At 32.5% G+C, this 121,416-nt stretch overlaps 4 protein-coding genes and 1 long non-coding RNA gene across 15 annotated transcripts in view; 2 read left to right on the top strand and 3 right to left on the bottom strand.

Moving 5' to 3' along the window:
• The window catches only part of LOC148597986 (receptor-binding cancer antigen expressed on SiSo cells-like), a 14,282-nt gene extending 13,617 nt beyond the window's left edge, over positions 1 to 665 (bottom strand). Inside the window, exon 1 of the mRNA XM_088561142.1 lies at positions 514 to 665. The gene's annotated coding sequence lies outside the window, so the exon portion shown is untranslated. The remainder of the gene's footprint in view (positions 1 to 513) is intronic.
• Positions 666 to 3,022: 2,357 nt separating this feature from the next.
• Positions 3,023 to 16,428, top strand: LOC148597987 (uncharacterized). 4 transcript variants are annotated; one of them, XM_088561144.1, is made up of 9 exons: positions 3,023 to 3,131; positions 4,728 to 4,844; positions 5,658 to 5,693; positions 7,924 to 8,006; positions 8,988 to 9,059; positions 9,387 to 9,444; positions 9,966 to 10,088; positions 10,758 to 10,781; positions 12,389 to 16,428. In XM_088561144.1, exons 1-9 carry the CDS (start codon positions 3,126 to 3,128, stop codon positions 12,449 to 12,451), a joined length of 582 nt encoding a protein of 193 aa, XP_088417270.1. In that variant the 5' UTR covers positions 3,023 to 3,125; the 3' UTR covers positions 12,452 to 16,428. The 4 variants fall into 4 exon arrangements, with proteins under 4 accessions (XP_088417270.1, XP_088417271.1, XP_088417272.1 ...); XM_088561145.1 differs by lacking the exon at positions 10,758 to 10,781; XM_088561146.1 differs by lacking the exon at positions 5,658 to 5,693.
• Positions 16,429 to 16,977: 549 nt separating this feature from the next.
• LOC148597988 (myosin regulatory light chain 2, smooth muscle minor isoform-like) lies at positions 16,978 to 20,488 on the bottom strand. 2 transcript variants are annotated; one of them, XM_088561148.1, is made up of 4 exons: positions 20,395 to 20,488; positions 19,667 to 19,774; positions 18,028 to 18,268; positions 16,978 to 17,263 (listed from the first exon to the last, which is right to left on the bottom strand). In XM_088561148.1, the coding sequence occupies exons 2-4, from the start codon at positions 19,766 to 19,768 to the stop codon at positions 17,031 to 17,033; spliced, it is 576 nt and encodes a 191-aa protein (XP_088417274.1). In that variant the 5' UTR covers positions 19,769 to 19,774; positions 20,395 to 20,488; the 3' UTR covers positions 16,978 to 17,030. The 2 variants fall into 2 exon arrangements, with proteins under 2 accessions (XP_088417274.1, XP_088417275.1); XM_088561149.1 differs by lacking the exon at positions 20,395 to 20,488 and adding an exon at positions 20,228 to 20,363.
• A 2,408-nt stretch (positions 20,489 to 22,896) lies between these two features.
• Positions 22,897 to 118,508, top strand: LOC148597989 (extracellular sulfatase Sulf-1-like). 7 transcript variants are annotated; one of them, XM_088561156.1, is made up of 21 exons: positions 41,036 to 41,317; positions 41,553 to 41,686; positions 57,674 to 57,824; positions 83,782 to 83,969; positions 90,877 to 91,116; positions 97,354 to 97,579; positions 97,811 to 97,906; positions 98,759 to 98,909; positions 99,673 to 99,848; positions 100,621 to 100,749; positions 102,452 to 102,517; positions 104,082 to 104,262; positions 104,797 to 104,995; positions 105,718 to 105,783; positions 106,159 to 106,313; positions 107,138 to 107,274; positions 108,720 to 108,865; positions 109,334 to 109,459; positions 111,801 to 111,943; positions 112,787 to 112,901; positions 115,064 to 118,508. In XM_088561156.1, exons 4-21 carry the CDS (start codon positions 83,789 to 83,791, stop codon positions 115,135 to 115,137), a joined length of 2,607 nt encoding a protein of 868 aa, XP_088417282.1. In that variant the 5' UTR covers positions 41,036 to 41,317; positions 41,553 to 41,686; positions 57,674 to 57,824; positions 83,782 to 83,788; the 3' UTR covers positions 115,138 to 118,508. The 7 variants fall into 7 exon arrangements, with proteins under 7 accessions (XP_088417280.1, XP_088417282.1, XP_088417281.1 ...); XM_088561154.1 differs by lacking the exons at positions 41,036 to 41,317; positions 57,674 to 57,824 and adding an exon at positions 22,897 to 22,915; XM_088561155.1 differs by having other exon boundaries at positions 41,036 to 41,686.
• Positions 110,542 to 111,599, bottom strand: LOC148597990 (uncharacterized). The gene is made up of 3 exons (XR_015918477.1): positions 111,400 to 111,599; positions 110,996 to 111,057; positions 110,542 to 110,630 (listed from the first exon to the last, which is right to left on the bottom strand). It is a non-coding gene; the product is annotated as an uncharacterized LOC148597990 (long non-coding RNA).
• Positions 118,509 to 121,416: the final 2,908 nt, after the last annotated feature.

Raw genomic sequence — 121,416 nt, forward strand, 5'->3', positions numbered from 1 at the left:
GATTTGATCTGTTAGGCAAGCAGTCATTGACTGTGGGAAAGTTGATTTTATACGGATTTTTCCCGAGGAAACCTCAATGTCTGAAAAAATCCTAGAACACTGTATTAATATCCAATAAAACATGAAAGATAAACATATAATGCATGTTTTATGTTATAGAACTAACCCACCACAGATTAGACTTGAAGGTCGCCACGTTTGTTTGAATTGATAGTAGACAAAACCATATTTTTCCAATAAAAACATTTAGGATCAGCATTGGAGAACAGAGTCGGTCAGGGTACCGTAAACACATGTATATTCTTTTTTTGGCCCAACCGAAACCAAATCACCAGTAAGTGATGACATCATGAAGAACTCTCCTAATAATACAACAGAGGTCACAAAATGAAAGGTGGTATTAATTTATATTTTCATCATGAGCGTTTAACCTGTGGTTCTGTCTACGAAACTGGTTTGTTGCAGGATAAATAAAAACTGGTTGGAAGAGAAAAAAAGAGTTCTGACTCGTACCTTTAAACGTATTCAGGGTTGCATAGTTTATGCAGAAGTTCTTATCGGTAGTAAAACCCTTCAAATTGGTAAACAGATTGAAAGAATTGAAAATAACAAATCGCCGTCCCAGGGGAATTATAGTATAGGGGAGAGAAACCCTTTACAAAAGGTGTGGAAGATTTTTTTGGTATTTAGTTATATCATTTCTGAAACGGACTTTTTTACTTTACTTTGACTTAAGTACTTTATCATTACTGTCTGACGGGGTAGTATAGACATAATTCGCCGTTCTAACAGCCCGTGACAGAGACTCGTTATAAATATAGATTTCATGCTTCTTTCCCAGAATTAAGATTTTAATCACACGGGCGCATCCATGATTTGAGTTTAGGAGGGGAGTGCGTTAAAAGAATTAAATGCCAAGCAAAGCAAGGCAAAAGGTATTATGGTGTGAAAATTATGGAGAAAATTTTTTTTCATATCGATTTAGGGTGGAGGGGCGTACGCCCGGTACGCCAGTCCTTGGATCGACGCTTGAATCAATACATATGACGAATGTTTCTAAAAGATAACTGTCAATATCCGTTTTTCATGCCTGGTTGTCCAATTATTTGATTTTTTTTCATTTACTTTGCAATTTGCAAAGTGGTTTTGTTCTTTCAGTTGTTACAGTCTGGTATTGCATTAAAAATTGGATGTTTATATGCGTAATCTAAATGAATGGAACGTATTAGGATGCAGGTGCCCCTGCATTTCATTCATTTATTTTGTGCATATAAACATCAAATTCAGATTCAGGTTTTTTTTAATTAAATTAATTTTATCATGTAACTTTTACACTTATTTTGCAACTTGTTTAACCCAATAAGACATTTTTGTGTGAGCACCTTTTGTTTTTGTTTCGGTTTATTTAGTATAACTTGCTCTTCCTTTGTTATTCGTTCGTGTCTTTATTTCCTCTTTAAGAGATATAATGACAATACCTTAAACAATTAAATACAAACGAAAGATGCAATGTAATCAGAAAGTCAACATGAAAAAAAAAATCATTAAAGAGTACACGTTAAATGATGTATACAAATATGCATGCGTATACCTAGTATATATAAGTTTAGGTGTTTTCTGCATTAGCGTTTGCCCCGGAACTCAGGGGTAAATTACACTTTCCAAGGCATTGCGTAACATGAACGTGTTATTATCTCATGACATTGTATGTATCGTCTTCGATTGATGTCAATGGTTTTCCTAAAAGTACTTGAAGACCTGAAGATTTAAAGTCGGCCTTTTAATTTCCCTTTTAAAATAAACTCTTGTAGTCTTTAAAAAAGACTTTTTTACGTTTGCTTTAAAATAAGTCTCATGATTACATAAAGGTTCATCTAACAGGGTCTGTCATGCCTAATATAGTCATTGACTGTGCTAAAATTAATTCATAAAAATATATTTAACTTCTATATTTATTCAGATCTAAAACTTTTTTACAAATATGTGCACAGGATGGCGAATTTACTACAAAATTTATCTTCCTCCACGTATGACCTGAAACACAGAAAATAAGTTGAATCAATAGTGTTTCAGAACAACATTAAAATGTAAGGACATTATTTAACGACCAGATACGTAAGAGGCATCAGTCAGCATTATGTACATCAGTCCAAATGAATAATTGATTTTTACTGCAATTCCTTGTAAATATAATTTGTTCAACCAATTGGATGTATTCACAATACTTTTAAATTCAATCTGAACACATCAAATGGTATTATGCAATATTTTGATATGCAAAATTATCAGTAGTACTACATGATTTGACACTTATAACATTCTACTGAAAATCAAAAAAATATATATTATCCATATAAATGTAAATTATATAATTATAACATCTTGATTTTTTACATTAATTGTTCAAAGTAATTCATTAACGACTACTAAGACAGACAACTCTGTCTGAGCTGAAGGCATTAATTGCCACATAAACAAAAGGGGGGCAATTTGTAAACAACCACAATATAATGATATTTACTGATGGTTTTAAAAAGACCAAATTTAGTAGTAACACATTTCTATACAGTTAAGAAACCAACCATAGATTTTGTCACGAAGTGAAATTATATGAAGATATTCAATGTTATTCCAAAATGTCTTTTCAGACAAAATTTGTCGTTGGAACGCTCCTTTACTCCCCATTATAACCAAAATTTCAACTGTTGATTTCGGTAATATACTTCATTGTACAGCTATAAAAACAGGTAGTCAAAAATCTGTAGACACATATAAATTTTCTTTTTGAAAATCAGCCTGATATATGAATGGACTTAAGAGAAATCACACTTTACCTCGCAATTCTACACCTACTTAATGGATCCGCCATCTTTGTATCCTCCGTTTCAAATTCCTGACCGTCCACGAAGTGTTCAATGTCAAATTAGATCTTTTTTGCCATTTAAAAAACTTCTTCAATCTAAGCACACCAAAACCCCCAGATATCAACCGGAACTTAATTTTTAAAGAGGGCGCTGCAGTTGCTAGACAACAATCAACAAGATGGCTGACATGTAGATCCTTTTTCCCTTATTTCCCATTTTTGCCTTCAATAAATCCTTCTACTAAAGGAAGAGATTTGCAAAATGCCGGTAGGAATTCGTCTTTAATGACATCCTTATAGAGGAGTTTAATGTACTGTTTTTCTTTTATATAGTTGCAGTTAATCCCTGTTCGGCGAAATCAGAAAATCGCTTCGTCTGTTCAGACACTGAATTCCAAAATTTGGCTACAGTGTCAGTTGTATTCGACTCCCATTGTTTTCTTTTCTTAACAGGGCAGGACATGTCCTGGATTGTATATTTCATTACTGTTTTCTGAGTTAATTTTATAATACAAGGTAGGTGAAACCTTAAATGCCCCAGAAGAAACATGAATTCACACTTGTCATAGTGCTCCGAATGACACCAGATTTGTCTCTGAATAACCCTTTAACGTCAATACACAATGTAATTTTAAATTGTGATGTCATTGATCGCTAAGTTGAAGGAGAATTCAGTAAGAAAACTTTGGGAAAATATATTATTTTCGTCAATATTTTTCACAAGAGTAATTACGTCTATTCAAACACCAAAGTCCTTTGAATTTATTTTTGTCAGCACTGTTATTTCATTGACTTCCATAATGGTAAAAACTAATTATGATTTACTGTTTTTATCGTCCTTATGCATGTCATGGCCTGAAACATGTATGAGTCAAATTGTCTGGTGTTGATAAGCTGATTACATCATTTTCATAAACATTTGGGTGTGTTGTTTTGACCATCACTATCATGGAAAAGTGAAGATTTGATATGTATTTTATCATGGAAGCTAGCTCATGTTTCCTAGACTGGTATGGTTCTCAATTGCATTTACTAGTATATAAGATGAAGCTGCCATGGTGCTATTTTTAAGCTTCTGATTTTACATGCACAATCCAGATATTGATGTTTTTCCTGTTTTCCTGGCCATAAGTTTACTGAACCCTGTAGATAATTAATACAACCATTAACACTTCCTTTGGGAGTGTATAATTTTGGAATAAGTTTTTGTTCATTGTTGTCGATCTAATGGTGGTTTGCTCCACTTTAACCACATCTAATGTTCCATTATTAGTTTATACTAAGTGGTTCAATTAAAACCACATATCAGAGGGACTGGAAATTGAGTTGGGGTATGTCAGTTCATGCTGGCTAATGGAAAACAAGACTAGTCTTGATACCTTAATTTATATTCCCTGTTTGATTTTTGTCTAAAACTTTACTACACATTTCTTCTTCAATTTTCAATCGGTGTTGTAAAAGACAGTATAGCTTTTGGGTACGTTGATGTCTCTAGTGTATTTTTTGTCACCCTTATCTGGAGAATACGATTAACTTATCTTCAAATATTGAAAACTCTTAATGACTATAATGAATGTTTATTTCCATTGAAAACTTACTGCCTAAGCCATCATCATTGTTACAGCAATACCCACAATGGAAACAAAAAATTATTCAGACATCATTTTCCCACAATTATTACAACTAATTATAATTATATGTATCTCAACAGCAAATATAACATTTCCAGTACAAGGTTTATTATTTAGTGTACATATGATACGTACATACCTAGTTCTTTTCCAATTTTTTCTATAAGTATTGGTGTAGTGTTCCATGAATATAGAAATTAACTACACAGATTTTATTCAATTGCATTTTGTAGGATTTACCACCAATTGATGATGATGGAACTGGGAAATTTAAACCCCAAAACAGGAAAAAAATTGATGCTGCAGATCTCAAGAAGTTGGCCCCACAACAAAGAAGCAGATACATGGCGGTACTAAACTTTTTTATAAGTTATAAATAAATTAACATAACACTTTTGCTGGTTATGTTTCAGCTGTTAAAAATCCTAGAAAGGCATTCTGCTGTTGCCCCACTTATTTAAGCCAGTCCTAATTTTTCAAAATTGATTAAGGACTGTAATTTTTTATGTTTAGAGTTATTAATTAGTAGATAGATTTGAAAATTATTTCCTTGTATGATTAGGTAACAAATAATTATTTTTTCTGATCATTTCATAAAGGAAGGGTTCATGTATAAGATTGTTAGAAAATGTCTGACATATATTATGGTATGTATTCAAGTGGGGTAGCTACCTAATGCCATGATAGAAAAGTCTCTAACAAAAATGCTGTTCATTACCATGTGTCAGAATTAGATATGGACTCCCAATGCTTGTTTTACAGGACTTTGGACTTTGTTGGGTGGAAGGGGGGTAGGGGTGCAATTTCAATTCCACCTTATATTCAGACTTTCCACCCTAATTTAATTTATAAAAAAGATAACACTCAAGTACTCTCGGTTCCTTGATGATCCCCCTAATACCCACCTTTGGTACCCTCACTTAAACTTTCCATCCCATGACCACTGGATTCCCATCCTTGTCTGCCTACACACTCTTAGGACAATCCAGTGACAGTTATAAAGTACTCTAGATAAGCATTGTCTTGCTGTTATTACTTGGTTAAGAGTGATTGGGTCACAAAATTCTCTATAACATGCATCAAAATTTCATGATAAACTGATACAAAGAAAAAAATGGACATAGCATTTAGTAGAAAATTGATTCAGAATGTTCTATAAATAGAACACAAAGGAAGAAACTGCTGATGCTGATAAGAAGGTAGGTGTTCTCCTGACAGTTCATTTATTTTGTTTTCAGCTTAAGTGTTAATTTTGTTTTTTTCTTTCTTTTTGTTCATGTTTTTTTTTTTTTTTCAATTTTTGTGCTGTTTTTGTTTTTTCCAACTGTTACTAAAATAATGAGTTCATGAACAATATATGCAAAATATATACATAAAGTTAGTGTCATTGTTGGGTTTATTATGAAGTTGTTAATTCACAGTAGTTCAACCTAATAATCATACAACAGGGTTCTCGATAAGGTGCTTACATGCGTCCTGGGCGCAAGAAAATTTTGTTGGACACACCAAGCTAAAACATTTCAAAAGTAGACATTATGATACTCCTACAAATCTTCACTTGAGAATGCTCAATAGACAATTGTACCCCAAAAAGTGAAAGTGTTGGTGAAAGTTTGGTTTAGTAGATACCTACAGCTAAATTTTAGTTAAGTATTACATGTACTATGAAAAAGTACAGAAAAAAAAATTCGTACCAAAACTGAAAGCCATTTACACAGTAGACAGTAGAAAAAATATCTTGTAATATACATGTACAGCACTCTAAGTATTCGAGGAATAACTTACAGAACTATTAGGTACATTTGTACATCCAGGCTAAGCAAGATTAAATATCAGATAGGTGATAAATCACCCTTTGCATGAGTTTAAGGCAGTACCATACTTGATTTAGAACTTCAGTAGATCTCCACATAAGAATCATGCAAAATGTGATTCATGGTTGGAAGGCGCCTACATACCAATATTTTTATTTTTGATATTTTTTTTAGAATATCATAGTAAATGAAAGTAAAATGTTACCCATGTTCATAAGAGAAAAAAATATATAGAATGTACTCTAGAATTCAAAACTAAGGGAGATAACTCTGTAAATGACACTAAAATATAATTGAAATTATTGGATTTTTCATGTGGATTGTTTCCTGAGAGCAGACAGATTGGAATGAATAATTATACATTCATCATATAGATCTATAAAGCAACTTAATAACAAAAAAAAAAATGTGTAGCCTGTTTTTTAGGTGTATCAAATTTACAGAATTTGCATTACTTTTAAAAATACTTAAGTACCAATCCATATAAAATTCAGACACTGACAATGAAAGAGGTGATTAATGGTTTAGAAAAAAACACTGAACTGACAGTGCCTTTCCTTTCTACATATTAACAGGTAACTAAAATCCTTTCTGAATGCAGATCTGTATTTTTTTTTTTAAAAACATACATTTATTAATCTCCCTCTTACTTTAATGAGATTAGTATGCTAAATTGATAGGACAATTCAAATGAGATATGTTTGAAATTGGATTGAATATGTACCTTACAAGACCCTCAGCCATCTTGGTCAGTGTTAAATTAATTTTTGTTTATCCAACATTGTATTAGTTATCTCCCCTTAATTTGCATTTAAATTTTTTGCCTCCTTCACACTTAATCTCCCTCTTACTTCTTCCAAATCAAGAAAGATAACTTGCAAATTACTATCTAATAACTTTTATCCCAAAAATTACAATAACCAATTGATGAAATACTAAGACTGGTTATGTGGTCGGTAATTGGAAATAAAAGTGAATTCTGTGGGTTTGAATCACCTCCTGTCTGATTTTTATAGACTGCTGAACAAGGACTAAGAGGTGATTTAATTTTCGTAACTGAATATGATTTTTATTGTTATGTCATTGTTCTTCCGATCAATTAAGAAAAGCACTCAGCTTGATGGGGTATTCACCAGATTTTTTAGCACAGTGCTGAAATATAGCTCTTCATCAATGTCTGATGTCAATAATGTCTAACATCATATGATTATATTAAGGTTTTTAAAACAGAACCTTGATCTAAACCCTTAACTCAAGAGTAAGTGTTTTTTCTTTTACTGTTTACACCAAGAAAATTAATTCCATAAGAGAGGTTTAAGGAGTAGACCTAAGGTAAAGGACACAACTCTTACAAATCATTGGACCGTTTGTATTTAGCATTTTACATCAACCTCATGTAAGCATCAAAGTAACTTGGACTGATTTCATTCTGTTCAAAGGAAAGCTTGAAATGCGTTGGTTAAATTGAATATGATACAAACATATCACTGATTTTATGAGTTATGTCCGTTACCCTAGGTCTACCTCCTTAAGCTCAATACATTTTATATTACATATTAAGTGTAGCCGTTGTATTACTGAATATTAATAGAAGAAATTTGGTTTTTTTTTGCAGTATGAAGATCCACCTAAGAAAGCATCTGAGGGTATGGCCTATTCTAAAAAGATGATAACTGAAAGAAAAAGACAAGACATGAGGTAACTGTATTGGTACTATGAAAAAACATTGCTATACACTACTTTTGTCAAAGAAATAATAATTACATATGATTAAATAAAATATTTCCACACACAAATAAAAGAAAAAAAACACTTTCTCAGCATAGGTAATGTTAAGACATATTTGGCAATATGATTTATAAAGTTTTAAAGCAGACAAAATAATTCATGTATTATATTCATAATGTCAAAGCTGTTGTAAAAAGGATCTTTTAAAATTGTCAATTGACAGTTACAAACTGATTTTTTTTTATTTTAATCTAATGAGTAGACCAAGTACATTTCACTCTATTTAGAAGTTTAAATTTCTCTTTAAGGAGGTAGACCTGGGATAAGGGACCTAACTCATAAAGTCAGTGATATGTTTGTATCATATTCAATTATATTCAATTTCAACTAAGCCTTTCAAGCATTCATTTGAAACAGAATGAAATCAATACAAGTTACTTTGATGCTTACATGAGATTTAAGTAAATTGGTTTACACATGTGCACCAATGGTTTGTAAGAGTTATGCCCCTTAACGAAGGTCTACCTCCTTAAGTGAGGTGTCAAAATTTCAACATTAATTTGTCTTCAATCATTTGTCCTTATGTCGTTCAGTTTCATTACTTCAATCACTGCAGTTCTGGCTAGGAAGACACCTATTTGTGTTTTTAGAGGTCATCTTTACAAAAAAGGAGCTTAGTCACTACTTTCGTTTCAATTTTAATTACTTTCAAGACTTTTACAGTTGAGGAATTAATGTACCAGTTCGCTCTTGAAAACTACATGAATTGGTTGAAATGTCTAGACAAGAAAAATTATTTTTCAAAGCTTGCTAAAAATCATACCAAAAGTAAGTATTTATAGAAATTCTCAATGGTTCTATTGTGTCCCTTACTACAGCTTTGATAAAGTAAAGGCATGTATAATATGTGGTTTATATCCTGAATTATTTTAATTTATCACCTTTTTGCAGAAACAATGCATCCACTCCTGAAGATGATGTATTAGAAAGAGATAAACATGCTAAATTGATAGGACAACTCAAGTAAGATATGTTTGAAGATGGGTTGAATACATTGTATATACCTTAAAAGACCCTCATGATCAGCCATCTTGATCAGAGTTAAATTAATTTTTTATTATACAGCATTGTAATAGTTGTCTCCCCTTAATTTGCATTAAATTTTTGGCCTCCTACATGCTTTATTTACACATTTTTGAGGGAGGAAAAAGATTATTTAAATTTTATATGTTACTTTATACAATGATATCAAAAATTTTCTCTAATTACTGTTTCAAAATGTATGAAGCAAAATAAGTATCGCTTTTATTTTAGATGGTATAAAGTTCACTGATATGTTTCTCTTTTTAGAGCTGCAGAAGCAAGAAATAGACTTAGAATAATGAGATTAAGATACCAAGCTAATAGGGTATGAAAATATGATGTGTCAAGAAATCAAGAGTTTTTTTTTATGAAGTAATTTAAAGTTTTTTGAATAATGGTCCAATCTTCATAGAAATTGTGAAGGCTTAAGTCCACCATTCTGTATCTTGATTCATTGTGAACGCTGTATTATGACTCTACTTCTATTAGTTTATAAAAAATCTGGATTTTTTTAATGAGTTCACTGTCAACAGTCAAGGTCAAAGTTTGATTCTGTAAGATCCTTGTAAACAATTCTATTGTTTTCAAGGTTATTGGTCTAATTGGTCAAAAGGTCAAATTTTATATATGGCTAGAGGATGTACCCTGGTAATGCTTCCTATGTTGTATATTTCTATTTTATTTTTGCTAAAATTGATCATAATTTTGATCAACCTGCATTTTTTCTTTTAAATCTTAAAGTGAACATATAACATATTGTTTTAGTGGATTTTCAACTGATTTTATTTGTTTCCCTGATGTGTTGCATTAGATAGATTGTTATTCAAAAGTTTCTTTCTGTTTCAGGCCCAAGAAATAAGTCATTTGATATCCTGTCAGCCTACAGCCCTAAAGGCTGTCCGATTACAGGCCCTAGTTCCTGCATACCCAGACAAAGGGGACAGGAGAGATCGACTAATGCCATTAGATGTATGTATACATAAAAAGATATATTCAACAGTGTTTCACATATCACATATCAATTATGCAAATTTAGATTGCAAACAAGATTACCTTTTGGTTTAAAGCCAAATACCGCTTTATCAATCCAGATTTTACTGCTGTGAATCTTTTAAAATTTCATAAAATCAGGTCTGCAATTTGTTTTCAAATGATTTTCAGTTGGAATAATTAAATAATATCCACACAAATTTTACATGATTTTCACATTAAATTTTCAAATAGGTTCTAGCTGCAAGGTTCACATAAATCTCTACATTGAAATCATGTAAATAAAATTTAAGGAGGTAGACCTAGGGAAAGGGACATAACTCTTGAAATCAGCGATATGTTTGTATTATATTCAATTTCACCAAAGCATACCAAGCTTTCATTTGAAACAGAATGAAATCAGTCAAAGTTACTTTTATCCTTACATTAGATTGATGTAAATTGCTGAATACACACATTCCAATGATTTGTTAGAGTTGTGTCCCTTACCTTAGATCTACCTCCTAAATATGAAAATATTTTTTTACCACAGTCCTGGATTACTAACCATTTTTAATTCCACTTAATTTTTTTTTGTGCCGAGAAATCTTCTGAAGAGTTACAAAATGTAAGATCATTTAAAATTAAACCAATGTGTTGTGTTAATAGAACTCATATATAGAAGTCAAAAGGGTAAGTGTTTTCTCAGGGAGTTGTTACTCTTTAAAATTGTATTAAGTTTTTATTTTCATGTTTATGACATTAAAGTTACTTTTTTTTAATCAAAGGATTTACTGTATGTGGAAGTATATAGTGATAGGGGTGTCCGCCTGTCCTTCCGATACACAGGGGTAGGGGATCTATCTCTTATCAGTTACTCCGACAAAACCACTGAATGGAATTGAATGAAACTCTCACAGAATCCTTATTACATGTTCCCATGGTGCACCTCCAATTTTAGATTTTGATCCAAATCTGTATAGAGGTTAAAAGGTGCAAATGTTATCAAATGGGGGAGTGGGGGTCTCAGGGAGATATCAAGTTAATGAGCATAGGGTATGTAAGTCTTGTAGTGTGAACCCGTGATTTCACGAGATTGGGTCCTAGTCTACCATTCAAAAGCATGGAGACTTGTCATTTAGAGAGCGTTGAGTTGAGTGTTGAGGGCAAAACATCTTTTGTGTAAAAAATACCGATAAAAATAACAAATATCTATTTCTACACGATAAAGGTATTAAGAGAAACATAAAATAGAAGATTTTACATTGTTATTTAGCATTTCGAGTACCCAGAAATAAACAATAAAATGCAGATCGGTCTCCAGTTTTCAATACATTCTACGTCGTAAATTCCGGTTAAGAAAATGAAACTAGAACAAGACTTACATACCCTATTACTCTCAGTTTATCTAGTTTCCTTTTAATATTATTTTTAGACAGCTCCTGCAGTGATGCTTACTTGGGTTGTTATTCTTCATTCTATATCTGTTAATGGGCCAAATTACAAATTTTGTTTTTTGCAGTAATTTTTATGATTTGTAGACATAAAATGACATTCACTTTCATACTTACTACATATATCTCATTTTAAATTGGTTTTATAGATTTTCAGAAGGTAAACACGTTTAACATACTAGTTGATGGCTAAATATTATTTATCTCCAATAACTAAAACAAATTGAAATGTGAAAAATTAGTCTCAGAATACTTAATTAATATTCTAATACATTTGTATAATAATTTGCTATTTACAATTACATGGTGTATATTAATAAGTTTGCTTTAGATGAAATTATAGGGTTTTATTAATGCATTGATGTAGAGAAATACTATGCCAAATAAGATATCAGGAATGGGGGGGACAGATAATTTCTTAGAAAATTAATAAAAATAGTGGCAGTAATTTTGTGGACACATTTTGAAGGTATGTAGGAAAAAGATGAAATTTTAAGGAATTCAGAAAAATTTAAAAGGCAGAAAACCTGTCTAGAACAGACCAGTCCTTGGTTGATACGAAAATCTGCCTAAACTAGACACTGATAATCTGAAAGTCTGTCTTAACTGGACCCTGAAAAATCAAAAATCTTTCGAAACCAGACACTTATTGAAGACCTTTCATATCAGTTTCAATGTATTTTGAACCTGGGTTCATTTTTTTGGCAGTTTTACTGTTTTACCCTCAATATATTTTTGTAGTAGATTTCATGTTTTTGTCAATTTCTAGAACAAATTTTGTTATCTTGCAATTTTTTGTACATTCTCCATAATGAACCATATCATGTTATTTATTCATTTTTACAGAGAGAAAGAGTAGAAGCTTTGTTAGAAGATGCTAAGGGACTCCTTACAAACAGAATTCACTAACAGATGTACTGTTTAAATAAGTGCTGAACAAGAGCTGAGCCAAGTATCATAGAACAGATCAAATGAAGGCTTTTCCCAAGCTTATACATTCTTGGAATTTTTTGATACATTTATTAAGTATCTCTGTTAAAATATCACCATACTGCAAATTATTAAATTAATAAATTATTTTGAAAATTTTTTTAGCAATGTGCAAAATTTTCTTTTGATGACTAAAAAAGAACTTAATGAAAACTTCAGATTTTTTTTTAGTTTGTGTATATTCTTATTCTTTACAAGTTTGTATTAGTACAATTTTCAATACTTTGCAGTATTCAAAAAGTTCAATTTGCAATATTTGCTATAATATCGACAATATTGTAATATCATTTACAAATGATCATACAGTGATGTTTGATAGCTTGGAGTCAACCACTATTTGGTTTGCTTTATACTTGTTTACTTGTTTACTTGTTTACTTGTTTACTGGTGTGTTATGTTGTTTAATAATCATGTGGAACTATTCCATTGGAGGAAATGACAGTCTCAAAGGAGTTTAATGTCATATATATATTGCCATACTTCTATCAAGGATACTATTTCTGTTTTTCTTTCACTGCCAAAGAATGGAAGATTACAATCATGAGTACATGGAGAATGGATGGATCTAAATGTGTACACATCCTTTGTGTGAAGCTTGTGTGAAAGTTATCTCCCTTGTTTGACATTGGGCTTTCAAGTCTTGTCGTGTAACCCTGTAATTTCACAGGAATCAGTCCACAACTCCCATTCAAAGGTAAATACTGCAATCTTGTCAATAAACACTTCTTGTGTATCATTGCCTGAATATAGCTGAAATATTCTGCTCAGGCATTAAACCCCAATAATCAATCAATCAATCTTGTGTGTCAAAACAATAACAAAAAATGTACAATTATGAACTCTTTCTGAAATTTCTGACTAGTACCCAGAAGGAGCTAACTAAATACAAATCTTTCTTCAGTTTTAATGCTTTCAACAGTAGAAATTCCTGTTTAAAGATAAATCACGAATGAGACTTACAAGCCCTATTCTTTAATGCAAGGAAGGTTGACATGTGAATTCTAATAATTGAGAGTGATAACAATTCATATCTATCTACCATATCAGGGTGCCAAATATTGTGCTTCATTTTACAAGTTTTGATTGGTTGTATGTCAGGTCAGCCCTTTATGAGTCCACACCTGGAATGCAGCTTCAATCACCAACCACTGGCTTTGTATTGTGATGATGGCATTTTCTTTTATACATGCATGCACATGTAAAATAGCTCATATATTCTTAATTTTAGTGTATAGTAGTGTTATCAATACAAGCTTCTGTGATAAAATAATGGATGTTGTGATAAAGATGTCAAGCAGTTACTAACTATTAAAGTGAACCCAGTAAAATAAAAGAAATATCTGTCAAAACCAGACACTTTTTAAGGTCTCATTACATCAGATTAAATGTACATGTACTTTGAAACCTGATAAACCAAACACCTGTCTAAACCAATCAAATTTTAAAGTCTGAAAAAAGTTTGGTTTAGACAGGTTTCACTGTAGCTACTAGCTACTGTGAAAAAAATACAGTGAAAAACACAGCAGCAGGCACCTTCTTAGGACAATGAGCACTTGAACCCAATAACCCCTCTTTTTTGGAATTTATTGAAATGCCACTGCTTAATAAAAAGTTGCAAAGTATAAGCAACAATTTTGAAATGATATTTTTGGTATAAATTATAGAATGAACAGATCTTTATTCATCTAGTCATGAATCTAAGTCAGTATTGTGTTTAATATAGAAAAGAATTATGTGGGTGAAATAAGGTCAAAAATAAAGAAGTGATTTTTTTTTTGTCATAAATTTTTTGGAAACTGGTAATATCAATTTAGTATATGGATAGCAATGAAATATGATGACTTGTGCCAAGAACACTAGAATATTTAACTTGTGGGTGTACTTGTTAAATCTTTGCATTTTTTAGCACTAGTGATCATACTTTAGTTATTCAGACTCAATTCATTATCCTAAAATGTATAAAATTGAATGCTTCAGGGGCATCAGTTATTAGTGGCAGTTTGACATAGAGTGATAACAAGTTTAATGCAAATCTAGCTAGGCTTCTTAAAAATATTTATAAAGTACTTCTCCGTCTAAGAATCAGGCAAAATGTGTATAAAGTGTGGCACATGAAGGGAAAAAATGCAGAGATTTTATTACATTGACCAAATATTTATACTGGATAACCTCCAGAAAAAACCATCAAAGTGTTTGTAAAATTTGCCTTTTTTTTATGAAATTGATAGATCAAATTTAATTGAAATGCACTATGGAAAAATGGTAGGAAAATTTTTCCACACTTTTTCCTTCTATAACCAGTCCAAAAATATGTACATCACAGATGCTTCAGGATAAATTTCAATAACTTTTCAGTTGTTTTCTAGATGTATAGAATATATTTGAGGAAAAAAAGACCAAATTGAGAAATATGATGTGCCACCCATTGCCTGATTCTACACAGAATGGTACTTAAATAGTTCTCTTGTTAGAAATGCCATTGTGTCATACTTTATCACCACAGGACACCTGTGTATTTTGTGGACAGTCTTTTTAATTACTTGGTCAATTATAACAAGATTATCATAACTGACAGCTATTCAAATGCATAAGACCACACAGATGGTCTGTGGTAATTAAGTAGTAAACATTGGTATAATGTAATACAGATTTCTACCAGAGAGAGAGCTAATTAAATTACTTAACTGTGAAAGTACTACATATGTTTGTGTTGAAGTCAGTACCACTCTATTTCACATTGCTGTAATAGTGTGCATATGAAAATACTATACTACATGTAAGTATATGACCACTAAGATTGTTGGTATTGATGTGTATATATTATTCTCTAATTATGTACTGTATATAGAATTTTTTTGAAATGTTGATAAATTGTTTAATTTTATAATTATTATATTGTATATATATTGTCATGTGTTATTTGTGATTTTTAATGTGCTTATTTGAATTAAGTTAATCTTGTACATAGCTTAGGTTTTTGAATTGCTTGTATTTGATGCTTATCTTTTGATTTTTTTATTTCACAGGGTGTTTTATAATGCTAGGTATTTTCTGTAAAAATGTACCTCTTCACAAGATTTTTCATGGAAAAGAGAAGTAACTCCATTGATTTTTTTTTGGCCAAATATTTTAAGGCTGAAAATAGACTTAAACTATTACTTTCTGTTCCTCTTCATGATTGAGAATAATTCTAAAGGCATTTGATAATTTAAAATACAAGTTCTGAATTTAGTTCTGTCATTAAAAAAAAATGTTATTAAATTATTGGTGAAAAATGATATATTTTTTGTTTAAGGATAAAAAACTTCACACTGTTAATTTGAATTCTTCAATTTTGATGGACTAAGTTGCAATATTTGAGAAAGTGCTACAACCCTTCCAACTGAACCATTAATATTGGGCACTGCTTATCCCAAAATACACCTTTTAAGATCAAAAGAAAAAAAAAATTTTTTAGAGACTGGACCAAAAAAGTCAGACCAGAATGGCAGGAGTAAAATAATTTTGAAATGCAATGTTGCTATAGATTTTTTGCTATATACATTGTATATACAATGATACTGGTATTTTATATGGTAAAACTATTGTGAAACAAGCGCCATTGGTCTATAGATCAATCATATTGATCTCCATGCACTATTGGTATTTTTTTAGATTAATTAACAGTGGATGGTTCCCCCTTTATGCTAGAAAAGTGTAGAAAAAACTTAGAGCACTTTTTGGAACCAAATGTCAATTGGATGAGTTGTAGTTTACCCCATGGGCTTGTGCAACTGCAGGCCAAGTGCAGATAATATGTATATAAAACAGTAGTATACACCCATATAGCTGATGTAAACTCTAGTACACATTATAGCCAGACACGACATGAATTAAACACTCATATTTTAACTCTCCGATGATGATTTGTGTGTTTTTTTAGGCCCATTTTATGAAAGATATGCATCATGATATGTTATAGCTGACTATTTTGAAGGGTGTAAAATTTGGTGATTTTGAGGTAAAAAGGTATATGAAAAATTTTGGGGTTTTTATTTTTTTGCGGATGCTAAGTGATATACTTAAAATTTAGGGGGACTTTATTTGGTGGTTTTAGGAAGACCACTAATTTACACCAAAATTAGCACCTCGCCAAAATTACCTGTTTAATGGTATACTTAGTTTTTCCGTCTATCCACCTTGATCAACTTTCCATTGTTTTTTTTTACCCTGATATTACCATTTGTTATACAGACTTCCCTTTTAGACTTTTCCTTTTGACTACTGCCTAGATTTGATCAGTTCTGTAAATTTTGTTATTACCCTTCATGCTGGATGCTGTTCTTGTTTATGGTTTAAAAAGTTACCATATTGAATGGTAAACAATGCTATAAATTACTTTGAAATGATTTTCTTGTAGTTGGAGGATTTTAAGGAAGAATAAATAAGAAATCTTAACAAAGAAATAAAAAGCAAGAGTAATTTTTATCATAAAATATAAAATAAATCCTAAAAAAATCTATTTATCCTCCTGTGTGAGTTGTTTGAACCCCTGCAGTTCATCAGGAGGAAGAGATGGTACTTCATCATCTTTGTCTTTGCTTCCATGTTTTAGCATCCTTGTGAATTCCTGGTAATCGAAAAGTCCCTCCTTTATTGGAGCACCATGGAACAGGTCATCAACCATGTCCTCTGTCCATCTGTCTCCCATGGTCATAAGACATTCTTTCAAATAGTCTTCATGGATGAAACCTTGGTAATATGAAAAAAAAAACTTGTTATGGAAAAGTTGCAAATCCACAAGAACTTACAGGATTCCAGGGCAGGGTCTAGAAATATTTTAAAAAATTAGGATGAAGAAGGGCTCTGTAACCTAAAGTTTTATAAAAGGGGGTTCTAAGCTATCATTTGGTCATTTTTTTTGCCCAAACTGCACAAAATAAATAAAGTTTTCCAACAATAGGGGGGTCTTATCCTGGAATCCTTCTCCTGGGTCTGGCACTGGGTTTTCTTATTTTTTTCTTTTGTAAAGGAGACCATATGTCAAGGGGTCCTTAAGTTTTATTCAAAATATTTATAGGTTCCAAATTAGAAGTATACTTATTTCTAAACTTGAAAATAAATGGTCTTTTTCATATTGCCCCTTTTTATATCAACAGGAAGGCTTTGCCCAAGGGATGATAGTAGTTAAGGGCTGATGAAAAAGGCAATATGAAGAAGACCATTTATTAATTCATTTTTCATGTATTACCCTATGAGCAAGTATTGCTCAGGCAATTTATGTAATTGAAACTATGCCAAACATTCTGAAAATGAATCCAGCAGTTCTAACTGTTTGGTGACATACAAATGTATCATTGATTGTGATTTACTATAGAACTCAGAAATCCCTAAAATTTGCTGAGAGCTTCATCAATCATGCATATATGACTATGTATACATAGATAGGTCACCATTTTGAATTTAAAGGTCATAGGTTACAGCTCAAGGTCACAGAGTCAATACCATTGACCTACCACAGTTCATTGAATCAAACATAGCAAACGCATTCCTTATCACTTCCTCTGGATCTGTCCCATTCAACTTTTCACCAAATAAGGTTAAGAACATTGTGAAATTGATTGGTCCCGGGGCTTCTCTGATCATTTTTTCTAAGTATTCATTGGATGGATCTTTGCCCAGTGATGTCATCATGTCAAGTAGGTCATCTTTGTCAATGTATCCATCCCTGTTTTGATCAATCATATTAAAGGCTTCCTAGAAAATAGAGTTAGTAATGCTGTAAAGCCCTGCTGATGTCATGTATGTTTAAAATGGTGTTTTGTAAATATATATATGTTATTTATAGGATAGTAAAGACAAACAAATTTAGATTGCTTCCTGTAAAAAGAAATTAGCAAAGTTGTAAAGTGTCAAATCAGTCCTAAAAACGTAGGCCTGTCTCCATTCCATGTTACTTCAGAATTATAGGCAACAGGGGCACCTTTTCGTTAATGCTGATGAGTGTCGATGTGCAATTCTGAAATAGTGTTCAATGGTGTTTTTAGGTTTATCTTATAAAAGGTGTTTGGTATTTTGAAAATTATTATAAAAATTGTGAAGACAAACGAAAATAAAAATTGAATCTACATGGTCAGCCGAGAAAGACATAAATAAATGTATAGATGGTTACTGGTGGATCCAGAAATTTTGAAAATGGGATTGCTCTAGAAAAAGAGGGTTCCAGGCCATTAGTTGCTCATTGTAGCTTGTCCTAAGTTGGAACAAATATTTTTTTTCCAACAAAAGGGGATTCCTTCCCCCAGAACCCCCTGATCTGCCACTGAATGAAGGCTATGACATTTGAAATGAAACACCATTGAAATTTAAACCATAGACTTGTAATCAATTTAAAAATGTACGTGTAATACCAACTCAACTGAAAACTTACAAACTGACAAACCGAAAATACGTTCTGGAATGTCTGCTATTTACTCTGCCCGTTACTTTGCTTGGATTTAACCAAGGTCAGAATAAAGTAAAAAGACAAAATCATGAAATGATGCAGAAGACTGAGAATTACAAGCCACTGTAAGTTAAGCATACAATGATGTAAATATTGCAAAATAACAACAAACAAAACAAAACAATAAAAAAAGCACCACTTTGACAGTGTAATTTTACCATAAAGTAAGATAATTAAATCAAACCAGATTTCCTTAAAACTGTTTGGTAATACAAACAAAAAAATTTAAAAAATCATGAACAGACAACAGCAGAGTATATAAAATTTTAGCATTCCTTCAAAAACTTACAAAATTTCTGCAAATTGGTAGAGATCATAAGGTTATCATTATTGGTTAAGGATAGCATGTATTGTGGGTACGTTTTTGACATGAATGTTGCAGATTCTCAAAATTTTGCCTAATTTTCATTAGGACTTGTACTATACTATTTAATTTGAGCTCGATTACCAACACATGACTATCCTAATAAATCAAGGAATACCTTGAAAATTTAACATGCAGCTTCATCAAGAAAAAGATAAGAGTTTTATTCAGAGTGCCTTGATTAGAGTTTTACATTCTTGTGTCAATTTCGACATTTTTCAGGTGAGAAATTGGCAACATAATTATACGATTACTTGGGCAGTCCTGTTCCAAGTTTAGTTCATACCTTGAACTCTTGAATCTGTGCTTGGTCAAACATGGCAAATACATTTGATGTGTATCTTTGTGCGCGGTTGCGCTGACGCTTTGTAGATTTTCTCGCTGACATCTTGGACTGAAAGGAAATTAGAATAAAATCTGATATTAAGTGTAATCTACTCTCAACTGAACCGACTCTTTGTCGTCTGGGTATAAGATGGTTTAGTTAGCATTTCTGCGAGATTTTTTCATCATTTTTGTGGGTTGGGGGTTGGGGAGTTGCCACTAAGGGCTTTTAAAGCGTATGATTAATTGAAACATTATAGTTCATGGACTGACCAACTACCTAGCACCGAAAAGAACTTAAAACGAATAAAAGACACTCATAACATGCTGTTCGTTCATGATATCTTTTTAAAACGGTATACTCGGCGACGGGCTGTAATACACTGGCTCCATTGTATTCCGGCATTATTGAAGGTTGTCTGTCAAGCTATTTTCTTGAATGTGCCATGGAGAAACGTAAATCCAACCTCGTAAGTTTACTATAGCTTAGGTATACTGATTCCATTGTTAAGTCACTACTTACACAAACTGACACGACCTCAAGCTTTTATATATATATATATTGTCCTCTAACTCAGTCAACTAACTCCTTCAGACAATTCTTCGTTATTGAAAAAATATATCAAGGAATGGCCCATAATTTAATAAAAACAGTCAATACACAAAAGAAAATTAATAAATATTGTTTACCTTGAATTTGTTCCGCCTCTTCCGCCTATCCCTCTTACACGTACACCTGAGTCACCTCATTACATATATTGTTTCCATGGTGAGGCTGCACGGCAGAGGCACTTTGGGGGATATCCTAATTACAACGGCTATGTCCTGATGCGATAAAGTGGTATCGTTTCCAGTTTAAGAATTTGATTGATTTAATGCCAAAACACCAAGCATGTTAAGGGTAAATTACAAATTTAATACGCAAATTAATCTGCTTACAGTCTTCTTTAGCAACTCGGCAAGTCACGACTTCTAGAAAACCAGAGGACGCTTACCCAACCGGTGTACCTGGTCCATGCTCCTATATTTTAGTGGAATCCAGAATGCTCGTTTACTTTCGTTTTTTTTTTGTTTTTTTTGTTTTGTTCCATGTCGTACATGGTATATGATGGTCACCGCCCGTCCGTGAATCTGTAAGTCCGTACGTTTGTGCGTATTAAGTTCGTACACGAAACTTCTCTGTAACCACTGTAGCAATCTTGTTTAAATTGAATTGGATTCCATATGATATGGCAGTGATTGCTTGGAGATGATGAAAAAATCCGAGGATGCTTGGTTTCGAGTAATTAAATTGTTAAATCTTTATTTCTGGCATCTTACGAATTAAAGTTTTTATAATGACGCAAAAGAAATCTTCAAATTATTGTTTTAAACGACTATGATAAAAAAAAAACCGAAATACAACCCACTGGTAAATAGGAAAAAAATCGTGTATTCTTCAAAACTTCTTTCAGGGCGAAGATAATTAGCGGTAAAATGATTTGGGGAAATGTACATGTAATTGGTTTTTTTTAATTAAATGCCAAAAAATGGTTTTCAGGGGCGGATTCAGGCAGGGCGTGGCTGGCGTATCCCCCTATAATTTGCAAAGCATGGGTTTCCAGGGGTCAATTTAGGGGTTGAAACTTTAATTTTTCGCTAATTTTACCACAAAAAATATCTACATTGCACACACTTTAGAAGAATATTTCAAAAATTTAACCTCAAAAATTTTTCCCCTCGCTCCGCTCGCCAAAATTTTAACTGTGTGCCCCCTAATCTAAAATCCTGGATCCGCCCCTGGTTTTGTTGCGATAAAATTTCTTTTTTTGGATATGCATGAATGCCATCGAACCAAATGCAAAAATTCTAAGGACCGCCTTAAATTTTTTGTTGTTCTGGAAATTTACACCAATTAACATACTGCGCTTTAGTAATCTCGACTTATATTGATTTTTTGGTGTTGTTGGTTTGTTTTTCTTGCATGTCATTGTAATTCCATATTAGTCATGGTTATGGTGGGTATATTTCTGTCTCTTTGTTATCACATGACTGCGTGCTAGGAGACGGGTATTCATATATTTAAAAAATTGGTAATTAAGAAAAGCCAAAAATACACCCTAAAAATTTTATTAAAAATGCCGCCTTTGCTTTGACCAATACTAGTTAGCAGGCACATATTTCACCCAACCCTCACCCACTCCGGAGACAAAACAAAAACAAAAACATACAAAACAAACAAAACAAAACAAAGTTGCCCGGTTCTAGATTGTTGCTTGGCAAGCTCGATCTTTCTTCAACTTAGAAACACCAAATCACAGAGGCTTGCTCCCACTATCAAATATGCAGTACCACTAGTACATAATAGTAGCTACATAATAGTGGGGCTGCATATTTGATGGTGCATGGAAGCAAGCCCCTGCAACCTTATTACAAGTAAACATATAAGCAGTTGATATTTTCCAGGCTTTTTTTTAAAAGTCTTTTTAAGTGATCTCATGGCTGTTTTAGTGATTATTTGATTACAGTTGCCCAAATATTCCATGATTATTAGAAAAATGGGGCTCGGGACTCCATTTGAAATTGACATTTTTAATGTGCATGACAACTTGTTGATAACACATGAACATTACGAATTACGCAATATCAACGCTTTAACACTATGTTATCTGTCGCTGTCGGCCTGTCGATGTTCCATCCCGACAGTCCTGTTCTGACTTGTTGATTGCCTGTTGTATCCGGTAGCTGCTTGTGTCTCCATGGTCGCCCCTGTCAGCTATCCAGAACTCGAAAAATTGTTTCGAGTTTCTGAGTTAGTTCTGTTTAGATTGTTATAGAACAGCTCAGAAATGACAACAGACCAGTTCCAGCTGCACGTATGTATATACTGGTATATAGGAAATACCCCAAACCCCCGTGCTTTCTATATTTACCGACTTTGAATAAATTACATATTCTATTTCCGTCACATTAATTGTTTCAAACACAGGGCTTGCTTCCACTATCAATTATGCAGCCCAACTAGTGTATATACAAGCCAGGCTGCATATTTGATATATAGTACGAGCAAGCCCTGATTTAATAGTAGTAGGCCAGTCTACTATGAACGCCTAGGAGAAATAGCGTTGTTTCACTCCCCAGCATTTTCGCCTCCCAAAAAATAAATAAGTTAGCGTTGTTTCACTCCCCAGCATTTTCGCCTTTCCAAAAGTAGAAACGTAAATTCGAAAAGGTTCGTACAGCATTATAAACATAGTGTACGTTAAACGATGAATTTGCTATAGTTATCAGTTGTTTGATTAATTTGGCATTATTTGCAGCCCCACAATTTAGTTAGCAATTTTATAAGAATATACACGTTGAATATGCCTTGATAGTATACCATACCAATCCATAGATTAAAATTTTATGGTTTGTTTGAAATTAAGGCAGTTGTCACCTTACATATGTGTTCCTTATCATATATTGTTATTCTGGAAAGCTTACCTATTATATAACCATACAGACCAGGGGCAGATCCACGGTTTGAGTTTGGAGGGGGGGGGGCGGCGTAAATTAAATTTAATGCTGTGCAAAGCAAGGCAAAATATATTATGGGGAGAAACTTGTGGTGAAAATATTTTTTCTTGCTGATTTAGAGGGGGGCATATGCCAGTATGTCAGTCCTTGGATTCGCACCTGCAGACTTATTTTAACAAAAACGATCTAGGGGAACAGGCACAGAACCACAAATCGTCCTTTTTTGAAGGTTTATGCCAGAAATCTGGGATTTTTTTATAGACAATAGACAATTTTATTGGCTCAAACACAATAACAATAATCGGTTATGGCCCATACATGTATATCATATGCAATAACATTGTAATAGTACAATAGTAGGAGTACATATCATAAATACATTTGAATAATATTGGTTTACAATTTTGTAAGTTAGATAAACAATTATAAAAAAAGACAGAAAAAACAATGTGTGTATAAAATGTGTTTATGCAGACTCTGTCTTTTTATATTCAATCAGATTGTTATACTAGTCTACTACATGTACTAACATCCTTGCAGAAATCATCAGGTATTGATTTAATTATTCAATTTAGGCCATAATCATGGGATAACATAGTAAATGATATAGTAAAAGCAATTATAAATTACAAGTTAGCAAAAACTTCTGATTTGTTATTTAGTAGGGCAAAAAAATGTCGGTTATAAAGGATCATTTTCCAAATTATGCCTTGCCAGATCTGTACTTGAATTACATTGTAACTTTAAATTCTTCTCATGGAACTACCATATGCAAGGACTTAGGTCATGAATTTCAATGTCATGCTACTATTGGGAGTCTAAATTACATAATAAAGTTTCAACTCTCTAGTGGCCACTAATAATACTATTACTCAGTGCCGAATCCAGAGATTTTTCATACTTTTTCAGTAATTGAAAAATAATAGCACTATCCAGACTATATTACAGACTAAACATCAGGGTAGGGAACTCATTCAAATTCTAGCCTGACCTGAATACAATTTTTCAACATATTTACGATATGGCTACTAGTATATAAATGTTTGCTGAAATTTACCAGCCCTGCCAAAATATGGCTGGCGGGCAGGTTACTATATCTAACTCTGCTAAACATATTATTTAGGTCTATTAAAGATACACATGTAACTGTATTTTCCTCTCGTTGATACTTTAAATTCAGGTGTATTTTTTTGTTATTTTGAATAGGATTTTAGCCATCTCCTATTGTTTGTTGGGGTTTAACGTCCGAGCAGCACTATGGTTTGCGGTCAGGTTTTCCGTATTATAGCCTGACAACCCCAGCATGTAACACGCCAGGGGTACCCCATTCCACCACCTGGGGCACACATCCCAGTTGCTCTGTGGGCAGAGTGTCCTAGCCCCCGGCTAGGGCTCTGAGCACTATTTAGTCGCCTTTTACGACAAGCTTAGCGCTGCTGCAGGCCTATTCTTTTAACACCCGGACCTGCACGAGGCGCCATCTCCTATTAGGGGCAGAGCTTTTTGTACTAGAATAACATCCGTCTTTGTTGATATAATGTTGTATGTGGGACTTCCTATAATAACACTAGTGGTGCATCTGTGTTTATGTTTAAACAAACACTACAACAAAACTTTAATTTCTCCACTCTTCACAATGAAGACACTTATGTAATATGTACATGTACTTCACTGTGACTCCACTGTGACTCCACCAAAGTAAAAACTGGGATAAAATTGGAACATTTCAATAGTTTTCCATATTTTTTTCTGTCCTTTACTGAAATGTCACTAAATTGCTAGAACCATTAAATATAAGAAAAGAGATGTTAATTACAGACAGCTTTTGAAATGGTAACTCCTCTGTGGAGAGTGGAGACACTATGACTCCGCTAAAAATATCAACACTGTAGAGAGTGGAGACACTGTGATTCCACTCATACTATACTGTAGTGGAGAAATTAAAATTTTCAGTCATTCATGTTTCAGTGCGTTTATATATATATAGGACGTCTCTGATGCTTTGTTTCTATTACTGGGAAATATCCTTCATAATCAAAACTGCAAAAAATGGAACTTTTATATGGAATTTTTAGCATCTCTGAATCAGAATTGTTTTCAAAATTGCAAAAAATTTAATTCCCAGTTTAAATAGAAATTACAAGTCCACAATATTAATGCATGAAATAATTTCTGAAAAGAAGATTACTGTGACAGTATTATTGCTCATTGGATACCAATTTTCGTGGTTTTTGTGGGTATGCCAAACCACGAAATTTGGTTCCCAATGAAAAGGAGATCTCTGTATATGAAGTGTATTCTGAAAACCACAAAACCTCGAATTCAAGAATCCACGAACTTGTGTTTCTTCCCTAATCTCAAAATGGGTATCCACGAATTAAAAATACTTTTACACAGTAAATACTACATAAGTAGACATATTGCAAGTACTATTAATATTAGAAAGTTTGCTTACAGTGCTAGGGATATCTTTCTTTTGACTCTCCCTGGTACTGGCATTTTTTATTGAGCATGTCATGATCTATTGTTTCACAAAATTTTTGTTTGTCATTCCTGAAAGACAAAATAATAAAGAAAATGAGATCAATAAGGTTTTAGAGTAATCTCCCTTTGACCGTAGGCTTTGTATTTACTTTCTGGCAAGTGTACTCTTCAGTGCTGTATGTAGTAACTTGTCAACATTTTTTTCTTCGGATTTATTACGGCCAGTTCAGCAAAATTCCTCTTAATGGCCACTAGTTGGAACCTCTTTCTGTTACACTTGAGCATAGATGAAATAAGCTTTACAGTTGCCTGGCATTGATGGATGCAGTGGTTCTGGTTTTGAAACCTCCATATGTTAAAATATTTTGTTAGTTTGTGCAAAATTTGGGCTAGAATCTCCAAATCTCCTTTTTCTGTAACTCCTCTGGAACCTCCTTTAAAATCTAAAGATTTATGGCTTGATATACATACTTCTAGTCTATTCTGTTCAACATGAAATTCTCTGGTAAAATCCTGGACTTCTCTCTAAGGTTGCAATCCAAGCCTAGGAGTTCAAATAGGCTTTCAAGAGTGGCTGGTTCAGGCATCAATTTCATAAAAAGTTGTAAGTGTAAAGTTGATCGTAAGTAATGACATCATAACAGAAAATAGCATTGTTACATCATTACTTACAATCAATTTTACACTTACGACCTTTTGTGAAACTGATGCCAGGACATTTGAAATATCAAATCAAAGGTCCACTGGAGGAAAAAGAAAGGTCCTCAATAAAGTATAAATGTAAGAGATTGAAAGCCAAGGACTTGGGTAAAAAAGAGTTTAGAGGTCATGGTTTAGAAAATGAGGACTCTAGTCTTTAGACCATTGCTAATTTTAACCCCTGAACAGGGGTTTTCCTGGCTTTAGACCATTATGGGCCTGTATGATGGGCCAAGGGCCCATTTTATTTAAGAGCTGATGGAAATATTCAGGATTTCAATGGGGCATTTGAAAAGGTAGGCCCATGCAAAATTTCATTGGACCAGAAAGCTTTTAATACTGTCATAAGGGACAAATAAACAGTTTATTTTGGTGCCTTATCAAGGGGCCCAGTCAAATAAATGACCAGTATAATCTCAACACATTTCCCCATAAAATTTAAAAGGCCCATCCCAGAATAATCCCTGATATAGTAATAATGTTGCTAGTGTTCCTGAAGTATCATTATTTCCTAATCATGAGATGTGATTATACATACTATACTTATATTGCACTAGGTCCAATATATACAGAATTAGGGCAGTATTGAAGTTGAGACAAGAAAATATTACTTTGGCATTCAAAAAAAAAGATCGGCCCTTGCAAAATTCCATTGGACCAGAAATCTCTTAATACTGTCATAAGGGACAAATAAACAGTTTATTTTGGTGCCTTATCAAGGGGCCAAGTCAAATAAAGGACCAGTTTAATTCTATCTCAACACATTTCCCCATAAAATTGAAATGGCCCATCCCAGGATAATCCCTGCAAGCTTGACTTTATTTTTTTAATTGATTCATACATACTTGTACTTAAATTTTATTTAGAATCTGTATAAAAAAAATTGGTTACCTGCAAGCATGACTAGAAACAATGAATGAATCTTTTTATAGTTTTCTCATGATTTTCGTTCTTTCCTGCCAAGAATTTGATTCAATAATTTATGTGTGATTACTAATTCATTTTGTTAACATTACTAGATGTTATTTTTGGAAAAATAAACTGTTCAATAATGAGACAAAGTATCTGGAAACATTAAATGGAAAAACTTAAAGATATCGAGATCATGAATATACATTCAACTAATTTCTCACCATTTGGCAACCGCTGTTGAAAGGATTTGTTTTCTTTTTCAGATTAAATATTTCTAATTCTGAAATAGAACACTGCCCTCTTGGTTGGTAGGTCATAATTTAGTTTCAGTTAGGACAAACAGAAATAATATACCTATTTCCTGTTACGAAGGCAAAATATTAAAAAGTAATCAAGGGAACCAAGGTTATAGTGGTAATCAAAAGAATGTAATCCAGGGACAAAGGCCAGACATGGAAAACAGACATACACAACAAAGAACACAAAGTAACTAAAATCATACATACAAAGTAACAAAAGCAAGTGAGCAACTCGTACTCCGCTAAAAACTGGGAGCATGGACCAGGTGCACAAGTTTCATCAAATACAGTGTATAATTGGATTTACTCAAAGGATAATCATTTTATTTATGAAGCCAACCTGAATAGGAATTTGTGAAAGTTTGGAACAAAATTGTTGTATAAAATTACTTTTTTCTGTTATTTTGATCATGATATTTCCATGTCTGTCAAGTAACTGGAAGCAATTTATATTTTTTTGCCTAAAAACTGTAATTTCGTTCAGGAAATGTTTTCCAGGGAGAAGCCCCTATTTTGTGGCCTACAAAATTTTGATTTAAAAATAAAGAAAAAAAAACTACTTTCATTGATAGAGAAATTTGCATCAGTATTGTAGGTAAGAAATGCCTATGGGTTAAACAGTTCATTCATTTAAACAGTGAAAGGACTGATTTTAGATGATGTAAATTTGTAAGATTAAAAATTTATGGTAAAATAAAATTTTTTTCTTTACAGTTGAATCTACCTAAACCAAACCCCTTTGGATCTGTGAAATTGATTATTTTTTTTTGGACAGGTGTTCATTTTATCTAGGTTCAGAAAACATTGAAACTGAATACAGATGTAAAAAAAAATTTAAAAAGAATTTGGTTTAGATAGATTTTTTGTCTATTCAGCATTTGGTTTAAACAGGTTTTTTGTCTACTCAGGGTTTCATTTAGAAAAGTTTTACTCTGTTTCTGTGGCTTTATATATTTCTTTTTACAAAAAATATGAAATATACACCTTGTGGACAGAAAGTCATTACTTAGTCACATGATTAGTTTTACCAAGCTCTTATATCCAACTGATTGGATAGTCCAGTCAGCCACTTTTGCTACTAGTCCGACATTGATTGGGACCGGTAATTTTCTTTTTTCTGTATTCTAATGACATCTTTAAGTTTTGATGAATGAATTGAAATTAGTGATTTATTATTGTAAACAATCACAGTCCTGTCTTGTTTCCGTTTATCTTCAGAGTTTTTTATTTTGGAAACCAGTCATTCAAGTTCTCCAAAATTTGTTTGGAAAAATAAAGAATAAATAAAATTGTAAACCTCTAAAGTCTTATTTTGTTTGGACAAGTAAATCAGTTTTGGGACTAGAGAAAGATTTTGTATTCTAGTCCTTAAGGAGGTAGAACTAGGAAAGGGACATAACTCTTACAAATCATTGGAATGTTTGTATTCAGCATTTGACATCAATCTCATGTAAGCATCGAAGTAGCTTGGATTGATTTCACTGTATTTCAAATGGTAGCTTGAAAGGCTTTTGTGAAATTGAATATGATACAAACATACATGCATCACTGATTTCAAGAGTTATGTCCCTTACCCTAGGTATACCTCCTTAAGACTAACTGCTTAAAAAGTGTTTGGTGCAGAATTGGGATACATGTACATGTGCAAATTTTTATCTGTACCGCACTCTATATAAATGATCCTATATTCGGTTCTGCTAGACTGCTATGTACAGCAAAACCTGTCTAAAGTGAACCCTGAATAGACTGAAGACCTGTCTAAAGTAGATGAGGTTCCTTCATATCGATTCCAATACATTTTGGACCTGTATAAGCCAAAAAATTCCTTCAGTTCCTAAGAGGATATTGTTTAGTTTCACTATACCTCGCTTATCTTATGATTTAAGGAGGTTGACTTAGGGTAAGGAACACAATTCTTACAAATCATTGGAACATTTGTATTTAGCATTTTACATCAATCTAATGTAAATGTCAAAGTAACTTGGACTGATTTCATTCTGTTTCATATGAAAGCTTGATAGGCTTTGGTGAAATTGAATATGATACAAACAAATCACTGATTTCAAGAGTTATCTCCCTTACCCAAGGTCTTCTTCCTTAAAGTTAGTATATGATTGCAAACCAAAATTCATTTGCTTGTTAAAAACAACTGTGAATCATGAATGGATAGACTTAGTTTCAGGCTGATCAGATAACCAGTGTTGGAGTTTACGGAAAATACATAAACAAAAATCAGATAAACACCTCAACCTATAGTTTTCCGTTTTGTTTGTAAATTAAAATGATAATAAGCGAAATTTGAAAAATTGAGTTTTTAGTGGTTTTCTCCACCTTTTACAATTTCTTTCTGTTTGGAAAGTTGAAATCTGACCATAAGAACAAGCTGTTAGAGCCGTGAGGTGTAAGATTTTTATTCTAGAAAATATCTTTTTTTTTCACACGTAATAGGAAATAGGTATTCAGAATATTAGACAGATAACTTAGTTAGAATTATGGCACTCTAAATTTAACTTAACCAAATGTCTTCCATATTTTTTCTGCGAAAAATTTTTCTATAAAGAAATTGAAAACTTGCAAGTGTGAGTTCAGTCAGTTTGGAATCTCATAGCAATTTCAATATAATTTGTTGTAATTGTGGTTGAAATATTTTGACTTCATGTTTCTTTGATGTGTATATTGTTTGAACAAACTGTGCTTGATTTTGGCAGTTGAGAATTGTTTTTTTTAGTATCTGTTTTGTTTTGGCAATCCTGTGTGCAACTTTTACTTCTTCAAAGTAGGATAAAATAAACAAGTCTGAAAATTACACTCAAAATAACTTTATGTATGCTGCAAAAAAGTACAGGAAAATACATATTTTTTTTTATGACACTTATTGTGTTTCTTATTTAACTGTTATTTTAGATTGTCAGAATAGCTATAACTTGTGGGAAAAAAATCTGCAGAAATATCGACTACTGATGATAACACATGCATATCATTGTGCTAGATTCTACACGTTTCATAGTCGGGTTTATTCCAGAAATTAGATTTGATAGTCTTCAACAATTTTTAGTAGGAATGTTTTGTTTTTTTTTGGTTTTTTTTATGATGAAATGAAAAAGTGAAGGGTAGATAGGAGTCATTTAGTACAATATTACTGTCTGTCTGTCAGTCTGTCCTAAACATGCTAAAACAGCTTCCATATTAGAACATTGTTTATGGTGAAAGAGAATAAAATCTTACCTGGAAACAAAAATCAAATGCAGAAATGATTTAAATAGGATTTTGTCTTCATTTTGGAGTTTTTATACTTGATTAAAGAATTAAAGGACAGATTCATACATGTATGCAATTTAAAATGCTATTTAGAACTCAGTTTGTAATTTAAAACATAGTTCATTTAGAATCTGATTGCTCATTATAGTAAACATTAAGAACTTTTTTTTCACTTGTCAGAATGTTGGGGGAAACTGAGGAATGTTAGGAGAACTGAGGAATGTTAGGGAAACTGAGGAATGTTAAGAGAAGTGAGGAATGTTTGGGAAACTGAGGAATGTTAGGAGAAGTGAGGAATGTTAGGGAAACTGAGCAATCTTGAGGAAACTGAGGAATGTTGGCTGAGCAAATTATATGATTTGGTTGGAGATGATTAATTGCTTCAACTTTTCGTTGAGCTGGAGGACAGGAATGGTGATGTCTATATTATGTTTCAGAGAAGCTGGGATATAAACATATGTACACTGTAATTACTGAGAGCTATGCAAGGATAAATATTTTTAGGGGTAAATTTGGGAAAATACCCTACCAGTGCACCTGATCCATGCTCCCAGTTTTTGTTTGGCTATCATCTTGGTTCCCTTGATTACTCTTTCGAAAAAAAAATACACGTTTCATCCAATATAAAGATAAATTTTTTATGTGAAATTTGTGTTAAATCAAGATTTTATGCAAAAATATATATTTTTACAATTTTTGGGGGAGAGGAACATAACATTTACCCTCCTCTGAATCCCCAAATGTAAATATTGAGAAGGGGAAGGCTTGGAATATTTCTGAGAAATATATTTATTTCACCTTGTTACTGGTTAAAATGTTTATTTTTCATATACAAAGTTATAATTTTAATATATGTTAAAGCATTATATTGTAATTAAAAAGGTTTGAAAGGATTGAAATATTTTTTCTTCCATCTTCCAGATAAAATCATTTTATTTTCAAATAGGTCTTGATGGAGTCACATTTAAAAAAAAAATCTTCTAAATCATCCGTCAAAATCAAATGGTTATTGCCTAACCATTACCAAAGCAGTGAGAGGGAAGTGAAACAACTAATTTCCTAATACTTGTTCTAAAAACAGTAAATAAATTATGCATGTTGTCTTAATTATCATGGTGTCAGAATCAAGATATTTCACAGATAAAAACTGAAACCTTACAGACAATGATTAAGTGTGAATTTCACATGTTTTATAGCATAATTTCAGGGTGGTTAGAGAAATCATGTTTCATAAACTACAAAGTGGCAGATTATGTTTATAATTCTTCATTTTTCTTTGTTTGCATGTGAAAAGGCTGTGAAGGATAGTGTACAACAGAGATTTTATTTGGCCCCTATCAACATGAGATTAGTGCTTTGAATGTAAAAAGGATGTAAAGGATGGTGTTCAATAAAGGTTTCATTTGGCCCTTTCAACCTTAGATTAGTGCTTTGTATAAAAAAGGATAGGGTACATCAACTTAATATTAGGTTAAAAGGATGTAAAGGAGATTATTTAACCCCTATCATCTTAAGATTTTATTTGGCCCCTACCAACGTAAGATGAGTTTCTTAAATGTAAAAATGATGTAAAGGATAGGGTACAACAAACACTTTAAATAGCCCCTATCAACTTTAGTTTAGTGAATTCATTAGCATAGCTGCATAGGCCTAAAATAGTTCTGTTTCTTTTTCCAATTTAGAGTTAGTCAGTAGAAGGGCTTTAATTTATTTTCAAGAGTGAAAGGTACTAGACTTTTCCAAATTTCAAATCAATGGTTCACTTGAAGTTAATAAAAGGTCACCAGTCAAGTTTCTAAGAAAATATTTTGACAGTCCTATACCAAGGTACTGTATGAAATTTCAAATGTCCTCAGGTATTTAGAGTCCCAGCCCTTGGACCACCACTAACTTGAGCTTATGCTGTATATGTCACAGCCAACATACCACACATGACAATCACATGGTTATGCAACATAAAATAATCACATGAAATAAGTGTCATGTGACAATCATATGTGTCAGTTATCATATGATTATCACATGATTATCATACGTTTCCAAGCCAAAATTAACATATGAGAATCATTTGATGATCATATGAATTATCACATGTAAATAATCATATGATTGTCATATGATTACCATATGATTATCAAACAAATCATGAAAGCACCATATGTGGCACATTTGTCTATGCAGTAGAGTTTGGGTTTACCTTAGCAAATTCTCCCTAGTGTCTATGGTTTTGATTGCAAATTTCACTCTATTGATTGTGTTTCTCTCCATGGCACATTTGTCTATTTAGTAGAGCTGGGGTTTACCTAAGCGAATTCTCCCTAGTTTCTATGTAGTAGAGCTGGAGTTTACCTAAGCAAATTCTCCCTAGTTTCTATGTAGTAGAGCTGGGGTTTATCTAAGCAAATTCTCCCTAGTTTCTATTTAGTAGAGCTGGGGTTTACCTAAGCAAGTTCTCCTTAGTTTCTATGGTTTTGATTGCAAATTACACTCTATGGATTGTAAATCTCTCCTTTGTACCTACCATATATGTTAATAATTATATAATTTACGATTTCACAGATCATTTTCAGAAATAACAGTCAAATACAGTATTCTAAGGCTTTTATTTCCAGTCAACCAGAACAAGTGTATTTTGAGAGCAAAAATTGCTTTGTTTTCCAATTTCCCATTTGCAAGTAGAAAACTTGATTTTTTTAAAGGATTAGTTAAGGTCAGACTTAAACTGTTGACATTAAAGTAAATTTTCATGTAGAATTTTCCTTTGAAACCTAAAATCTAAAAAAATTCTTAGAACTGCACATTGTCATAAAAAATCTAGATTCTCACACCGGCCAGTATAGTGAAAATTGAGTGGAAATAAAATAAACAAAAATCAAAATTCCTTTAGGATATTACATGCAGTTTTGATTTCAGGTTTTCCCCATTTCACATGTATATGTAACCTTCATCTCTTGAGTTAATAAAAACATGATGTTAACATGCACTACTTGACCTGAATTCATGTAGAAAAACTTGTGGTTAATGTTTTTATCATTAGGTTATGACATCACTCAAGAAGGTTAATTAACACTCCCACCATAGTAAAGAATGCATGTGGGTTATAGTAGTAGATGGCTTGTGTTTAACAAATTGAATATTTTGAAAAAGGGGGGTTTCAAAGGGTTTCAGGCTGTTTGTTGCTCATTTTTGCAAAAATTTTGCACAAAATTGACAAAATTTTCCACAAAGTCAGGAGAGGGGGAGGGGAGGAGAAAGCATGTGTCTTATGATAGAAGGCTTGTGTTTAACATCATCATCAGGGGCAAATTGAAAATTTTGAAAAAGGGGGGTTTCGAAAGGTTTCAGGCTGTTTGCTCAGTTTTGCCAAAATTTCAAAGCATATGTCTTATAGTAGAAGGCTTGTGTTAAAGGACAACCCACAGGGGCAAATTTAAGATTTTGAAAAAGGGGGTTTCAAAGGATTTCAGGCTGTTGTTTGCTCATTTTTGGCAAAAGTTTGCACAAAATTAACAAAATTTTCCTCAAAAAAGAAGGGGGTTCCAACTCCTTGTCTACTCTCTAGATATGCCGCTGTACCCTATCAGCATAATTTTAGTCTTATGTCATGCAAGGTATGATTTACCTGAAGCAATGCCTATTTAGAAATTTTGGGCTCACAAGAGACTAATCAGAGTACCTATATGGTAATATTGAGGTCTGTCAAAATGATATGTCCTGCCTGACCCAAAAATAATTTGCAATTCCTGTGTTTTACAGCACTGTAACAGAAATCTTATTTCTATGAAACATGGATCCTGCACTGATACTCAAGGAGCAGAACTGGCCCCAATTTTGTCAGATCAAACAAGTCAGACAAATTTCTGGAACTATGCTTATTACTGGAGACCCCATTCTGTAGGAGGGTATCAGTAATTGTCTTTTGAAATTAAAGATTTAAAATCCAAAACTGCATATATTGTAACCTGCATGGTTTAACATTTTCACCATAAGATTCCTGTTACTCAAACCACTATAGGGATTTCTAGGTAAAAGTTAGCAAATAAAAATCTGGACCTCCTTTTCACAATTAACGAACTCCTTCTGGACTCCATGTTTGATTCCAAACACATTTGCTACTTGTCTGTTGTTACTAAAGAAACATATAAAGGCTGAATGCATGCAATTGGAAGATGTCTTCTACATTTCCTGTTCTACTCATGACATCATAACCTAGCATTATAGTATTTAATGACAATATTACTCTACTTCTTGATTCCAAAACTAACATCACCGAAATATATTTTAGCTCTGGAACATACCCAACCAGAATAACTCAAGGACATGTGATAATGATTTCTCAATATTTTCTTTTGTAGTTTGACTGAATTGTAATGTAAAAAACAACTTGTTCTAAAACAGCTGTCTTCAACTTCTAGAAAATATAAAAAGAGGCGGAGCCTTGCTATCATATGCTTATTTTTTGCTCAAAATTCAACAGTTTACTACCATCAAGGGGGAGGGGAAGGGGGATGGTTCAACCCAGGAACCTCTCTGGATCTACCAAATTTCAGGTTATGCTGTTTTTGTTCTGTCTTGTCTTTTTCTATATTCCAATGTTGTCAACTTGTCGGGAGCAAATCTTAGATTTTTCTATGAATTTTGAAGAAATTTCATACATGTCAAATCCTCTATGTATCATTCCTGTTGGAGATGAATTGGAACAAAGACACAAAATGCATTTTTAATTAACTCAGACACCTCAATATCTCAATATCAATACCATACATATTCTTGATCATTATGACATGTACAAAATTAAGACAAAAATTAGGAAATAAAAACCTGGATCTTCATTTCAAAATTTTTGGATCCGCCCCTGAACTCTGTGCTTGCATCAAAACACAATTGCTACTTGTCTGTTTGCTGCTCTGGATTTTAATTACAAGCTTTTCCCATAAGATTCAAATGTTAAGCTAACGTATTTGCCATATTTTGCTCTTTTTATGACATCATAGTTTAAATGGGGTGTAAATAAAAACAGTTGTTCCAGATTCTAAAACTGGAAACATCAGTACAGTTTTTTTGCTCAACATCTATACTTTTGATTACAATAACTACGTTATCTTTGCGAAGCTTGAAATAATTTCGGGGCTTATGCTTACGGTTTTGTCTCGGGAGGTTGTGACATAAAAACAACTGTCATAACGCTTTGTTCCTGGTTTTGAAGTTAAATCAAAATTACATTTATCATGATATGCCTTCTTGATACAAATGTTTTCTTGAGTTCTTCTAAGAAGAGAACATTTTAATGTTTTCTCCAGACGTTTAAGATGATAATGATGTCATCAAGGTGTTGGAGTGCTCTTGACACAAATGCACTTACCAGGTAGATATAACACAAATATATAGGTGGTAATTTAGGCAAAGCCAGATTTTTTCCATTTAGTAAGGTAACCCTCTTTAAAAGACATACTCTAAAACAAGACCAGGTCTCATTTTTTGGCCTGGCTAATGTGGCCAGATCTTGTTTTAGTGTATGTCTTTTTCTTGTACCTTGGGAGGTGCAGTATGGTGAGGATTTTATGTTGCTTTAAAAAAAAATAGGGGGAAGGGAGAATTTTTTTTTTTATTCTACAGCCATGGGAGGTAAAGTTTTTTTTTTATTTAGAAATCAGTATTGTAAAGTAATTAGGAAAATACATGTATTTTAAATCATAAGTTTTTTATGTCCAAGGCTAAAATGTGGAATAATTATTTTTTTTGCAAAAAAATATCCCAGCCCTTTTCATGCTAATAAAATAGTTGGTGCCTTATTTCTGGTAAAAGAAGATAAGAGTTTTTAGTAAAGAGAATATTTCATCAAATATTTAAAGTGTCTCGCAATTTTAAAGTAAAGGCTATAATTTTCTCTTTCGTGAAGAACTCGAGGAAACATGTACCAAGGAAACTTAAGATTCGAGTGAAAATCAGAAGAATTTATACCAAGGATACAGACAAAACAGGGAAAACAGACATACACAACAAAGAACATTAAACAACTGAAATAATACATACAAAGAGATGGAAGCAAATGATCAACTTGGGCATCATCAAAAACTTGGAGCATGGACCAGGTGCGCCAGTAGGGTAAAGCATTAATATCAATATGTCAAATTCTTTTTTTTTATATCTTGTACATTCCTTAGAGTGAATTCCTTCAAACTTTTTTCTGCAAAGTAAGTTCTTGGAATGAAAATTTGATTTTTTGGGAAAAAAAAATATGAATATGTAAATTATAAATGTACTGATGTTTCCAGTTTTTATAGAATCAGGAACAGATGTTGCCATTCACACCACAGTCAAACTACATGTATCATGTCGTAAAAGGAGCTAAGTATGCTTAGGACCATAGGCACTTGCGGCACATATGGTTTTGACCACACCCTTTTTTTTCCAAGAGAACCAATATTTCCTTCCAGTTCATGCTACCCGAGTTGATTTTTTTTATAAGATAGAGGTTTTAGGCATTTTCTGACAAAAATAAAAATTTTAATCAAATTAACAAAATATTGGATCTCTAGAAAGAAGGGGATGGTAAAAAACATTTGTGCCCCATGTGTTTGACAGTGGTTAAGACATGAGCTAACCATAAATATTTGAATCATTTTACTCTATAAACTCTCTTCTTAAAAATTGATTCAGAAAAAAAATAATTTAGTAGTTCAATTTTTCAACTTTCAAAAATAAAAAAGCTGTTGTGTAATCTTGCCCTGTATCAATGTTTTGTATTTAATTATCACTTAAATACTTTTTTTTGGGTGGGGGGGGGGGTGGGGTGAGTGAAAAATTATAACCCAACTACATGAGTATAACAGAATTACAGTCAAACCTGTATTTGGCAAAATCTGTATTAAGTATCAATCTCTGTTAGAATCAGGCAGTGGATGAAACATGGTATTAAAGAACCTACCACTTTGAAGTGTAATTTGCATCATCAGAATCAAAGAAAAAAGACAAGGCTTTCCATGTCATTGTGGTAAATCGGGTTATTATTTTCTTCAAATGCACTGAAAATGAACATTTCAAGGGCAGATAACTCTGTCTAAAATCTCATTTTTCTATCATTTTATTAAAAAAATTTTGAGGAAATACAGATTTACACTCATTCAAAAACCTCTTTCTGTGCAGATCCAGTCATGCAGATGTCAAAATTAGAGAAATCATCTTTGAGTGAAGTTATGTTGTCAGATTGTTGGGTTTTTACCGGCACATTTCTGATATTATCCATTTTGCTTGATTCTTACACTTAAAAAATATGAAGTATTGCATTTTATTTAAAATTAACTTGTATATAACAACCACCTGTCTGATGTGACCATGATTTAATTTACTCTGCCATGGTAGGTCACTGAAGACAGTTTCACATATCTTACTTTAATTTAATTATAACACAGGAAGTCTGTGAGTCAGTGATCTGGTGATGACCTCAGTGACCTCTGACCTCTAATCAGTCTGTGGCCCAAACATAAGACATAAATATTTACATTTACTTAACCATGTTCCTTAATCTTTAATATATATTGATAATGCAGCATGTTTTTATTGGAGGTTTTAAAGATACAGTTCAACCTGTCTAAAATGACCTTCCAAGGGAAAGCAAAATCCTGGTCACATAAGACAGGTGATTTTTATATTTAGGAAAGCACTAAGTTGCCTTTCAATGGAGAGTGAAATCCAGGTCACATAAGACAGTAGTCCGAATTTCCTCTGACCCTGCAACCCTCCTCTTTTTTATTTGGATATTGATCGAAATAAAAGAGAGGAGGGTTGCAGGGTCAGAGGAAATTCAGACTAATAAGACAGGTGGTCTTCATATTTAGGTTTCTTTTGCATAGGAAGCACTAAAGTGATCTTGTAATGGAAATTGAAAATCTGGGTCACATAAGAGAGGAAATCTTTATAGGGAAAACGGTAGTATTTATTTTCCCATAGCCAACAGTACTAACCTTTTCAAGTTTTTCAGTAATTTCTAATTAAAAGTAGGACTCAAAAACCATTTTTTGTTGTATTACTATCATTCAGAGATCGAAAAATTACCATGGGAATAGAAGTCGACCATCTTTTTTTTCAACCACCATCAAAAGTTTGAAGGTACCAGAAGTTTTGCATTTTTTTTGGTTCCGCACTCATTTGTAATATGCAGTCTTTTTAAAATTTCATAAACTATGCACTTTTAAGGATAAAAAATAAACTTAATTTTTTTTAAAACTTTAATCCTTTAAGAATCTGAGAGAGATAAATCATCATTACAAACTTTGTCAGTACACCAATCTGTCCTTTCAAAGTTCCTTTCATGTGAATAGGGTACACAATTGGTCAACCTAATGAATGGAAATAAATACTACTATTTTCCCTATATTGGGTTTGTAAGTCTCATCAGGTGACTCTGTGGTTTCATGAGAATGGGTGCTTGTCTACCATTCAAATGCATGGAGATTTGACATTTACATAGTAATAAGTTCAATATTTAAAGCAAAATATCTTTTTGTGTAAAAATTCTGATAAAAAATGACAAATATCTAGTTCTACAGGATAAAAATGTTAAGAAAAGCATACAATAAAATATTTTGCATTGTAGTACAATGTTTCAATTACCCGTAAGTAAGCAATAAAATGCAGATCAGTCTTTGGATATCAGATATTCCGGATGGGAAACTGAAACTTGAACAAGACTTACAAGCCCTATACAGGTTAGTTATTGCATCAAATGTGTTAATTAGTCATAGTTTTTTAAGACTTATTATAGCTGAATACAGGTAGTTGCTAAGACAGGATTGACTGTATTTTTTAAAAGGTTGGATTATAGTCTTAGAGTCCAGTCTACTCAATTCCAAGCAATGGAAGATCCATGGTTGGGGGTTACAAGTAATGGTTATAACTCCCCATTTTTTTTAAATTAGAAATTTGTTTTAATTTTGTTTAAAATGTGGGCAAAATTCAGGAAATTAGAGCCTGGAATCCCTTTCATAAATTTCTACTTAAAAAAATTATTTTTGGATTCACCCTGCAATGCCCCCAATTAGTATGGTTTCAAGGCAAGTTCTAAAACTTGGAGTGAAGTATAGATGTAATTCTGCTCCATTTCATATCTCCACATAATCTTTTATCATATACTGTTTGTAAATCCTCACAAGTTTATCAATATCATTGGCCATGATAAGGTAAAAAATAATCCTTTTGTGTTGATGTATGATAACAAGGTTATTGCTGCTCAGACGTTAAACCCTAACAATCAATCAACGATAACAAGGTTATTGCTGCTCGGATGTTAAACCCTAACAATCAATCAATCAACAATAACAAGGTTGTCACTTCCAATGAAAGGTTTATTAGATTTTGTTGTAGTCACATTGACACTATTTTTGCATAGTTTGTCTACCCTGGACTTGACTTTTTGTGAGCAACTCAGCAGGTGTTTCTAGAAAAGCAGAGGATTCTTTCTCTACCGGTGCACCTGGTCCATGTTCCCAGTTTTTAGTGGAGTCCGAGTTGCTCATTTGCTTTTGTTATTTTGTATATATGATTTTAGTTCCTTTATGTTCTTTGTTGTGTATGTCTGTTTTCCATGTCTGGTCTTTGTCCCAGGATCACATTTTTTTTATTAACGTTTTTACCTTTGTTCCCTTGATTACTCTTTTTAACTTGTGCAATAAATGGGTAGGGAATAGATTTTTTTGTGTTTGTGGGTTGAGTATATTATTGGTTTGATTACATGGAAATAAACAATAAAATGCAGATTGGTCTTTGGATTTCAATATGTTCTACATCGGAAATATGTTCTCTAAATTTTAGCCTTGAAAAGTATTCAATTCAATTTTTATGGTCAAATTCGACACAATAATTGCATAGTTTTGAAACTATGAAATAAGTGGTTTGGGGAGTAATTAAATTTATGTTTCTTTAGACCCATACTTTTAGTTTAGTAAAATTATTCTTATGTAAGGGAAAAAGTTTAATAGAGAAACTTTATGAATATTATGTTTTCAAATATTGAAAATTGAAGAGTACTTGATGAGACCACAATTTATTTTAAGGAAAATCTCCTAACATAAGTTTTATATACAGTAATTTTACTTATTTTAAAGAGTATTTGGTTTTTACATTAATTACTATAGGATTTTAAAGATAAACAACTTTATCAATAGTCTTGGCCTAAGATCAGAACTTTGTAAACAAGGTGGCTGATTGTGTTAGATTGTGTTTTCTCATCATAGGTTTGACTTTAACAATGGAAGAGTAGAAACATTTGATAAAGGGGAGTGTGAATCAATTTGTGAATCTTTATGGAACAGAAGGGACATGCAGTATTGTAAATAACATATTATAACAACATTGAATCATTGAGTCCAAAAACCTGGAACTATCTATTAACAGATATTGTGTATGTTATTGAACAGCGTAGTTTCTGAAGTGGGAAAAAATTTGAAGAAAGTGAAGAAAGTGCTGTAAGTCTGTCTGAAAGATTGATTTTCAGAAAACAGAATATCACAGATGAATATTAGTATAAAAAGTATAGTGAGACTTAGCATTGAATATAGGAAAAATAATATTAGCAAAATTTAACATTAGCACAATAGACTTTGTCTTAATCAGATATTGAATGTAGACTGCAAGATTACCCAGTACAAGATTTGATGTGAATTGATCTGCAGATTACTGAACTTCAGGAATGTTTTTTAGGAGAGTATTGGCTACAGTGACAGTGGCAGATATCTTAGATTAGTCTAAATGTCCTAATGATTCTCTAAGAAGAGTGATTAGTTGTTAAATTCAATCAGAATTTTTGTCTACAGTATAGGCATCACAGCTGACTGGTAAGTTTTCAATTTTCATATTTATTTGACATATTTATTTCTGATTTGGGGTTTCTAATTGTGGGGTGGAGGGGGTTAACCAAAGGTACCACTGACAAATTTTATAGTTATAAGTATTTTTGTTTTGGGCTTTCTGTTTTGAGGTAGGGATGAAAGAACTGGGTAATCAGGTGTACCGTGAAATTTGTCAGAATAACAGGGGTGTCAATAGAAGCCGTCAACTGTTAAATTGGAGCCTACTTGCTCATCTTTTGATGGTCACTCTATTTCCAAAAATGGGTAAACTCTTTTCATCAAATTCTCATCAGTCTGCCTGCCTCTTTTTCTTGTTTTAAATTACTACTGACATCCCTGAATATAATCAAATTTACACCAAATTTTAATTTTGTTTTTGTTTTGAACTCCAGCCTTTAGAAATTAGGAAAACTTTTTTATAGATAATTAAGTAGCACTCCAGCTAAGAATCATGCAAAATGTGATTCATGGATTAAAGGCCTACATATTTTTATTTTTTGATATTTTGCTTGAATTTCCATAGTAAACAGAAATAAACATTCAATTTTTCATGTAACTTGTGTTCTTAAGAGATAAAAATTATATAGAATGCACTGTATATTGCAAAATTAAGGGAGCTAACTCTGTAAATGAAACTCAAATACAATAGAATCTATTGGATTTTCAATGTTGATTATCTCCTAAGAGCAGACAGATTTGAATGAATAATTACATATTTCATAGTATAGACCCATAAAACAACTTAATTACAAAAATAAAAAAATGTAGCCTTTTTTGGTGTATCACATTTTTCAGATTTTGCATGATTCTTACAAAGACAGCTACTTAAATCGTAGTAGTTCATTATTATTCCTGTACTTTTTCATTTCATTTAACAAAATTTGTGGTTTTAAATAAATATCCAAAAATTGACATTGACAGCATAAAGGATGTTAAGTATCAGTCTTTATAACAATCAGGCAGGCATTTTCCATGCATATCAAAATCCCACAGAATTCACCTATATTTCTAATTCAGAAACAGTTATTGACCATGTAACCATGGTAACAAGTCTATGATTTTCATTTTGCTGTCGTACTTTTGAGGTAAAAGGTTTACACATGTAGATTGTATATGAAATTCTTACTTTGTAAGAGTTGTTGTTCTTGACTTGGAACTTAAAGTAGGATGTTTCTTTGTAAAAGCATAAACAATACATGAATATGAGATTTTTTTTTTAACTCAAATATTTTACTGTGTCAGCCATGGTTTTACTGAAAAGGACTGTATGATGTTTCAAGCATCAGTTTTACATATACTATAAATCATTTGATTATTGTAAAATACATGAAAATGCATTTAAAATATAGCAAATTTCATGCCTCATTTGGGTTGTGGGGATTTTGCATTTGTCAAAACTAATCCCTTAAAATCTGCTGTGTCAACCATACTTTTACTGTAAAGTACTGTTTCAATGTTACAGTGAAACCTGCCTAAACCAGACACCTTTTGTACTTTAAAATTTGTTCAGTTTAGACAGGTTTTTGGTTTACAAAGGTACAAAGTACATTTAAACTGATAAAAAGGAACTTTAAAAAGTGTCTGGATTGGACAGGTTTTTAGATTTTTCAGGGTTTGGTTTGGACAGGTACCACTGTACCTTGGATTATACTATGGTGTCAATTTTTTATATTTTTTCAATTGCTTTCTATACAATATTACACAGTAGTTGATATACAAATAAAACTACATGATTATGTACTGTAAATAGCAGTAAGGTTTCATGAACTTGCTACTATTCATTAAATGGAGCTCCATAAAAAAATCTGGCAAGTTCTTTTGTAACAATGATTCAGCAAAAAATTTGGGATCTTTTTTTTACAACTGAAATACATTCGGTACAACTCATGTCAGGAACAAATCCCATGGGTTTATCTTAGTACTGGTTTAGAACCTGAACCCTAAATTTCTGCTGCAGGATTGTTCAGTTTTGATTTACCTGGGTCCTGGGCTTACCATACTTTACCTTTAATCTTGTAATAAGAACCATTTTGATTCTTTAGGTGGACCTTTCATGTAGGATGCAAAAAGTCTAGGACCTTTCATTCTTGAAAGTAAATTTGCATCCTTGAATCCTATGCAATTGAAGGTCCATATCTAGGGTGGATAAAATTGCAAAAATTGTCAGTCAGTCTAAAACTGCCTCTGTCATATTTTAGGTCTGGTATTAAAGTAAAGAGTTTTTTTTAGGGATATGGAATGCATTTCAGCAATAAAAAGAAGAAATACATGTACGTTATATCAAGGATGCTAACTAGGGGAAAGAACCCCAAAACAAAAAAAATAACATGCAAGAAGAACGGGACATACAACACAGTAAAAGCAAAAATGTACACACAAAAAATACAAACAAAACAATCCAAACTGTAAATCAGAAAAAAAACAGTTTTGACTTTATTAGGTGTATCGCAACATAAAAAAATGCACTACCTGCCAGACTTTTAGACAGACATTTACTTAAGGGCATGTAACATGTGTATTGAGTTACTGGTAACAACTTCTCTTCATTGAAAGAAAAAGTTTCTTATCAGATAAATTATCTCCTCTTGTTTTCTAGACAAACAAACATCCCCCTTAATCATGATAATCTCTGATTCAAGGTGGCTGAAATCTCTGTGATAATCTGTCTTATCTTAGTTTTTATTTTCACTTCTTTGATATGGATTGTTTATCTTCCATATCAAAGTTTTTGAGCATAGGAACTTTTGCCTGTGTTGTTGACTCTTGCCTGTGTTGATGACTCTTGCCTTTGTTGTTGACTCTTGCCTGTTTTGTCATCTCTTTCCTGTTTTGGTTGGTGTATGAATCTTACAGTGTGTCTTTCTGTTTTCAAATTTACCTTCTGTTTGCATAATAAATAATTAAATGATTTGTTATGCCCCCTTACAAAGTTTTTGATCATAAGAGCTTATCCATGTGTCATTGACATTTGACTGTGACTCTGGAATTGCCTGTCTTTTCATTCATTTATTTGACTGCATGTCCAGAAGTTTCTAAAAGAAAAAAGTGGACGCTTACCTTACCAGTGCACATGGTTCATGCTTCCAGTATTTATTGGAGTCTTGATTGCGCATTTACTTATGTTTCTTTGTATGTGCTTATTTTTTTTTTTTTCATGCTCTTTGTTGTGTGTCTATTTTTTTCCCTGTTTAGTCTTTTTCTTGAAATATGTTCTATTGATTACCGCTCAAAACTTTGTTCCCTATGTTACTCTTTGTCCAAGTTCAGATTTGCTTGCCGATAGGCTGATAATGATGTAGTCACATTATAAAAAACTTTGGGAATGAACGTTTGATTCTGGGTGGGGGGGGAGGGGGGGGAGTGGAAGTGAGAGCTGGCAGTTTTAGTTTTGGCAGAAGTTTTGTTTAAAAAAAAATTGCATATCAGAAAATTATTTTTAAATGCTACATAAGGATAGATTATTTGTTCTCAAAATGCAGTTCAGTAGAATCTGGAGGCCAGAAAATTTGTTTTATTCTATAGATAGTGGAGGTCAAAATTTTCAAGGTCAAGATATTTGTTTACAAAAACTGCTATTTCCCCAACCCCATCAGAATCCAATGGTTGTCCCCTTAGTGCATATCTTATTTCTAAACACCTGTTATCTAATATAGCTTATAGTGCATGTATTCCACTGTCGTCTGGCTGCAATTTCTGGAAGGTATTTAGCAGCAACCCATACATGTAGTTACTATGAGCTCAATAGACACTAGGAATATTGATCAGGATGCTATGTAGTTATTATTCTATTTCTAGAGTTTATATATATAGTGCTACATCAATGGTACTAATTGGATTATGCGACAGCTTCTTTATCAGTTCTTGGCACCAGTTCTATTCATTTTATGGAAATAAAGTAATTTGATTTGTAAAATTTCATCTGATTGATTTTGTTCTGCAGAGATTCATATTAGCTGTAGACATGGTCAAGGTCAGGAATCCTCAATTTTTGACCTATGACCTTTGGAATTTTATTAACCTACAACCCTTTTGATTATTTAATTCGGGCTTTGACCTTTTACCCTTTTAAAATGACACTTTTTGTGAAGTTTTGAATTCTGTAAAGTGGACCATTTGAAACTACACATGTAGGAAAAGTCATGAAAGTAAATATGAACCTCTGTTCCTTTTTAGTGATCATGGTTATATATAAGGCACATTTTACAAAGGCAAAAGAAATTCCAGGTCAGTGGAATTATTTTTTTTTCTTATCTATAAGTTTTGTTGACAAATGTCAAATTAAACAGTACTTGTATTCATTCCTGGTGATGCATACATTTTTTTTAAAGGATGGCATTGTACACACATAGATATAATGCCTAAGTTCCCATATTTCTCTTATCACTACCAGGAGCGGGAGCAATACATGGAAGCGGCATGTGTCAAATACTTCAAAAGAATTAAAACTGACCCATGAAAATTATCAGTTGAGTCCAGGTGTAACATTTGAATTGAAAGTGGTCTGTCAAAAAAACCTTTATATCTTGAGAAGTTTTTATTGTGCAATTTGATGTCTTCAGGGCATTTTCCCCTTCCACATTTCTTATTACAGTGAAATCTGTCTAAACCAAAAGCTGAATAAAATGAAAACCTGTATATACCAGAAATTTGTTTAAGTCCCTTCAAATCTATATAAACATGTTTCCAACTTGATTTAACCAGACACCTGTCTAAACCAGACAAATTCTACAGTAAAAAAGGATTTGCTGTAGACAGATTTTACTATACTTGTAAAATACTCTAATGACTATTATGTATCAGTCTCTGTAAGAATCAGGCAGTAAGTGAAACATGGTATGAAAAAAACCATCATTTTGATTGTGTAATTTGACTATTTGCACCATCGGAATCAAGGGAAACAGACAAGATTTTTCATATCATGCTGGACCATTGAGTTACAATTTCATTGAAATGCACTGAAAATGAACATTTCAAGGGCAGATATCTATGTCAAAAACCTCATTTACTAAGATTCTATTGAAAAATTTCTGAGCAAGTCCAGTGATGCAGTGATCCAATAATGGTCTTTTTCAAATAGAGAAAGAATCCTTGAGTGATATTGTATTGTCAGATCTGTGGGGTTTTGACATGCATGTTTCTGATTTTTCCCATTTTGCCTGATTCTTACAAACACTTACACTTAACTAATCTAAAATCAGGTCAGGTCAGTTTGCTTGGACTGATTTAATCTGGTCCATATTAAAAGGTCATAAGGTCAATGTAAGAAAAAATAACAATTAAATCCTTAAAATAGTGTCCTTTAGGCATTTGTAGATTAAGATTGAAATTGTTCTCATTGCATGAATTGTGTTAGACAGTAGAATTGTCCATTTATGGGTTAGAGAACTTGTTGACAGGATTTGTAAGAATCAGGCAGAAACCATTGTTTCTATCATATGATGGGTAATTTTTGCAGGACAGGAGCTGAATTTCCTGTGGTATTAAATTTAAGGGATCATAAATTCTGAGATTTAAAAATGTCAAAGTATTAGTCTGAAAACAATTCTACTCAAAATTGTTGAATCGGGTATTAAACAATTGTATATGCAAAGTTTCTGTTTAAAAATGTTACATGATCTTGGATTTAAAAAAAAAAAAAAAAAAAAGAGAAATGCCATGAACATTTGGCCGGAAGTTTGTTACATAAGAAAGACAAAATTGGAAGTTTTAATGTTAAATGGGTTTGAATGGGATGTTCGTGTCAAATAATTTTCTGAATGAAATTTACACCACATTTACATGTCACTTACGATAACCTGCATTAAGATGATATGTTTTGCATGTAATTGCATTTTATGCCAATATAACCACGTATGGGGTCTTCAAACTTCGTTTATTACATGGAAAAGGGAATATGTTATGTGAAATTGAAAGTGTTCATTGAAAAATGAAGCCTTGAAAAGGTAATTTATTATGTTAAAAAAATATGAATGAGCACCAATGACGGTTTTTGCATAACAGAGGTCTCTTTCGAATGTCACAGGCTTTGTTAGGTTTATAAAGATATATACATTAAAATTCTTTTTCATCCTTAATTTTTAATTAATACTCAGCATTTTTTATGCCCAGATTTTTATTAGTTTTGGTAAAGAAGTTTATAGTGTAGAGCTCAGAGGTTGTACAGTTGGAAAAATTTTGAATGTATATACATTCTATATATGGCATGACTTACATGTACTATTCAACTTGGGTGGGTTTTGTAGGTCTGCCTACAAACTGCAGTCTCATATTATAAATGGTGTGATATTGTTATTTCCATCTTCCAGCGTCTGTAGATAGTTTGGTTTTAAGACAATAACTTGAATATGGGGGGACACCCCATTGATTCTGAGATGGTGGTGGGAATGGTTCGTGGGTGGGGAGCTTGCATTTTTTTTGTAAATAAATATCTTGGCCTGCACTATCTAGAAAATAATAAATAATGTAAAAAATTCTGGCCTCCAGATTCTACTATACACTGGCAAAATTATTTCATGTGATTTTCACACAAATTTCATATGATTTTGACCTGAATTGAGCAAATAAACTAAGTGACAGAGTTCACGTGAAATTCGGGTGGATGGAGCCTTCACGTGAAATTCACATGAAATGTTCACATGAAATTCGTGTTTAGTGAATTTCTCATGAAAATCATGTTAATTTCATGTGAAGCTCGATTAACATGAATTTTATGTGAAAAATATTTGCCTGTGTACAGTCTATTGAAAATAAATAAAATCTGGTCGTAAAGCTTTAGAACAAAGATATTTTGTGATACATTTTATTTGTGATGAAATATTATAGAATCAATTAAAGGCTGATATCTGGGGCTATTAAACCCGAACTCAAAGAGTGGTTGGTATAATGGAATCATTTGTATGTCTGTCTGAATTTCATAGCAATTACATGTGTATCTCTGCTCCCATTGAATAGATTGATCTGAAATTTGGTATGTGTCTTTATATAGATGGAGCAGTTTTTATTGCTAAGCAATATCAACTTCATGTTTCATGGGGACTTTGGCATTTTTCACTCTATGAAATGATAGAGAAAATTTCCATTAAAAAATCTCAGCTCCCAATGAATGGATTGAATTCAAATTTGGTGTTTGTTTTTATATAGATGTGAGTGATTTTGATTGATGTAAGATATCAACTTCCTGTGGGGATATCTCAAGCACAACAATGTGTGCAACTTCGTGTCTCCAATTCAAACTATGTCAAATTATTTGTAATGTAAGATTTGCAGAAAAACTCAAAGATCTGAGAGTAAAAAAGTTAATATTGTTTTTTTCATAAAACCCAGCTCTGAATTGTCTACCAGTAAACGCTGTAAAACAATCATCTTCTACCTGTTTGATAAACAAACTTTATGTTTACCTAAAGCAGACCACCAATTAAGTCTGTAATGGCTCTGTCAATATTTTGACAAAAGTGCCAAAAAAACTGACATGTTGATTTTTCTGCTTATACTTGGAACGTGTTTACTATTCAGTTCATATTCATTGAATAATTTTACAACTAAATTATGAGCTCTTCATTTTTGTCACATTGTAACCATCTTTGTTTATCTTACACAAAATCTGTCAAATATTTAAACCTCTTAGGCCAAAGATATTACATGAATTTGTTTAACTTTTACCTGTTCAAAATATTTAAATGAGTTTATCTTAATCTCTGTTGTGATTTTTTTCTGAAAAAATTATGTAAGGCCACATCAAGTTAATTTGTAGTTTCTCATCCACCAGCAACTAAAAAAATGGGGGCGGGTGGGAGGAGTTTATTTTAATTTTTTTTACCCAAGATATGTAAAATCTTTTTCCCACTGACAAATTCATTAAAGAAATCCTGGAAATGTGTACTTTTGGTTATGTATGTGCCATACCAAGGCTTTATTTCTTTAATTCCCTTTATATTGCAACTCCCAATGAAAACCATCCTGACCTCTGCTGAAAGATATCAAGATATTCTGTAAATATACATGTTACTTGCTTTTTGACCAGACATCTCTAGCAATGTGTATAAGTAGAGTCGTGACTGATACGGACATAAAAGATATGCAGAAATTTGAACCATCGTAAAAAATAAAAAATAAAAAAAATTGGGGTGGGCCGTTTTGAGTAGGGGCGGATGAGAATCTACAAATTAACTTGATGTGGCCTAATGCATAAGAATAAGTAAAAATGATTACGAAAGTCTCACTTACCATTTGAAGGTCAAATGGCCACCCATTTATGTAGTACCAAAAACATACTGAACCTAGATCTATGCATTGTAAGTGAATAATCTGAGTGTATGATGATCAGAAGGATTCAAAATAAAATTGATCTTTAAAATCATATTTGTAATTTACTACAAAAGTGTATGAATGTTGTTTACATGTGTGTGTAATTTGCATCCATACTCTCAGCAGAAAAGGTAAAAATGTGGCTTTTCAGTTTTATTTATTCAAGTTAATTTTGTGAAAAACTTTTACAATCTTTGTTCCATTCATATAATAATTTTGAAAGCATTATTTTCAAAGATTTGCAGTGTTATGCAACTTTAAGGTGTCATTAAAATGTCCTGGGAATTCACAGTAAAACTTTGAAAATTACTTTTTTAACATTCAAAGTAATGGAAAGTGATTTAAGTGTGTTAGTGAGACCTGGCGTCAGTTTCACAAAAAGTCGTAAGTGTAAAATTGATTACAAGTTATGACGTAACAATGCTATTTTCTATTATGACGTCATTACTTATGATCAACTGTACGCTTACAACTTTCTGTGAAACTGACGCCAGAAGTACATATTAATGCAGGCCCATAGCTAGAATTTTTTAAGGAGGGGTTTGGTGGGGGAGGGGGTTATTTAGACAAGATTTTCTCAATGGGTAGATTGATTTCAAAGTTTGATAGAGTAATCAAGGGAACCAAGGTTACAGCAGCAATCAAAAGAATGTAATCGAGGGACAAAGACCAGACATGGAAAACAGACATACACAACAAAGAACATAAAGTAACTAAAATCATACATACAAAGTAACAAAAGCAAATGAGCAACTCGAACTCCACTAAAAACTGGGAGCATGGACCAGGTGCTAGCTTGATATTAGGCTTTATATAGGTGTGCCATGTTTTGTCCAATATCAACTTCTGGTTTTGTGGGATTGCTGCATGAGTGCCATATATCTCAAGCATGAGGAGGTGTGTATCTTTATATTTTTATTTCTTCACCAATCTATATGATATAGATTTGGATGACAATGCACTTTCTTGTGTTTGTTTAGTTACACAGCACTTGGTTTTTCATAATCCTATTGTATACATTTTTGTTCAATGGAAATTCATTTTTCTATGTGTGTTACTAAGGGGAGACAATTCATAAAAAAAAGCTGTTTAAGATGTTAGGCCAATAATAAATAATTTTACATATACAAAAACCAGTTAATCTTTTGAGGAGTAAAACTGATCTAAATGTCATCTCTTCGTATATACATGTATACTTTTTGCTCACTGGGAATTCATGTGTCTGGTATGCTGCTAAGGGGAGATAATTCATAAATAAATTGTACAGAATTTTATGCGAATGAATAATAATTTTACAGATTCAAAATCCACTTTATCATTTGAAGAAGTCAGACCTGATATTTATCTTTCCTATTTACGTCTCACTCGAATGGCTACCCCTCTTTGTACAAATGTAGTACCAAAAACACACTGAACCTTAATTGTGTTATAAGTGCATAATCTGTGTGTAATGTTAATAAAAAGTAGGTGAGGTGACTCAGCCATTTAATTAATCAAAGACTCTGAACATTGATGTAGTTTAATACCATAGTAAAGCTTTTCTTTGCTCCGAAGTCTGGTTTTACATTGTGCAAAAGATCACTTTTTTCTTTCTCATGAAGGTCAATTTTTCTTTTTGCTCTGCAGGTGTTTCTAGAAAAGCAGAGGACGCTTACCCTACCGGTGCACCTGGTCCATGCTTCTAGTTTTTAGTGGAGTCCGAGTTACTCATTTGCTTTTGTACTTTGTATGCATGATTTTAATTACTTTATGTTCTTTGTTGTGTATGTCTGTTTTCCATGTCTTGTCTTTGTCCCTGGATTACATTCTTTTGATTACCGCTATAACCTTGGTTCCCTTGATTACTCTGTTAAAGCTAGTACATTCAAAACTGATATTATCCTCCTAGAGAATTTTAGTGCTAATAAAAATAGATTGAGATTTTTTTCTTAATCAGGTCTTATCATTCTGCCACTCATTGTAGTGGGAATGGAATCAATTTGTCAGTCCATTAGTCTGTCTGTCTGTCTGTCTGTTACACTTTTTTAAAACAGACTTTTCTTCTTCTAATGGAGAGAATGCTTAGATAATTGGTAAGTTGCTTTTGCATGATGACTTCTACAGAGTCTCCTCTTTCAACACTTATCTACTTCTGTTTACACTATGACTTAGTAATTTTTTTAGGTCTTATTAGCTGTTTTATTGTGATAAGTTTTAATCAATAGTATACATGTAGTTCTTTAATGCCTAAAAAAAGGCAGGAATGATTGAGTTGGGAGTTTTCTTAAGTTTACTACATAGTGTGCAACATCTTGTTCTAGGGCTAAAACTAGGTCTTACTGGCTCTATTCCTTGAAATGCTGTTTTTTTTTTCCAAATTACATTCAGTGTTAGATAGAAGGAGATTACACCATTTTACTATGATCCAGTTGCCAAGAAATGTTAAAGAACCCTTCACTCATTTTTCAGCTTAAACTGTAGCTACGAGAGCTATAATATTAATCAAAGTGAAGTGAAGTGTTGATTTTATTTATGTCAATAATTTTGTAATTTTCTGAACTTTGATGTTTTTACTCATTGTTGGATGATTGTATGCAGTTCAGATGGATTTTTCATTCCCACTTGCCCACACTGGGCAAATAATAGGGAAAAAAAATCCTTGAATTGGTTGTTGCATAATTGAACACCTCATGACAGAATCATTTAAGAATAAGGCAAGTTAAAGAACAATTCTGTTTCACAACATCTAATAAGTAGTCACTGCTTCTTCGACAATCACAGTGTATTTAAGGGGATAGAGAGACGACTGGTTGACTCAGAATCTGAATAATTTGTCCAAGTAGAGTGGCATGCTTGTCTGCAGCCTGATGCTTCTGTGAGTTAGCACAGTAACAATCCAAATTTCAGAAAGTAAAGTTCATAGCAATTTTGCTACTATTTCGCTTGGTCAAGTCAGAAGTCAACATTCAGATTTACTAATATTGTGAGATTTATCTCCATTGGAAATTCAAATTTCATGAGTTCAGGTATTTATAAAATTGACTTTTGGAGATAAGACATAAGAAAAACAACTGCTTGCTAAGAAAATTTATGAACCTCTACTAATGAAGTGTGTCCACGCCATATATAATACGGTTTGTAAGTCTCATCATGTGACTCCATGGTTTTACGAGAATGGATCCTAGTCTACCATTCAAATACATAAAGATTTGTCGTTTTCAGAGTGTTGGGTTTAGTATATAAAAGCAAAACATTTTTTTGTGTAAAAATACCAATATAAATGATGAAGATTAATTTCCTTGTGATAAAAATGTTTAGAAAAAAGTGTAAAATAGAAGAATTCGCATTGTAATACAGTATTTCAAGATCACAGAAGTAAATAGTAAAATGCAAACCCGTCTGGATTTCAATACATTCCACATTAGAAATTCTGGTAAGAAAAATGAAACACGAAAGAGACTTACAGACCTTATATGCCACAAAAAATGAGTGCAAAACCTCTACTAAAACATGACTAGTTTTGATCTTTTATCTAGATCTTAAACATGTATTTGGTAATTTTACTGACCCTAGTCACATTAATATGATTTTGTTTTATGTTGTTTTAAAATAAATTACATTTCGTAAGCCTTTTTTCCCACTTCCATACCTTACAAAAAAACACACAGCGAAACCTGTCTAAATTGAACCCAGAATAATCTTGAATACTGTAAAAATCAGACATTTTTTGAAGTCACTTCAATTATGGTAAAAAGGTATTTTTAACTTGGATAAACCAAACACCTCACAGTGAAATCTGACTAAGCTGAACTCTGAATGATCTTGGAACTTGTAAAAACCAGACATTTTTTTAAAGTCCCTTCAGTTAAGTTTAAAGGTATTTTTAGCCTGGGTAAACCAAACACCTGTCTAAACCAAGCAAATACCAGGTTTAGACCATGGGAGAAGATACCTCATAAATTCACAATAGACTTCGTGGCCTACTTAAGTAGTATGTTAAGAGAAAAATAACAATTCGTTTCATTGCTTTATATTCATATCTACATTCAGAACATGCTTGTGACTTCACAATGACCCCATGTATAAAAACACAAATTTGTATTATGTTCATTCATTGAAATCTATGTAATGAATAACATTTTCATGGTCTTTTTTTTCTCAAAGATCATATCTGTTTTCCATCATGTCATGTTTTTCCATAATGCATTCATGTTATAAATACTGTTAAATTATAAAGTACTGAGGTCCCTTCATCTACAGTAAAATCTGACATAACCAAACTCGTTTGGACTTAACTTTGGTTTGGTTTAAACAGGTGTTCCTTTTACCAATGTTCATAATTACATTTAAATTGATATATATGGACTTAATAAAGTCTGGTTTAGACAGGTTTTTAGATTGTTCAGGGTTTGGTGTAAACAGGTGTGTTCCTTTTACCAATGTTCATAATTTCATTTAAATTAAGTTACATTTAAATATGGACTTTATAAAGTCTGGTTTAAACAGGTTTTTAGATTATTCAGGGTTTGGTTTAGACATGTTTTTAGATTATTCAGGGTTTGGTTTAGACAGGTTTTTAAATTATTCATCATGTGGTTTAGACATGTTTTTAGATTATTCAGGGTTTGACTTAGACATGTTTTTAGATTATTCAGGGTTTGGTTTAGACATATTTTTAGGTTATTCAGGGTTTTGTTTAGACAGGTTTTTAGATTATTCAGGGTTTGGATTAGACAGGTTTCACTGTAATATGCCTTTAAAGGATAGTATTACATGTTCATTATATGTCTTACATGGAGAAGAATTTTCCATGCAGAAAATTGATTTGGCATTGACTTCCGATAGTAAATATTTTTTTATTGCTGTTTCATCCTGTTTTGTTATTTCCACTGCACAATACTCAAGTTTCACTTTTATTAAGTACCATTTTGCGTACGAATCAGGCAATGGGTGGCACACCATTTTCCCTAATTTAGTCATTTTTGCCTAAAATATATTCAGAATATCTAGACAACAATCAAAAAGATATTTAAGTTTATCCTGAAGTTTATCATGGATATTTTTGGACTGCTTATATAGGTAAAGAGTGCAGGAACATTTTCCCGCCTTTTTTCCGTAGTGCATTTCAGCTATATTTGACCTATCAATATCTTAAAAAGGCAAATTTTACAAACACTTTGATGGTTATTTCTGGTGGTTATCAGGTATAATGAATTGGTTAATGCAATAAAAACTGCATTTTTTTTTCTCCATGTGCCATGCCTTATACACATTTTGCCTGATTCTTAGATGGAGAAGTACTTAAAACACAGTGAAATCTGTCAACACAAACCCTGTACAAACTGAAAGATTTGTTTGGTTTTTGAAGTTGTCTGGTTTATACAGGTTTGAAATGTATTGCAATTTATATGGAAAGACAAAAGAAGTAATCTTCTTATGGAAATGGTCCTTTGCAAGTTGAGACGACCTGTGTAAGACATGGTCAGACACACTTGTCTTTACTCGTTTTCTTAAACAATGAAACATCTTTAAAGTGGCAGTGTCATAGATATTTTCAAAACAGAGACCAGAGGAAATTTGACATCACTATATACTATGTTTACAGAAATGGTAACACTCTCTATGAGAAGCGAATAAAATGTATATGTGTTCACAGAAGAAAGAGGTTCTTATACTCAATGCAGTCAAAGATCAGGTTATTTTTCACTTACAAGAGAAATTCTTGGTCATTTTACTCGTCCCGCTACGCTCCACTCGTGAAAAGAATTTTTCAAACTTTTTGAAAGATAACCCAATCTTTAATCTTCACACATGTAAGAACCTTTTATGGTTTGGGCAGATTTCTGGTTATTCAAGGTTCGGTTTAGTCATGGTTGAGTGGATATGGTAAATATGGCAACGAGATAACAACTTCACTGGGATGAAACAATTTCATCTGCACCATGAAAACTGATTTGTTCATCGTGTCATAGTTTTCCTTTCCTCTTTCGTCAACCCTGGACTTGACTTTTTATGAGCAACTCGGCAGGTGTTTTATAGAAAAGCAGAGGATGCTTACCTTACCAATGCACCTGGTCTGTATGTTCCCAGTTTTAAGTGGAGTCTGAGTTGCTCATTTGCTTTTGTTACTTTGTATGTATTATTTTAGTTACTTAATTTTCTTTGTTGTGTATGTCTGTTTTCCATGTTTTAACTTTGCTCCTGGATTGCTTTCTTTTGATTTCTGCTAGAAACTTGGTTCCCTTGATTACTCTTTCAGCTTAAGGCCACCTATGGGTCTATACAATGGACAACGAGGAAACCCTCACACCGCAGGGCAAGAACGAAACATATATCATTATTTCATCCTGTTTTGTTATATTCACCAGACAGATGCTATAAACAAGCATGTATTATGATTTTTGTGATAGGTAAAAACCTATATTTCGATAACCAGGGGTTTCATTATTTTTTTGCAATGGTTTTGTTTTTGTACTTTTCATCATTTTGTTTAATAAAAATGTATGAAATATTAAAATTCTGGAGGTACTTTTCAGTAGTTTAGAAGGGTAAAAGTACCTGTTACCGCCTCATAATGAATGGCCTGGGCAAGGGATGACCATTTGACATATCCTAAAGAAAAAAATTGTGTGCAAAAGGGGAATGTAGCTCCACCCTGAATTCATCGAAAATTTATCCTTGATATTTTCAAATCAAAGTGCATTTCATCAAATGGGAGAGTTGGGTGGGGGGGGGGGGGGTACCAATTTAGTCAGTTTTGCTTACCATAGTTTTCTAGATTATTGATATTTTCAAGTCATAGTGCTTTTTGGTGTAATTATCTCTTATCTGGAGTGACATGTTAACATGCATTTTTTTATGTGGTTTAAGTACAGATCCAAATTAGAATCAGGTGGGCCTAGTTCAGTATAAATAGACATATTCTTACTTATGGATTCCATTGAGGAAAATAATATATTTTTGACCCGTGCAGGTCCGGATGTCAAAAGAATAGGCCTGCAGCAGCGCTAAGCTTGTCGTAAAAGGTGACTAAATAGTGCTCAGAACCTTAGCCAAGGGCTAGGGCGCTCTGCCCAAAGAGTAACTGGGATGTGTGCCCCAGGTGGTGGAATGAGGCACCACTGGCGTGTTACATGCTGGGGTTGTCAGGCTATAATACGGAAAACCTGACCGCAAACCATAGTGGTGCACTGTGATGGGAAAGATGCCATGTTCCTCGCACGTTAAAGAACCATACTGTGGTATTCTTCTGGAGTAGGAACCATAGGGCTCTGCCACAGGAGGCTAAATTGCCCGACCCTACCCACCTCTCCCTATTTCCAGTGGCAGTCTAAATTTGTTGACCCCATTGTCCTTGTGTCCCACCCCTTTTTTATTTCATCATCATTTCATGTTCATTTTATCATCCATTTCATGTTCATCGTCTGAATATAGCTGAAATATTGCTGCTCGGATCTTAAACCCCAACAATCAATCAATCAATCATGCATTGTTTTCATACTGAACTTTTTTTAAACTTCAAAATGAACCGATCCGTTAAACCGGTGATCACATTAGGTGACCACAGAGTGGTCATTGTATTTTACAGTTTTTATTGTTTTCTTTGTCAATTTTACACATATTTACATAATGTGATAGATTTAAACATCAATTCATATTTTTATTTTACATTTCTTTTATTACAAACAGATCTAACGTCATTTTACATAACAAAACTGCAATCAGATCAGTCACCGGTCATCGGTCATCGATCCGTCAGCGATCAATCAGTCAATGGTCATCGATCCGTCAAATCGTTACGCGGATCGGTTCAGGGACTGTACTGTGGCAGAGCAGCAAGGTTTGTACTCCTATTGAATATCACAGCAGGGTTCATTAACATGATTCATTGATGGATTAGTACAACACAGAAGAAAAATAAATGTACACACAGAAAAACGAAACTGTTCAAATCCCTATAATATCTGGAAAAACTATAGTAGTGTATCTTTTTAAGATGAATCTTGATCATGCACCACATTCAGGTTTTTCAACGATAAAAAAATTCAGCACTCTGCCAGATCCATTCAAGGACCAGTATTTAATTCAACTCAGACATCCAGCTGTAAACACTCTCGTCATATGTCACATTATTTGTTTAATGTGTCTGTTTGAAGACTTGTAAATCCCATCAGGGTGCAGACATTACTTTTGCCAATTAAGGTAGATTTTGAAGCCCCAGGTTTAAGGCCATTTGTAGAAATTTCCATAGTAACAAGTATTCAAGCTCCATGCTTATAGCCAATTATAGTCAAGTTTTAGGCAAAATATAGAATGTTTTTCTTCCATTCTAAGCCAATGATTCGAAATGCATTTAATTTTTCAACTACTGGGTGGGGATTAAATATACTCAAGAGATTTTCAAGTTTTCTACAGATTTCATGGGGTAGATCATTTCTATATTTGGCCTAAACACTTGTTATAAATAAAGTGTCTCTATTAGCCTATTTTTCTCTGCTCTCTATGATAAAATTGAAATTTTAACTGGCCTGTCAATGCTCACATGTTAAAAAAAAATAATTTAACTTTCTCAAGAGGAGAATAAATTTAAAGCAATCATTACTGAAAGAGAATCCATATTTATGACTTTTTAACTTTTTAAGCCACAGGTTTTAAGTATTATTTTTATAACAAGTATTCAACTTTCACTCATTAATAAAACTATAAGCACATGTAGTTTTTTGTAAAGGCATTTACAAAACATATATTGATGATATTGCTCAGTGTCTTCCCTTGATTTTCGACATGCAATCACTTAATGAATTGCCTTTAGGTGGTGAAGTTAATAATTGAGTAAGAAAGGTAGAAAGTTTAAATTTACCTCTTAAAAGTTCATCAAAGTCTTCCATAGGCAGTTCACTGAACATTGTCATTGTATGCACAGTGAAACCTGTCTAAACTGTTCCCAGAATAAACTGAAAACCAGTTTTAGAGGATGTCCATGTAAAAATCAGGCAAGTCCTATGATATAGTTAATGCAACAATTTTTTACCCCACTGATTTTTTTGTTTCCATGTAATTTTTATATCAAGTATAACAAATATTTTTAATGGCTCAGAAAATGAATTTACAGTTCCCTAACAAAACAACAAAATTTTTCAAAAAATAAAGAGTTATCTTCCTTTTGCAATGAATTTCAGTGCTTTCTATGTAATTCGTATCTCTTTAATCTTTACAGATAATCAAAAACCAACATCAAACTTTTAGAAAGGATGCATTTGTGGATGAAAATTATTTGAATACAAAACTTGTCATGTGCCACACACTGCCTTGTGTTTGCCTGGACACTTTCTTAAGGAGAAAGACCTAGGGTAAGGGACATAACTCATGAGATCAGTGATATGTTTGTATCATATTCAATTTCACCAAAGCCTGTCAAGCTTTCATTTGAAACAGAATGAAATCAGTCCAGGTTACTTTGATGCTTACATGGGATTGATGTGCAATGCTGAATACAAACGTTCCAATGATTTTTTAAGAGTTGTGTCCCTTACCCTAGGTCTACCTCCTTAAATGTATTTTGAACCTTGGTAAACTGAAAACCTGTCTAAACCATACCAGTCCTGAAGTCCCAAAGAGGTTCACTTCACTTAAGACAGGTTTTATTGCCTGTTTCTTATTTGTCCCAGTATCTTTTAAACATTGTCGCTCTTTTTGTTGCATTTTTTCTCCAGTTGTGTGGGTGTCCCAAATTACAGCTGAGACTAATATATTATAGTAAACTTTCTTAATTAGTCAAGTTACGTAAATGCATGCCAAACTTCATTTGATCTCTGTATAAGGGTTTGGTTGAGAAATAGCTCCCTGCATTGATGTGTGAGCACTGACGTACGATTTTTGATGTGTCAGCTGAGGTCTAAACGCCAAACATTATTTGATCTCTGGTGTGGGTGGGGTTGGGAAATTGCTCCCTGCATTGATGAATGGAAGGTGACGTATACTCTCTACTGATTTTCGTGATATCAGGTCATTGCTCAATGTGTTGATGTTTATATACTAAAATATTAAGCCTCTCTCAGGCACCTACCCATATTTCTATTTAGTAACACGTGTGCTTGCATGGGGTATATGGTAAGCAATTTGATAAAATTTTGATGAATTGATTTGATGAAGTGTTTTGATGAAGTGTTTGCACCCATTTCCATGAAACTTTGAGAAATTGTTTATTTCTTTTAATGTAAGTTCTCTTTCAATTGTTATAAAATGTTGAATTTTTGTTTACAAGTTATGCGACTTAATTCATAAACTAAAAGGGGGGATTTCTCATGGTTACACAATAACCTGAAAACGCTTCCAGCAATTTTCCTTAAACTTTAATTAATTGTTACTTCTATAAGTGTAAGCTCCCTTTTGATTTTTATATATTTTGAGTTTTTTTTTTATCACTTCCATTCTAGTCAAAATCTTATCCTGTATTAATCACAATCAAAACTCAGAGCTCTTTCATGTTTGAATCTGTCTATATTTGCCTCAGCTGTACACTGAGATGGACCTCTGTGGGTATATCTAGCTGCACCCTGTGAAACATTTATTATTGTCATTGGACTCATTTCAGACACTGAGAACATGCCACAAAGTCTTCAAAGTCTTTGTTCTTTTTTCACAAAATAAATGAAAGTTATATAAGTAGTATATTTGTATCTTCTCATTCCAAGCATTCTTTGATTGTTTGGGATAAAATTTTAAAGTTTTCATGTCAAAGCTTTATTAAAACTTGAGGCAATAAACTTTGAAAGGAAAAAGCAAAAATGTTGTTTTCAGAGTTAATTGGCATGAAACATTACCGAAAAAAAGATGTGAAAAGAGGAAGGCTTTAAATTGTTTTCAAACGTTACTTGAGAAAAAATTTGAAAGTCATCGTTGATACATTTTTGCAGTGAAAAGAAAAACCCTGTTTACATTTTGTATGTTAAACTGAGTAATTTTAAAAAGTGAAAATTTACAACTTATAACAGTTGAGGAGATTTTATATGTTACAATTCCTGTTAATTGACAGGTTGGAATGAGAAGGATTGGCAACACATTCCTTTTTTTTTTATCATAAAGTTCTTAAATGTCACTGAGGTTTTTATGTGCCTCTTATTCCCGATAGTTGTGTTTAGGTAAGACTTTATTATGGTGTACTCCGTCAGCTTAAACTTGGAAACCTTTCACTGTAATGGTTTTTAAAATTGATCTGGAAATCCAAGCATGTTGTAATATACTATGCATTCAACTTTTATTGGCCTGTAAAATCTTGTCCTGTTTTGCCCGATGTTCATTAGTACTGTGGTTGCACTGCAAAACTATGTCTACTATATTACCCATCATCATATCCACTTAAAGTTGTTAACTGTAAATTATATGCTTGCCATGACATCACTGAGTGTAATGTGTAAGATTCTAGTTGCGATGTCACCAAATGAATATAGGACGCTAGTTGTGATGTCACTGAAAGTAAATGTAATATTTGACACTTGTTGTGACTTCATCGTAGAAAAGCCATTTCTATAGCATCTTGTTATGTTTAAGATTTTATGTGAATATGACAACATGTGATTGCAATGGGAGATAATCCAACTTTAGGATTGTATGTGTAGCTTTCAGTAGTATCTTGCATATTTACTGGATAAGTTTGCCTGTCTTTTAGATGGTGTGGCTCTGCTAGCTAGTAATTTTTTTCATCAACTCATTCCAGAATTTGTTTGATCAGTGTGTGATAAAATGTTTGATGCATTCTTGACAAAAAGAGGGAAGAGAGATAAACTTTAATTGATCACAGCTATACAAGTACTTGCAAGAGTCTGAAAACAATACTCAGGATTTAAAAGGACTTGGTACATCAATAAATCACCCACTGCCTTACTTTTATGGCATGGAACTAATTAATACAATTTCATAGAGATTCATACGCCTTTACTCAAGTTACTATAAGGAAACCAGATGAAGATTTGTATTGAGCCCCTTTTGGCCACTTATATACTTTCTTATGCCTAACTTCAAATTTTCAATTGCTATGACTACTTCCATTCTTGTCTGAATCTTGTCAAACCTCTAATCACAATCCAAGTAGAGAGCTGTATCAACTTTGAATGTAATGTCTATACTTGTCCTAACTGTTCAGGATTTGAGCTACTGTCATATCAAGCTATGCCCAGTGAAGCATATGATTATCATTTATGCCATTTTCATTATGACACAGCACTTTCATTGAAAATCTTTGATTGTATTAATGAAAGTGTTCAGTGATATTAATTTATACCTACTCGAGGAGTGGATGGTATATTTGAACAACCTGCATCCATCTGTCCGTATGCCCGTCCGTCCGTCCGTAGTTAACACAGTTTATACATGTACAGAATTACTCATTCCTTTTTCCTTTAAAAATTCCATTTGCCTGACTCTAAGGAAGACTTGTATCTAACCGAGAAAAGAAAGTTTCCTAATTAATTGAATTGCCCCATCATACATTCCAACATTATTTGAACTTTTTTCATGATAGGTATCTAAAATGTCAAGAATTGTTACATGAAGGGAAATCAAAAGTATAAAAAAAATTTGTCTAATTAATTAAATAACCATTTATTTTTTACATTAACGTCAAAGAATGATGTTGTAAATTGTGAAGCTTTATATTTGTTGATATTAGAAGGAATGAAGGTAGGATATTTTGATTTTATGATTTTACAGTAATTTGAAATATATTGGTACTGATTATCAGATTTTTATAAGTTACCCCATAATTGGCAGCTATTCTAACTTGAAAGACAGTGTCCAAAAAAATCGCACAGGTGTTCTGTTGTAATGATGCAAGACACATTGATAGAATCTGAATTTTAAGGCAAATTTCTATCCAGAGAGAGCACTGTTTAGATCACTCAGTAGCCTAGCTAGATTTATATTCTAATATGACATCTTCATAGCGTCAAACAGTATATAGCGGTACAATCCCACCTTTAGCACCTGCGCACTATCTCTTTTCCTTCGCTGTTGCTTTGAGACTAAACACTCATTTAAAAACGTTTACATGATGATTGATCGGCTGAGAGTTTATCTAATACTATACTGACACTGATACTGATACTTATTCAATTAATGGTGTACTTGGATATGTGGTTTATTTCTTAATTAATCCAACTTCCATGCGGGGAAGGTTAAACGGAACACTTATTTTGGCTATGCCTAGGGAAATTTTTGTCACAAAATTTACCATATTTGTCATATTGGAAAAGATACAACTCTTTCTGGGGGGAGATTTGTAATCATTTTAACATGGGTTTGGCATTTATATTCTCATTTAACACCTCGCTATCACTCAGTGTTAAATAATCGAATATAAATGTCGTACCCATGTTAAAATGAGTACAAATCTACCCCCTCCATGAATTATTTCGTAATTGAAATCAGTATCACTCTATGTCAAGTTACTATAAAAGATCTTTATTTTTTATAACCATTTACGCTTTAAAAAAAACAGGATGTATATGTATATAGTAATCATACTGACTGCTCATCTGAGTTCATCCATCCCGTTTCCATTCCAAAAATCTGGAACACACTGAATGGTATTGAATGAAACTTTCACACATTTTTATTATGAAATTTTATCGGAAGGTTAGGCATCATTCGTATAAGTGAATGAAGGAATATAACTACTGTTGGAGCAGTCAAAAGGGAGATAATCCAACTTAAAGGTAAACCAACTCCACCTAAACCACTCTAGAGATTTTGTCAGAAATTTGTAGGAAGGTGGAGCATTTTGAAGAAATATATTAATTGCTGTAGAAGGACTTGTAGTGGGATAATTGAATTTAAAATATACAAATGCATTGAACTCCATTCGAATCTCGCAAGAGGGGGGTTTTCTCTTTGTGCACTTCCTTGCAAAACCTTATTATTTCTAGTTTATTTAAATTCTATTTTTCATATCATTTCATTGAGTGTTCAACTTTCAGTACGTGAACTGATCCGTGCAACAAAAATTGTGATTGGTCATCGATCACCGTTCAGTTTCTGGTCAATCATCGATCCGTCAAACCGATCCATCATACCGGTGATCGCATGAAATGACCACAGAGCGGTCACTGTATTTTATGGTTTTTGTTGTTTTCGTTGTCAATATTACACATATTTACGTAATATAATAGATTTAAACATCAATTTATACTTTTTTTTACATTTCTTTTATTTCAAGCAGATCTTACGTCATTTTACTTCACAAAACTGCGATAAGATCGGACACCGATCATTGGTCATCGATCCGTCAAATCGTTGTGCGGATCAGTTCAAGGACTGTATTCAGGAGGTTTTAAGGGAAAATCAATTATTTGACTTTTTTTTTTTTTATTTAAACCTTTGTTTGTAACTTTTTTAGCTCACATGATTTAATAGGACACAAGTCATCAGTAGACGTCTTATAGGACCTGTTGCACTGTATCTCATACATTTGAAAATCTTTGCTTTTATACTGACCATACCTAAACATGATGGTTAGAATAAGAGGGTGAAATGACACCCCATTTTGTAATTTATGAAATATCAAACTTGTGAAACCTAGTTCAGAAAGTGACAGAAGTGCCGAAACTTTCAGTCATGTTTTAAGGGAATTTCCCCTTCCCTAGCACCCTCTTTACCAAAACTTGCAGATGGCTTTGTTATGATATACAGTAAAACTTGTCTAAATCAAACCCCTTTTGTACTGTAGAATTTGTTTCATTTAAACAGGTGTCTGGTTTACTCAGGTTTAAAGTACATTTCAACTTACATGAAGGGATTAAAAAAACATGTCCGATTTAGACAGGTTTACGGTATTTTCAGGGTTTGGTTAGACAGGTTTCACTGTACATAAATCAATTCTTTGGCCTTAATTGGCAGGTAACATCAAAAACGATATCAATATTTATTCATTGTCAAGAAGATTTTTATGTAATAGAATAATTAATGGACTGAAGTTCAAACAGAGTCGATAGGTAGGTGATAAACATATTAAGGGATTTAATTTGAGTATAATTTGGAAAAATTATATCATAACTAAGATCACACTTTGATAATTTATTAGAAGGTGTTGTATTATGTAAGTTATCTTTTCTTTTTTTTTATTCTTCTGCAGAATTATGACAGGGCAACCTGCCATATCTATGTCTTTGTATACCCCCTAGCAAACAACAAAGTTTGTGGGATTTACAAGGTTTGCCATGTCTGTCTGTCTGTATATCACTGCCTTAATAGTCTCAGGATACCATGCTTGCCTCAGGTGCAGAAAAATGTCGGTTCAATCACCAGCCAAGTCCCAACAAAGACTTAAAAAATGTTTATCCCCGCTTCTCCCCCAAGCATTCAGTATAGCTCTGGCATTGTCTCATGTGGGGAATTCTCTCCAATTGACAATGTCTCATTTGGTAAATTCTCTCTAATTGACATTGTCTCATGTGGGAGATTCTCTACATTGAAAATTGTCTCATGTGGTAGATTCTCTCCATTGACATTGTCTCATGTGGGAGATTCTCTCCATTGACATTGTTTTATGTGGGAGATTCTCTTCCATTGACATTGTCTCATGTGGGAGATTCTCTCCAATTGACATTGCCTCATGTGGGAGATTATCTCCAATTGACATTGTCTCATTTGGTCAATTCTCTCCAATTGACATTGTCTCATGTGGGAGATTCTCTCTAATTGACATTGTCTCATGTGGGAGATTCTCTCCATTGACATTGTTTTTTGTGGGAGATTCTCTTCATTGACAACGTCTCATGTGGGAGATTCTCTCCATTGACAACGTCTCATGTGGGAGATTCTCTCCATTGACATTGCGTCATGTGGGAGATTCTCTCCCATTGACATTGTCTCGTGGGAGATTCTCTCCATTGACATTGTCTTGTGGGAGATTCTCTCCAATTGACATTGTCTCTTGTGGGAGATTCTCTCCAATTGACATAGTTATTTGGGAGATTCTCTCCACTTGACATTTTTTCATGTGAGGGATTCTCTCCATTTGCTTTATTTCATGTGGGGAATTCTCTCCAATTTGATATTGTCTCATATAGGAGATTTTCTCCCATTGACATTGTTTTATGTGGGAGATTCTCTCTGATTGACATTGTCTCATGTAGGGGATTTTTTTCCATTGATATTGTCTGATATGAAGTATTTTTATGTAAAAACAAATTTTTAATCTAAAAATTCAACTATTTAGTACTTTTTTACTGAAAGTATACTAATTTTAACCAAAAACCTCCCACAAATCTTAAATTTGTTTATGTGGGAGATATCTGAATACTTCATTGATTGGTGGGAGACTCCTCATGTGGGATGGTTAACAAGTATGCAACAAAGGCCACTTAAATAAAAATAGGAGATGTGGTATGATTGCCAATGAGATAGTTATCCACCAAATGCCTAGTAATGAACAATTAAACATTCTAATGACAGGTACTTCTCTATCTAAGAATCTGGCAAAATGTATAAAAGGTGTGGCACATGAAGGCAAAAAACGTAGAGATTTTATTGTATTTAAACAAGTATTTATATCGGATAACCACCAGAAATATCCATCAAAATGATTATAAAATTTGCCTTTTTAAGGAATTGATAGGTCAAATTTAGTTGAAATGCACTACAGAAACATAGCGGGAAAATTTTTTCCCGCCTTCTTTCCCTATATACCCAGTCAAAAAATCTCAGTCACAGATGCTTCAGTATAAACTTGATTAGCTTTTTGGTTGTTTTCTAGATGTACTGAATACATTTGAGGCAAAAATGACTAATTTGGGGAAAGTGATGTACCACCCATTGCCTGATTCTTACGCAAAATGGTACTTAATAACCACCTACATGAAAAACATGTAACCCATCCTCCTTCAAATTTCATGTTAATTGATTATTCTTCTAGTTTAAGAAAATGTTGCCTTAAAAAGTCAGTACAACTCACATTTAATATATTCATAGAAGAAACATACAGGTGATAAATTACATCAAATTCTGTTTAGGGAATATTTTGACACTTTTTTATCTTTCAATTTTTCAATTACATGTATAATTAATAATTATTCTCTATATGACTATATGTATTTTTCTATTAGGGTTATAACTTCAAATCATAGCTGTCAATCATTAGGTTATAAATAAGTTGTTTTGGGAAGGTTTTTCATGAGTTGTTATGATTTTACCATGAAATAGAAGGTATGTAGTGCTACATATCGAATCAAAATTTTTAAGAGCTTTCTTGTGGTCATTGTTTCCAATTTTATGTCATAATAAGGGGGTTAGTGTCAATATGTTTTAATATGATTTTAGCCCATGCCTATGGTAGATGGAGCGCATTCATTGTTTACAGTGTATCGGCAAAGTCTTATTTGGTGAGGAGAATATTTGAAACTTTCTTCTGGGAAATTATCATTTAATAAATAAATAAATATAAAATTGTATCCATCGACGTTTTAAAAGTGCTTCAAGATTTGCGTAATTGTCTACGTCTGTGTGGACAAATTTTATCATTTCTGTCATAATATTTTCTAGCCAATCATAGTTCTGGTCTTACATTGTTCATATTATGATATACCTATATAAAAAGGTATTATTCAAAATTGGAATTATTTTTGATGTATTAAAAAATAGTGTAAAAAACATTTTGGAAACTTACCCCTTCTAAGAGAGGGGGGGGGGTAGTTATGCCATCATGACTAAGGAGAGGGGGTGTAGAAAGTTTTTTTTGCTTTTGTTTTCCACCTAACCTTGACCCTGCCTGCATAAGTTACCCTATTAGTAGGTTCTCAAATGTACAGGGTTCAACAGGCTGAAAGGGGTATTAGTCCAGTTAGGGCCAATGTCTAGTTTATTACTCTAAAATAATTCTGAATTCTAATAATACCTTATTTATATATCTTCTGCACTTTTTTACTACTGACTTTATCAGTTTTGGCTTCTTGCAGTTTTGTTCAGCCTGTTTATATTGAAATCAGTGATAAGTTTGTATCATATTCAATTTCACTGAAGCCTGTCAAGCTTTCATTTGAAACAGAATGAAATCCAAGTTACTTTTTTGCTTACATGAGATAGATGTAAAATGCTAAATGCAAACATTCCAATGACTTGTAAGAGTTGTGCCCCTTTCCTTAGATCTACCATCTTAACTCACCATTTTCATCAGTGGAATCTGAACCATTGCGGTTGTTTTTATCATTGATGTTCAAGAAGATGTTGATCGTCGCATTTAAAAATTTTTGTTGTTTGGTTTTTTTTTTTGGAAAAAGGGGGGGTAGGGGATTTCCCAAGGCAAGACATGGTCTGAGTCCCTGTAAGCCAAGAATTATAACTTTGTGGCTCTGATATCTTTATTTTGACAAGTCTGAGTTAAGACCAACATCAAGATAAATTAACTTAAGAATATTTGAAATTGGGGTGTAGAGCTCTGTATAAGGGGTTGGGCAGTTTGTGCAGAGGGGTCAAGAGCTAAAGGTTGGCAAGTGGGGATTCTGTACCAGATGTAAAGAGGATGGGATTTCTTTATTGCCAACCTTTGTCTACAGTGTGCAACTTCAGGTTTAATGAATTATGAAAATATCACAAGCTACTTAAATATGTAAATACGTATTCTATTCAAAGAGATATATTTAAAAAAACTTCAATTGAAAACTTTTTAAAAAATAAGATTTTTTAGGTTAGTGAACACAAAACCTTGAGGTTACTAATATTGTTTTACTCAGACTTTTCATTAGCGATACAATTACTTTGATTTATTTTTTTTTATTGTTTTCTTATTGCAAAGTTAAATTAAATGAAAGGAACTACAAATGTTCAGTGTTTGGTGCCTTTCTTTGTAATTAAACACAGTTTTAATTCAAGTTTTAAAGTCGTCTAGTAGTTAAGTCTGGACTGCATTTGTTCATTCAATGATTCCTGCATAATGACATAGTCAAGAATCTTCGATGTGGTCAAAATAACTCACCCTGTATTTCTTTTTTTGCGAGTGTTATTTCATTCTTAGGAAACAAACATGAATTAAATTCAAGTTTAAAGGCGTCTCGTCAAATAGTCTGTCTACGAGTGCCCTTAACATCGTAACTTCAGTTAGGATTACATCATCAAGTACAAAAAATGTCAACAAAGGTTTTATTGTAAAGCTAAATAGACAAATATATTAAATCGGTAGATACACAGTGTTAATTCTTTTGATTTGAAGTATTTCTAATGGTAAGGAAATCTAAGATCTTCACTATAAAGGTAACATTCCATTTAAGATTCTGGCAGCATTGAACTTTTTGTTTTTCAGAAGATGGTCATAGATTTTTGTTAGAACCAAATAACTTCTTTATTTGTTTATTATATTAAAACCTAAACCAAACCCCATTTGGGCTATATGATATGTTCAATTTAGACAGGTGTCCAGTTTTCCAAGGTTAAACCACATTTAAACTTATACAAAGGAATAAAATGGATTAGCTCAAAATTACAAATTTTAGATTTACAACAAAATAAATATTGTGCATTTATTACAATTCAAATTTAAGAGGACTTTGGCAATGTAGAATCCAGGGAGGTTCCCTGCTTAGAACCTCTTTTTGATGGAAATTTTTTGATAGTTTTGTGCACAATTTCAGGGAAAAATGAGACAATAATATCCTTTTAACTCTTTTGCACCCCCTATTCAATATCTCAGTGTCTATCACAGGTTGGGGAGTTAGTTTCTGTGAAAGAAAATTTACGATTCAATAAACATTCCATTGAGGACATCTCATAGTTTGGTTGTTTGGACCTCATGATCAGATGTATGAATCATGATAGTACTAGTTAATCTGTGATTTCAATATCTTTTCCATTGATTTTTATACTGCCACAGTACAAGTGGATGGTATGTTAGGATCACCTTGTCTGTCCGTCATTCTGTTTGTCATTCCATTGGTCAGAGTTTCATCACATTTACAAATAGATGGATTGATTTTAAATTTTGTATGTGGCTTTATATTGTAAAATGGGGCATTTGTAAGCAAAGTCATGTGCTGTCCAATATCAACCTCCTATTTGTGGGACTTTATACATTTTTTTACTAAAATCCTGACTCCCATGGGATATATTGATTTCAAATTTGGTATGTGGCTTTATATAGAACAGCCATACATTGTAACCAATTTTTGTGGCTATAGAATATCAATTTTTCTGTTTCATGGATTGCCATATAAGTGGGGATATACCTAGCTTGACAATGCATCATCATGTTTGCTCCTTGTAACCTAAAACCCCTCACACACAAAGATTGAGCAAATATGAATATTTCTGTCTGTCTGTCTAATCTACAAAATATTGTCCCTTTCTCCTCCTTTGATTTTGGATTGCCATATAAGTGGGGATATACCTAGCTTGACAATGCATCATCATGTTTGCTCCTTGTAACCTAAAACCCCTCACACACAAAGGTTGAGCAGATATGAATATTTCTGTCTGTCTGTCTAATCAACAAAATATTGTCCCTTTCTCCTCCTTTGATTTTGGATTGCCATATAAGTGGGGATATACCTAGCTTGACAATGCATCATCATGTTTGCTCCTTGTAACCTAAAACCCCTCACACACAAAGGTTGAGCAGATATGAATATTTCTGTCTGTCTGTCTAATCAACAAAATATTGTCCCTTTCTCCTCCTTTGATTTTGGATTGCCATATAAGTGGGGATATACCTAGCTTGACAATGCATCATCATGTTTGCTCCTTGTAACCTAAAACCCCTCACACACAAAGGTTGAGCAGATATGAATATTTCTGTCTGTCTGTCTAATCAACAAAATATTGTCCCTTTCTCCTCCTTTGATTTTGGATTGCCATATAAGTGGGGATATACCTAGCTTGACAATGCATCATCATGTTTGCTCCTTGTAACCTAAAACCCCTCACACACAAAGGTTGAGCAGATATGAATATTTCTGTCTGTCTGTCTAATCAACAAAATATTGTCCCTTTCTCCTTTGATTTTGGATTGCCATATAAGTGGGGATATACCTAGCTTGACAATGCATCATCATGTTTGCTCCTTGTAACCTAAAACCCCTCACACACAAAGGTTGAGCAGATATGAATATTTCTGTCTGTCTGTCTAATTAACAAAATATTGTCCCTTTCTCCTCCTTTGATTTTGGATTGCCATATAAGTGGGGATATACCTAGCTTGACAATGCATCATCATGTTTGCTTCTTGTAACCTAAAACCCCTCACACACAAAGGTTGAGCAGATATGAATATTTCTGTCTGTCTGTCTAATTAACAAAATATTGTCCCTTTCTCCTCCTTTGATTTTGGATTGCCATATAAGTGGGGATATACCTAGCTTGACAATGCATCATCATGTTTGCTCCTTGTAACCTAAAACCCCTCACACACAAAGGTTGAGCAGATATGAATATTTCTGTCTGTCTGTCTAATTAACAAAATATTGTCCCTTTCTCCTCCTTTGATTTTGGATTGCCATATAAGTGGGGATATACCTAGCTTGACAATGCATCATCATGTTTGCTCCTTGTAACCTAAAACCCCTCACACACAAAGGTTGAGCAGATATGAATATTTCTGTCTGTCTGTCTAATTAACAAAATATTGTCCCTTTCTCCTCCTTTGATTTTCTTCAATTTTTATTAGATTACTATATGAGATTCCTGTCCATGTAAAATTTCTTATGTACATAACAAATATTCAGAATTTCCTCTGAATTATGTGAATATATGTTCAAAATTTTACTTGAAAATGTATTCAAATGGTTAAAAAAAAATATATTGTTAGTGAAATTCGCCAGTTTTCATAAGAAATAAATTTTCACTACAATATTTTTTTCTTTCTCTCGACTATTCACTTTATTAGACATCTGATTAGACATGAGAAAAGAATATATTCCATTTCAATATTAAAAATATTGGGTATTTGATCATCCTAGTTAATAGCATATTTTTCCTTGACAAAAAGACTTTGGGTATTTGGATTTTGGAGAAATAAATCCAATAATTTCATCTACTAAAATCAACCAAATCAAGAAGGATAACTCTTTGTATTTAGACATCCATGAACCACCTCCTTTCTGATTTTTACCAAATTGTAAATATCCCTGCCTGATTGTTATCCAGACTACTCTTTATTTGAGAATGCACTTTGAAGCAGTATCGTTTTACCCCTGATAAATGTAAATACAACCAAAACCCAACAATCGCTTTTTGATTCTTGGCGATCAACACAGGGTATAATTGCTATCAACATGAGTATTATTATGGTATTATTCTCTGTATAAAAAAGTGTTATGAGTTTAAAAGGTATTGTTTAGTAACACTTTGAGGGAGATATGATGTTATCACAAAAATTTCTGTACTCAATTGTGTGATCTGATCAGAACATTGCTTTCCATTGGGGTGGACTTCTGGAATGGAATGCATGACTTGGCTGATTTTATTACTGCTGATTGATAATTGAAAAGTTGATAGGCATATCCAGAAAAGTTGAAAAAAGGGGTTCCAAGCTATTGTTACCCCATTTTGCTCAAATTTCACACAAAATTTGTACAATGGTGAATTAAAGGGGTGGGTGGTGGTGGGATGGGGTTTCTGACCCCCCTCCGAATCCATAATTGTACAAAATGCATGGCTTCTTTGTCCTAATCAGTTTCTGCCTCTTTCTGTCAAGATTACTTCTCGATATGGTGAATATGTCAAAGAGACAACAACCCCACTGGGATGAATAATGTCAACTCAAGGCCACCCCTGGGTCTTAAGTGAACCACCAGGAAACACTCACACCACAAGGGAGGCTGCAGCTGGCCCCAAAACAACTTTATAAACAGGGTACAGTAAAATAGTTGCCCCTATATACTCCAGCAACATGAAAGTAAACTTAAAGTTAAAATGGAAAAATACATACTTAAGCAAATAATTCCTTACTTTGGACGGGGCAATACATGCAGCAGGGTTAAAGTACTTTTGTTTCTGACATGCCAGCTCCATACCACTTATAACCTAAAAAAGGTTATGTCCTCATAGTATGTTATATCAGTCCCAATTATTCCCATTGTCTACTAGAGGAAAATCACAAATCCTCATTAAAGTCTCTTTGAGTATTGTTGAAGTTCTTGAACTTAGGCAAATTACATTTTAAAGGCCCTAAGTCAGAAATTTAGTGACCTAGTCCTATATGACACACTGTATATTTAAGGAATCATTTTTTAGAAGAAGTACAACAAGAATGAAAAATGGCCACTAACAATTAATTCAGAATAGTGAAATTTTTTTTTTCGTGACTGGAAAATTCACATTTTTGTTGTTTAAAGAGTAATTTTTGAGGAAGTTAAACTCTAATATTTTTTTTTGTAGGGATGGGGGGGGGGGTTAAAATTTAGCAAGTTTTGCATCCTGATATCTACTGTGAATATATGATAGTGAAAATTCAGTTTCTGCAGAAAAAAAACACATACAGTTTGTTAAATTAGGTAAAAAAATGTTTATGAATCATACCTATTGACATGTTAGGTAGCAGTCATAAAAAACTGACAGGAAGTGATTCATGTCTATCAAAAACCCTCCGAATTTAATTTTACTTCTATTTCAGAAATTCAGAAAAGGTTATAGACCACATAACCATTCTTAGTTTGTCATTTGGTTTTTTGAACTTTCGAGATAAAAAAATATATAGATTGTAAATAAATTTGGCACTTTGCAGAAGTTATCATTCTTGATTTGGTTTTATTTGGTAGATTTTTGTTGGAGGTAATTGTATGGTTTTCTCAAAAATCCAGATCTAAATGCAGAAATGGCTATCTTTATGTAAAATATAACAAATGTAGACAGAAAAAGCTTCGTTTGTTTGACAGGTTTTTCTACACCATGATTCACCTTTACTTTAGGCATCGATTTAGCAAGACTTTTAAAAAAATTTCAAAAGCACAACAAACCAATGAAAAACTAAGACCGGTTATGTGATCAGTAACTGTTTCTGAACAAGAAATTAAACTGAATTCAGTGGGGTTTTGAAATGCATGAATCACCTTCTTTCTGATCTTTAGGTGAAAGTTGCTACTTAAATAACAAAAGAGGATTGGAAGTATATTCAGTGTACACCGTCACATTTCAAACAATGGTATCCCTTTACTGGTTCCAGAAATATGAATTTATTTTTAAAATACTTTTTCTATTTTCATGATAAATTTTATTTCAGATAATATGAATATTCAACACTCTCTGCTAACAACTGCTCATATATATGTTCTCGTCTGTGCCATTTGAAGTGAAATATATTACACATCAAAGGAGACATTGACACCACTGTCCACTCCATCAGTCCGCTGTAGTCTCTTAGACCAGGTTTTACATTCTACTTTTGAATAACTGGTATAAACTCTAGCAAAACTCTAGCAGTATCAGGTTGCTGTGACCCATAAATAGCTTTATATATGCTGGTGTTGGGTTACTATGACCTGTTAATAACTCAGTAAATCTATATATTGTTAACTATGAAAATATTCAGGTTTCCAATTTCAGTGAACTCTAAATACACTGAATTTGTAACCTGAAACCCATAAATCAGTGCAAAAGCGGTAGCCTTTACAGGTTTCTACAAATTGTCAAAAGTTAATGTTTTATAATGTGAAGTGTCAGAATTTATTAAGGTAAGAAATTTTGATTGTAAATGATGGTTTTAGACTTCTTTTGAAATTTACAAAGGATTGAATTTGTTTTTTTTTTATTTTAGTTAATATGTATGGTAACTAATTATTAGGTTTCTGTTCCGCACAAGTTTTTGTAAGAGTCAGGCAAAATTTATGTACATGTCAAAAACCCTTACTACAACCAGTGACCTATAATTAAAGAGATAAGGAACTTGTTTATTAGCCAATTTGTCTATAAGATTACCATGCGGCAGAGAATGAGATTACCGACCTTTCAACTTATTTATCAAATTTCTTTTTTTCCCTTTTGATGAAATGATCTGAAATAAATTGAAACCATGAAAATAAACATAAAGGTTGTGATAGGTAAATGTGAAAATAACAAATTTAATTTTTGATTATTTTCATTTTCGTAAAAATCGGTGGGTAGGTAACTTGTGTTCAATACTTCTTTTTTGTTTGTTTTGATAGAAAGAAATATGTGGTATAAACATGAAGCTAAGATATTGTAGAATAGGAAACTGAAAGACTTATTTCGCAATTTGTTTTTAGTTGTGATCATCTAAAGTTGAGTTGTCATTGTTGATTAAGTAAGTACAAGATCTCATTTCCCGCTGCATGATAATGTGAGATTTCAGCTAGTTGCAGATCTCTTCAATATACAGATCTATGCTACAAAAGTACATTTGTTTTGTCTTTTTATACAGTCTTTGAACCAATACGTGCAACAATTTGACGGATCGATGACCGTTGACTGATTGATCGCTGACGGATCGATGATCAATGACCGATGACAGATGTGATTTCAGTTCTGTTATACAAAATGACGTTAGATCTGTTTAAAATAAAAATAAATGTAAATATACGCATAATTTAATGTTTAAATCTATAACGTTATTTAAATATATGTAAACTTGACAAAGAAAACAACAAATACCGTAAAATACATTGACCGCTCTGCGGTCACTTGATGCAATCACTAGTTTAATGGATCGGTTTGACGGATCAGTGACTGACCGGAAACTGATCGATGATCAATGACCAATCACAATTTTTGTTGCACGGATCGGTTCAGGTACTGTATGCCATGGTGACAGTCAGGATGTAGGCTTTATGAAAGAGTCAGTTCCCATTTGTATTTTTACAAATTTTTGTAAAGATGCCATAAAGAAATTCGTTCAAAGATTTTATTTCTTTCAGAACATATTTCCTTACAGGTACTAATTATGTTTTGAAAAACTTTTACAATCTACACCTAAAAAAGTAGCGCATGTTTCATATCGGGCTCTGGAATAATTATTAGAAATTATTTCATATCCGAGATAAATTGGCTATTTCTTATTGGTTGAAATTGGTCTTGTGGTATTCATTAATTATACAATAGTTGTCAATATCATGATATTTAGACTGCCAACAGGACAGCGGTATTGACTAAGACAGTGATAATGACCAAGCCATAGTTGAGGTCATTATCGCTGTCGCAGTCAATTCCACTGTCCTACAGGCAGTCTAAATATCATGATAGTGACCAGTTTAACAACTATTATGTTTATTTCATTGAGGAAACTTATCCTCTATTTTTTTCAGAAAGCCATGCATATCGTGTTTCTGCATATTTACATTGACAACTGCTTGACCACGAATGCTTTTTAATAAGTGGATGTAACTCTAAATTCGTAACCAGGCATTACCATGATGTGATAATGCCCACGGTCATTATCACGTTAATATATTGACTGGTAAATCTTTATACTGCAGGTTAATTAATACCACGGGTAAAGGTTTTATCCAATTGAAATGAAATTTTTTACTGATATGAAATAATGTGCATTTAAATGTCAAGTACACTTTACAATATGATAATGCCTAGGGCATTATCACACAACAATGCCTAGGGCATTATCACACAACAATGCCTGTTTCAGATCTTCAATGAAATAAACACAAAAGAGAGGGCATTGTCAACAAATAGCCTGCTTTGGGAAATGATATTCCCTTTAACATTGAATGCCAAGGCATTAATACCAGAAATAGTGTATTTGTCCCTGTGCCCGTCGATCACAAGGATTTTTTTCAGAAAATTTTCAGAACTTCTGCCATTACACCATATAGGTGTAAATATCCCTTTTTTCTGTGGGAGCCTCTTGATATTTTATCACAAATTCCATAATCACCTGCTGCTATGCCCATCTCCCATCAAGAGCTTATATACCCCCCCCCCTTTTCCACTTTAAAATTTTTGGTATTTCTGTATTTCATCAGTCATAATGGACAAAAAAGGTGAAGTCATGAAGCTCGAAAGTGACATGTTGAATTATGGACCAAAATAACAGTTTTTTTTTAAAACTCCTATCTATTGTACTGTATGAAAATAAACTCTCACAAATTTTAGTATAGTTTTGTTTAAAAAAAGTTGATGGCTAAAATATGTTGTGAAACTGAGGCTATGTCAAATCTCCCTCTTTCCAAAATTTTAAGGGGGGTATCTTCCAACGGTTAACACCTATGTTACCCCAAATGTTAAAATGATAAACCTTTCCCTCCCTCATCCCGTACTACCTTCACAGAAAAAGGAAAGGACTTTAAGAGTCAAATTCTTTACATTGTAGATTTTTTCTTTCAGTTTTGTAATATATTACAGTGCATTGAACTCAGTTACATTAGCTCTTTGATGTGGAAAATTTACTGGCGTAATGTAAGGTTGCATAACTAGGATTTGGTTTAAGGCCAAGTAATATATTTTCTATGTTCATGGTAATATTTTGTTATTTAAAGGTTAAATTTGAATTCATTGTTTGAACAAACCCAAACCACAAAAAGTTGAAACTTATTAATAGTATCCTGTGAACAATATTTCTTCCGAAGTATATCACATTAGTCATTTAAAGTGTCATATGGGTTTTTGTTGTTCTTGTTGGTATGCCTGAGGTTCAGTCTGAGGTTCAGACTGTAACACATACAGAAAAAATACATATTAGTATCTAAGGTATATTCAGCCTAAATAGACTTGATGGACAGATCATCAGTTACATTTCATGTTCTATCAGATGGACAAGTGGATTTTTGTTGGCCTTGTCTGTATACATGAGACTCAGTATGAGGTTCAACCTGTAAAAGATATACAGAAAAAAACCATATTAGCATCTAAGGTAGGGGTATGTACAGCCTAAGTGGACTTGATGGACAAATATGAGATATGATATCATCAGTTACATTTCACATTCTATCAGATGGACAAATGGATTGTTGTTTGCCTTGTCTGTATGCATGAGATTCAGTATGAGGTTCAACCTGTAAAAGATATACAGAAAAAAAAAACATATTTGCATCTAAGGTAGGGGTATGTACAGCCTAAGTGGACTTGATGGACAGATATGTGACATGATATCATTAGTTATATTTTACGTCCTATCAGATGGGCAACCTACCCAAGTGGAAGGTTACTGTGAAAGTACTTTAATTCATGGATACTAATTTTCATGGATCAGGGAAGAAACACAAGTTTGTGGATTCTTGAGGATTCATGGTTTGAATTTTTTTCAGTGTACACATCAATGGGAATCTCTTATTCGTTTGGAACTGAATTTTGTTTTTTTGGTCTACCCACGAAACCTACGAAAATTGGTACCCAACAAACAATAGTACTTCAACAGTATTTGATTTTACCCACTTACAATGTATTGAGTGACACTTGTAGAGCAGGATATACTTACCTTTCTGAAGCACTTGATGTTACTCCTGTTTTTTTTTTTTTGTGAAAGATCATTTTGCATATGCTGTAGCTTTTCTCCTTTAGTTTTATACATACATTGTGTTCTTGTTATTGTATTTTATTCTGATGTCTTTATTGTCTCTGTTTTCTGTTTTCTGTTTTCACGTTGAATGAATTGTCTTTCTGTTGTGTTTCTGCAGTATATTGTTGGTAACATTTATCAATGTCTGCATCAAGAAATACATTGAAATTTTCTAAACCAAAACCCTGAATGAATTGAAAACCTGTCTAAACCAAACCCTGAATAATCTGATAATCTGTCTAAACCAAAGCTGAATAATCTGCAATCCTGTCTGAACCAAACTCTGTATAATCTGAAAACCTGTCTGCATCAGACACTTCATCTCATTTTAAATGTATTTTTAATCATGCTACATGTAAACCAACCACCTGTCTAAACCAAACTCTTGTCTAAACCAAACAATTTCTAGGTGAAACACCTGTCTAAACCAAACAATTGTCTAAGCCAAACAGTTGTCTAATCCAAACACCTGTCTAAACCAAACATTTGTCTAAACCAAACAGGTTTTTAAGTCCTAAAAGGGTTTGGACTGGGCAGGTTTTACCGTATTATAAAGACTTTAATGAAACCAATAAAACTAGTTTTAGATTATTCTTCTAGATTATTTGATTTGATTTCCCGATGGCTACCCACTTAGTGCAGTTATGTGTTAAAGTGCATTGATTGGCGACAAAATAGCCTCTGATGTGTAAAATATACTAGTACAGTTTTGTAGTTACATAACTAAAGATATTGGAAAAAGGCTATGCAAATAATTTTTGTGTTTAACAAGTTTTTATTCATCCATCTTTAACAGGGTGTATACAATTTGTTATGTTTGCCTGTCTTGTTAAGATCTGATGCTCCGTATAAATTGTGGGAGAAATGCCTTATTATTTGACCAATTGTAACCACTTTGTAGAAATGATCAAGAAGAGCCTTCTGCTTTTAACAATTGATGAACAAAAATTATAGGAATTGTTAATGGCAAATGACCTCAGTGAATGATTCAGTTTTAAGTTCCTTGGGTGACAGTGGCTACACCATATAAGTACCATTCTGTGTAAGAATCAGGTAATGGGTGGCACATCATTTTTCTCAATTTGATCTTTTTTCCGGCTAATATATTCAATACATCTACTTAACAACTGAAAAGCTATTTAAATTAATCCTGGGGCATCATTGACATAGATATTCTTTTACTGGTTATATAGGAAAAAAAGTATGGGAAAATTTTCCAGCCATTTTTCCATTTTAAGTGCATTTCAACTAAATTTGACCTATCAATATCCTAAAAAGGCAGACCTTACAAACACTTTGATGGTTATTTTCTGGAGGTTATGAGGTATAAATACTCAAATAATGCAATAAAATTTCTGCGTTTTTTTTTTTTTTTTTTGGCTTCATGTGTCACACTTAATATGCATTTTGCCTTATTCTTAGACAGAGAAGTTCTTAAATATTTATTTTGTTAGAAATCTTGTTGTTTTCACTGTGATACTCAGGGTGTATATGTTAGGCTGCCAAGAGCCTCTTGTTTATTTTGCACCTTGCCAAGTCAGACAAAATGTACTTTACCTGAAATAAATCAAGGGGAGATAATCTACATTATTTATTTTATTTGTGATTTCTCCCTTAACAATCTTTTTTTTCAATATGCTACATTTCACCACTTAGACATGTTTGAATAAAAGATACTGACATACTCAAATAAATCTTAAGTAACAATCTGAACACATTTGTTATTACACTTTAATCCAAGTGAAACCCAGGGGAGGTAATTGTCTTCTTCATTATAATATGTTTACTTCCTCTTGGTTTCAGTCTTGTATTCTTTGCCCCATAGGCTTCTATAGTATACCTTAAATTTTCATGATTTTTTAATAAAAATAGACAAGGAGTTTCAATCTTACTTTCCACCATGTTTTTCAATTAAGGAAATGTCAAAAATAATTTTAGGTCCATTCTAGAAAAAAGGCACAAACTTTGGTACAGTAGGACAGGTCAAACTAAAAATGACTTTTTCTACTTTCACTTGTATTTTGAGATCATAAAATAGACCCGTTTTCTAAAGTATTATTTTTCATGGAAATACTGTTTTTCCTCAAAAACAAGTTTTTTGTGTCGTAGCTTGATATTTACCATGTACTTTTGATGAAAAATGATAGTCATTTGCCAAAAAAAAAACAGGAAAAGGCAAAAAGGGAGGGCACTATATTTTTTAGCCTCCTTGTTTTGATGTACACCCAATCAGGAATATGTAATACAAGACTGATACCTCTTGTTGGCAGATTGTTGTAGGTGAAATAAAGACATGGTTTTATTCTACTGGATAATTAGAGTGGAGCTGTACTGCTGTACTTCTAGTACCTTGTCTCTCAGTCCAACCCTCTGTCTGCAATATTTTTTTCTGTAACAGATTTCTCAGCTTCTATTGGAAGGAATGTTTAGATATTTGGTGTTTCAGCATGATGGCTTTTACTATTTTCTTCTATACAAGTATGACCAGAAATCATTGAGTTGAGGTATTCTAGAAGTCATAGAGTACAACATCTTATTTTCAAATTTGTATTGAATTTGGTGGCAATCATATAAAATTCAAAACCACAGTTCATCTGTCTGATTATAAAGCATGCAGTGTTAATTGAAAATTAATTTACAGAAATGATATATTTTTTCCCTTCTCTTTAATAATGCACTTGCATTGTTAGTCATTCTCAGTCAGTTAACAATTCTTCTACTACATTTTATCATCTGGAATCCTACTCTCAGAGCTTCTATGAACACTGGCATATTGCTGTAAAATCTGGTATGTGTGCTTACCTTCTTTTTTTGGTCTGGTTTTGTTTTGGAATGGATTGGCCTTGAAAGATGAATTAACCAGCCATGTTCATTTCAGATTGGTCAAACCAAATCTAGATCTTGTTTTAGAGTATGCCATTTTTTTACAATTGTTTCATGAGCTTGTTTATGTATTCATGTCTTTGTTTTTGCTCATGTCATTACGATATGTATAATTTTCTTGATGGTATCAGCTAGTGAATGACATTTTTGTTTTTCTAGTGAATTTCACTGAGAAAATTTTATTTAGTACAACTCCTGAAAAATGTCAACCAGACCTCATGTCTGTGTTAAGGCATGCTTGATTTGTCTGCAAATGTTGTCATACAATATATATTATTTTGCTGAAGGAAATTGTTTGTTTTAACAATCTGTTAGTCAGACACCAGATTTATCAATAAGTTTTGTTGAAGGAATGTTGTATTTGACTGTTCATCAGTTCTATTAAGTAGCACTCTACCTAAGAATCATGCAAAATGTGATTCATGGTTGGAAAGCCTACATATTTTTATTTTTGATATTTTGTTAAAATTGTTATAGTATACAACCCCTGCTATTAGAAGATAAAAATTATATAGAAGGTACTGTAGAATTCATAACTAAGGGAGATAACTCTGTAAATGACAGTAAAATACAATAGAAACTATTGTATTTTCAATGTAGATTATCTCCTAAGAGCAGACAGATTGGAATGAATATATACACATTTCATAGTATAGACCCATAAAACAACCTAATCACAAAAATAAAAATATGTAGCCTTTTTTGAGGTGTATCACATTTTGCAGAATTTGCATGATTCTTACAAACACTGCTACTTAAAAGGCTTTGCTGAATAAGATGTGGGATTTGAGGGCTGTTGTCTGCTACTTAATTTTTAGTTTGATTAAGTTTTACAGCAAATAAAATAATTAACTTCAGGGAATACAGATTAAATGACTCTTACCTGATAAAATGTCTTAGATTGTTAAGTGTCAGTCCCTAAAAGAATCAGGCAGTCGGTGAAACATGGTATGAAAAAACCCATCATTTTGATAATATAATTTGACTATTTGCACCATCAGAATCAAGGAAAACAGACAAGATTTGCTATATCATGCTGGACCATTGAGTTACAATTTCATTGAAATGTACTGAAAATGAACATTTCAAGGGCAGTTAACTCCGACAAAAACCTCATTTTTCTAAGATTCTATTGAAAAATTTCTGCACAAAGCCAGTGATGCAGAGATCAAATAATGGTCTTTACTTATTGATTTTCAGGATGGGATAGTTATTTGATCAAGGGAAAACCACTTTGTCCCTTGGACATCATTATTGTATGGGCTATAAAACACATTATGTTTCTACTAGTGATCACTTTTCTGCACTGAATACATGATTTAATTTAAAACACATTGTTTTTATTGCAATCATCATATTTATAACTTGAAATGAAGTTTATGAGGAGACTGGTATGTTTCTTTTCTATTTTTTTTACATTTTATTAACAACAAGCATATTGTATTTTATCTTTGTGTCAAATATTCATTTTTAGTTTTTGAAGTGTTTGTATTTTATTTTTGACGAGACCTCCCAAAATTTAATTATAGTTTTAACTACATTTCAAAAACATAATTATTGTATAAATATGAAAAGTACAAAACATACATGTTTACTTTTAAATGGGAAAATACATGTACTTTAAAATATAAATGCAATTGTTATTTCTTATCTGTTTTTAAAACACTTGATTTTTGGTTAATTATTATAACCCTCAATGATGCTGCAAATTGATGATGTTTTTGACGTCCGTCCGTCTGGCCCCTTTTTTCATCACAATTCCTCTCTAACTACTGAACAGAATTACAACTTGTAGGGAGACAATATGCAGTTGTGCATATTACAAGGAAATTCCTATCTTTCAAATTTGTGAGAGTTATGTCCCCTTGAACTTGTTTTCCTGAAATGCACTACTTAAAAATCTTTTTTAATGTAAAAGTCGTCACACCATGCAGTCATAGATGTCCAAATTGCCAATTGACCTATTTACATCACTAGTTTATGAAAGTCTACAACCTTAATCACCCCCCAAAATGATGGACAAGGGTTATATAAGTAACCTCCCATTGTTCTTGGAATTTTTTTATGGAACTAAAAACAGACAAATGATATAAGAAAATTTTGAAATTGTCTTATATCAGATAAATGGTAATTTTGAATACCACCTCAATCCCCTGAACATTATCATTGTATGCACTGTAACAAGGGAAGACCAACTCTATTCCTGAACATCATCATTGTATATGCTATAATTATAAGAAAAGAACTGCATTTAAAATTTTCTTCCTGAAAGGCAGATGTTTGGAAATTGAATATTACGTAATTTGAAATTGAATTTATTACAAGTATTTTCCCTTTAAGGATGCATCTCAAACAAGGAAAAACTTCTGAATTATTTGTTTTTCTTCCCTTTATACTTCAGATGAAATTATCAGGTAAATTATTTATGATTAACTTGAATTCTTTTGGTGACCGAATTTATATTTCATTTCAGATACAGTATGAAGGGAATACAGTTCTTTGTGATTTGCCAGGTGTGTTTAGTGACGTTTATATTCTGTGTGATAGCTCAAAGACCACGGTACAAAGAGGACTTTTATGGAAAAAGGACAAGTAAAAAGAAGAAAAGTGACAAACCAAATATTATTGTGGTTCTTACTGATGATCAGGATGAAGTATTAGGTAAGTGGTAATAGTTATCTTCCTATAATTGTGAGTTATGTCCCCTTATCTTGTACCTTTCCCTTACCATTTTTGTTTCATAAGAATTTGAGTTCATGTAGAAATACCTGTTCTGTAAACATATTAATTTTGTTTTGATTATTTTGTCAAGTGAATATAATTGTTGATATAAATTTTTTGTTTTCCAAAAATTAATAAACGTTTTATAGTGTTAAAAATCAATCCACCGAAAAAATAGCAAAAACTAGCACAATGAAAACATTCCAGTGGATGCTTACCCTACCAGTGCACCTGGTTCATGCTCCCAGTTTTTAGTAGAGTCCGAGTTGCTCTTTTAATTTTGTTACTTTGTATGTATGATTTTAGTTATTTCATGTTCTTTGTTGTGTATGTCTATTTTCTATGTCTTGTCTTTGTCCCTGGAATGCATTCTTTTGATTACCGCTATTACCTTGGTTCCCTTGATTACTCCTGCATTTACAGTAGCAGGCTGAGACCTACACCTACAATGAAAGGGGTTGGAATTCTTTCCTTCCTGCAATTGCATCATCAGAATATTTCGTGCCAGACAACCTTTAGCATTAAGCTCTATTAGTTCAGCTGAATGTTTTCATTAAGTATATTTTTATTAAGCTAAAGCTAGTGGATATTGAATTTGATTTATACATACTTCTGTTTAGCATTTCATCAACAAGGCTCTTTATTATGAATTAGCTAAGAAAATCTTTTTAGCAGACTGAGTTATTTCCCTTGAGTGAAGAAATTCTTTGAAGATTGTTTCCTACAAAATGTGCTTATATTATATCAGGTGTGCCATCATAATTTTGTTTGCATTTTTATTACACAATATAACTGAACCTTAGTTTTTGGAAAGGGATCTTGCGATAAGTAACATTTGCAAAAATCATTTGTTCTTGGGTGTATATAGAATGATCTTAGTACAGAATCATTGTTAATTCATTAATTAAATGTTGATGAAACTGAAAAGGAACAAAAATATTTATTTTATTTGTGTTTCTGTTTTTAACATATGTTATTTCATTTGGTTAAACAATTAATGGATAGTTGTAAAATTAGCAAGTGTGTGGGTTTTAAAGTTTATAGACATAGTATTAATTACCTATACCTACCTGCCTAGTCCCTTGTTGCACCTGGAGGCACATAGGATAAAAAGTAGCCTTTATTATGTCCCTTTTTTGTGGTCTCTTGTAGTTCACCCCAGGTCATTCCCATCTCTTTCATTTCTGCTTCAACAGTCTACCTCCTGATGGTCTTTGGGTAACCATGCTTTCTTTTTCCTTATGGAGTCCATTTAAGAACCTCTCAAGTGATGTTGCTTGTAGTTTCCTTCAGAACATAGCCACTCTTTGGCAACATGGCTAATCTATGGCAATATGGCCAATCTATGGCAACTTGGTTAATCTATGGCCAGCATTAATGCATGGGATTTAAAAAGTAACAAATTGAAAAGATTGTAGATTTAAGATCAAGGTCATGATACAGACAAAGGTCAACATTAGAAGGATTCTATATTTAGAATGATTGAATTTAGTACAAGTCTTTGTAAGAATCGGGCAAAATGGAAAAAAATCTTAAACATGCAAGTCAAAACCCACTGAGCTAGCAAATATATATTAATGAAGACTTCTCTTTTAATATTACCATTTCTTAGTCTCTGTCACTAGATTTTTAGGGATTTTTTCTTTGTTTCTGTGAGCTATCATATTAAAAATGTAGCTCATTGAGTCAGACTAGAACTAAGCAGGGTCTACTCAAACGTTTTCATCTTGGAATACATGAAATTCGTGCCGTAGGATGTTAAAACTTCAATCAATCAATAAATCTGGATTCAATTAACCACAAAATTTTAATCACTAATTATTTGAGAAGAAAGTCCTTTATCAATATAAGACCATCTCAAGAGAGAAAAAACTAATAAAGTTGCTGAACTATATGGTTGCATTTATAAATTTGGATATACAGTCAATTAAAGTGAAATCTGTCTAAACAGAATCAAAAATAAACCAAAAACCTGCCTAAACAGAACCCAGAATAAACCAAAAACCTGTCTAAACTGAACCCTGAATAAACCAAATGAGCCAAAAACCTGTCTAAACAGAACCCCAAATAAACCAAAAACCTGTCTATACAGAACACTGAATGAACCCAAAACCTGTTTAAATAGAACCTTGAATAAACCAAAAACCTGTCTATACAGAACCCCAAATAAACCCAAACCTGTTTAAATAGAACATTGAATAAACCAAATACCTGTCCAAACCAGATCCTTCATATTAATTAAAATGTATTTTGAGCCTTGATAAACTGAACACCTGCCTAAACCAATCAAATTCTTCAGTCCAAAGGATTTCAGTTAGGACAGGTTTGGCTGTGTATCTACCTTGCTTTGTCAGCACATCATGATGTCACTGTTCAGACAGGTCCTGTATCCATTTCATCAATCTTTTGTTTGAAACAGGCTATATCAGGCTACAATCTGTGTTGGTATTTAGTCTTCACTGACAATTCAGACATTTCTCATTTGTTTGTTATGTTATTTTAATGAAAAAAGATAAAAGTATCTAAGATCAAACCTTTTATCTGTGAATGGTAGTCAACTTGTTAACAGAACGACCTGTACTTCTAAAGGGCCTGTTCTTGACTATGGGATGGTTAAGTAGAATGGAGTAATGATTTGGGAAAAAAAAAAAAATTAAACCGTTTAACACTTTTAAAATTATGAATTGTAGACAACTTGTGTTTTTTAGGTAAGCTTTATGTCTAAAGGGCCAGTTCTTGTATATGGGATGGTTTATTGTAATGGACTAATTGTTTTGAAAAAAATTAAGGAAAGAAATCAGTCTTTTGATTAAACTTTTAAAACCTTTTTTATATTGTGAATGGTAGTCAACTTTATATTTCTAAAGGGCCTATTCTTGTGTATGGGGTGGTATATTGGATTGTGGACTAGTGATTTAAAATAAATGAAGAAAACAACTCATTTTTATTACATAAACCTTCATGTTTACTTGTAGTCAGTCAGAAAGGATATGTTTAGTGGAATACTGTAAATGTTTTAATTTTTGCTGTGTACTTATTTTCGCTATTTTCATTTTGGACTGGAAAGAGCAAAAACAGTACATACGATATTGTTTTTCTATCAATGTGGGACTAATAACTTTTTTAAACTTTGAAAATTGATACCAGTGAATATGGTTACTTGATAGAATCCGCAAAAATTAGCAACTGCAATAATCAATACATTTATAGAATACTGATGAATTTTGTTGTTTGTAATTATACTTTATGGAATTAGAATTCCTTTTTAATTGTAAAGGCTGTGTTAGTGCATATGAAATGATTAGTTGGAAGGGATTTGTGTTTGGAATATTCTGTAATTTGAATGAACAAAAATGTATGCCAGAGTTTACTTGTGCTAACTCTAGGAGACAAATTCTTATTCAATAGTAGACATCTACTGTAGTCCTTGCTTTCTTCTATATTGGACATCTTAAAGTACAAAACATGAAGTAGTATGCATCTTATACCCCCTGTTGTACAGGAAATTGAAATCAGGCATTTTAAGCACAATACCCAGAGAATGGATATAGTGGATATGTCAAAGAGACAACGACCCCTGTGAAATAATAAAAAAAATGTCAGTTCAATGTCACCTTTAGGTCTTCAATGAATGATGAGGAAACCTTCACACCACAGGGTAGGCTGGCTGCAGCTGGCCCCAAAACAGCATTAGACTTAAGTACTGTGAAAAAGTTGCAGCAACATAAAAGTAAAATGAAAGTGAAAACAAAACACTACATACAGAGGTCATACATGCCCTATCTATTCAAAGCAACATACTTAATTTGAAATCAATCCACCCATTGGGAAATAAGATAATTGCAACAAAATTTTTGCAAAGGTATGAACAGAATGACGGACAGATAAGGAGATTTCGATCATTGCGTGTAGGTAGAAAACAACTCTTTTATCTGAAAAGCAGCAATTTTGAACATTTTGAATAAAAAATTATGACTCTGACTAAGAGATTAATCTCAAAGATATCATTTACTGAATTTAATAAGAAAACTAGACAGTGTTTTAGTTTCAATTAAGGTTCAGAAAGTACAAACACGAAACTATTTTTATTACTGATACCGAATATCTATGTCAACAAGTTTTTCATGCAATGTTTTCACTGAATTTATTTAGAAGATGTGGAATTACTTCAAAGTTTTCAATTGCTTAAAAAACCTTAAAACGTATAGAAGGTCATTTTGGGTTAACTATATATGTCAAGTATGAGTTAAACTGGTAGGTTAATGTGTAATACTTGTGAAGGGTATGTTATATAACATGGAGTGGCTTTATGGATTGGATTCAGAGCAGGTCTATTAGTCATTTGACTCTGTCAGTCCATTCATCATGTTTAGAGATTACATATTATTCCAACTTTGCACAGACTTTTGAAGTTGTGCATCTCTTATTATGGACAAATTGGACAATTGCTTTTTTGCAAGTGGATTGTTGATATGTTAAATAATATAATACAGATGTCTTAATAAGCACATGATCTGAGGAGGTATTTCTTGTGAAAGTACTTTTCTTCGTGGATACCAATTTTCATGATTTAGGAAAAAACCTACCAGTTCATAGATTCTTGAGTTCATTGATTTAATAACTCTATCGTACAATTGAATGGGAAATTTTTCATTTCTTTAGGAACCTAATTTCATGGTTTACAAAACTCATAAAAAATCACAAAAGTTGGTACCCCACTGTCAATAATACTTCCTAAGTATATGGACTGATAACAAACATGAAAAAATATAGACCCAGAAGCACCAACATAACAATCTATACCATGAAACCTGTCTAAACAGAACCACTTTTGGATTTCAGAATTGGTTTGGTTTAGACAGGTGTTCTGTTTACTAAGGTTTAAAATACATTTGTATTAAATTTAAGGAACTTGAAGTTTATCTGGTTTAGACAGGTTTTTGGATTAGTCAGGGTTTTTAGACAGGTTTTAGCTTAGTCAGGGTTTGGTTTAGACAGGTTTTGGATTAGTCAGTATCTGGTTTAGACAGGTTTTTGGATTAATCATGGTCTTGTTTATACAGGTTTTTGGATTAGTCAGGTTCTGATTTAGACAGGTTTTTGGATTTGTCAGTGTCTGGTTTAGAAGGTTTCATTGTAATCTGAAAATCAATATGAAAAAATTAATAAAAAATGATTTGTACTTTTGATCAAAAGTGTCAGTGTGCAGAAAAGTAGTCAACCCCCCACCCCACCCCCATTAAAACAAAACAAAGCTAAGAGAATCTTTTTTTTTGTCTAGGAAACAGAAAAAAACATGTTGATTGTTGAACTGGAATCTCTTGTTATATAAAGAATTCAATTTTTTTGTATTTACCATACTTAAACTTAAAATCAGAGTACAAAGAATTCAGATTTCAAACTGATTGAAATAATCAAAGAATCTTCACATCAAATAACTACTTGAAATAAAGTGAAACATTTTTGAAGAGCAAAACATTTAATCTACCACTAGATAATTTCTCTGTTTTCATTAATGTTGTTATAGATAGTTTAAGTTTCATTTCATTCCAGATACAAATATTTAAAACGTTCTATGAGTACTTTATTTCTAGTCAGAATCTTGTCAAAGTTATGAATTGAGAACTGAAAAACTTGAATGTGGTGTCAGTATTTGTCCCAACTATTCAAGGTTTGACCTCTATGGTCATTTGAAGCTGTCTGCCCTATCGAATATTTTATTGTGGGCATGTAGCCAGGTGAGTTGAAGGAATTATGATGACTCCTCATCTGGAAGCAAAAAAGCATTAAAATTGTCAAAACTAGCTTAAAATTGATTAAGCACAATTAAAGCAAAGACAATTTCCAACAATTTTCCAATGTTTCTGCAAATTTATAAACTCAAAACTCCTTCAGCTATCCTAGTTATATCAAACCATGAAAAACCCTACCTAAGAATGAAAGAGTACTCACTGTATAAAGATATCCAATTTTTATCAAACCATGAAAGACCCTACCTAAGAATGAAAGAGTTCTCACTGTATAAAGATATCCAATTTTTATCAAACCTTAAGAATGCATTTAGAATGCTATATCGCATACCCTATATCACAACCCTAGACCTACATCGCATACCCTATATCACACCTCTATACCTATATCGGATACCCTATATCACACCTCTATACCTATATCGGACACCCTATATCACACCTCTATACCTATATCACATACCTTATGTCACACCCCTAGACTTATATCGGATACCCTATATCACACCTCTATACCTATATCGCATGCCCTATATCACAATCCTAGACCTATATCGCATACCCTATATCTCACCTCTAGACCTATATCGCATAACCTATATTACAACCCTAGACCCATATTGCATACCTTGTATTGCACCCCTTCACAAACCATTCCTGATGTATGGTTAAAACATATGATATGATGAACATGACGTGTTCAGATCTGTATCACACTGTGGGTCGGTTGTCCTTGACATGATATAGGAGTTTGATACAGCATGTGATACAGATTTTGACATGTAATATTCAGTATGTATCCAATTTAAGATGAAGAAGAGTTTATAAAGTATTTACAGCAGTGGTATTTTCACTGTACTTCATGCAGTTATATTTTAATGCAAAAAAAATTACTAATATGAAATTCAGTGCCAAATCCAGGAGGAAGGTTCCAGGGAAACTTCTCCCTCAATTTATTGGAAATTTTTTTTGGCAAAAATGTGCAAATCGTAACTTCAAAACCACCCCTTTTTAAACATTTTTTTATTGGAAGTCCTTTTACAAATTCTAGATGCACCTCTGCAACTTAAGATTCTAGTTTCAACTTTATTTTGTAGGTTCAATGAATGTGATGCCAAAGACATTAAAATGGATGAGAGACCAAGGTGTCCATTTCAACAACTCATTTGTAAGCACACCCATGTGCTGCCCGTCACGGAGCTCATTCCTTACAGGAATGTATACCCATAACCATCATGTATATACCAATAATGATAACTGTTCATCTCCATATTGGCAGGCCAATCATGAATCCAGGACTTTTGCCACTTATTTAAGCAATGCTGGGTACAGAACAGGTAGGTAGTTTGATAAGTTATCTCCCTTGGTTTATTTACTCTGCCAGAACACTCCCCTACTAATGAGACATCACAAATAGGAATGGCAGAAAGTATCAGAGAATATAAAACTGTCCTTTTTGACATCTGTGAAGAATTTGCTACAATATTTGCAAATATTTGTCATTTAATAAAATATAAGTTTGAATTCAAATATTTCAAACCTTAAATATACAAATCTTATTCTAAGCAAGAAAGTACTTGACTTTTTTTGCATAGATTTACTCTTTGATTTTCTGCTTCATCAGCTCAGCTATTCAAAATAGAAATTTAAATTTGAAATTTAGAATTTAAAAAAAAAAACAAGTTTACTGTTCTAATAAACTTTTATAAAGCTATACTAATAACTTGGAAATAGAACTTAGTAGCAATTCTGTATATGATACTGTAAGGGTTGCTTCCCTTTAGTACATACACATTTACTACACTCCTCTCTTAAAACATGTAGCTGAAATATTGCTGCTCGGGCATTAAACCCCAATAATCAATCAATCAATCAATCAATCTTAAAACATACATCTGAAGCTTTGGAATGGTGTCAAGAAAAGTTGTCTGGATAAAACAAAGACATATGACATCTCAATACACTTCATATTGGTAAAAAAATACTGAAGTGTCATCAATGGGATGATTCAAATCTGTCAAAATAAAAATAGAGGTTACAAAGGAACCATATGGTGTATATGTCAGGCATCATGTAAAAGATAGGAATTTTGTTTGGTTTTTACATAAGTAAAAAAGGAGAATATGATTGGTTTTAGGCTCATTGTGCATATTTTCTTTCTATTTTTAGATTAAAAATGCAATAAAAATCATATGTTCATTTGTTTTGAAATGATGATTGAATTATGATGCTGGTTTTTGGTCATTTTTTTTTTGCACCTGACAACCAAAACACCTGTTATGTTTCACTAAAGGTACAAAAATTTATTTCAATTACATGTTATTTGACTTTTTTACATCAGGTTCATAATTAAATCTGTCAATATAGGTGACTTAAGTGGTCTTATATCAGAATGAAAAGTTCTTATATGTGTCCCTAGTGATGATCTAGGAATACAAAATGTAACTTCCACAAGTAGTAAAAATAATTCCAGTTAAGGATGTAGACCTAGGGTAAGGGAAACAACTCTTGAAATCAGTGATATATTTGTATCATATTTAGTTTCACCAAAGCCTATCAAGCTTTCATTTGAAACATAATGAAATCAGTCAAAGTTACGTTGATGCTTACATAAGATTGATGTAAAATGCTAAATACAAACGTGCCATTGATTTTTAAGAGTTGTATCCTTTACCCTAGGTCTACCTCCTTAAGCATGTGGTGTGCAGCAGATTTAATGAAAAGGCAATAACTTGTTTTCATTAAAAATAAGTAAAGTTTCAATAGGGACAAGTATCACACTCATATAGCTCATACACTTTGCTTAAATTGATTTAAAAAAGGCATAAAAAAATACCACTTTTTGCAATTTCTACCACCCCACTCCTCCATTTTCTTGCCTTGCTTTGCTTGACCTTTTGGTGTCCCTCACAAAGATGATCTAGGTCTCATGAGTTGTAAGAAGTCATGTGCATTGATCTGCCATGGGTCACTTCTGTCAGATTTATGGGTTTATTTGTTTTTGACAGATTTAATACTGGTTTATTTGGGGTTTATTTTAGACAAGTTTCTGATTTATTTGGATTTCTTGCGTATTTAAGGAGGTAGACCTAGGGTAAGGGAGACAACTCTAACAAATCATAGGAGCGTTTGTATTCAATATTTTCCATCAATCTCATGTAAGCATCATAGTAACTTGGACTGATTTTGTTTTGTTTCAAAGGAAAGCTTGAAAAGCTTTGGTGCAATTGAATATAATACAAACGTATCATTGATTTCAAGAGTTATGTCCCTTACCCCAGGTCTATACTGCCTTAAGGTTTGGTTTAGACAGTTTTTCCTGTATTATTTTGCTTCATCTTTCTGCTTCCTCAGCTACCAATTCAAAAGTCTGTTATTTCCACCTTAGAATTTTAATGTTAACTTTTTATACGCTCGTCTAAGAGGGAGGTATTATGGTATACTGTTGCCATTTTAATGTTAACTTTTCTGATTAGTTCATTTTAATGTGAACCAATTGTGTGTCAGATTTGTTGTGAAGTTGCTTTAGCATCACTACTTCATAGTTTAATATCCATTTCATGCTTATGCCCCCATAGGGTATGTAAATCTCATCATGTGGCTCCATGGTTTCGTGAGAATGGGTCCTAGTCTACCATTCAAATGAATGGAGATTCATCTTTTACTTAACATTGAGTTCAATACTAAAAGCAAAATATCTTTTTTGTGTAAAAATACTGATAAAAAATGACAAATATCTAGTTATACAAGATAAAATGTTAAGAAAAGCATAAAATAGACAATTTTGCATTGTAATGCAGCATTTCAATTTCCCGGAAGTAAACAATAAAATGCAGATCGGTCTTCGGATTTCAACACGTTCTGCATCAAAAATTTCGGAAGAGAAATTGAAACTAGAACAAGACTTACAAACTCTATCACAAGTGAGAGATATTGTGATATTTTTTTTTCTATTTTCCAAAATTTATTGAAGTAATTGTGACACATTATAAACTGTCTTTTATGACATATATAAATTTTTAATTCTAATATAAATCAAACACTTTTTAAATTTATTATGCTCTAACTGTGATAGTTCATTATCAAAAATGTCATTTCATGACAATTTGAAATTAATTATATTCTTAACAATCTGATATGTTTGGTTGGTACTAATCAATTTGGTTTTCAGCTATTACTTTCAGGCCAAATCTGTCAAATTAAGGAGGTAGGCCTAGGGTAAGGCAGACAACTCTTAAAAATCATTGGAACGTTTGTATTCAGCAATTTACATCAATCTCATGTAAGCATCAAAGAAACATGAGTTGATTTCATTCTGATTCAAATGAAAGCTTGATAGGCTTTGGTGAATTGAATATGATTCAAACATATTATTGATTTCAATAGTTATGTCCCCTTCCCTAGTTCTACCTCCTTAAATTTGTTTATCATCATGCTTATAAAATACTGTGAAACCTGTCTAAGCTGAAGCCCCTTTTGTAGAGTGTTTCTCATTGTTGATTCTGTCTAAAATTTAGAAGGACTTGTACTTTATAAGAAGGGGCTATGCATCTCATTGTTGAACTTTCCTAAAATTTAGAAGAACTTGTACTTTATAAGAAGAGGCTGTGCATCTCATTGTTAAACCTGGCTTAAATTTAGAAGGATGTGTACTTCATAAGAAGGGGCTGTGCATCTCATTTTTCAACCTGCTTAAAATTTAGAAGGACTTGTACTTTAAAAGGAGGGGTGGTGCATCTCATTGTTGTATGATGTTGTACATCTTATTGTTGAAACTGCCTTTTATTTAGACAGACTTGTACTTTTTAACAAGCATATTGATGAGTGATATGAGTAATGTCACACATCTTATTGATGAACCTGCCTTTTATTTAGAAAGACTTGTACTTTTTAACAAGCTTTTTGATGGATGGTGTTGTACATCTTATTGTTGAATCTGCCTTTTATTTAGAAAGACTCGTACTTTTTAACAAGCATTTTGATGGATGGTGTTGCTTGTCTCTGTAGATGATAGACAGTTACTATCTTATATAATCTTAATGACTTCTTTTAACTATGATTTAACATACATAGTAGGCCATACAAATTCTGTTCTTTGTTCATGGGGACTGGAAATTTTTGTTTATATATGAAAGGGAGATTTTGAAAAGGGGGAGTTCTAGAGGGCTTAAAATAAAGAGGGGTTACAGGCTATTATTTGTTCATTTTTGCTGATATTTTGCATGAAATTAACATAATTTTCCATCATACAGAGGAAAGGGGGAGTTGTTCCAACCTCAGGACTCCCTCCAAAGATCTGCCACTGTATTGATCTCTATCACAAACGCAGTAAATGAAATGCATTGATTTTAGCTGTTGATAATTTCTTAATTTGGTCAGTGAATAAAATTCACAGATATTGTTTATTTCTTCATCAATTAAGTTGCAGTAGGGGTTAAAAATTGCTCAAAGTATTTACAAATTATCATATGAAGTGTTGACCAATGGAGGTGACAGTCAACTTGCATAGCCTTTAATGCTTCAAAGGGTTTAATGGAATTAGAATAGATTGATTGATTGATTGATTGATTGTGGTTTAATCAATGTGGTTTAATGTCCCATGGCAGATGTTTCAAGCATTTTGGATCAATTAACTAGACCCTGCTTTATACACATCCAACACACTGAGCTGGATTTTTACAGTAGATCACAGAAGCAACCGACCACAAGTTAGCATGCCACCCGACACAGACATATTATTTTGTCTCCCATCAAGCTAGTCTTCACTCTGTCTCCAATATGCTACATGCTTGGTTGAGACATAGACCTGTAAGATGACTAAGTGATCAAATTCACAACCTTCCCAACTTGAGGCCAACATGCTACCACTGGACTACCGAGAAAGTTGGAAATAGATCAGGTGTATATAACAAGCAGCTCTCCTTATAGTTTGATATGACCCATAAATCTACTTTTGTGAGACATAAATAATTCATGTTCATATATAAACAATTCTATGTTTAGAACATTGAGTCACAAATGGAGCAGAAGGTTATTGTGAAAAAAATTTGTAATTAATTTTTTTTTTTCGCAAAAAAAAAAGTTAATTCTACACGGAACTGGTACAATGTGTTAGTTTGATAATGAATGTCAGAAACTTTAACCAGTCCTATATCTTAACAGTGAAAATTTCAACATTTTTTTTTCCTGGGGAAATTTTTAATTCATTTTAAAACTGAATGAAGTTTGTAATAAGGAATTTTAAACAGGCATTAAATGACAAAGCAATGATATGTAACAATGCATATTGTAAACCAGGAAATTTTCGGGCCATCTTTTTTTTTTCATGGTTTTTGCTATCAATCAGTTTTCATGCAGCTTTAAATTCATGATCATTTCCCACATCAAATTATAATGTTCTTTTGAAGAAAATTTTCATGACAGTAAGAATCTCAATGGATAATAATTGCCTATGAGGGACTTAGTGATTTGTACTTAAGGATGTTTTTGTCAGATTTACAGACTTATCTGGTTTTATCCATTTCATAGCTTTGATATGTTTTGCCCAGTGACCCCAATTTTCTTTTCTTATTTTCATTAAACACACCATATTTATTTGGGAAGTTTTTTTTTATGGAATCCTTGTTATTTCTTCAGTGTTTTTAACAGATAAATCCTACTAAGAAAAATCTAGAGAAATCATTTTCATGCCTTAATTTAAAAAAAAATGAACAGGCTGTCCCATCTTTTTTCCCGTCATATATTGTTCTAACATGAAAAATCATTTAAGATTTCACAACCTTTTGAATTCCTTATTTTTCTGAAATAGAGCAGCGAACATCTTTAAGTGTCAGTCCCTGTAATAATCAGGCAGTCGATGAAACATGGTATGAAAAAAACATGATTTTGATAGTGTAATTTGACTACTTGCACTATTAGAATCAAGGAAAAAAAACAATTTTCCATATCATGCTGGACCATTGAGTTACAATTTCATTAAAATGCACTGAAAATGAACATTTCAAGGGCAGATAACTCTGTCAAAAACCTCATTTTTCTAAGATTCTATTGAAAAATTTCTGCACAAAGCCAGTGACACAGAGATCAAATAGTGGTTTTTTTTTCAAATAGAGAAAATATCCTTGAGTGATATTACATTGTTGGTTTGGATTTTTACATGCACATTTTTTATTTTTCCCATTTTGCCTGAATTTTACAAATACTTACACTTAGATAATAGTTGATTTAGTTGATAATGCATGGCTATTTTGTGATATCACTGATGTCACAACTAACAGGATTATGGTGACACTATAACACATCCTGTATGTCTGTGTCAAAAGTCCAAACAATCAGTCTCTTTAACTACATACATCATTCCTTAAATATACTACTTCCAATGGAACGATTTTGAGCCATTCATGTCTCCGATCAACTTCATATATAGGACATTGCTAAAGCTCTGTCCTCAATTAACAGTTGCGCTGAAGTGAAAAAATGTACGGTAAGTCACTTCCATTTTTGTTGTTGATTGTCCCATTTCCCTGATATGAAAAATCAGAAAATAAAAAAAATGGTTTTTTTTCTATTTTCAGGTTATTTTGGGAAATATTTAAATGAGTATAATGGCAGTTATATCCCAGCTGGCTGGCGAGAGTGGTTAGGACTGATCCGTAACTCTCGGTTTTATAATTACAGTGTTAACTTTAATGGACAGAAAATGAAGCATGAGGATAATTATTATAAGGATTACTTCACAGACCTTATTGCCAATGACAGCGTCACTTTCTTGAAAAGGAGTAAACAGTATTTCCCTAAAAGGTAAAAATACTATATATATATCCTTTCAGGGAAAAAATGATAAAAATATCTTTAGTGGTATTCTTGGATCAATTTGAAGTTTAGTAGAAAGAAGAAAAAGATGAAAGAAAATGACCAAGATAAATAAATATATGACTTTTAACCATCCCCACTTTTTCCACAAATCCATTGGATACTCTTTAATATGCTTATCCCTTTTTTCATGTATTAAATGTCCTTTGTCAATTTCAGACCAGTTTTGATGGTGCTAAGTGTACCAGCTCCTCATGGTCCTGAGGACGCTGCACCACAATATCAACATCTGTTCTATAATAATACCTATCATAGGTAAGTACATTAAAGTTAGAGGTACTGTAAAACCTGGCTAAACAGAACCCCTTTGAACTTCAAAATTGGTTCAGGTTAGACAGGGGTTTTGTTTACCAAGGTTCAAAATATATTTAAATTGATAAAAAGGGACTGTCATATGTTTCTGGTTTAGACAAGTTGTCAGATCATTCAGAGTTTGGTTTAGAAAGGTTTGACAGTATATAGAGTTCTTTCCTTTTATCACAAAAATCTCTATGACCCTTGAAGTGATTCACCACAATATAAAAGCTTGTTTTGTAACAATAGGTAAGAACCCTTCTTGAAAATGTTAAATTATTATTATACATATGGAGGTAATTAGAGTTACTTCCCTTTTAGCCAATTGTCAAATTGCTTCATTTAAGTTGTCACTTTTTGAAAGGTCTTATCTTTTTTATGCAAAGTTTCAGTTTCTTATACTCCTACTTTTTTCCATGTAGGAATTATCTCTTACTGCTGTCTGTCTGTCTGTCTGTTCATATGTCTGTATATATAGAAGAGTTAAAAGCCCTCATAGATATAATAATTAATGAAGCTTAAACATGATGAGTTGGTTTTTGAACGTGATTTTCTTTTTGGTTGCAAGTCCTGTTATAACTTCCTGTTCTTATATAGCTTAAAAAAATACTGGTTGTATAATAGTATCATAATGTTATAGTTGGTGTTGGTGTCGATCATACACATTTTATGTCTGCATGGACAATTGCCTGAGTATCAGCATATAGATCTTTATGAAATAATGGCACGACGGGAAAGTTAGGACTTACTTTTGGGGTTGTGACTAAAACCGTTTAGGAATCACATATTGTATATATTTAATGTATATTTTAGGACACCCAGTTGGAATGTAGCCCCAAATTACGACAAACAATATTTACTGAAGATCACGGGTAAGATGGAACCCATAGAACAAAGATTTACAGATGTGTTACAACAGAAGCGACTTCAGACTTTACAAAGTGTAGATGATATGGTTGACAAGGTATGACTAAACTTTAACATTTTCAAAAAGTGGGTGGTATATTGAAATCATCATGTCAATATGTCTGTCTGTCAAAACTTCATCGCTTTTATCTTGATTCCCGATGAACTGATTATAGAAGTGACTTTCTACAAATTTGTCATTTGACAGACTGGGTTAGTGTCAAATTGGAGCAGTAGACAGCAGTAGACTTCATATGTCTGAAGTTTACTTGGTAATCAGAATCAATGATAAATAATTCCTTCTCAATGCTCTTCATTATACCCCAACTCAGGGAGTTGATGGAATATTGGAATCTCCTTTTTTTGTCTACCTGTCATCCCATCTTAATTCTGTGCAATTATCGTGGCCCCGGTGCATAAATTGATTACAAATTGTTTGTGGTGTTTGGCTTTATAAAGAGTCTGCACACTGTTAAAGTACTATTTTTTGCGGGGTACTAACTTTCGTGGTTTTCCTGAGTAGGCCAAACCATGAAATTTGGTTCCCAACGAAAAGGAAGTTCCTATTGATGTGTATACTGAAAATCACAAAATCACATGAATTCAAGAATCAATGAACCTGAGTTTCTTCCCTAATCCACAAAAAATGGTATCCACAAATTATAATACTTCCATAGTATGTTGTAAGTAGTTTTGGTTGCTGTCAAATATCAAGTTCCTGTATGAATGGGTGTATGCCTAGATCGAAAACTTGACAATGTGTGTAACGAATGCAATTTAAAGATAATAAATATATAAATTTTGTTCTATATTTTATATAGGTGTGTACCGAGCTATCAATGTTAGGGGAACTGTCAAATACCTACGTCATCTACACATCTGATCATGGCTATCATCTTGGACAGTTTGGTGTTGTCAAGGGGAAGGCACTCCCATATGATTTTGATATTAGAGTGCCGCTGTACATGAGAGGACCAGGAATTTTATCTCGATCTAGGTATGTTTAGTAGGAGAAATTTGTAAAAGAGGGGAGGGAGCATACATTTTCTGGCCTTGTCATTAAAGAGTTACTGCCCTTAATAAACACGACTTGGTTGTAAAATTTAAACTTAGCTGATGGTTACCATATGCTTACAACTTTTTTAATTCCTGGTTTAGTAGTTTACTCCCACAAACAAGGAATGTTTATCTGTCTGTCTGTCTGTCTGTTTCGTCTGTCCTTATTTTATGTCAGGGTAACTCCTCTCAAATTGCTTAAGATAGTTTCATAAAACTTTATAGGAAGGTTGGACATCATATGCAGATGTGCATGGTGGAAAATAATAATTGTCAGAGAACCCCAAAGAGAGATAACTGAACTTTAAAAAAAAAACATTTAAAGTCTGTTTGCCTTGAGGAATATTCTCTTTGTGAGCTTGTCCACCTTATTTGTTAGTTTTTTTTTCAGTAGGGTATGAGATACTCTTATCAGGGATAATTTTTTTTTTTGCTTATTGAAATCCGTATTTTACCGTTACGATTATTTTTTAACTGTTTATTTATTTCCAATTTTACCAATTTCCACTTTATTTGACAATCTCATAAAATCATCCTTGTCTTGTACTGTTTAATGTGTTTTGATGGAACTTTACAGGAAGGTTCATATGTGTTGTATGTTGATGTCCATGGAGGACTCCTTGAGGAGATTACTGAAGTAAAGATTTTTAGATTTGACATTTAATTCTGTGTAAGCTCGTCCACATTCTTTTAGTGTTTTTTTTTTTCTGTAGGATATCAAACACAGTGCTGAATATAGATGTAGCTGCTACTATAATGGACATAGCAGGCCTAGATATCCCTGAACACTTTGATGGCAAGTCACTCCTCAGATTGATAAAGGCTTACAGGGACCCTCAAAAGTAAGTATAAAGAGGATGTCAGTGGAAAACCCAGGCAATTGGTGACGCATGCCAAATAATTCAAACAAGTTTTCATCAGTCAGAGATCAAGAACTTATGCTTTTTACAGGATGTCCTTGCAAAAACCAGTCAGTGGTTGGTACATGACAAATTTTGTTTTCTAAAAATGTTCACCCTTTTCATATCACAAATGCATCCTTTCTTAAAAATTGAAAGTTGGTTTTTGATTAACTACAGCGATTTAAGAGAAATAAATTGCAAAGAAAGCATTGAAAAGAGACATAACTCTTTATTTTATGCAAATTTGTTGGTTGCTTTATTAGGGAATTATAAAATCATTTTCTGAGCCATCATTGTCGATTTAATGACATCTTTATACTATTCAACATACATATGATTTAAACATTGCATTGGAACAAAAAAATCAGTGGGATCATATTTACCCTGTGCCACTTATATCATGCGATCTGCCTAATTTTTACATGGATAGCCTCTTAAAAGAAAGGCATGTTGGTTTAGAGTTTTCTGGAATAGTAAAAGTCTTTAGTCTGCCATGGTAAAACTTTGATTAAAATATGACCAATGTCATAGACTGATGACAATCTTATTTTCATCATCATAGATAAGTTTTACCCTATTAAACTGACCTCAAGCAGAATTTTGCTCCATAACGGTCACCATTTCGTGCAACACATAGGCTGCGTCTGTTAAAAAATATGAAGAAATTGGTCCAATTAAAATCAAAGTAAATCACAGAAACTCCATTTTATAATCGTTTTACCATGGACTGGCCATTGTATGTTGATATTTAAATTCTCACTGTCACACATGTAAAATAATGCCTCATGAAAGGCCAGGCCATGGTAAAACAATGATAAAATGGAGTTTCTGTGATTTATTTCTTAAATCACCCATAGTAATAAGACTTGCCTCAAAATATTGTATTTTTTTGGTTTTTTTTTTTGGTGATCAAATTGTTTATAATTAGAATATAATAATAGAAAAACGTTAATTTGAAAATGTCAATTTTTTAAGGAATGAATTTCATAAATATTTCCTTCATTGGCGTACATGTGTTTTACACATTAAAGAATTGGAATAGTCATTAAATTCATTTTTGATAAATAATTTTGATACAAATATTCAACAGGAAATTTAAAATAACTTGTAAACATTTTTATCATCCATTTTAGGTCTCACTAACCACTTCTTACGTTTCCATTACTTTACATGTTAAAAAAGTAATTTTCAAAGTCTCACTGTGAATTCCCAGGACAAATGACATCTGAAAGCTGCATACCGTTGCGAAGCTTGGAAAATAAGGCTTCCAAAATCATTATGCTAATGGTACGATCATAGTAGAAATTCTTCACAAAATTTACTTGAATAAATAATACTGAAAATCCACATTTTTACCTGTTCTGCTAACTGACAGCATGGAGGCAAATTACTCACACATATAAACAATATTCATACACTTTTGTAGTTAATTACATAAGCAAAATAAGTAAGTATGGAGCTGATCACACAGAGAAGTTCTTAAGTAGTATCCTCAATGAGTTGGCTTGTGTCCTTACTAAAAAAATTTAGTTCATTTTCAAATAAAAAACTTTTTCAACCAATCAAAATAATGCATTCCTTTTGAATTTATTTATTGCCAATAATATTTTCATATTAATGAACTATTTCTTTTGTTTTCCAGTGTTGACAGCAAAGGTTTTGTAAAGACCAGAAAACCCTGGGGTGATACAGTGTTGTTAGAAAGAGGGTAAGGTGAAACAGGCTACAATGAAACCTTTTTAAGGAGGTAGACCTAGGGTAAGGGACACAACTCGTACAAATCATTGGAATGTATGTATACAGCATTTTGCATCAATCTCATGTAAGCATCAAAATAACATGGACTGATTTCATTCTGTTTCAAATGAAAGCTTGATATGCTTTCATGAAATTGAATATAATACAAACATATCACTGATTTTAAGAGTTATGTCCCTTACCCTAGGTATACCTCACCATTCTGTGTAAGAATCAGGCAATGAGTGGCACATTATTTTTCTCAATTTGGTCTTTTTTGTCTCAAATTTATTCTGTACATCTACAAAACAACCAAAAAGCTACCTAATTTTGAAGCAACTTTTTGACTGTTTGTATAGGAAAAGAGTGCAGGAAAATTTTCCTGTCATTCTTTTATAGTACATTTAATTAAATTTGACCTATCAACATCTTTAAATGGCAAACTTAAAAAAACACTTTGATGGATATATTCTAGAGGTTATATTGTAAGAATACTTGAATAATGCAAAACAATCTCTTTTTTTTTTCATGTGCATCACCTTGTACACATTTAGCCTGATTCTTAGACTTGAGTTATACTCAAATGAGACCCTTTTGGGAAAAAAGGGTTGCCTTTTTGGTTTAAACATAGTCAAAATTCATCGAAACCTGTAAATAAACAGAAAATGTCTAGTTTTGGCATATTTCTGATTTATTAAGTATGGGTCTGTTTAAAAATAAGGCAGGGGGTGATTCATTGTATCTCAAGATAATCAATGAAACTGTTCAAACATTTGTTAGGTTCCTTTCCCTGTATCTGTTATATATCATGAAATAATTTCTGATTTCTGTAAAAGTTCTGAAAGGAAATCTTGCTGTACTTTTCTATAGTAGAAAGTAAGCAAACTTAAAGTGTTAATATCTCTAGAGACCAACTTTCATTTGTACTCTTATTGTTGAATACAGTTTCTATGATTTCATCGTCTGAATGTAGCTGAAATATTGCTGCTCGGACGTTAAACCCCAATAAACAAAACTATGATTTCAAATCAAAAGATTTTTGGGATTAATATATGAGTGAATCACTAATCATAAGCCTCTGCCTTGTTTTAAGGCAGAACTGTACTTAACTTTAACATTGATCTGATGGCAGTGTTTTCTACTCTGAATTCAGTTTGTGGGGTCAGAAGTTCATTTTCAACATTAAAAACTTAAGTAATCCAGAATTCAACACAGATTCATTTATAAAAACTGTTCTAGTTAAGGAGTTTAAAATGGACTTAATTGGCTTCATTGGTCAAATATAAATCAAAGACCATTTTAAGAGATTGGAAAAATGGAATAATTTATTGAATGAGATTATTTAAGTAACTGAATCCCTGTTTTGAACACACATTTTGCTATTAAATGAATTCATCCCTATCTTTCTCAGGATTTTCTTTTTGTCAATTTTCTGCAAATTTATGAATTTGTACTGTCTTGAATAATTACAAAATAATGTATGAACCATCAGTTAGTTTTCTCTGTATTAAAACTCTTTCATTGTTAAATCTTAGTAAAATCACTCAGAAGAGATATAAAGACATGATGAGGGAACAGAAAAGAACTTTTATGGAGAATCTGGTTTCCATGCCAAGTATACCTGATAGCCTTTTACAATATGCCACACCAAAACAGCGTAGGATCTTCAAAGAATGTTCTAAATCAGAAAATCAGCCTCCTTGTAAACCAGATCAGGTAACTTCATTGTTGTTGATAATTAATAAGGAAATATTTTTGTGCTAATTATTCCAATCTAATTAGCATATGTCTTTTTTTTGCATTATGATTGATTGTTTACCTGGTACCCTCTACAGCCTCTGTGTTAGCTATTATAAAAAATCATGGCTACCTACACCTCTACATGCAGAAAAGCCAGTTTGCAGTGTGAAATAGTGTTTTTTTTTTCTTCATAACTTTTATTTTCCAAATCTGGAACAACAATTTTTTAAAAAAATGTGGATACATGTATGTCAGTAATTTCAATTTACTTCAAATATTAAAATTGACAACCATATGGTGTTTTCATTTGCAAAACCAATTTCACTATATGAGAGTCTTCAAGAAAATTTGTGAATATATTTTAAAATTTTTTTTAGTTGGAATTATCAGGATTAAAATCTGTTTTTTTAATAGAATTTATAGATGGTTGAAATCAGATCATTCACTCACAGTTTAAAATATAAGTTCTCACAGATTTTTCCTTTGTAGCTATGTAACATTATTTTGCAGAAATATGTATGTGTGCATGACCCATCAAGAAAGTTACCACGGCTACAGAAGTGTCGCCTTGGTGACAATAGTGTTGTCAACACAATACAGAATGATGATGGTCCACCATGTAATTGTAAGCGACGGAGAAAAAGGCGAAGGATTGCGAGGCAAGGGAGAAAAAGACAGAGAAGATATTTACAAACAAGACGTAGATCCTGTAGGTATTATCAGCATGCTTATTTTCCAGACATAAATTTTGTAGGTTTTGATCCCCGGCAGAATCACACCAAGGACTTATAAATTGGTAGTCACTGCTTCTCTGCAGAGCATTCAGTGTTAAGGGGATATGATAACAGCTGATTGGTTTTATGTTAGAATAATATATTCTTGTATTCCTTACTTCTCAAGGTACTTGAAATTTGTCTGGTAGAAAGTTTAAATCTTTTCAGTTAGCCATTTATGGAGGGAAAACCCAATTCTATCCCCTGAACTCCATCATTGTTTGTGCTGTAAAATGTACAATATGTAAGGTTCCATCAGGTCAATGCCATTTAGTTAGTAAAAGGGAGACCAATATATCCCCCGATCACTACCATTGTTTGTGCTGTAAAATGTACGATACTGAAGGCGTTTCCTCAGGTGAATGCCATTTAATTAATAAAAAGGAGACGAATATATACCCTAAACACCATCATTATTTGTGTTGTAAAATGTCAGATACTCCAGGTCTTTTGTCAGGTGAATGCCATTTAACAAAGGGAAGACAAATGTAAATCCTGAACACGACCTTTGTTTGTGCTGTAATATGTTGGCTACTAAGACCTTTCATCAGGTGAAGGTGATGACAGAAAACCAATATATTCCCTGACCATTATCATTGTTATGTGCTGTAATGTTTAGTTTCACTCTTTAAAAAGATAGAACTTCTTATATTTTCAGACTCTTTAAGATCACAAATGAGACAGAAAAGATCGTATTTAGAATCTCAGAATATGGCATCTCCATGTAAGTATTGTTTAAGCTAAAAATTGCATTATGGAATTATTGATGTTAAAATTTGACTTAAAAAAAAACGAAACAAAACTAAAAATCACATAGAATAAGATGACAAAATTGCAATTATTCATGCTTCAATAATTTCTGAAATTATAGTAGATCGGTGCAATATCTGTCATTCTTACATTATGCTGATATCATGCTGTGTTTGTTGTCATTATTCATGGACTTTTGGTGTCCAGAAAATAACTTGACTATTGGTGAATAAATCTTCGCAAAATTATACCAAGAGTTACTATTCTTGTCACAACTGGTCAGTGTTCTCCCTCTTTAGTCATATCAAGCTGTGCTCTGAAAAGCATTTTATTCATGATTCTATTTCAGTAATAATGCCTATCGACAGGAAGTGCAGAGTTTTACAGAACAATACAGTGTCATGTGATCAAATACTATATAAAGATGTTGATGCTTGGAAGGACCACAAGGACCAATTAGATGATATGATACAGGAATATAGAAAAATGCTGGAAGATTTAAGAGTATATCTTTAAAAAAATCTTAAAATATCTTAAAATTTCCAAAAATAATTTTTATCTCTGCTCAATAATCTGTGATGACCGTATTGACCTTCTACAATTTATATATTTTTTGAAACATGATCAACGACTTTTTTTCTAATAAGGATTCACATGGTTTCTTAGAAGGATTCTCATGATGTCAACTCATCAAGGTCCACTTCACTTTTTTCTGTGAGGTTCCACTTAATTTCTTCTGAACAGGGTCCACTTGACTTCTTTTCAGGGTCCACATGACTTCTACCAAACTGGGTTCACTTGACTTCTTCTAAGGGTCCAATGGATTTCTACTTATACCAATCAAGGTCTCCTTGACTTTTTCTAGTAAGTTTCCATGTGACTTCAAATAAGGGTCCACATGATTTCTGCTAAACACACACCACTTGACTTCTGCTAAACATGTACCACTTGACTTCTGCTCAACATGTACCACTTGACTTCTGCTAAACAAGGTCCATTTCTCGTGTTTTATGAGTTCCCTTGACTTCACTGCTTGACCTCTACTAAACAGGGTCCATTTGACTGAAAGAGGATTGGGGGTGTAATGTGATCCTAATATCCATTTGTCTGTCTATCTGTCTGTCTGTCCTAAAAAAAAACGCTTTCCTGATTTGTCAAACTTTAACAATAATATGAGTCACGTTTTATTAGGGTGTATTCGTCTGTTGTTCTCACTTTGTAGCAGTTTTGAATGATTCAAAATAATTTTTAAAGTTTGTAGTTGTTTCTTGATATCAGAACAAATTTTAAGTACAATAGTTAAAAAGTTTCTTATTTTCTTCTTCCAGAAATACAGGAGACATTTAAAGAAAGAGAAACCAAAAGAGAGTTTCCTTACAAATTACAACCCCACTGATGATTTCCTAGAGAGAACTAACATACCAGGTGTTACTCCTGTCTGTAATTGTGATGATAATGTCACATTGTAAGTTAATAACATTTTAATGTCACTTTGTAAGGTAATATCAATATGATGTCACATTGTAAGGTATTTTCAATATAATGTCACATTGTGATTAAATATGATGATAATGTCACATTCTAAGTTCATAACATTTTAATGTGTTTTGTAAGGTAATGTCAATATGATGTCACATCATAAGGTATTTTCAATATAATGTCACATTGTGATTAAATGTGATGATAATGTCACATTCTAAGTTCATTACATTTTAATGTCACTTTGTAAGGTAATATCAATATGATGTCACATTGTAAGAAATTTATGTTTTGAGTAAATTTGTAGTTATTTTCAGTCTGTCATAGTGTTATCAACAAAAATAAAATAGAACTGATTACAGTTTTGAGTTGGGTGTTTTAGAACTGGCAGCAAAATTGTGTCATAAGTGCTAAGTTTATCCCCATAAAATTGTGTCCAACATTAACTGTGTGTCCACATAGGTCCTCAAATGTACAAGGTACAACAGGCTGCCAGGGTTAAAAGTCCCAATAGTGGCAATGCCTAGTTTGAACTTTAAATGCTGACCCACATCATATTGTTATTATGAGTCTCAGATATTCCTGTTGGTTGAAACATCAGCAATATAAAGCATAAATGTGCATTATCAATTTATTGAATTGTATTTTTAATTAGAGTACAGATAGATCCATCCCTCATAGACTAAGCCTAAAATCATATTAGTATTACACTATAAATTTATGATATGATGTCAAATTGTAACTGATGTTGCATTCAACTATTGGTCAGACAAAATAGATGCAATATATTGTAAACATATTAATTTTGCGGTTGCTAATTTTTGTGGATTCTGTCAAGTATACATATATTCACAAGTATCAATTTTTGGTGATTTGAATAAAAAGATTAACATTATATTATGTTTAAAATCAACTTCGCGGGAACTATTTTTTGCAATTTTCTGTCTACTGCAAAAATAGCAAAAATTAGTACACTATGAAAATTTGGACACTGCAAAAATTAGTATGTTTTCAGTATTAAGTTCAGCTCTGCCTTAAAACCAGACAGAAGCTGATAATTATTGATTCATGCATTTCTTTATCCAAAGATTTTGTTAGGAAATCCTTCAGTAGGTCCAAAGAAACTTATGTATTCAAAAATAAAAGTGTAATGAAAGTTGCCTGCTGAAGATATTAAGACTTGAAATTTGGTTATGTTCTACTACAGAGAAGTTCAGGAAAATTTTCTGCCAGAATTTTTACTCTATACCCCGTTAAAAAATATTTCAAGATTTGTAGCGGACCCAAGGAAATGATCATTAGAAGAGTTGTTTTAAGGAGGTAACAAATGTGTTTGAACAGTATCATTGATTTCCTTGAGATATGATGAATCACCCCCTGTCTGGTTTTTAGACAGAACCATACTTAACACCTGTTTACCGTACATTTCAGTAATGCCAGAAAAGAGGCCATAAGACAGGCACGGAGGGAGAGACGGAAAAGAAGAAAGAAAAGTAGGAAGAGGAGAAAGAAGAAGGAATGTATTGATGGGAAGTGTCCTGGGCGTGGTAAAATAGACACTCCACCACTGTGGAATTGTAAGTATTTTTACATGATATGCAGACATGGTTTTACAAAGTCGACAAATGTTTTTCATGTGGCACTGAATATCTTATGGTTGATCTTCTTTAAGAAGGTACCAAGCCACAAAGGATGGTTGTAAATGATTTTTTGGTTGTGGTCCTGACCATTTTGGTTACTAGTAATGGCCGTAAACAAGCAATTCTGTTTCCAGAAAGCATATCAAGTGAACTTGAATAAATCCTCATAATATAGTACTATGCCCAACATATTTTGTTGGTGGGGGGTGGACAAAAAAAATTCTGCTTTTAAATCTAGATTTTACAATTATGTTTCTTTTGTAAGAATAAGTTCACTTTCAATTTGGCCAATTCCCATTTGTCTGAAAAAGGGGAGACTACTTATAATTTTTGACATGCACCAGAATTGTATTGTGTCTCAAGAGTGTATTAATATAACATACTTATCTTTTTGAATTTTTGCAGCAAGTTACTGGAATCTCCAGTCTGGAGAGAAGTTAAGAAGAAGAGACCATCCTGCCTGTAAAAGGGATAATATGGAGTGTTCTATTATGGACAACTCTCATTGGAAAACACAACCATATTGGACAAGTACGTTTATTGTAGAATTTTGTTTTATACTGTGAAAGTATTATTATTTGTGGGGTACCAATTTTTGTGGCTTTCATGGATAGTCTAAACCACGAAATTTAGTTCCCAACAAAATGAGGATTTCCTTGATGCATATTCTGCAAACCTAAAAAACCACGAAGTAAAGAATCCACAAACGTGCTATTTCCATAATCCACGATAATTGGTATCCAATTACAATTAAACTTTCAGATTACCTTGCAAAGTAGAGGGTATATAGTTACAGGGGTGTTCGTTTTTCCATTCTTGTTTTGTTTACACTGATGGGTATCCACTGCTTATTCAGATCTCCTCCTATTTGACTAATGTAATGAAACTTTCACAGAATATTTATTAGATATCGAAGACATACCTGTCCTGTTTGAGATTTTGACCTGAATATTTTTTTGGTCTTGCATAGCAAATCATGGATTGTGTTATTCCTGGTGGGAATTTAGTTTTGTCACAGTTTTTCTAGTTTTGTTATTGAACTTTATCAAAATATGAGGATATCAGGCTTAAATGTATATGAATTAAAGATAAGTCAGTTTCATTCCTTGTTCCAAAAAATTTAGTCGGATATAGTTTTTAGTTACTGTAGATGGAGCATTTTTCACCCATCTTTTTTTATGTTTTTTTGCAGTTTTAAATTCACAATCTTTCATCAAATTGAACTGTCCTTTGAAGAAAATATTTGCGAGTTTAATTTTCATGTTACAAATCTTGGCGCGAAAATTTTATGATCTACAGTAGTTTTAAGATAATTGTTGGTCTGAATAGATTTGCCTTTAGATACAATTAAATCTTGTGTGTTCAAGTCTCTAACTAACACCTGATGTCAGAGTAATCCTACATAAAACATTTAAAAGCAAGCCAAGTTCAGAGCTGTATCAATCTTGAATGCAGTGTCCATGCAAGCACCAACTGTTCAAGGATGGACCTCTTCAGTAGTGTCATGTTGCACCCTGTGAAGCATTTTATTTACACTATGAAACACTTTTAATTTTTTTAAAACCACATAAATTGATAGATACTGTAGTAGGGTTGGGGCATTTTGCCAGACAAAAAATCAACTGCTCACTACATGTATAACTACATTTATTGGTTCGAGCACTTTCCGTCAATTTCGGACATACAGGAAAGAAAAAACACCCTGTAATATAATAATGACAATAAGCTACATATATGGAAAGTGTACAACATGATAATAATAACACATAAAAGTACTCACACCTTATATCGCATAGCAGAGTTCGTTTAGAACAACCGGGCACTGCATTTAAAAACAAAATAGTATTTGCGTCTTGTAAGTAGTGCATGTATCTACATTGTAAAATGAATATAGTACGTTTTGCCAACTTCAGACTGATTCTCATAAATACAGATAAACTACTAAATCAATTATACGCTGTTCCAGAATTCATATTATACGAATTGCTTATATAACTACGCAGTTCAAAATATAGAAAATATAAAACACAATTATTCTGTTAAAATAACTTAGCAATTAAAGTATACCTTGTAAGTTTGTACAAAGGCTTTTTGTACGTCTGGAATAAACAGGTATCAAACAGTCATACCTATAGTACATACGAATCATAAATACCTTTATCAGAAATAGTGCTGCGGTAAAGCAACGCATTATATTTATAAATGAATACAGTTTAGATATTTAGCACTTTACCCATGAAAAATGTACATTCGCATATGTTTTAGTGAATCAGGATTTAGATATTTTAACTTTCATACCACAATTGGTTTTCTTTAAAATAAATTGTGTTAAAAATCTTTTTACCAACTAGCGCTCGTCAGTTACTACAATCACACATCTGCTCAAAGCCACTCATTCCTATACTTACGATAAATCGTAAATTTTAGAGCTAGACAATTAAAATAATTAGTAAAGAGAATGAAAAACTAACCTGGGAATAAATGCTGAATGAGTATGCAAAATTCTACAATTCTCCCTGTAACATTAGCACATCTGATCAGCTCGACTATTGAATTCCCTCTGACAAGATTCCCGCCAAACAATTTCAATACCTAAACCACCTGACCAATTTTACACCTGAGCGAACCTGAAATACCTGAACTATCTGAATCTACTCCCAGTACAAATATACCTTGAATATGACACTACAATACAAATATAATCTGTACTGAAATATAAAATAATTAACACAATAAAAATGCACAAGTAAACCTATAAATATACAGACATACCAAAAATACCACCTTACCACAATACGAATGTGATCAATTGAAAGATAACTTATATCAGTACTTCTTACAATACTTAAAATTGTTTCTTTTTGTTTTTTAGATGGACCATTCTGTTTTTGTACAAACTCCAACAACAATACATACTGGTGTTTACGGACAATTAATAGTACTCACGATCTTTTATACTGCGAGTTCATAAACAATTTCATTAGCTTTTATGATCTGAAAAAGGATCCATTTCAGGTAAATTTAAATCTGCATTTAGAAAGAGGGGTGTGGCAGTATGCCCATGTTTACCTTACAATATGATTCATATCACAATACAACGGTGTCAATAGGATAAACTATCCATATTCTATCTTAATACATTTTTTTATACACAGCTCATTCAGTGGGTGGTATATTGGTATAACCTTGTCCGTCTGTCTGTCCATCACTCTGTATGTCCAACTATTGATCATTTCATCCGTCTATTTATCCAAATTTTATTGCAATTATCTTGACTCCCAAAGGAAGAATTGATCTCAAGTTTGGTATATGACCTTATATTCAGAGAGCATCTATTGTGAGGGATTTTGGTTGCTATCTGATATCAACTTCCTGTATAGGTTGATGTATACTTAGCACGATAACATGTACAACTTCATATTTAAAATTTACAACAGCAATAAAAGCAGTATACCGCATAACAAGAAGTTTTCGCAGGGTTTTGACTATATTTGCAATGTTTTGGGAATTGTGAAAATAAAAGTTCGCCAAATTAAAATCCAAATATAATTTTCATTCCATTAAATCTGAAGACTTGAAAAATAGAGATTGTGAAAAAAAACACTAGCATAAAGCAAGTTGCAATATTTGGCACCCACAGAAATTGCTGCTATACGGTATTCCTGAAGTGTTTACCATTAACCTTTCACGGTAGACTGCAAATTATGATCTACTGACTGAAAATCTCTCCTTAATACCCATTTTCAAATGATGCAAAGTTTAACAAATCATTTTCGTAAATTACAACTAAAAGTATGGTTGGCCTTTAAGTAGCATATCATTCAAGCAAGCAAAAAATTGTTTATACATGTATTTCAGCTAAAGAATGCCATACATGATGTTAATTATGGAGTCTTACAGCAGTTACATGATCAGCTGAATGAAATGAGGAAATGCCAGGGGTACAAAGAGTGCTCCAAAGCTTCACAATCAAGTAAGGAGATTGTAAATTTAATTGTAAATTTAAGGGAGATGATTCATTGTCTATTTTGTTATAATCAGTAATCAAGGGAGAAAAGCCAAGAACCACCTGTAACCTAAGGTCTCACTTACCACTTCCTAATCAAATGGCCACCCCTCTATGTAGTATCAAAAACACACTGAACCTAGATCTATGCATTGTTAGTGCATAATCTGTGTGTATATTGATCAGAGTTGGTCAAAATAAAACTGAGAATGTGTAGTTTTAAATTGTATTTTATAATTTACTACAAAAGTTTCTGAATATTGATTACATGTGTGAGTAATTTGCCTCCATGCTGTCAGTTAGCAGAAAAGGTAAAAATGTAAATTTTCAGTACGGTACTATTTATTCAAGTAAATTTTCGTAAAAATTTCTACATTCAGGAATCATTGTACCATTCTAGTAATGATTTTGAAAGCCTTGTTTTTCCAATGGTATGCAACTTTTAGATGTCATGACAATAAAAATTTTGAAAATTACTTTTGAACATGTCAAGTAATGGAAAAGTTAGAAGTGACTAGTGAGACCTAAAATGAAAATCACTTGATGGTCACAAACTGCCTTTGGTAATTCACTGGATCAGAAATAGTGATCCTTCCTGTTCCTAAACATTCTTATATTAAAAAAAACGGGAACCCAGGTTATGTATTGATAAAGGATAATATTAATGTGTGGCAGGACGGCCTTCCTGCGTTGTAGTAGGTAGTGAGATTTAAATAGCCAGTTAATTGACTTGGCTAAGGATTAATTCTTTAGCCGATTCGGTTTGTCGCTGGCTTGTCATCGAGCGGTCTAGGGTTTGGTCCTCGGTGGTGGAGTATAATTTTGTGAGTCACATCATTCTCTCCTGTTACAAATGTAATACATAATAATGTATAATGATAAGGCTTTATTTTGAGAGGGTAACACAGTTTACAAGAACTAATCTTCCCTTCATACAACACAGAACAGAAATTATATACACTTGGATCAGACAAGACAAAATTGTACAAAAAAACAAAAAACAAACACAAAAATATTATATTATAAATATATTCATAGGTGTTTATTGTACAATTCTGAGTTGTAAGACTGCAAACTTTCTGCTTTTTTAGTTGCTAATATTGTTATCGACTTCATGCACTTGTAATTTTTAATACTTTACATTCACATTTGATTTGCATAATTATATATACTACACTATCATATGCTGCAGATAAGTGTCATGTATCCACCATTCCTAGCTTAAAAGGAGATCGAAATGTACCTCTTAAATACCATACACAAGTGTTCTCCAAGTTTTGTTTACTTGTATGAGAAAGGGAAGTTTCGGTTAGCATTGAACTTTCTGTGAAATTACTGAGAAATGCCTAGTCTCCTACTGGTTCCCTGGTCAATATTATAAATGAACCGCTTAATATTTTAGAGAAACTTGTGGAACGAATATTACGTGCACTTCCTGGTTAATAGTCATTTTGATTTGGATGTTGAAAGCAAGCCAAAATCAGTTGCATAGAATATTTTATGATAAGCAACTTTGAAGACTTTAGTTTTTTACTTCAAATAGAGTCTAGATGATTGAGGCTTATCGATAAGAAATTTCAAGACATTATATATCTTAGTGGTGTGTAATATACGCCTGCAAAACAATTTCATATTGTATCATACAGGTTTCACTTTAATTGTTAAGTGTAAGTGTTTGTAAGAATCAGGCAAAATGGGAAAAATCAGAAACCCGCATGTCTAAAACCCACCAATCTGACAATAAAATATCACTCAAGGACACTTTCTCTGTTTGAAAAGACCATTATTTGATCCCTGCATCACTGGCTTTGCTCAAATTTTTCAATAGAATGTTAGAAAAATGAGTTATCTGCCCTTGAAATGAAATTGTAACTCAATGGTCCAGCATGATATGGAAAATCTTGTCTGTTTTCCTTGATTCTGATGGTGAAAATAGTCAGATGAAACTATCAAAATGATGGGTTTTATCATACCATGTTTCACCCACTGCCTGATTCTTACAGATACTGATACTTAAATGACAAAATATAAGTCAAATTGCTGAAAGTTTAAATAATTCAATTTTTTTATCTATATAATAAAATGGTATTGATATAGAATTTAATTATCTTTTTTTCTTTCTTTTTCAGCCAAGCTACCTAAAAATACTCGTCTCCTAAAATATGACTACGACAATTACAATAATATATATCATGGATCCTGATAAATATATAGAATAAAAGTATTATATTTATTTGATCAAATGTGACTATTTTATCGTACATGATTATTTTATCGTATGTGACTGTTTTTATTGTACATTACTGTTTTATCATACTTTTTGCCATTGAATATTGACATTGGCATTCAAAGGAAGAATTGTAACATTTGTTTTCATATGGAGATGATAGCATATGGAAATATAATATTTTGAGCATGTAAGACGTGTTTTTTGTTTTCAGGAGGAGTATATTTATCATAGGGTCTATGCGTCTATCCTCTTTTTGATTACAGTTTTCCTCTTTTTGATTAGTTTTCCTCTTTTTGATTAGTTTTTCTCTTTTTGACTACAGTTTCCTCTTTTTGATCACAGTTTTCTTCCTTTTGATTACAGTCTCCTCTACAACTACTTATCAGATCCCCATGATATTTTGACCAAAGCTTTATATAGGAAAGTCATTGTGTGGGATTTTATTTCAGACTGAAGTGACAGCAGTTTCCTATTTGCTACCTTTGTTTGTATTGTAGAGTTATGATTTTTTTTTTATATGACTGTAAATATTGAACCAACTGTCATTTCCAATTTAAAAACATGAAGAAAGCTGTGAGCAAACATAATTCTGAAGTATATAGTGATGCTCCTGCCGAGAGAACCTAAACCAATATGATATAAAGTAAATTTAAATTAATTTTATTGATATTCATCCACAATATTGGAGGTTTCTGTCCATAAAATCAGCTTAACGAACCTTACTTTAATTTATCTCAAATTACTATTTTTTGGTTGAACCTTACTATTTTCATCTGAAATGGGTAAGCAAGTCTGATATTGAATTAAAAGCTGGGGCATCATTAAGTGAGCTTTGCTCGCAGTTTTTTTTATGTATAAATGAGTATGTCTCCTTCTGTCCTAAAGTTTTGTTTAAAAACATATGCTGTATTGTTCCTGTATACGGTCTCATGGTATTTGTTTTAAATGAAATTTTTATTGAGTATGGCCATTGTATCATATTTTGGTATTGACATATGTTATGGTGTGTTATATTTATTTTTTAGTATATTTGTCTGTGTAGGCCATTTCAATTGATAATCATGAGGTCCCCACGGATACCTAACAACATGAAGGAAGGATATACTTTTTTTAATGGTACCCCCTTTCAGAAATATTATCTACTAACTTTTTACCATGTACGACTAAATTTGACAGAAATGTTTAAGTTCGGGCATTCTTAGCATGACGTAGCATGCACGATCTTGTTGATATTTTTATACATTAAAATAGATTTACCAGTATTTGTGATGAACTTTCATTAGATAATGTAATGTCTGTTTGTGTTGACCTGAAATCTGTTGGCGTAGAATGGTTGTGGTACTATCTTTGTCGTCATCGTCCAAATACACTTGGTTTGCATGCAATAATGAGTATTTAATTACAATTTTAGTTGAATTTTAATAACAGTTTCCCACAATTTATGATATTCTTTTTGCAGGGTATTAAGGGCCTAACTGTTTATTAATTAGGGACCAAAATGGGGCCAAAAACAAACAATTTATGAAACCTTGTATAAACTGTTTTTATCTTGACCAGTTTCAGTGGGGTTTAACTTAATGTCTTGACATCTTAGGATTCTTCAATATGCTGAATCAGAAGCTGTGTTTTGAGTTTTGTCCTGTTAACATGTTGGTCTAAATTACAGTCCAAAAAGTCAAAAAATAATTCTTTTAATTTCATCAAGAATGAAATTATTTGAGTTTTTGAATGTACATGTGTACTGAATTTGACAATGTATTTAGATATTAAATTACAAGAGGCAAATTTCCTATTTTAAGTTCTTTAACCACTTTCATTTGTGTTACTTATTCAGTGTTAGTTTCACATTTTTTTTGCTATTTGGATTCATTGTGGTAGCATGTGTAAATGTTGTGTTCATACTTGCCCAATTATTTTACCTTTGTGGTCATACCAAGATGTGGCCTGAAGATCATTTCATTTTTAAAATGCATTGCCAGAACACCATTTTTGTTTCGTTTTTTTTTTAAGTATGTTGACATGATGAATGCTAATACATGTCTTGTTTTGCACAAAAAATGTTATGTATCCTGTGAATCTAATTTGGTTTCAAACAATTTGTTAAGTATCAGTATCTGTAAGAATCAGGCAGTGGGTGAAACATGGTATGAAAAAAAAAAAACGACATTTTGAAAGTTTAATTTGACTATTTTCACCATCAGAATCAAGAAAAACAGATACGACTTACCATATCATGCTGGACCATTGAGTTAAAATTTCATCAAAATACACTGAAAATTAACATTTCAAGGGCAGATAACTGTCAAAAACCACATTTTTCTAACATTCTATTGACAAATTTCTGACCACAGCCAGTGATGCAGAGATTAAATAATGGTCTTTTCAAATAGAGAAGGTATCCTTGAGTGATATTTTATTGTCAGATCGGTGGGGATTTGACGTGCATGTTTCTAATTTTTCCCATTTTGCCTGATTCTTACAAACACTTACACTTAAATATTCCTGTTGATCAAGACATCAGTGACATAACAAAATTGTTTTGCATTACACAGAAAAGTCATGAATTTTATTTGAGTACAAAAACAAAGACTATAATCATATCAGACATTTCTTATATTTTTTTCTAGTGGCTTAAAAAAAGATCAGTTGAATGCACTGTCACGTTCTTCTTTCTTATGTAGCTAACACATTAAAAACATATACATGTATCTTTTATGCTTCATATGAAAAGTTGTTGTCAATTGTTTATAGCAGAAAAGCAAGTTACTCATTCCATCCTGATATAAAAAAAGAAACAAGTGAATAATTATACCTAACAAAATGAGCTGTAGGGTCTTGTCCGTTGGTCCGTCCATCTGTCTGTCCATGCATCTGTCATGTTGCCTAGATAGCACTTTTTTTTTTTTGGACAGATTTCCTTCAAAGTTTGTTGAATGATTAGCAGCTGTATAGGCTCGGATTGGATTGATTTTTTTTACAGATATTGATCTAGGGGGACTACTTTTTTGGAGGGGGGCTTATTTGAAAAAGTAATTATTTAGGCTTTTTTCCTGCAAAGTCCCCTCAATTTCATTTTATTTCCTTCAGCTTTTTGTGATTGATTTTTACAGAAATCTGTCAAGGGAGGGGGGCACTTCCTTGACAAAAGATCTTTAATTTAATGTGTTATCCATGACATTAATTGACATTTGTAGATGTGTTTTATACTATCTCTGACAGTGCAATATCATCTTAATTCGGTATTTTTTTTAAGTGAACTTTTTATTCATTATTTGTTTGATTGTAATATTTTACAGAAAAATTGTGTAAATTACAGAAGAAATGTATAAATAAATGTATTAACAGACCCTGTAATATTTTTTTATTACACTCCAACCGATGTTGGTAACATTTTGATTTTTAGTTGTATGTCTGTCACTGATCAGGTGCAGATCCAAGGACTGGCGTACTAGGCGTACGCCCCCCTAAATTAGTAAGAAAAAACATTTCCACCACAAGTTTCACCCCATAATATTTTTTTGCCTTGCTTTGCATGACATTTAATTCAATTAACACCCCCCCCCCCTTAAACTCAAATCCTGGATCAGCCCTGTCAGTGTCCATGTGTCTGTCTGTCTGTCTGTTTTTATGTCAAACAGTATAGGGTTTGTAAGTTTCATTCTAATTTCATTTTCCTTACCTGAATTTTTATGTAGAACATATTGAAATCCAAAGACCGATATGCATTTTATTGTTTACTTCTGGAATCTCAGAACTCTGCATTACAATACAAAATCTTTTATTGATTTCTTTTCTTTACGCATTTATAATGAAGAAATATATATACAATGTATTTGTCATTTTGATACACAAAAAGATGTTTAACTTTTAATTCTGAACTCAGCACTCTGTCAATATCAAAGTTTCCATGCATTTGAATGGTCAATTAGGACCAATTCTTGTGAAACCACGGAGCCAAGTGATGGGAACCAGTTGTTGTAGAAGATCAAGCGTTTTGTTTGGCCTAGATTGTTTGTAAATGCAAGAATATGTAAAAAAATTGCTAATGGTTTTAACAATATATAGGCAGAAGTTTAGATACATGTACATGTAAATATTTGTGTTTCAATTATTATGACCTCATTATATATTGGGCCAAAATTAAAACAAAGTTCGTTTCCCCTTTCCCTACCTACCCATAAAAATTTGCCCTACCCAAATAATTTTATTGCCATTCCCTGATTTTCTTTTTAATTTTCAAAACACCATATTTTACTTCTTTGATCAAAGTTATTACAGAATAAGATGAACTTTGAGGAAAAAATATTTTCTCTACCTACCCAAGCCAGGAGGTATACAGGATAGTGTAAAGGGGAACTAACATCTTAAGTGTGGCCTTGTTGTATATTACTGTCTGTCTGTCTGTCTGTTCTTCATAGGATCTCTTTAGATGAATTTTTGGCAAATGTTTTTATCATGGTACATGTAGGAAGTTCCCTTCTTGTTTTCAAATGCTTTATTTCCCAAGATGTGGGAATTTGAACACTGATAAAAGGGTAAGCCTTAGTACAGCTGTTTCTCTAGGCCAATTGGAACTACTCTGCCATTTTCTGCTACACAAAAAAATACCTTGGATGCCAAAATTATCATGGAATTTTTTGCCAGAATATAGCGTTTCATGGACCAAAGTAGTTCTATCTACCAGCTTATTATTAAGCTTTACTTAGATTTCAATGAAAATAAAGAAAAAATAACTACTCCTGTAATTTTAATGTGAACAAAGGAGCTGGAATAAATTCTGGTAAAAAATTCAATTAGCTTCACATTTATTTTAAAACAGATCAGACTATTTCTTGAAAATTTCCTTGACCTAGACTAGTAGTGCATATGATTTTTTTTATCATTTATGGAATGAGGAAAGCTTAGAAGTTCTGCTTGTAAAATAGGCCAGTGAAAATATTTTAGGGCAATAATACTTAAAATATTTACTGTGAATTTGTTAACATGTATTATGTGTGTGTTAATAATTTGGAATTATAGTAATTTGTTTCTAACCTTTTTTTTCAAAGAAAATAAATTTAAAATACCCAAAATATGTGTATGTTAGTTTTTTTTTATATTTTTTTTCATTTTTCAGGTTACATCTTTAACTTTTAGTATTCTTTGACGTTTAATTTTCCTCTTTATTTTAATTATGGATATTGGGTCAAATTTTAAAGTTATTTAAGTAGCACTCCAGCTTAGAATCATGCAAAATGTGATTCATGGGTAAAAGGCCTACATACTTTTATTTTTGATATTTTGTTTGAATTGCCATAGTAAACAGAAATTAACATTCAGTTTTTTGCATAACCCTTGTTCATAAAAGATAAAAATTATATAGAATGCACTGTAAATTTCAAAATAAAGGGAGATAACTCTGTAAATGACACTCAAATACAATAGAATCAATTGGATTTTCAATGTTGATTATCTCCTTAGAGCAGGCAGATTTGAATGAATAATTACATATTTCATGGTACAGACCCATAAAACAATTTAATTACAAAGATAAAAATATGTAGCCTTTTTTTGGGTGTATCACATTTTTCAGATTTTGCATGATTCTTACAAAGACAGCTACTTAAAAGGTTCATTCAGTGTCAGAATCTATATTAACATTCACATTCCAATCTTTGAATTTTATTAAGTTTGAATAGTGTGCCCCAGTTGTTCTGGTTTCAACCACCACTTATGTCCTATTAAGCTAAATCCAGTGAAGCATTGTATTGCCAGGAGGAACTATATGCTAAATTGGGGTAAACATCACAAGAAAAACAGATACCAAAAAAGGGGAATAATCAACTTCAATATTGTTGAGAAACACCTTTATTTAAAGTTTTTTATCAAAGGACAAAGTTTGATAAGGTACCCATTTTGGCCACGTAATTTGGGCATTTTTGAAAATTTGATTAAAGCTGATTTCTAGGTAGTAGTAGTATAGTAAAATGGTCACAAACACTGAATATAAGATGTCTTTGACAAGAATTATGACATTATTCCAGAAATAACAGTATGAATTTATGTAACTTTTACAAAAACTTTCAACTTTTAACATTTCTGCAGTTTTTAAGATGTTTTTGTGGAACGGAAGTGGCCACACATCTGTTGACTCAAGCTATTTTTACACGAGTTATAACTGACCATTATACACAAAATGTATGAAGCATGAGAGTCAACAGGCATGTGGTCATTGTTAAAAGAGTGGAAAACTGCACAAATTTTGGCGTTTTC

This window comes from Perna viridis, chromosome 14 (assembly GCF_037379345.1).
Source record: "Perna viridis isolate PV_CMFRI_1.1 ecotype Kerala chromosome 14, ASM3737934v1, whole genome shotgun sequence".
NCBI classification, from domain to species: Eukaryota; Metazoa; Mollusca; class Bivalvia; order Mytilida; family Mytilidae; genus Perna; species Perna viridis.

Coding starts and splice junctions, on each gene's coding strand:
- LOC148597987 (XM_088561144.1), top strand. Junction 10,089..10,757: donor ATCGACTAATGCCATTAGAT/GTATGTATACAT, acceptor TTGTGTTAATAG/AACTCATATATAGAAGTCAA. Junction 10,782..12,388: donor CATATATAGAAGTCAAAAGG/GTAAGTGTTTTC, acceptor TCATTTTTACAG/AGAGAAAGAGTAGAAGCTTT.
- LOC148597988 (XM_088561148.1), bottom strand. CDS start 19,768: ATGTCAGCGAGAAAATCTACAAAGCGTCAGCGCAACCGCGCACAAAGA. Junction 18,269..19,666: donor CACAGATTCAAGAGTTCAAG/GTATGAACTAAA, acceptor TCTATTTTCTAG/GAAGCCTTTAATATGATTGA. Junction 17,264..18,027: donor GTTTGATTCAATGAACTGTG/GTAGGTCAATGG, acceptor CATATTACCAAG/GTTTCATCCATGAAGACTAT.
- LOC148597989 (XM_088561154.1), top strand. CDS start 83,789: ATGAAGGGAATACAGTTCTTTGTGATTTGCCAGGTGTGTTTAGTGACG. Junction 83,970..90,876: donor TGATCAGGATGAAGTATTAG/GTAAGTGGTAAT, acceptor TTTATTTTGTAG/GTTCAATGAATGTGATGCCA. Junction 105,784..106,158: donor TCAGAATATGGCATCTCCAT/GTAAGTATTGTT, acceptor ATTCTATTTCAG/TAATAATGCCTATCGACAGG.